The 135988-nt window shown below is 52.0% G+C and overlaps 10 protein-coding genes and 1 long non-coding RNA gene across 25 annotated transcripts in view; 4 read left to right on the top strand and 7 right to left on the bottom strand.

Annotated features, from left to right (window-relative positions):
- LOC133366564 (2-acylglycerol O-acyltransferase 2-like) overlaps positions 1-6218 on the bottom strand; it is a 6582-nt gene extending 364 nt beyond the window's left edge. Inside the window, exons 1-6 of the mRNA XM_061589796.1 lie at positions 6064-6218; positions 5069-5247; positions 2529-2733; positions 2191-2365; positions 1726-1925; positions 1-289 (exon numbers count right to left, since the gene is read on the bottom strand). The exon at positions 1-289 is cut by the window's left edge and continues 364 nt beyond it. Coding sequence (XP_061445780.1) covers positions 135-289; positions 1726-1925; positions 2191-2365; positions 2529-2733; positions 5069-5247; positions 6064-6157 — 1008 coding nt within the window. The 5' untranslated portion in view covers positions 6158-6218 and the 3' untranslated portion in view covers positions 1-134. The remainder of the gene's footprint in view (positions 290-1725; positions 1926-2190; positions 2366-2528; positions 2734-5068; positions 5248-6063) is intronic.
- Positions 6219-7546: 1328 nt separating this feature from the next.
- On the bottom strand, positions 7547-19526 carry LOC133366377 (paired immunoglobulin-like type 2 receptor alpha). Its single transcript, XM_061589408.1, has 7 exons — positions 19363-19526; positions 12228-12323; positions 10975-11346; positions 9966-10079; positions 8999-9026; positions 8196-8257; positions 7547-8078 (listed from the first exon to the last, which is right to left on the bottom strand). Exons 1-7 carry the CDS (start codon positions 19463-19465, stop codon positions 7906-7908), a joined length of 948 nt encoding a protein of 315 aa, XP_061445392.1. The 5' UTR covers positions 19466-19526; the 3' UTR covers positions 7547-7905.
- An 8060-nt stretch (positions 19527-27586) lies between these two features.
- Positions 27587-58137, bottom strand: LOC133366856 (calpain-5-like). 5 transcript variants are annotated; one of them, XM_061590390.1, is made up of 13 exons: positions 57957-58137; positions 53147-53354; positions 51195-51326; positions 50218-50426; positions 46036-46228; positions 45185-45381; positions 44520-44597; positions 43986-44169; positions 33249-33374; positions 30412-30608; positions 29563-29684; positions 28680-28936; positions 27588-28401 (listed from the first exon to the last, which is right to left on the bottom strand). In XM_061590390.1, the coding sequence occupies exons 2-13, from the start codon at positions 53309-53311 to the stop codon at positions 28225-28227; spliced, it is 2037 nt and encodes a 678-aa protein (XP_061446374.1). In that variant the 5' UTR covers positions 53312-53354; positions 57957-58137; the 3' UTR covers positions 27588-28224. The 5 variants fall into 5 exon arrangements, with proteins under 5 accessions (XP_061446376.1, XP_061446374.1, XP_061446375.1 ...); XM_061590391.1 differs by having other exon boundaries at positions 27590-28401; positions 28800-28936; XM_061590394.1 differs by lacking the exon at positions 27588-28401 and adding an exon at positions 32610-32689 and having other exon boundaries at positions 28818-28936.
- Positions 53383-57378, top strand: LOC133366751 (uncharacterized). The gene is made up of 4 exons (XM_061590211.1): positions 53383-53482; positions 53647-53823; positions 53975-54214; positions 55039-57378. The coding sequence occupies exons 1-4, from the start codon at positions 53383-53385 to the stop codon at positions 55494-55496; spliced, it is 975 nt and encodes a 324-aa protein (XP_061446195.1). The 3' UTR covers positions 55497-57378.
- A 373-nt stretch (positions 58138-58510) lies between the features above and the next one.
- On the bottom strand, positions 58511-70564 carry TAF6 (TATA-box binding protein associated factor 6). Of its 6 annotated transcripts, XM_061590387.1 has the most exons (16): positions 70145-70564; positions 69651-69810; positions 67210-67399; positions 66749-66835; positions 66470-66623; positions 65325-65381; positions 63435-63554; positions 62843-62985; positions 62058-62135; positions 61029-61130; positions 60704-60886; positions 60527-60601; positions 60302-60427; positions 59829-60002; positions 59471-59680; positions 58511-59341 (listed from the first exon to the last, which is right to left on the bottom strand). In XM_061590387.1, exons 3-16 carry the CDS (start codon positions 67363-67365, stop codon positions 58964-58966), a joined length of 2043 nt encoding a protein of 680 aa, XP_061446371.1. In that variant the 5' UTR covers positions 67366-67399; positions 69651-69810; positions 70145-70564; the 3' UTR covers positions 58511-58963. The 6 variants fall into 6 exon arrangements, with proteins under 6 accessions (XP_061446371.1, XP_061446372.1, XP_061446369.1 ...); XM_061590388.1 differs by lacking the exon at positions 69651-69810; XM_061590385.1 differs by lacking the exons at positions 69651-69810; positions 70145-70564 and adding an exon at positions 69334-69635.
- On the top strand, positions 69477-76210 carry MBLAC1 (metallo-beta-lactamase domain containing 1). 4 transcript variants are annotated; one of them, XM_061590398.1, is made up of 5 exons: positions 70154-70320; positions 73697-73762; positions 74054-74214; positions 75066-75267; positions 75801-76210. In XM_061590398.1, the coding sequence occupies exons 1-5, from the start codon at positions 70201-70203 to the stop codon at positions 75813-75815; spliced, it is 564 nt and encodes a 187-aa protein (XP_061446382.1). In that variant the 5' UTR covers positions 70154-70200; the 3' UTR covers positions 75816-76210. The 4 variants fall into 4 exon arrangements, with proteins under 4 accessions (XP_061446380.1, XP_061446379.1, XP_061446382.1 ...); XM_061590396.1 differs by lacking the exons at positions 70154-70320; positions 73697-73762; positions 74054-74214; positions 75066-75267; positions 75801-76210 and adding exons at positions 69477-69817; positions 71041-71917; XM_061590395.1 differs by lacking the exons at positions 70154-70320; positions 73697-73762; positions 74054-74214; positions 75066-75267; positions 75801-76210 and adding exons at positions 70058-70147; positions 71041-71917.
- On the bottom strand, positions 71961-76123 carry LOC133366859 (uncharacterized). The gene is made up of 3 exons (XR_009758490.1): positions 75589-76123; positions 75079-75236; positions 71961-72382 (listed from the first exon to the last, which is right to left on the bottom strand). It is a non-coding gene; the product is annotated as an uncharacterized LOC133366859 (long non-coding RNA).
- Positions 76211-76277: 67 nt separating the features above from the next.
- On the top strand, positions 76278-86692 carry LOC133366858 (transmembrane protein 272-like). Of its 2 annotated transcripts, XM_061590399.1 has the most exons (6): positions 76278-76366; positions 78659-78765; positions 78871-78980; positions 79075-79125; positions 79341-79532; positions 85866-86692. In XM_061590399.1, the coding sequence occupies exons 3-6, from the start codon at positions 78905-78907 to the stop codon at positions 86084-86086; spliced, it is 540 nt and encodes a 179-aa protein (XP_061446383.1). In that variant the 5' UTR covers positions 76278-76366; positions 78659-78765; positions 78871-78904; the 3' UTR covers positions 86087-86692. The 2 variants fall into 2 exon arrangements, with proteins under 2 accessions (XP_061446383.1, XP_061446384.1); XM_061590400.1 differs by lacking the exon at positions 76278-76366 and having other exon boundaries at positions 78623-78765.
- A 1446-nt stretch (positions 86693-88138) lies between these two features.
- Positions 88139-89850, top strand: LAMTOR4 (late endosomal/lysosomal adaptor, MAPK and MTOR activator 4). The gene is made up of 4 exons (XM_061589111.1): positions 88139-88279; positions 88400-88492; positions 88748-88865; positions 89453-89850. Exons 1-4 carry the CDS (start codon positions 88277-88279, stop codon positions 89548-89550), a joined length of 312 nt encoding a protein of 103 aa, XP_061445095.1. The 5' UTR covers positions 88139-88276; the 3' UTR covers positions 89551-89850.
- Positions 89851-91270: 1420 nt separating this feature from the next.
- On the bottom strand, positions 91271-99417 carry TRAPPC14 (trafficking protein particle complex subunit 14). Its single transcript, XM_061589110.1, has 11 exons — positions 98578-99417; positions 98402-98497; positions 98188-98317; positions 97875-97961; positions 97427-97547; positions 95814-95961; positions 95529-95611; positions 93673-93836; positions 93139-93293; positions 92453-92646; positions 91271-92305 (listed from the first exon to the last, which is right to left on the bottom strand). Exons 1-11 carry the CDS (start codon positions 98989-98991, stop codon positions 92152-92154), a joined length of 1746 nt encoding a protein of 581 aa, XP_061445094.1. The 5' UTR covers positions 98992-99417; the 3' UTR covers positions 91271-92151.
- Positions 99418-121896: 22479 nt separating this feature from the next.
- Positions 121897-129834, bottom strand: GAL3ST4 (galactose-3-O-sulfotransferase 4). 2 transcript variants are annotated; one of them, XM_061589449.1, is made up of 4 exons: positions 129760-129834; positions 126777-126916; positions 126230-126557; positions 121897-124287 (listed from the first exon to the last, which is right to left on the bottom strand). In XM_061589449.1, exons 2-4 carry the CDS (start codon positions 126887-126889, stop codon positions 123469-123471), a joined length of 1260 nt encoding a protein of 419 aa, XP_061445433.1. In that variant the 5' UTR covers positions 126890-126916; positions 129760-129834; the 3' UTR covers positions 121897-123468. The 2 variants fall into 2 exon arrangements, with proteins under 2 accessions (XP_061445433.1, XP_061445432.1); XM_061589448.1 differs by lacking the exon at positions 129760-129834 and adding an exon at positions 128714-128989.
- Positions 129835-135988: the final 6154 nt, after the last annotated feature.

Genomic DNA, 135988 nt, shown 5'->3' with positions numbered 1-135988 from the left:
AGTGGGGAGAACTGTGCACAAAGTGTGACCCCCTTTAGTCCTGTTACCCAGAAGTCCCTTAATGTAGTCTGAGGAGTAGGCCGTGATGTCCCTCCTCGTGGAGGAGGGTGGGGATGTTGCTGAGTCTGTTCACCCTAGATCAGGTGGAGATGGCTGTCTTCCGGAAGGCCATACTTGGCTTTGTTCTCTTCAAAAAGCTGGTTGAGCTTCTCCAGGTAGTCTCTGTGTAGATCGTCAATGGCTTCCCGGGATGGATGAGGGGTCTTGGGCACAAGGATTGGGGGCCCCACTGAGGGGGGGGAGACAGAGAAGGAGTCAGCATCTCAAGGCAGAAAGAGTTCTACCAACTACTTGGCAAAGACCCCTCTTTTCCCTGGGGCCTCGCCTTCCCACCCCCCGGAGACCACTCACCACAAATTCCTCCACTAGCCAACTGGCAACTCACAAGGACTGCAATAGAGCAGGACTCTGTTGAAAGGGGGGCAAGAGCAACTGCTCTTTGTGTTCTTTTGTTTGCACTCCAGAAAAAAGACAGGGTCCTCCAGCTGGCTAGGCTTGCCTGCCTTTATCTGTGCTCTTCTCTGCTAACTTCCTTCCCTCAGACTGATATGCTCAGGGAAGCTGACCTGCCCCTCCTTCCTTTGTCTTCTTCTTTGACTGTCCAAGGAGAGAGGGAACATCTCCTTTGTCTCTCTCCTGGGCCATGAGGGCAAGACCCACGTCTGGGCACTGCGCCTCCAACTTAGTTAGTTGGAACTAGGTATGCCTTTCCTATCTACTATGTATTCTGATAAATAAATAAATAAAGTAGCTTTTCTTATTTTACTGTCTTAAGTCTCAGTGATCTCAATGCAGGGTAAAAGCCTGCTTCTTCGGTATATACACATACTGGCACACGCAGCTCAGACGGCTGTTACTCTCCATATGCATAACAAACTCAACCAAGAACTCAGCGTGCAAGGCCAGGATTCGGCCCTGAATGGCGTTATGAAGAGCAGCAGCCCAAAGTGCCTGCTCCTCTCCAAATCCACCCACCGCTGGGCTTGGGGGGGGGGGCTTCACAGCAGCAAAAGAGCTCCCCCTCCACAGACTTCAGGTTGCAAATCTAGAGAGCAGAACTCAGGTGGGGGAGAAAGACTAATCTGGAATCCACCACCAAAAGCCTTGGCAGAGGGAGATGAGCCTCAATTTCAGGAAGAGGGGGTCCCTTTTTAGCTGCTCCCGCCCCATGGGCAACAATTCACAGTGGTGCAGAGGGAGTGCCAGGGGTCCAGCTAGTCCCCCTGCAGGGAGTTGTGGCAGGCACAGCCAGCCTAGAAGCCTCCTCCCCCAACCAAAGTCCAAGGCTACAGCTGTGTTGCCAGCCAGGAGGGGCCACAGCAGGGTGGGCTGCACAATGCAGAGGCAGGACTGAAGCCCGGGGCAGCTTGGGGGCTTGCAGCAGCCTAGAGGCAAGCTGGGGAAGGCACTGGAGGTGGCGGTGGTGTTAACCTGGGCAGAAACAAGAGATGCACAAGGTGCAAACAGAGCTCCAGGAGAAATGTGCCAAAACTTTAACCTCTGAGGATTGAGAGGAGAGGCAGAAAGGCTGCCAGCCTCACCCAGCAATGGCTTCTGTCGAGGCCTGTCTTAAAGCCATAAAGAAGCCTTCCTCCCCCCCCTGCCACGCTTCTGTAGCCCCCCCCCCTCCAGGTCAAGATCTGGCTGCAGGCATGTGTGACGCACCCACAGTCTGGATAGGCCTCCGGAAGGGCAGAAGACCAAAGCTGTACTGGAAGACCCCCCGGGCGTGGAAGAGGGGCAGCGCCAGCCCCATGGCCTTCTGGAAGTGTTCCTGCACCGTGCGGATGAAGGAGCCCTGGGGGTTTGAGACCTGGTTGAAGAGCTCATTCTCCCCAAAGGAGAAGACGGGAACCAGGGCAGCGCTGAAAGGGAAGAAAGCGTAGAGAATGAGGGACCTTCCCCAGAGAATCTTTGGCTATAACCAGCCCCACATTAAAAGCAGTAATTTCCTTTCTCAACAGCCTCAAGGAAACATTGCATTTTGCTCCTGAAGGCTGGCACACAAGTCACCTTCTGCCACAGAGAAGCAACACTGAAGGGGTCAGGTTTGCAAAGGCCAGCCCATGGAGAAGGCCCACATGGACCAGAGCAGCCCCCCCCCGTTGCCCCCCCCCCAATTAAGCTCACCCGTGCTGCAGGGCCATCTTGATGAAACCTTTGCGGCTGAGAAGCTGGAGGGTTAGGGCACCAGGACGGGCCTCGAGCGACTCTGGGGAGCCCCCAACAGCGATGACAGCCACCTGGCCACCCTCAGGACGGCTGAGAATGTAGGAGGCACTGGCTTTGTCCGAGGAAACCAGCCCTGAGGGTGAAAGAGCAGAGGTCAACTCCGAGAGCAGCCCAGGCCTCTGTCCCATTCCTCCACCCCACAGAGGTGGCGGTCCCAGAGTCCCGCCTCACCCAGCCTTGCAGAGTCCCGCCTCACCCAGCCTTGCAGAGTCCCCTCCCCACTCCCCAAGGCTCACCCCCGCTCATGATGTAGTCTCGGAAGAAGGGGACCTTGAACCAGAAGGGGAGCATCAGGAGGTGTGGGCAGAGACCCGGGAAGAGCTCCGAGAAGCCGGTTGCCTCCGTGCAGAAGTTCCCAAAAGCCCCGGCCACCAACACCCCATGGGGGTGGAAGCCAAACAGGTAGTTGCGGGCAGGGTCCAGCTCAGCCGTCTTCACCAGCTGCCACGGGAAAGAGGACAGGTGTTGAGGAAAGAGCCAAAATGCAAGCCTTGCAGGGAGGGGCCGAGGAGGAGGGAGGAATTAAGGCAGAGGAGCACCCACCTGGGTCAAGGGAAAGACCAGAAGGAGGGGGCCTGGGCTGCATGGGCCAACTGCTGCCGCCTCGGGGCCCCTGCAGTGAATGACTGACAGCGGGGTGGAGCCTGCAGCCTCCCGCTCTCCCATCACCCCTGATCACTGGGGAAGGGCCGTAGCTCAGTGACAGGGCAAAGGCAGGGGGAGCAATCGCTGGTGGCATCTGGTGGCAGGGCTGGGGAAAACCCTGGAGAGCCACTGCCAGTCATAAGAACATAAGAAGAGCCTGCTGGATCAGGCCAGTGGCCCATCTAGTCCAGCATCCTGTTCTCACAGTGGCCAACCAGGTGCCTGGGGGAAGCCCGCAAGCAGGACCCGAGTGCAAGAACACTCTCCCCTCCTGAGGCTTCCGGCAACTGGTTTTCAGAAGCATGCTGCCTCTGACTAGGCTGGCAGAGCACAGCCTTCATGGCTAGTAGCCATTGATAGCCCTGTCCTCCATGAATTTGTCTAATCTTCTTTTAAAGCCATCCAAGCTGGTGGCCATTACTGCGTCTTGTGGGAGCAAACTCCATAGTTTAACTATGTGCCGAGTAAAGAAATACTGCCTTTTGTCTGTCCTGAATCTTCCAACATTCAGCTTCTTTGAATGTCCACGAGTTCTAGTATTATGAGAGAGGGAGAAGAACTTTTCTCTATCCACTTTCTCAATGCCATGCATAATTTTATACACTTCTATCATGTCTCCTCTGACCCGCCTTTTCTCTAAACTAAAAAGCCCCAAATGCTGCAACCTTTCCTCGTAAGGGAGTCGCTCCATTCCCTTGATCATTCTGGTTGCCCTCTTCTGAACCTTTTCCAACTCTATCATATCCTTTTTGAGATGAGGCGACCAGAACTGTACACAGTATTCCAAATGCGGCCGCACCATAGATTTATACAACGGCATTATGATATCGACTGTTTTATTTTCAATACCTTTCCTAATTATTGCTAGCATGGAATTTGCCTTTTTCACAACTGCCGCACACTGGGTCGACATTTTCATCGTGCTGTCCACTACAACCCCGAGGTCTCTCTCCTGGTCGGTCACCGCCAGTTCAGACCCCATGAGCGTATATGTGAAATTAAGATTCTTTGCTCCAATATGCATAATTTTACACTTGTTTATATTGAATTGCATTTGCCATTTTTCCGCCCATTCACTCAGTTTGGAGAGGTCTTTTTGGAGCTCTTTGCAATCCCTTCTTGTTTTAACAACCCTGAACAATTTGGTATCGTCAGCAAACTTGGCCACTTCACTGCTCACTCCTAATTCTAGGTCATTAATGAACAAGTTGAAAAGTACAGGTCCCAATACTGATCCTTGAGGGACTCCACTTTCTACAGCCCTCCATTTATTCCTACTCTCTGCTTTCTGCTTCTTAACCAATTCCTTATCCACAAGAGGACCTCTCCTCTTATTCCATGACTGTTAAGCTTCCTCAGAAGTCTTTGGTGAGGTATTTTGTCAAAAGCTTTTTGAAAGTCAGTGTAGGCAACACTGAGCTAGGTGGAGCAATGGCGTGATGTGGGATAAGGTAGATTCCCGGCTCCCTGTTGGCCACGCTGCTGCTGGGGCTGATGGAGTTAGAGTCCAACACCCCCTGGAGGGCCATAGCACCCCACCCTTAACTGACACCCAGCCAGACCTTTGGCCCACTGAGCCAGTCTTGGCTGGCTGCGGTCCCCAAGGCTTTCCTCCGTAGGGCCGGCCTATGGGGCACTGAAGCGTGGAACTTCCGTTCTGTTGCTGAGTGCTCAGAAGCTCCTGGAAGAGAAGACCCGGCTCAGCCCTGTCTGGAAGCCCCGTGTTTAAGCCCAAGTTGAAAGCTGTGCTTTCTCCACAGTGGAGGGAAAGATGCTCTGCACACACGCCATAGTCCCTTGCAACTCCTCGCCTCCAGCCTACAATGGAGGACTAATACTGACCATCCCCTTACGTGTTGCCGCAAGGAGTGCAGTGAGTGCTTCACTATGAAGTGTCCAGCTATGAAAGTTCATCATCCATTGCTGGGTTTCTGCTGTTCAAAGCAGGGGCGGAGTTTGGGCTCAAGTTAAGCCCTACAGACTACAACTGTGATGGGGAGGGTCAGGTAAGGATGTAGGGGGGCTGGCTGTGGGGTGGCCCCCTTCCCTGCCAAGAAAGAAAGGGCACCGAGAGGCTTCCACGTCTGCCCAGGGTGCAGCCTAAGAATCAGGCCCCAATTATCTGTCTCACCTTGATGGGGAAGTAGTCACGGAAGTGTCCCCAGATGGTCCAGCTGCGCACCCAGCTAGAGCGACGCCCCCCCTGGGCTGGTGTGTCCCAGTCCAGGTACAGCCAGGCAGCATAGAGGACAGCCAGCACCCAGCCGTCCCCCAGGAGCAGGAGGAGGAACAGCACCAGGCAGCATTGGGCTGGGGAGAGAGACAAGCCTGGATTAGTTAGGTTCACTCAGGGGGCTAGTCCTCAGTGCTTCCCCCGAAAAATCAGCAACCCCCCCATCATGCCAAAAGATCCCACACTGTAAGCAGCTGGAGGCATCTCTGGGAAAGGTAGCAGCCCCCCCCACCCAGGCAGCTTCCTACCAGCTTCATCCAAACCAAGCAGAGAGTTGTTAGGTGCTCAGTGGCAAACTAAAGGCTCCTCTCTTTGCACATGTTCAGAGGCACTTCCTCTTACCTTGGCCCCGGAAAACTGGCTCTGGAACAGGCACGGTTCGCCTGTTGCTTCCCTGAGAAAAGGGCGCCTCCGCAAGCAGACGCCCCCCAGCAGCTTCCGCGCCTCACAGCTGCCCAGAGAAAGCTCACTACCCGCAAGCTCCAACGCGCGCGCGCGCTGCCAGTCGCCAGGCTTCAGCGCCAGAGGGCGGCGTCTGCTCCCCGACACCATCGCCAAGATAGCAGAGTCGCCCCCTTGCCTAGCGAGGGCCCGAGGCAGCGCGCCTGCATCCTAGAAAGCAGCCGCACGGGCGTGGGGTGGCGTGGGGTCCTTGAGAGAGGCCAAACTCTCTCTCTCCCCCCTGACCTTTTTCGGAAAGGAGACCCAGGAACTTTAGGACCGAATTATACACCACAGGCAAGGCGAGGATCCTCCACCCCCTCCCGAGAGCCCTTTTAAGGTCTCCTCCCGGCACGACCGAAGCAGCAGAGGAAAGTCCCCCCCGCGGCCCTCCCCCCCCCGGAAAGACACCCAAGGAGCGGCTCATCTGGCATTCCTCGCTCCCTCCTCACCCAGCGCCAGGAAGGAGAAGACCCACTGCAACACCGCGGCTGTTTGGACGCGCCGCCGCAGGGGCAGCCGCAGAGGGGCGAACTGGACCCACATAGCGAGCACAGCGGGGCAGGGACCAGAGCGCAGAAGCTCCAGGCGCGTCAGAGCCGAGGCTGATTAAGACAAAACCCCGCCTCGCCCCTTCGCCCCGCCTCGCCCCTCAGCTCTGATTAGCCGAGGCAGCGGCCCCGCCCGCTTCTCAATGGTGGGGGCTTTACCTGGCAGCGGCTGCCTGCCTGGCTGCTATTCCACCGGGTCTGCGCCGGTTGTATTTGTGCCTGTTTGCCAGACAGGAGGTCCTCAAGGGAAGGCGCAGAGAGTCCTTTCCACAACTTGGCTGGTTCTAGACTTTCTGCTGTTGTTTTAAACGGGAGTGTTTGCCTCAGCGTCACCCTGGAGAGTGCGCCTGCCATTCGGACAGGGAAGTTTGTATAACGCATTCAGTGCTTCTTGACAATAACAGGAAAGTCGAAAGTGACAAAGACTTCGGGGTTGGGGTGGTGATCGACATGAGATCTGATAACTAGAAGGAAGCCCTTTCTTCACCCCAAGCTCAGTCCAGAGGGAATCACTTTGCACATGCTCAGAGGCACTCCTTTATCATCACAAGACTTTCCTTTTCTCCCATGCATTTTAGCATGTGTTTTTAAATTGCTTTTTAAAAATGTGTTTTAAATTTGTATATTTATTTTTAATGTTTCTAATTGTTGTAAACCGCCCAGAGAGCTTCGGCTATGGGGCGGTATACAAATGCAATAAATAAATAAATAAATAAAATCTCACATGACCCACACAGCTGGTCAATGTCCCCACATGGCCCAGGAAGTGGATTGTTGCTAATGTTACTATTAAATTTCTGTCCTGCCCTTCTTCCCAGAAGGCGCTCTGGGTAGCAAACAAGGGATAAAATACTAAAAACATCTTAAAACTTCTTAAAAACAACTTAAAAAACATATTAAAAGGCAATTCCAAACAGATGCAGACTGGGACAAGGTCTCTACTTAAAAGGCTTGTTGGAAGAGGAAGGTTCCCACAGAGCAGCACAGCACAGGCTGCCGGAGGGGAGGGGAGGGGAGGGGAGGGGAGGGCGGTGTGAGGTGGGGGCAGGCTGGTGGGGGCTGCCTTGCTCTTGAGGGGAGGGGAGGGGAGGGGAGGGGAGGGCGGTGTGAGGTGGGGGCAGGCTGGTGGGGGCTGCCTTGCTCTTGAGCGCATCAGAAGGAGAGCCCTGCAGCAGCGGCTGGATCAGGGCAAAGGGGGCCCATCTAGACCAGCGTCTGGCATCTCCCCCTGGCCAGCCAGAATCCCCTATGGGGCAAAGCTGATAAGCAAGAGGGACCTGGGGGCAGGGTGCCTTCCCACCCATCTGTCTATCCCATAATGCCACTTTGTTGCTTGTGATGTACATTCCATGGCTTCTACACATTGCTGAAATGGAGACACACAAACTGTTCATGCTTTTTATTACAGCATGCACTTCCAGACAAAGGGAGAAATATTAATAACGGAGCTGAATCTCGGTTTTTTAGATAATGTTTCCCCAAATGCTTGAAGTGCTCCACACACTTTCAGTGCTGCCTACGACCCCCTTGTAAAGTAGGCCAACACTGGCAAGCTCCTGCAGTTGCTGCAGCAATTGGTCACTGTGTCCAGCAGGGGCAGCAGCTCGGAGTTCTGCTGCTCATGGGAGGGACTCGGGAGGTCACTGAGCCCAGCGGGTGAGGGAGGGGCAAATGGAGGTGGCCAGCAGGGACGGGTGCTGGAGGCAGCCAAGGAAATGCGCCCCCACCATGCAACGGCCCCTTTCAGTGGTGTAGGACAGCATATGTGGTCTGTTCGTCTCTCCCTTCCTCCGGCATCTTTAAAGGAGGCTTCTTGAGTTCAGCATCAGACAAGGTCAAGGCTGCGTAGAGGATGCCAGGCTCCCCAGGTGGGCCAGAGGGCAGCTGGGGGGCTGCACGCTGGGGGGATTTTCCTCCTGGAATGAGAGGGTAGGGACATACATTGGAAAGAGGAACAGAGCAGCCCTTGCCATCTCCTTCTTCAGGCTTGGGCAGGCCGGGGGTGGAGGGTGACCACCGCTCCCTGGGCTCACCTTCAAAGTCAACCTCTTCGTATTCTCCTTCTTGCTTTCCCTTGCTCTGGGCAGGTGACCCCCTGCAAGAGAAAGCCTGGATGGTCACATGGGTGGTGCCCCCCTTGAAAGCCCCCCTGGGGTTCCTTGGGATTCTGAGGCACACTAGCAGCCTGCTTCAGCAGCTGGAATCCCTGGGCAGATGGCAGGACCCCAGTGGCCCCCTTAAACATCCCCTCCCCCCACACCAGTGCTATCCCACCACTTAAATTCCCCAGACCCCCACTGGAGGCTGCCTGGAGAGGCCACTGATGCAGGAAGGGGCTAGCCAGAGCAGAGGGTACCTGGCCAAGGGCCACCTCAAACCTGGAGCCAGTTCTGCACAAACAGGCAGGGCAGCATCCACCCGGAAGGGCCCCCTCTCCTCGTGGCCAATGCAGGCTTTACGGATGTGGCCCTTGAAAGCCCTGCTGGGCGAAGAAGGCACACTGCAACCTCAAAGGTACCCCCTGCCCTGCTTGCCAGGGCCCCCCCAAAACCTCACTGCCCTATCAGACATCAATTCCTACCCCCCCAGTGCTGCCTGAAGCATGTGGCTGCTGCACCATGGGAGCTGGATGAAAGAGGCCGTTTAAGCATCGCATGCAGAAAAAACTGCACCAGCACCCTACGCAGGGGAAGGAATCCTACACACCACGCGTTTAAAGCATATGATATGATATGGGAACTTTAGTTTGTCAAGAGTGCTGGGAATTGTAGCTCTGCAAAGGGTAAACTGCCGTTCCTTCCCAGGATTCTCCCCAGCGGGAGGGGATGGGACTCACCTGGTTTGGCGACACTTCCAGGAACAGCCTGGAAAAGAGCAGAGAGGAAGAAGAGGACAGTCAGAGAGGGTGGAAGCAGCGCAAGGGGAGGGAGAGAGAGACTCGGCCCCATTGCAGAGCAGCAGCGCAAAGTTCAAAATTATGCTCAGCTTGGAAAAAAGGGAGAGACAGACATTTTTTCCCTCCCTCTCTGTCCTAATTCTAGAGCCCCCAAGGGGTCATCCCATGAAATGGATGGGCAGGATATTCAGGACAGAGAAAAACAAGGACCTTGTCACGCAGGAGATGCATGATTCATCCGTTGGAATTTGCTGCCCCGAGGAGACCTGGAGTGGTGATGATGGAGGAGGAGAGGTCTGTTGAGGGCTATTAGTTATGATGGCCACATGGACCCTCCAAGCCCAGAGCCAGTCTCCCTCTGGACACCAGCTGCAGGAGGGCAAATCACGAAGGCCGGGCCATGGCCTCCCTGCCTGCTGGAAGGATGTTAGGCTAATGGCCCTTTGGGCCAGCCAGCAGCTGGGCTCTCCTTAGGCTCCGGGAGGGACCGGGCTCCGAGTGGGGCAGGAGAACCAGGGGCTGCTAAGAGCTGGACAAAGCCTGGGGCTGCTGCAGGACTGAATGGAGCATTCCTGGGTGGAGGGCTCAGTCCCTGCTGACCCAGAGGACACACCAGGCCAAGGGCCAGTCCCTTTCCTGTCTTCCAGTGCGGAGGCAGCTGCTGCTGCTGGGAGCCTGCCCTGAGGCCCGGCCACCCTGCCCATTTGCATCCAGGGCATCTGCAGCATTGAGAGGGGGGCCAGACTTGTGCATTGGCTCCTCCAACAAGCAGCAGGGGAAATGCAAGAGGAGGGGAGGCGGACAGCTGGGGGGCCTCCTTGTGGCCCCTTTTGGAGGGCGAGGTCGGAAGGAGAGCCTCCCTCCCACAGGATGATTGCCACTCCCTGATCCACAACAACCCTGCTACCTTTTCTCCAGGTGAGGAATATCACCAGCCCCAGAGCTATCACAGCGACAGGAAGGACTGTCCCAGCCACTGGACCCAGAAGGCTGCGGTCGGCCTGCTGCAACACTGGATCACCTGGAAGGGGAGGAAGGAAGGAAGAAGGAAGGAAGAGACTCATGCTAAAGTCAGGCTGAGCATTTGCACACCATCTAAACCAGCAAGTAGCCCAAGAGTATCCCTTTGAACGAGGTGCATGCACAGGAGCCCCCAGGCAGGCAGGCAGGCAGCAAGAACTTTATGCACCCTGAATGACACTGATTTGGGTGTCTGTTTCTGTGAGGAAAGAAATGCGGGGTATAAACAAACAAATAAATAAATAAATAACAAATGGCTGGTTAACAGATTGCACAAGAGCCCCCCGCCCAGCAGTTTGTGCTGGTTTCCCCTCAGCCCTGGGCCCTACGGCTGGGCAGAGGGGGGCAGCTGCCTCAGCTGCCTGAACCTAAGGGCCGTGAAGAGTCTGCACCTTGTCCTTTATTTAATGACGAGGTGCGCCTGGCGCCAACACTGTTATCTTTTTGGCGCCAGGTCAAGACTTCCTCTTCTCCCAGGCATTTTAGCATGTGTTTTTAAACTTGTATATTTGTTTGTAATGTTTTTAATTGTTGTAAACCTCCCAGAGAGCTTCGGCTATGGGGCAGTATACAAATGCAATAAATAAATAAATAATGTATTTTCAGGGAGTGGGGAGCCACTCGTGGGATTTCCTGCCTCAGGTGTCAGAATAACTTGGCTGGCCACTCTGGCTACTAAAATGCACATTGACTTGGGGAGGTGGGGCTGAAGCCCCATTTGGTGCTCCACTTCAGGCAGCAAAAATGCCCTTCCCAGCCCTGCCGCCCCCCTCAGAAGGAGGAAGGGCTGCTGCAGAGAGGGGATCAGCTGGGGGGGGGCTGGGAGTGAAGGGGGGGCTGATGCTGATCAAAACATGGAGGGGGTCTTCCTGAGAAGGGCCGCTGGGCCACATCACCTGTGACTGTGAGGTTTGTCCCGCTGATGGCTTGCCATTGCTGCAGCCCGTCATACAGTGTCCACAGAGAGAGACGGCAGAAATATATGCTGGAGTCAGATGGGGCCAGATTATCGATTCGGATTGAAGCGTGCCCCTTTGAGGGGTCCCCGACCAGAGACACCCGTCCTGTGTAGTTCTGGTGGGTATTATTCTCCGTGTGGTTGAAGAGGAAGCCCCCGTGAAAGTTCCCAAAGCGCCAGTAGACCGAGGCGGTCTGATTGGCCTGCCAGGTGTAGTTGAAGGTGCAGAGCAGGGTGATGGACCCCTTTGGCCTGGCCGAGAGGTGGCAAGGTTGCCAGATTTTGTACGGAGTGCAGAAAGTGCCACAATCTGTGAAGGAAGCAGAAAGGTGGGGAGATGGGGGAAAAGATTACTTGGGGCAGGCCGTGGGAGGACCCACCTTTTCCCTTCGGGGAGTGCCAAGCTCTCTGGGGAGGGGTTGGTGAGCCAAAGCGCCACCGGGGAACCAGGACAGCTAGGATCTGTAAGGTGGAAACAGCCCAGGGTGGGTGGCAGCGAGCACTTTCTAGAGATCAGTGGCTCAGCTGACCACAAGCTCTGCAACCTTTGCAGCGCATCAGAAAGAATGGTTTTTGCTCATGCTTTAAGTCCTTGAAAGCAGGACACCATGGAAGACCTTGAATTGTGAGCTGCCAAACTGCTCAGGTTTAGCAATATTCCTTACAAGCACCTAAACCAGCAAATCAAGCGAGAGGTGCCTAGATCAGAATTTTCATAACACCCCCTTTGACTTAGGCTGTGGCAGCGCACAACAGCTCCAACATGCTAGACTGTAGCAGAGACGAAAGGCCAGGATCAGGATGGACACAGAGTTTGCCATGTCTCCTCTGGTTTCCTTCCCTTCCCTTCCATTGCAGCCAACTGTGGGGTCAAGAGCCATGTTGGGGCTGTTGGTGGTTTGCTCTCTCCACCACCACCCACTCACCCCGGTAGCACCCCAGATTATTTCCCCCTGCAGGCTCATGCATAGCTGCTTCCCAACATTTCCATCCCAAGCCCAGAGGTGGGGCCCGTGAAGAAAGGAAGCCAACTCTGCAAGGCTGTTTTTGGGGTAACAGACAGGGTCCCAGGGGGCAGGAACAGAGGAAGTCCCCTTCTTTGCCAATATTTCTGCCCTGGAGGATGGTCGAACCCTTCCCCCACCCTTGCTCCTTGTCCCACAGCAGGCACTTCTCTGCCCCACTTCCAACCTTGGGGTCCCGGACTGCAAGTTGGAGATGCCTCTTGGCTCTTGGCTGGTGCTGGCTTCGGGTGGCTGTGCTCCAGTTTGGATGGGACCACGCTCTCTGTTGGGGAAAAGTTTTCCAGAGGCAAGTTAGTCTTTCTTGCATCCTGAGTTCCTATGAGAAACAATTCCTTTCCATGAAAGTGCTTCATGGGCAGACTCAACATTTTGGAGCTTGAGACAGAAAAGCCAAATGTTGACACCCCCTCCTCCTTCTTTCGTGGAAGTGGCAGGAGCAGCAGTATGATTATCCTATACTATAAGATGTTATGCTGTCACACTGTCATGACATCATGCAACACGCCTTACAAAACAACAATTTGGGCTCAGTGGTGGCAGCACCAGGAGGCCCTGCGCTTCATGTGGAGCTCAGTGCAGAGGCCCAGAGCTTGGTGCAGAGCTTGGTGGGCCTGTGTGGTAGGTCTGGAGCACACTGGCCTAGGTCTTGGTGACTCCTGGGTAGAGGGGGAGGGAGGGGAGTTCTGCTAACCCCAGTGGTTGAGGGGTAAGGGGCCTCTGGTGACCCAGGAGGAAGGGAGGATTTAACAATGGTAGGTGGAGTTGCCAAGCAAAGCCAGCAGGGGCGGCGCCCCTAATAGATACATAGCAAAATAAGCTTGGGTTGTCACCTGATTAAAGAAATTTTGGCTAAATAATCACAAGTTGGTTAGTCTATCAGTTTATTTATTCATTCATAAATTTATATTGGGGGGAAGCAATAACTCTTTTTTGAAAAAAAAGTTATTTTTTTTTTACTATAAACAACAATTGTATGGGTGGGGTCGCTCAGCAGGTGCCCATCACAGCAGCTGCAGGAGGCAGCGCAGAAGGGCAGGAGGCTGCAGTGGGGAAACCATGGGGTAGCACAGCAGGATTCAGGGGAAGGAGCTACAATGTGCCGCCCTGTTCTGCCTGCTCTGTGCTTGCAGCGAGAGCCTGGTGGCTGCTGCGGCTGCTGACACACGTTGTTGTGGAGCGTGCATTTGGGATGCTGAAGGTGCACTTCCATCACACTGCAGGGCGTACGGTGAGGACTCCCTTGGAGACAGCCAAGGCTGCGGCCATGTGTTCCACTCTGCACAAAGTGGCCTTGAGACAGAGACTGTTCATCACGCTGGAGGAGCCAAGCCATGATGCCCATAGGAGGAGCCAACAGCTGGCACCACACCAGGGCCAGGACCCTAGTAGCATTGCCGTCCAGGAATGTGTTGGGTTTAAGCAAGCTTGTGTGCTGCCCCCTTTGATAGGGAGATGTTCCCTCTAACTAATATTTGGGGGAAATCCCTATGTACCTGTATACCATGATGTAACTTCCTTAAAGGGTGGGGTTATTTACCTTCCTCCTCCTCCTTTGTCTGGGGATATTGTAGATTCCTGCATACCCACCATTATAGAGCTTTAACCTCTAGCAGAGGCAGCATGACAGATGCTCTTCTGGGAGCATCATCACCAAAGACTAAAATGGACTAAGACTCCTACTTGTTCCATCTAAGCTAGAGCCTATGTTTCCTGAACATATGAAAGCTCGTGAGTAAACGTTTAGACTTTTTACCTAAGAAGATTGTCTCTGTGTATTTGTGTCTGAGGAAAGGTGGGCTGGTTGATTCTCAAAATCCGCTGTTGTTACTAAATACTTCTGCTAAGAAATAGGACTACATAAAAATGTAAATGTACTGCCTTCAAGTCGATTCCGACTTATGGCGACCCTATGAACAGGGTTTTCATGAGGCTGAGAGACAGTGACTGGCCCAAGGTCACCCAGTGAGCTTCATGGCTATGTGGGGATTCGAACCCTGGTCTCCCAGGTCGTAGTCCAACACCTTAACCACTACACCACACTGGCTCTCACAAGACTACATACTGTTCCTATTTCATTTTTAAACCAAACAGAATGTGCATCAGGGAATTTTCCAGGGACTGATGAAGCACACAGCAGGGGGAAGGGAGGGAACAGCTGAGGATTTCAGCCAGGGGGAGCGGCTGGGATATGGAGAGGGGCTTGTGCTGGAAGCCTGGCTTGCATGGGGATGTGGTCTCGCCGCTCTGGTGCCAGCGTGCCAGGGCCACTGGAACAGGAGTCGCCCCAGAGACAGGGCCCACATCATCACCAAGCAGGTCTGTCTCCTCAGAGGACTGGCTGTGGCAAAAACAATAGACCAGAGACCGAGACTGCTCAGCAATGGTTGCGGCATTGTGGGCACTTCCCAAAAGGCCCCCAGGGCAGCGATGGCCACCACATGCCTGCAGGATGGCCTGAGTGGGATGTGACCAAGTGCATTTGACATCCCCACCCCACTTGTGAACTTGCCTGGCTATGCTGGGGGTGGCTTAGACCTTAAACAAAAGATCTTCAGCTAGCTGAAATGGAAGGTTTGTTTTTTAATTAAAAGTGTAAACAATCTTGCACAGCAGAGTGTTACCCAGTGAAACTGCTGGGATGAAGTAGGACCTTTGTCAAAGGAAAAGAAAGAAGCATCCAGCCTCTGCCTGATAATTTCCCTCATTTTCTGACTTCCTCTAGGCTAATCTGTCACAAACAAACTTGAAAAATCCTTATCACCTCATCCATTTGCCAAGGCAAGGAAGGTCTGCGAGTTATTCTGGTGCTTTGGCAGATTACATTGTCACTCCTGCTCTTTAAAAAAGTCCTGGGTCTCTGCACCCCTTGCGCTATGCTAGTGGACATGACTAGTATGGGACATGAGAAGGAACTGCAATTATTATTGCTGCAGCCGAAAAATGACAAAAGCCAGCAGCAGGAAATGCACTCAAGGGGCATTTGGGAGGTGCAACAGGTGAAGGGGTTATAAGCAACTGATGTGCGCTCATTGCCCCTCTCTCACTCCCAGCACCTCTGGTCTACCACCAAACAACTGGCTTAGCTCCTGTGGCTCCTCTCTCTCTCTCTCCCTCCTCCCCACCGGGTTATTCAGTCCAATTTAACATTAGAGCAGCTGGCAAAAGGAAGGCCAAGTCAATAAAATATTCCACTGCACTGGCAATCATTCTTCCAATATAAGGTCTTTAACGGTGGGTCTGTAAGTGACTGTGGAGGCCCATCCTAGATCCACAGAACCTCCCACAGTGAGGACATCGGTTTCCAGATGGAAGACAGCCGTGATAAAGATGTGCTTGATGTGCCTTCCGCTTAGCTCATTTGTCCCGTTCGCCCTGTATTAGTGCTTCTTCAAAGTCAATAGCACCTTTGATAATAGCCGACCTCCATTTGGGACGTTCATGGGCCAAGACTTCCCAGTTCTCGATGCTCATTTTACATTTTTTTAGATTTGCTTTAAGAACATCTTTAAACTGCTTTTGCTGTCCACTGGTATTCTGTTTTCCATCCTTAAGTTGGGAGTAAAGTGGCTGCTTTGAAAGATAGTGATCAGGCATTCGAACAACATGGCCAGTCCAGCAAAGTTGATGTTAAAGGATCATTGTTTCAACACTGGTGGTCTTTGCTTTTTCCAATACGCTAACATTAGTCCGTCTGTCTTCCTAAGTAATTTGCAGAATTTTCCGGAGGCAGCGTTGGTAGAATCTTTCAAGAAGTTGGGAGTGGCATTTATAAATGGTCCATGTTTCACAGGCATACAGTAAGGTCAGTAGTACAATGGGTTTGTAAATAAGCATTTTGGTCTCCCTGCAAATATCCCGATCCTCGAACATTCTACGCTTCATTTGGGAGAATGTGGCACTCGCAGAGCTCAGATGACGTTGAATTTCAGCACCGATGTCAGCTTTTACAGAGACATGGCTGCCAAGATAAGAAAAGTGATCAACATTCTCCAGCGTCGCACCATTAAGCTGGATTGATTGTGCTACAGAGGGACTAGTTTGCACCTGCTGATGAAGCACTTTGGGTTTTTTGATATTAAGCGAGAGCCCAAGCTTTCCATATGCTTCTGCAAAGACATTTAGGAAAGTTTGAAGATCCTTCTCTGAATGTGTGGAGACTACATTACCATCGGCATATTGTTCTACAACAGAGGTTGTACTTACCTTACTTTTTGCTTTCAGCCTACTGAGATTAAAAAGTTTTCCATCTGTTTGATATATGATTTCCACACCAGTAGGAAATTTCCCTTCAATCAGGTGTAGAATCATAGCAATGAAAATAGCAAATAAGTTTGGAGCAATGATGCATCCCTGTTTTATGCCTGATCCGACTCTGAAAGGATCGTTCTGAAAGCCATTGTTATCCAAAATTGTCACCATCATGTTGTCATGAAGGAGTCACAAGATATTCACAAATTTATCAGGGCATCCAGTTTTCAGAAGGATGGTCCAGAGAGTAGTTTGATTCACAGTATCCAAGGCATTAGTCAGATCAATAAACGCCATATATAAAGGTCGGTTTTGCTCCCGGCATTTTTCTTGCAGCTGTTGTGCAGTGAAGATCATGTCCACTGTCCCCCTGGCAGGGCGGAAACATTATGGGATTTGACGCAGAGCTTGGAAAAGTTACTTTTTTGAACTACAACACCCATCAGCCCCAGCCAGCATGGCCACTGGGTTGGGCTGATGGGAGTTGTAGTTCAAAAAAGTAACTTTTCCAAGCTCTGGATTTGAGGAGGATATCTTGAGATAGGTAGGAGATGATTTGTGAGGATCCTTGCAAGGATTTTACCTGTGGTAGCAAGAGAGATACCTTGATATTTCCCACAATCTGTTCTATCACCCTCTTAAAAAGAGTGATAATTATGGCGTCCCTAAAGTCTTCCAGGATCTCCTCCCTCATCCAGATCTTTTTGATAAGCTTATGAAGTTGTTATGTAAGTTCAGGCCCACCTTCTTTAAAGACTTCAGCAGGAATCCCATCAGGTCCACTAGCTTTATTAGTCTTCGTTTGATTAATGGCTTTACTGACTTCATCCAAATTAGGGGATACTGCAAGCTCGTCTCTAGTATGTTGTTGCAGAATTTGCAAGAAGACCTCACTAGCCACAATGGAGTTACGATTAAGGAGGTTGTGGTAATGCTCTTTCCAGCGCAGTGCAATAGACTCTTTGTCCTTAAGAAGTTTGGTACCATCCATTGAATGCAAGAGATTCGTACCATAATCCCATAAATTGGATCAATGGACTGAATTTCCAAATCTGTCTTAACTACAACTAGTGACTGCCAGGAGGAAGAGGCATCCTTGAACTGTTTCATAAAATGAGAAGCTTTCCTGTGGGGGCGGATTCCCCTCCAGTCCACACTGGGGGAGAGAGAATTTAAAGGGAAGGGAATCCTCCTCGCACAGTCATGGTCAAGGCAGTCCAGGCTCACCACCGTAGCTCCCCAAGCAACTATGAGTTGACAGGAGAGCTGCATAGATTATATTTTAAAGCATAAGTGCATCTAATCAAACTCAACTAGCCCTTGCACATGATGCCAGACAGGAGCTGAGGAGGATTTGTGGAATATTCACTCTCCAATACGGTTAAACAAATAAACCCAAAATAAACACTATTTTAAAGGAAGTGGCAAAAGCTCTTGGTGATTGCAGAGAGAAGGAAACACGTTCAAATGAGGAAGAGCAGACAGTGGAACTCCCTCCTCCCTCACGAGGAATAAGCTGGGTAATCAGTCACCGCAGCCAGATGGATCAACAAAGGGTTGTATGCAGCATCATTCCTATCATGCTCTCCAGTAACCTGTCATGTCCATTAATTTCAATGGGTCTACTCTATGACTAATGATGAATACAACTGGAGGAGTTTTGTGATGGCACCGTACATGAATATCAACTTTATTATGGAAGAAGCTTTCAAGGATTATAGCCCACTTTCTCAGGTGCATGAAGTATTCACTGGGGTTGGTAGGCATATCTCCATGCACATGTGGGTGGTTGTGGGGAGGGAGAGGGAGAGAGACATGAAGTGAGAGGGAAATGAAATGCAAATATACATGTTTAAGCTAGGTAAATATATGCAAAATAATTGCAATGTATGTAAAATTACAGAAGGTAGCATAATGACAACACAAATATGTTGGCATTGGTAAACTAATTTAACAGCTGTTCTGGGATAAAACCCCACTTCTATCCAGGCCACAGTTGATAAAAGTTTAGAGGTGGAAATGGCTACCAACTTGGATGGCTTTAAAAGAGGATTAGAAAAATTCATGGATGTTAGGGCTCTCAGTGGCTACTAGCCACAATGGCTACATTCTCCCTCCTCCACTATCAGAATGCTAGTTGCTGGGAATCACAAGTGGGAGAGCACTGCTGTTGCACGCAGGTAGGCTTCCCTTTGGGGCAGCTTGGTGGCCACTGTGAGAACAGGATATGCTGGGCTAGAAGTGGCCATTTGGCCTGGTCCAGCTGCTGCCGCAGGGCTGTTCTATCTGTTCCTAATATGATTTGCTCCTCGACAAATTGTTTCTTCAGCAGCCTATACCTCAGGGGTAGCCAATGTGGTGCCCTCCAGATGTTTGAACTAACCCATCTCACCATCTCCATCACCCAGTACAGCTGATGGTCAGCGATTATGGGAGTTGCAGTGTACAGCCTTTGGGGAACACCATGTCTTTACCTCATTGGTAGGAGCGTGTTTGGAGGACCAGGTGCTGGGCTTCACCACCCATTATGGAGGGAAGGCCCGTAGTTCAGTGGCAGAGCAGCTGCTGTGCATGCAGACGGCACAACGTCCAGCCCCCAGCAGCATCTCCAAGCAGGACTGAGAGGGACCCTTCCCTGACACCCCAGGGAGCCGCTCCCATCAAGGCAGACTATGCTGGTCTGGACTGACCTCTGTGGTCGGGCCCCGTACCAGGTGGCTCAGCATAGCCAGCGGTCAGGGATGGTGGTAGGAGCTGGAGCCCTGCAACAGCTGGTGGGCCTCAGGTTGGCCACCCAGCCCTGCCAGGTGCATTCAGCAGATTCTTGCAGCTGGAACAAGGACTCTTTTCCACAAAGCAAAGTTTGGAAGTGCAAAACAAGGGGTTGGCATCCCAGAATAAATGAATCTGTGGAGAGGGGCACCTCTCTCTCTTTCTCTGGCGGCTTCATCCTTGGGGGAACTGGGGGCTGCTCCCCTCAAGCCCCTGTTGAGGCAGGATACCCCCTAGAAGACCCCTCCGCCACCAGGTTCTTGAGGGGTCCTCCAACTTACCTCCAGTTAAGGGCAGAGCCAGAAGTAGCAGGACTGGCACACCCTGGGGCAGCATCTCCTTTGGGCCAGAGGCTGCGTGGGTCTCTGGGTCTTCAGAGAGCATAGGCCATGTCCTTGGGAGACAAGCTGCAGCTGCTGACTGCAGAATCCAGGAAACAGGCTTCACCCTCAGAATTGAAGATGTTTGTGGGAGATTGAGCAATGGCCAGGCATGGGGAAGTCGTCATCCCCATCCCCCCCGGAGAAGAAGGAAGAAGAAGTGGGGCTTGGATGTGTGAGGAGGGTAGGGGAGGCCTGTGAGCACAGATGCTCCTTTCTCCACCCAAGCCACAGCAGGCGCTCCCATTTTCATAAAAGGGTGGACACACGCAGCAAACCTGCCCTGCGAGGTGGGCTTCTGTCTCCTTGAACTTTCCCCAGATTGTCTCAGTGGGATTTGGACTGACAGTCATGAGTTCACCCTGTGGGGTGGGAAACCTATTAAGACCTAGAGAGATGTATGAGATTACACATAGTGTCAAGAAAGTGGCAAGGGAGGCGTCTGTTCCCCTCTTGTGGTACTAGAAGCCTGTGGGGTCTTTCAAGGAAGCTGAATGGTGTGAGATTCAGAAGAGACCCCTCCCCGCCACAAAGGACTTCTTCACACACCAGCACTTAGTTCAGCTGTGGAATTCACCCCCACAGGAGGCAGTGATGGCCACCAACTTGGACGGCTTTAAAAGAGGATTAGACAAATTCATGGAGGAGGAGAAGGCAAGTGATGACTACTACTAGCCACGCTGGCTGTGCTCTGCCTGCACTGTCAGAGGCAGGATGGCTCTGATTGCCAGTTCCTGGGAATCACAAGTGAGGGAGAGCTCTGCTCTTTGCCCTCTGGTCCTGCTGCTTGCAGGCTTCCCATAATGGGCATCTGGTTGGCCACCGTGAAAACAGGATATGCTGGACTAGATGCTGGGCCCCTTTTGGCCTGACCCAGTGGCTGCCACAGGGCTCTTTTAAAGATGGTCCTTCCCCGGGTTTTAAGATCTGCAGAGGAAATTCTTCTCCTGAGATTTGTGGGGTCTCTGGACAGGCTCTCTCTGCAGTGGCCCATTGACTTTGGAACAAAAATATGATAGCATTCTTCAAGTACATGAAAGGTTGTCACTCAGAGGAGGACCGGGATCTCTTCTTGATCATCTCAGAGTGCAGGACACGGAATAATGGGCTCATGTGACAGGAAGCCAGATTTTGATTGGACATCAGGAAAACCTTCCTAACTGTTAGAGCCATATGACAATGGAACCAATTACCTAGAGAGGTGGTGGGCTCTCCAATGCTGGAGTCATTCAAGAGGCAGCTGGACAGCCATCTGTTGGGAATGCTTTGATTTGGATTCCTGCATTGAGCAGGGGGTTGGACTTGATGGCCTTGTAAGCCCCTTCCCACTCTACCATTCTATGATACTATTCTAACCTCCCCTCCGAGGTGGGCTCACCATGATGCTTTTTGTCTGCAGGTGAAGATGCACCCCTTTGTCCAGGCTTTTGGGGGAGGGAGGGAGCTCCTTTGGAGGGAAGGGCAGGATAGGATTTAAATAAATACTAATCAATAAAAATAAATATTGGCTATTGGATTTCTGTGGCTGCTGCTGGTTTTTGTTTTTACACTGAGTTCTGCCTTCTGTTTTTCATTATTAGTCTTCTTGCATCATCTTTCCTTTGGACTGTGTATATTTCTGCCTGCAACTTGGAAAGGGGGCTGCAAATACTTTTCATTAATGAGGAAACAACGGAATCGTCCCGCGCTGCAAGGGGAACAGGCACCTGCTGGGCCGCCCTTGCGGGGAACTGGATTCAATTACCACTGGGGACTGGGGGCCCTTTGCGGCTGCTTCTTGCGCTCTTGAGACCCCCTCCTCGTCTCCTTCTAACCAGGCACCACACGTCCCACAACAGCAAGGGCCGCCCTGGGCTTCCCCACAGGGCAGGATCCCTCCCCGCTCTCCAGCAGTGCCAGTGGGCGCCCCCGGCTCCTGGTCGCCTCGCCTGGTTGGCAGGACCCTTTTGCCTTGGGGGGTGGCGGGGGGCGTCCCCTCGGGGGTCTGCGCCGCCACCCCACGCCGTGGTGTTGCCCCTCCCCGCCTTCCTCATCAGCATGAGCCCCAGACGAGACGTTTCTGCTTCCTCCTTGCAGCGCCTCCGTGAAGCCAAGAAAAGAAGGGGGAGAGGAGAGGGAGGAGAGGAGGAAGCGGTGCCGACCGCCGGCCTCGCGACCACGCAGCTCCTCCCTCCCTCCCTTCCTTCCGTTGGAGCAATGTTGGGGCCGGCGCTGAGTCAAGCGGGAGGCGGAATCCCCCAACCCCCGTCGCCCTTTCCATCCCCGTCCGTTGCCGGCCTGTACTGGAGAGGATGCCCCCCCCTCCAGAACAACAGGGGCAGCCCAACCTCTGTCCGGGCATCTCTGGTCGGCCCCTAGTCCGGAGGCGGGGATCTGGCCCTCCAAAGGGGGCAGCGCCTCCACAGTCCCGGCGGGGCAGGGCCGAGGTTGGCAGGGCCACCCAGGAGATTTGTGTAAGTGTGATGTTGGGGGCCCTGCTGCTGCCCCCTACAAGGAACCCTGCGTGAGCATGCAAAGCTGGGGGCCACTGTCGCAAACCCCACCCTTCACCATGGATGAGCCCTCCCACGCTTGGTTCAGGAAACCCCTACCCAGCGGGACGCTTGCCTCAGCCTGGGTCAGCTGGGCTCTCTGCCCCACAAGCTTCAGCCCTTCCACGTTTTGCCCCACCACTTCCTGCACCCCTTTCCCCCAGACAGGAAGAATCTCGGGAGCCCAGCCCCTGGACCAAGACCTCTTGCATTTCCAGCCAACCTCTCTGTAAGAGAGCTGAAGCCAGCACCCAACTCTCACTCTGCGCTCCCAGCGATGAGGAAGCCTGCTTTCCCTTAGCACCCCAAAATCCTTTCTCCCAGGGACAGGGGCCTTAGGCACATGGGGATGTCTGAATGCCCTGAGAGGTTGGCAGCCGTGCACGCAGATGCGACTGTCCAATGTCCATCCCATTTATTAAGAATAAAGAAGGGAAAGTGGAAGGGAAATAAAATGGGGCTTCTGTAGCTCAGGCTGTCTGATCCCAAGACACTACTTGCAATTACATGTTTGGTCTCCTCACAAGTCAGTTTCCAGTTCTCTGATAATCTGTAAATTTATATATTTATTGATTTATATCTTGCTCTTCCTCCCAGCAGGACCCCAAGGCGGCAAACAAAAGCACTAAAAACACTTTAAAACATCATCAAAACAAAACAAAACAAAACATCTTTTAAAACATTTTGTAAAGCTTTCAAAGCACCTTTTTTTTTTGAAAGAGGAAGGTCTTCAGTAGGAGCCGAAAAGATAACAGAGATGGCACCTGTCTAATATTTAAGGGGAGGGAGTTCCACAGGGTAAGTGCTGCCACACTAATGGTCCGTTTCCTATGTTATGTGGAACGGACCTCCTGATAAGGTGGTATTTTGCACCATCTACAGCTTCCGGACCAACCTCAAGGGCAGCCCCACATAGAGTGCATTACAGTAATCGAGCCTAGAGGTTACCAGTGTGTGGACAACCATGGTCAGGCTATCCCGGTCCAGAAATGACCGCAGCTGTCTTACCAGACGAAACTAGTCAAAGGCACTCCTAGCCACTGAAGCCACCTGGGCCTCTAGCGACAAAGATGGATCCAGGAGCACCCCCAGACTACGGACCTGCTCTTTCAGAGGGAGTATGACAACATCCAAAGCAGGCAACTGACCAATCATCCGAACTCGGGAACCACCAACCCACAGTGTCTCCATCTTACTAGGATTCAGAGTCAGTTTACTGGCCTTCATCCAGCCCACCACAGAATCCAGGCAGCGGTCCAGGGCATGCATGGCCTCTCCCGATTCAGATGTTACAAAGAAAAAGAGCTGGGTATCGTCAGTGTACTGCTGACACCTTGCCTCAAATCTCCTGATGACCACTTCCAAGGGCTTCACATAGATGTTAAACAGCATGGGGGACAAGATGGTACCCTGCAGCACCCCACAGCACAAATGCCAGGGGGCTGAAAGATAATCAGCCAATGCTATTCTCTAAAAACAACCCTGGAGATAGGATCGGAACCACTGTAAAACAATGCTTCCAATACCCATCTCATCAAGTCGGCCCACAATGATACCATGGTCAATGGTTTCAAAAGCCGCTGAGAGATCAAGTAAGAGTAACAGGGTCACACTCCCCCTGTTCTTCTGATAAAGGTCATCCATCTGGGCGACCAAGGCCGATTCAGTCCCATAACCAGACCTGAACCCAGACTGGAACAGGTCAAGATAATCTGTTTCATCCAAGAGTACCTGCAATTTCTGTGCCACAATCCTCTCAATCACCTTCCCTAAAAAGGGTTTTTTTGCGACCCGTCAGTAATTGTCGCTGACCAATGGGGCCAGGGTGGGCTTTTTCCAGGAGCGGTCAGATCACTGCCTCTTTCAGGATGGCTGGAATTATTCCCTCCCGCAATGATACGTTGACCACACCCTGGATCCACTTGATCAAATCCCCCCGGCAAGCTGTAATAAGCCAAGAAGGGCAAGGGTCGAGAGGACACATTGCTGGCCGCATCATCGCAAGCACTTTGTTTATGTCATCAGGCTGCATCAACTGAAACCACTCCCAACAAGTTGCAGCAGTTAGCCTGGACACCTCATTGGGGACTGCAGTAGATGTGGATGGGGCATCAAGACTGCTACGGAGGCAAGCAACTTTACTCGCAAAGTGCCTTGCAAACAATTCACAGTGGGCCTCCAAAGGGTCTAAAACTCAGTTTCCTGGAGTTGATGTCAACAGACCCGACAATACGGAAAAGCTCCACTGGACGGCTACTTGAGGATGCGATGGAGGCAGAGAAGTGGGCCTTCTTCGCCACCCTCACTGCCACACAATAGGCACGGTTATGATGTTTTATTCATGCCTGATCAGCCTCACAGCACGTCTTTTGCCACTTGCACTCTAGCCATCATCCAGCCTGTTTCATTGCCCTTAGCTCACTGGTGTACCAAGGTGTAAGCGGGGCTCCACAATGCTGGAGAGGGCACTCGGGGCAACTGTGTCAAGAGCCTGACGAGCCTCACTGCTCCACAGTGTGACAAGGGCTTCAACAGGGTCACCTGCTCCATCTACTGGGAACTCCCCCAGGGCATTCAGGAATCCAGTGGATTCCATTACACTCCAGGGGCGGACCATCTTAATCTGTCCACCACCCCTGCAGGGAAGGATTGGAGCCATAAGTCTAAACTTTACCAGGAAGTGGGGTGACATCCATCCCGCCTATCTCCAGACCACCCCTTCCTCCATCTGGAGCAAAAATCAAGTTGAGGGTGTGCCCTGCCCTATGGGCTAGTGACAACTTGAGACAGCCTTATGGTCATCATGGATGCCATGAAGTCCCAAGCCAGAACACTAGAGGTAGCCTCAGCAGGGACATTGAAATCACCCAGCACTATCATTCCGGGCTCCTTGAATACCACAGCCGAGATGGCCTCCGCCAGCTCAGTCAGAGAAGCTGCTGGGCGGCAGGATGGATGTTACACTAGCAGCAACCCTAGTTTCCTGTCTCCTTGACCCAACACCAGGTGCAGGTCCTCACAGCCAGCTCCAAGATGGAGTGGTTTTCTGGTGACAGAGATGGAAGTTCTGTAGACCACAGCAACACCTTCTCCCCGTCCCTGCAGCCTGTGCTGGTGTTGCACCGAGTATCCAGGTGGGCAAAGCTGGGTCAGATCCTCCCAGCTCACCCACCCAGGTCTCGGTAATGCACACCAAACCAGCACTTTCATCCATGATCACAGGCCACTGGGCACAGCAGATGAGCAACAAGGAACCCATCCATGAGAGGAGTGGGAGGGAGGAAGAAGGCATAGACAACCTCGTCCTCCTGTCCTGTGGTAGTTCACCACCTCCCCATGGCTATACCTCCCATATATCCATGATCACTGAAATTGGGGTGGCATCACCCATGTCCCTCCTTACTAAGACTCCTCCTAAACACCTGATAAGGACCCAACAAGAGCCCACCAACAAAACCTACCTGAACCAGTTATCCCAGTAGCCCTCTGCAAGAATTAGGAACAGACAGACCCACTCAATATCTTTCAGACAGGGCCCATCTACTCCCCCTCCTGTCTCACACCCAGGGAGTGCCAGCCTTCTGCCAGTTACACTCTCACTCTGAAGGCATCTGGTGACCTTCTCCTATCATTCAGTTCACTGCACAGGCTCTCACCCTGCGCAGGAGCTACACGTGAGCCATACGCCCTCCCCACTGCCAATCTCTAGATTGGATAGAAAAGAAAAAAAGAAATAGAAGAGGGTAGCACTCTCAGGACTACCCAAGGGACAACCCCCTTCAGTGGTGACCCTGCCGGCAGCAGACCCGCTGCCCAAGAGCAGCGGGGCTTTTATGCCTCCTGACCCAGCCAGGAGCTGATGCAAGAGGCTGCAAAATTGACTGCAGCCTCTCTCTCGAGCAAGGGTCAGGCAGGGAGTCGCAGTCCTTGCAGCACTTAGAATCATAGAATCATAGAATAGTAGAGTTGGAAGGGGCCTACAAGGTCATCGAGTCCAACCCCCTGCTCAATGCAGGAATCCAAATCAAAGCATTCCTGACAGATGGCTGTCTGGCTGCCTCTTGAATGCCTCCAGTGTTGGAGAGTCCACTGCCTCTCTAGGTCATTGGTTCCATTGTCATATGGCTCTAACAGTTAGGAAGTTTTTCCTGATGTCCAGTCAAAATCTGGCTTCCTGCAACTGGAGCCCATTATTCCGTGTCCTGCACTCTGGGACGATTGAGAAGAGATCCCGGCCCTCCTCTATGTGGCAACCTTTCATGTATGTGAAGAGTGCTATCATATCTCCCCTCAGTCTTCTCTTCTCCAGGCTAAACATACCCAGTTCTTTCAGTCTCTCCTCATAGAGCTTTGTTTCCAGTCCCCTGATCATCTTTGTTGCCCTCCTCTGAACCTGTTCCAGTTTGTCTGGATCCTTCTTGAAGTGTGGAGACCAGAACTGGATGCAATATTCAAGATGAGGCCTAACCAGTGCTGAATAGAGGGGAACTAGTACTTCACGTGATTTGGAAATTATACTTCTGTTAATGCAGCCTAATATAGCATTTGCCTTTTTTGCAGCTACATCACACTGTTGGCTCATATTCAGCTTGTGATCAATGATAATTCCAAGTTCCTTCTCACATGTCGTACTGCTGAGCCAAGTATCCCCCATCTTATAACTGTGCATTTGGTTTATTTTTCCTAAGTGTAGAACTTTGCATTTATCCCTGTTGAATTTCATTCTGTTGTTTTCAGCCCAATGCTCCAGCCTGTCAAGGTTGAATTTTGTTTGTCTTCCACAGTATTTGCTATGTCCCCCAACTTTGTATCATCTGTAAATCTGATAAGCATGCTTTGTACCTCCTCATCCAAGTTGTTAATAAAAATGTTGAAGAGCACTGGGCCCAGGACTGAGCCCAGTGGTACGGGTGGTCTCTGAGTGGCAGCTGCCACCTTACAACCAATCAGGTCATGCCACTTTTGGCAGGTCAACAGGAAAAAAACAGCCTCTCCGAAACTGGGGAAAGGTGATAGACACTCCCTGGTGAGGAGGAAAACAGCAATAGTTGGTGAGAATTGCGACCTGATGACTCAATCTCCTTGCCACAGTCTCACCTTTAGCGTGTAAATTTGGTGTCTCTGGGCGGGAGTTATGCATTGCCGAGACAGGCAAAATGGAGGGGCAAGAGAGCAGATTTTAGCCACAGTCCCCATCAACAGTCTAGCTGTAGCATTCTACAGCAGCTGGAGCTTCTGGAGCAGGCCCAAGGGTAGCCTCACAGGGGCACTGCAGTAACCCAGTCTTGAGGTTGCATGACTCACCCTGGTCAGGCCATCCCTGTTCAAGGACAGCCGTAGTTGCTGGTAAAAAGCATTCCTGGCTCCTGCAGCTACCTGAGCATCCAGCAACAAAGCCCCCCCCCAAACTATGAACCTCTTTTTTTCAGAGAGAGTGCAAGCCCGTCCAGAACAGGCAGCCGTCTCCCAGACATGGGAGCCATCCACCCACAGCGACTCCATCTTCTGAGGTTCGAACTCAGTTAATTATTCCCAGAGTTAATTCTTTTTTTGTTTAGATTACAGATGCCATTGGATTGAAAATACTTTATTAAAAATGAACAAAATATAAAATACTGAGTTTGGCAAATTTAAAACCAACATTTTAAAGCACCAAACATAAGTTGTAAAATCAAAAGCTAAAAGCTTCATAGCAACATTTCAGATGCCCATTGACAGTTGTGCATTTTCATTCACTGCAGGAATTTCCCTGCCTTAAACAGGAAGGGATCAAGGATGTAAGCAGCAAGGACTCCTCTTGTGGTCGGCAGGAGGGCCGGAGAGGAGGTGATGGGTCCACTCCTCTTTTCCCTGCTCCACAGCTCAGGTCCTCTGAAAGAGCCGCCTTCAGGCTGCCATCTTAAGGAAGGGAAGGATTAGGAGACAGAGGAGTCTTTTGTAGTGGGGATATCAGGGCCCGGGCAGTGAAACACCCTCTTATTTTTATCTATTTATTTATAAAAGTATTTCCATAGCGCCCTCACCTAAAATATCAGGGCGGTGTGCAACAATATGTGGACAATGAAAACATGAAAAACCCTTAAACCTTTTGCGCCTCTGGAGCAGGCCAGCTGCCACAGTGTGTGTGTGTGTACAAACTCCATCTTGGCTGTAGGAGGCCACCCCGCACATTGCCAGAGTGCCACACCCACATGACCCAGCCACTTGCTGGTGCCTGAGGGCAGAGCCAAGCTCACAGGGCCAAGAAGTCGGAGCTGGTCGAGGTCTCCACCAGGACGGAGCCAGGAGGGCAGTCCTGGGGACCCCCCTGCAGCTGAAGCACTTGCCCCTGGCCTTCCTCCGTGGGGGTGTCTGCCGAGACTTTGACGAAGCCTAGCCGTGTGCTGCGCAGGAAACGCCGGGCGCACACCTGTGGAGGCCGAGAGCAGAATGATGCAACAGACATCTCTGTGTGTGTCCCCCACCCCCCACCCCTGCATGAAGCAAAGCAAGAAAGGAGCCGGCTAGGGCTGTGCAGAGGCAGCCCATGCAGCTGGCCCGGGGAGGACGTGGCTGACGTGTGGCACTGATGACCCCTCCCTCCCCAGTAAAACTGGTGCTCATTTTGCAGGGACCCATCTTCCCGCTTGCTCACACATGGGGGGGGGGCTGACAGCTTCCTCCCTGTTCCTCAGTCCCCAGACAAACCTCCAGCCTCCCTTGCTCCTCCCTGAGCGCAGGGAAGGGGGATGGAGGCAGCGGCGTCAGGTGGGATGGGAGATGAGGCAGCGGCGTCAGGTGGGATGGGAGATGTGCCCCCCCCATTACCTCAATGCAGATGGGCTTGTGTGGGCACCGGCGGCAAAAAATGGCCTTGAAGTTGAAGTCTGGGTTGGAGGTGGCCTTGTGGACGCAGGATTGCACCTCCTGCCCCTCAGAGCAGACCTTCACATAGACATCGGGGGCTGGAGGGGGGGAGGTGGCACTTCTCAGTCATTCATCCCCAGCCCTCTTGTGGGACCCCCACCCCAGCGAGTTCAACAGGAGATAGAGGAGCAGTCTGCAAGGGGCTGGAAGAGCCAGGGCCAGGGCAGAGTGATCTCCCTGAAACGGCAGGGGGAGGAAAAAGCACCTCCTCCCAAGGGCATAAGGACATCAGAAGGGCCTCACTACTGCGCTGGGTCAGGCCCACCTAGGCCAGCATCTTGTTCCTTAAAGCAGCTGAAAAGCTGACTTTGGAAAGCCCACAAGCAAGGGCACGAAGGCAGCATCCCTCCCACTCCAGTATCTCATACACAGAGGTAGAGTGTCTCTGTCCACGGAGGTTCCACCATGGCTAACAGCTGCTGACAGGCCTCTCCTCCCACCTCCTTCAAATTAGTCCCACACCCTTTACAAGCCACCTACGCCAGGGGCTACCCCCCGTATTGTGCTGGTGGTGAAGTAATTAGGTGCAGTGAATATGGCCCCTCCCTGCAAGGGGAGATAGGGAAGAGTCATTTCCTCCCCCAACTGGAGAAAAGGAGTTGGGCAGCAGTGGGGGGGGCAGGGGACTGCTGGGGAGTCCATTCGGTGCAGAGTGCAAACTCACGCTTCTTAGAGTTGGGGAGCACCAGCCCCACAGCCCGGTGGACCCACACCGAGGAGACAAGCTGGTAGGAGCCAGAACAGCAACTGCAGTGAGGGGCGGGGGGCTCATTGCAGTCAATTGCTCTGGGGAGGGAGATGAAGCAGATGGAGAGAGAAGAGTCAGGGAGTCCTGGATGGGGCAAGCCTGGCCCAGGCAGCAAATTGGGGAGGGGGTTCTAAATGTGGAAGGGGGGAGATGAAGGGGTTTCCCCCCACACCTCCCTCAGAAGAGCTGGGTGGTTTGTTAAGAGCATCATAAGAGTCCTGCAGTAGCAGCCGCTGGCTCAGGCCAAAGGAGGCCCCGGCTAGCCCAGCACCCTGTTCCTCCCACGGGCCAGGCAGATGTGCCAGTGCAGGAAGAGGCCCACAAGGAGCCGGACCTCAGTCCAACAGTAGTGCCACCGACCCCCGGCTGTGATATCTAGCAACAGCCATGCAGAGACACTTCCTGCCTCCGAGAGGGGAGTGTTGGGAGTGCCAAAGAGGGCAGCCCCCCCCGTCCCCTACTTCCTATTTTTGTTATCCTCCCCCCCCCATATGTAGTGAGGGAAAGATCCTCAAGTAACACTGTTATTATTTCACAGGTTGCAAAGCTGAAAGGAGTATTTGGGGTTGAGCCTGAGCTCCAATAAGGCCCAACAGGCAAGGGAAATGCACTCTGCAGATGCTCAGAGAGCTATGCACACCCTTGCTCAGTACTCTGATTTCTTCTGCCTTAGGCCTGCATCTCAAAGCAGAGCCTTGGTCAACATGGAAGCCCAGCTGAAGCCAGGATGTCTCTCACAGAGTCCGAAGGGGCATGAAGGCTCACCGCAGATGGGTTGGGTGCTCACTGTAGATCCGCAAGAGGAAGGCTCCACTCTGGCCTGGGGCAAAGGTCGTAGGCAGGAGGGCATAGCGCCCACTCGGCACTTTGGCACGGAGCAAGACACTGCGGGAGTCAATGTAGGTGGAACCAGCCACACGTGGAGGTATTCGATGCAGGCGCCAGCTTCGATTCTGCTCCACCTGCAAGGAAGGCAAAAGGTGTGTGTGTGTGGGGAACAACCCCTCACCCAAAGCTAAAACATTGTTCCAAGAAGCTGAGTTGCCCTCAGTCTCATTCAGATGAAGAACTGTGCTGTGCTCAGCGTCTGACTGCAGCGGGACTGGCCAGCCCAATATCCTCCTCCCATGACATGGGTTGCTGCAGGACTCCCTCCTGCCCTGTTGCACAGACCTGGCTCAGCATCTGCCATAAGAACAAAATAAGAGCCTGCTGGATCAGGCCAATGGCCAATCTAGTTCAGCATCCTGTTCTCACAGAGAGTAGCCACTAGATGCCCCCAAGGGAGGCCAGAACTAGCACCTGAGCACAAGAGCAGTGCTCTCCCCGCCTGCAGATTCTGGCCACTGGTATTCAGAGACATGCTTCCTCCAACAGGGGAAACAGCACATAGTCATCGTGGCTAGTAGCCACTCATAGCCTTAACCTCCATGAATTTGTCTAGTCCTTTTAAAGCCCTCCCAGTTGGGGGCCATCGCTGCCTCCTGTGGGAGCAAATTCCATAGTTTAATTCTGCAATGTGAGAAGGACTTCCTTTTGTCTGTCCTGAATCCTCCAGCATTCAGCTTCACTGGATGTCCAGGAGTTCTAGTGTTATGAGAGAGGGAGAAAAATGTTTTCTCTATCCACTTTCTCCATGCCATGCATCATTTTATACACCTCTACCATGTCCTCCGTTACTTGCCTTTGCTCTAAACTAACAAGCCACAAATGTCGCAATCTTTCTTCATAGGGGAGCCACCCCACCTCCTTCATCATTCTGGTTGCCCTTTTCTGAACCTTTTGTAGCTCTACAATATCAGTTTTCAGATGCAGTGACCAGAATTCTACATAGGATTCCAAGTTATTTAAATTTAATAAATAAATAAACAATGTATGGGGCAGTTGCACCATAGATTTGTATAATGGCATTAGGATAGCGGCAGTTTTATTTTCAGGTCTTTGCGTCATGATCCCTAGCATGGAATTTGCCTTTTTCGCAGCTGGCACACACGGGGTCAACTTCTTCTTTGAGCTGCGCACTACAACCCCAAGGTCCTGGTCAGTCACTGCTGGTTCAGACCTCATGAACCTACAGAAATACCTCAGTTCAGGAATCCTCCAGGAAGAAGCTCCTTCTAAGAAAGGCTTTTTTAAAGGTCAAACTGACCAGCTGTGTTTTGCTGTGGAAAACCTTCAAGCCTGTGCCTTTGCTTTTCATTAAAGAGCTCTCTTGCTTTCTCCCAGGGCCGGGATGGGAAGGATCCAATATGATTCGGAGGAGGAGAAGGAGAGGAGGAGGAGGAGGGAGGGGGAGGGGTGGGTGCTGGGCAGGCACCCTTAAAAGCCCCTGTGGAAGCTGCCCCCACCATCTATAAGCAGGTGTAGGACCCTATCGCTGTTCTTTCCATGTTATTCCTACCTCTGGTACCAAAGTTTCTGTTAAAGAAGTAATGTCCAGGAACACATCTGCTTTGAGGTATTTACTGTCTATGTGAAATTAAGATTATTTTGCCCTGACATGTATTGTTTTACACGGAATTGCAAGCACTGGGGAAAGCGGCTTAAGCCAGCAGCACCCACGAAGAGTCCATGAGGGCAGGACAGGGGCAGATTAGCCACAGAAACCTAAACCAGAAGTGCCAGGGCTGGCTGAGTCTTTAGCCTGTTAACAGTCTGGCTCATACTGTGTCCATGGACCACCAGCAGCCTACGAGCTTCATTCAGCATGTCAGTATGAACGATTCATATTAATCTGCATTGTATTTTATTGCTTCTGTTATTTCTGATATTGTATTACAATGTGAATTCTAGACAACTTATTCCTATATAATGAAAGAAGCAGAAAAAGTGCAAGGAAAGATCACGCAGCCTTCCAGTATCTACATGAGGAAGAAAAATCATTAAGTGGTCCCCCCAGACCCTCAGCAGTTTTCAAGTCATTTGTGGGGAGAAAGATTTTGGGAACTGCTGGCCTAGCTCACCTTTTGAGCCATCGAGTCCTTAGTCGGCTGCCTTGAAACACAGCACTGCTTAACCGCCAGGGAAGGTGGCCTTCTGAGGGCTGAGAGAAAGCAACAGAGTCTCTCTAAGTGGTGGGAGACCATTTCAGATCTCTCAAACGAGAGTGGCAACTTTTACTGCTCCTCCTTCTCTAGAGGGCTCTGTTTGAGGGAGGCACCCTATCACCCACAGGACTGGCACAGGGAGTGGCCTGCCTTGGGGTTGTTGTCAGTCCTACGGGGAGCTCCTGGGGGCTGGGGTGGTGGTGAAGAGTATCAGAAGCAGCCAGATCAGGCCACACATATCCTGCTGTCACAGTGGCCAACCAGTTGCCTCTTCTGGGGAGCAGAACAAGCCGGACAGAGCACAATGGCCATGCTCTCCCCCAGTCCCACAGTTTCCAGCAATTGGTATTTGGAAGCATAATGAGCAAGGACTGAAAGCTTTCAGCAGTTATTTATATGCCATTTGTCAGTTACCAAATCTTGGGAGCCAATGAAATCATTAGCAGCCCAAATCACAGCACCTCAGGAAGACTGAGGCTCCTCCCACTGCCATCCCAGCCCTTCCACCTGCACACCTCCCGTCTCCACCCCACAAAGCCATGTATTTTCACTCACACTGAAGAGCTCAAAGCCCATGGGGATGTTGTGTCCCCCAGAGCCAGATCTACGCAGCTGGCGTGTGTCTTGCTGCTGCAGAGAAATCAGGACCGAGTCTTGAGCTCCAGACACCTCGAAGAAGAACTGGGGAGGGAGAGGAACATAAGATGGTAAGAGGAACCTCACTGGCTCAGGCCAAAGAGCGTCCATTTAGTCCAGCACATCTTGTTTTCAGTGGCCAACGGATGCTCCAGTGGGAAGAGGCCTGTGAGGAGGGCTCTCCCCTCTGCTGTCTCCAGCAACTGCCATTTGGAAGTACACTGCCTTGGATTATGGAGGCAAAGCAGAGCCATCATGGCTAGTAGCAACTGATAGCCTTTTCCTCCAAAAATTTGTCTAGTCTTCTTTTAAAGCCCCCCAAGTTGGTGGCCATCAGTGCCTCTTGTGGGGGCAAATTCCACAGTTGAAGAAGGATTTTCTTTTGACTGTCCTGAACCTTCCAACATTCAGCTTCACTAGATGTCAACAATTTCCAGTGTTATGAGAGAGGGAGAAAAACTTTTCTTTATCCACTTCCTCCATGCCATGCATCATTTTGTACACATCTATCAAGTCACCTCTTATTCACCACCTTCTCTTTAAACTAAAAATTCCCAAATGCTGCAACCTTTCCTCATAAGGGAGTTGCTCCATCCCCCTGCTCCATGAGCTAGAGGGAGCCCCAGCTGACAAACCGTCAAGGCCCCAGCTGACAAAGCGTCAAGGCCCCAGCTGACAACGCGTCAAGGCGAGTTAAGCAGCAGAGCGAGTTCAGCAGCAGGGCGAGGAGACCAGGGCCCCCCACTCTGCCCGTCTGTTCCCTGACCTCAACTAAACCGCAGTCCCCAACCCATTGACGTAATAAACCTTAAACAAAACTATGCAGGTAAGAAGCCAGCAGGGGTGTGGGGACTTTCCGGTGTTTTGCACCGCCTGCAGCATGTACGACTATCTGCCTGTTGGACAGAAGTCGTGGGTGTGCTCTCGGTGCAATGAGCTCCTGGCAGTCCGGGAACAACTTCATTTCCTTGAGGCCAAGGTGGCGGACCTGGAAAAGCTGAGAGAGGCAGAGAGGTGTGTGGAGGAGGCCTTCAGGGACGTTATAGCTGTGTCCCACTCCAACGATGATAGCTCTTCTGCTATCATGGAGAACGATGGTCTCAGGGAAGGAGAGCATCCAGCTGAGGAAGAGGGAAACGATCCCTTAGAAGGGACCCATTCCTAGGGGGTGGAGGGATCCTTGTAGTGGGTGATTCAATCATTAGGAACATAGACAGTGGGCTGTATGATGGGCGTGTAGACCGCAAGGTGTTTTGCCTGCCTGGTGCAAAGGTTGCGGATATCGCCCGTCGTTTAGATAGTTTGGTACACAGTGCTGGGAAGGAGTCAGTGGTCATGGTGCACGTTGGCACCAACGACATGGGGAAATGCAGCCGTGAGGTCCTGGAAGCAAAATTTAGGTTGCTAGGTAGGATGCTGAAAGCCAGGACCTCCAAGGTGGCTTTCTCTGAAATGCTACCGGTTCCACGCGCAGGACCAGCCAGACAGGCACAGCTTTGCAGTCTCAATGCGTGGATGAGACGATGGTGTCGGGTGGAAGGGTTTGGATTTGTTAGGCACTGGGGAACATTTTGGGACAAGCCGGGCCTGTACAAAAGGGACAGGCTCCACTTGAACCAGAATGGAACCAGACTGCTGGCACTTAAAATTAAAAAGGTAGCAGAGCAGCTTTTAAACTGACTGAGGGGGGAAACCCGACAGGAGCTGAGGAAGGTCCAGTTCGGAATAAACCTCCCCCCTGGGATAAAGACCAAAGAAATGATGAAATTTTAAAAGGGGTAGGCCTAGAAGTAGGCATTGTGAGAGCAGGGGCACAGGATATAAATTCAGAAGAGCAAAATTACCACAGGCCAAACCACAGGTGCCAAAGACACTTGAAGAGAGACACTGCTTACAAGTGCCTGTATGCTAATGCTAGGAGCCTCCGAACCAAGATGGGAGAACTGGAGTGCTTAGTCTTAGAAGAGAGCATTGATATAGTGAGCATAACGGAGACCTAGTGGAATGGAGAAAACCAGTGGGATACGGTTATCCCTGGAGATAAACTATATCGGAAGGACAGGGAAGGACGTATTGGTGGCGGAGTCGCTCTATACGTGAAAGAAGGCATTGAATCCAGCAAGCTCGAAACCCCAAAAGAGGCGGACTCCTCCACAGAATCATTGTGGGTGGTGATACCATGCCCCAGGAGGGATTTAATTCTGGGGACGATCTATTGTCCCCCTGATCAAAATGCTCAGGGAGACCTTGAGATGAGATATGAAATTGAGGAAGCATCCAAACTAGGAAATGTGGTAGTAATGGGTGACTTCAACTACCCAGACATAGACTGTCCGCATATGTGTTCCAGTCATGACAAAGAAGCAAAATTTCTAGATATTCTAAATGACTATTCCCTAGACCAGTTGGTCATGGAACTGACCAGAGGGACGGCAACCCTGGACTTAATCCTCAGTGGGGACCAGGACCTGGTGCGGGATGTAAGTATTGTTGAACCGATTGGGAACAGTGACCATAGTGCCATTAAATTAAACATACATGTAAATGGCCAATTGCCAAGAAAATCCAACACGGTCACATTTGACTTCAAAAGAGGAAACTTCACAAAAATGAGGGGATTGGTAAAAAGAAAGCTGAAAAACAAAGTCCAGAGGGTCACATCACTCGAAAATGCTTGGAAGTTGTTTAAAAACACTATATTAGAAGCTCAACTGGAGTGCATACCGCAGATCAGAAAAGGTACCGCCAGGGCCAAGAAGATGCCAGCATGGTTAACGAGCAAAGTCAAAGAAGCTCTTAGAGGTAAAAAGTCTTCTTTCAGAAAATGGAAGTCTTGTCCAAATGAAGAAAATAAAAAAGAACACAAACTCTGGCAAAAGAAATGCAAGAAGACAATAAGGGATGCTAAAAAAGAATTTGAGGAGCACATTGCTAAGAACATAAAAACCAACAACAAAAAATTCTATAAATACATTCAAAGCAGGAGACCATCTAGGGAGGCGATTGGACCCTTGGATGATAAGGGAGTCAAAGGCGTACTAAAGAACGATAAGGAGATTGCAGAGAAGCTAAATGAATTCTTTGCATCTGTCTTCACAGTGGAAGATATAGGGCAGATCCCTGAACCTGAACTAACATTTGCAGGAAGGGATTCTGAGGAACTGAGACAAATAGTGGTAACGAGAGAGGAAGTTCTAGGCTTAATGGACAATATAAAAACTGACAAATCACCGGGCCCGGATGGCATCCACCTGAGAGTTCTCAAAGAACTCAAATGTGAAATTGCTGATCTGCTAACTAAAATATGTAACTTGTCCTTCAGGTCCTCCTCCGTGCCTGAGGACTGGAAAGTGGCAAATGTAACGCCAATCTTCAAAAAGGGATCCAGAGGGGATCCTGGAAATTACAGGCCAGTTAGCTTACCTTCTGTCCCTGGAAAACTGGTAGAAAGTATTATTAAAGCTAGATTAACTAAGCACATAGAAGAACAAGCCTTGCTGAAGCAGAGCCAGCATGGCTTCTGCAAGGGAAAGTCCTGTCTCAGTAACCTATTAGAATTCTTTGAGAGTGTCAACAAGCATACAGATAGAGGTGGTCCCGTGGACATAGTGTACTTAGACTTTCAAAAAGCGTTTGACAACGTACCTCACCAAAGACTTCTGAGGAAGCTCAGCAGTCATGGAATAAGAGGAGAGGTCCTCTTGTGGATAAGGAATTGGTTAAGAAGCAGAAAGCAGAGAGTAGGAATAAATGGACAGTTCCCCCAATGGAGGGCTGTAGAAAGTGGAGTCCCTCAAGGATCAGTATTGGGACCTGTACTTTTCAACTTGTTCATTAATGACCTAGAATTAGGAGTGAGCAGTGAAGTGGCCAAGTTTGCTGATGACACTAAATTGTTCAGGGTTGTTAAAACAAAAAGGGATTGCGAAGAGCTCCAAAAAGACCTCTCCAAACTGAGTGAATGGGCGGAAAAATGGCAAATGCAATTCAATATAAACAAGTGTAAAATTATGCATATTGGAGCAAAAAATCTTAATTTCACATATACACTCATGGGGTCTGAACTGGAGACCGACCAGGAGAGAGACTTCGGGGTTGTAGTGGACAGCACGATGAAAATGTCGACCCAGTGTGCGGCAGCTGTGAGAAAGGCAAATTCCATGCTAGGGATAATTAGGAAAAGTATTGAAAATAAAACAGCCAATATCATAATGCCGTTGTATAAATCTATGGTGCGGCCGCATTTGGAATACTGTGTACAGTTCTGGTCGCCTCATCTCAAAAAGGATATTATAGAGTTGGAAAAGGTACAGAAGAGGGCAACCAGAATGATCAAGGGGATGGAGCGACTCACTTACGAGGAAAGGTTGCAGCATTTGGGGCTTTCTTGTTTAGAGAAAAGGCGGGTCAGAGGAGACATGATAGAAGTGTATAAAATTATGCATGGCATTGAGAAAGTGGATAGAGAAAAGTTCTCTCTCATAATACTAGAACTCGTGGACATTCAAAGAAGCTGAATGTTGGAAGATTCAGGACAGACACAAGGAAGTACTTCTTTACTCAGCGCATAGTTAAACTATGGAATTTGCTCCCACAAGATGCAGTAATGGCCACCAGCTTGGATGGCTTTAAAAGAAGATTAGACAAATTCATGGAGGACAGGGCTATCAATGGCTACTAGCCATGATGGCTGTGCTGTGTCACCCTAGTCAGAGGCAGCATGCTTCTGAAAACCAGTTGCCAGAAGCCTCAGGAGGGGAGAGTGTTCTTGCACTCGGGTCCTGCTTGTGGGCTTCCCCCAGGCACCCGGTTGGCCACTGTGAGAACAGGATGCTGGACTAGATGGGCCACTGGCCTGATCCCGCAGGCTCTTCTTATGTTCTTATGTTCTTATTTTGGTTGCCCTTTTCTGAACCTTTTCCATCTCTACAATATCCTTTTTGAGGTGAGGCAACCAGAACTGTACACAGGATTCCAAATGCAACCACACCATAAATATGTATAATGGCATGATGATATTGGCAGTTTTATTTTCACTACCTTTCCTAATGATCCCCAGCTTGGAATTCTAGAAATAGGATGTCACCCAGCAATGGAGAGAGAGAAGGGGGTGCTCCACCTCATCTGCTTTTGCTCCTTGTCACTTTTTGGAGTCTTAGGTGGGGGCTGCTGTGTTGCTCATGCAAGAAAGAGGGACAAGATCCCTCTATGGGTAGTCATGTTCAGAGAAGTGGGCTCAAGCTTTGGAGTGACACAGAATATTCTTTAGGCACGGGATCAATGCAAAAATGGAAGGAAAGGAAATCTGTGGGAATGCCTTTGAGACTGGATTACTTCAATACACTCTATGAGGCTGACCCTGAAGCTGCAGCTAGTAGAAAATGTGGCAGTTTGACTGATCCCTGGGGCAGAATATTACCATCATATTGCACAGCTGCTGAAAGAATTGCACTGGCTCCCAATTAGCTACTGGGCTAAGGTTAAGGTACTGCTTTTGGTGTGCAAAACCCTACACAGCTTGGGACCAGGATGATTAAAGATCACATCATCCCCCACGTACCAACCCATCACTGAAGTCTGCAGGAGACGGCCTCCTGCAGATACCATCTTTTCAGGAGGGCCATTCTGCACAATGTCTGAATTACGTCTTTAACATGGTGGCACCAATTTTTATTTTATTTATTTATTTATTTATTTATTTTTTCCAACCCCTGTAGACTCCCTTCCCAGGACACATCGGGCATCCACCTCCTCTATTGTCTTTTTGGCGCCTGCTAAAGACCTTCCTCTTTCAAAAAGCCTCAGATCTTTATCCCAGTTGGTATTTGTTTTGGATTTGAACTGATTTTGTACTGCTGTTGTTTTAATCTGTTTAGTAGTTCAGTGGTTCAGTGGTGCGTATGAGAAGGACCTTGGAATTGTAGTGGACCGCAAGTTGAACATGACCCAGCAGTGTGATGCTGCGGCAAAAAAGGCAAACACGGTTTTGGGATGCATAAACAGAACTATAGTTTCCAGGTCGAGGGAAGTAATAGTCCCACTATATTCTGCATTAGTCAGGCCTCATCTGGAATACTGCGTTCAGTTCTGGGCGCCTCATTTTAAGAAAGATATAGACAACTTAGAGCGGGTTCAGAAGAGGGTGACGAGGATGATAACCGGTATGGAGAACAAGTCTTATGAGGAAAGGTTGAAGGAACTTGGCATGTTCAGTCTGGTGAAGAGAAGGCTGAGGGGTGACATGATTACACTCTTTAAGTACCTGAAGGGCTGTCACATAGAGGAGGGTACAGATTTGTTCACTGCTGCCCCAGAGGGTAGGACTAGGTCTAATGGTTTTAAGTTGCAGGAGCGTAGATTCAGATTGGACATTAGAAGGAACTTCTTGACAGTAAGGGCAGTTTGGCAATGGAACCGACTACCTAGGGAGGTGGTGGGATCTCCTTAGCTGGATGTCTTCAAGCAGAGGCTGGACAGCTATCTGCAGGAGATGCTGTAGCTGAGGATTTCCTGCTGTGAGCAGGGGGTTGGACTCGATGGCCTACAAGGCCCCTTCCAACTCTATGATTCTATGATTCTATTCTATGCTGCAGCAGGGCTACTGTCTGGTGTGTGAGGCATTTGTTGAAACTGTTGTCTCTTCAAGGGGAATGGTTTGTGTGTAACACATAGCGAGGCCTAAAGGGGGTATATTTTTTTGTAACCCTTATTGAACCCTAAATGCAACAATACAGCGACTAGTACGTAGGGACAAAGAGAACTATTACAATAGTTACTGTATAGAAATAGAAGAGGACAACAAAAAGGGTGGAACAAGAGCCCTATTCCAAAAGATTAGAGAAATGAAAGGGAAATTTAAACCAAGAGTAGGGATGTTGAATAATCAACAGGGGAACACACTGACTGACCGAGATGAAATAAAAGGAAGATGGAAGCAATACACTGAAGACCTCTATAAAAGAGATGCTAGGATGACAGATTCATTCATGGAGGAACCATATGATGAAGAACCAGAAATTTTAGAATGTGAGGTGTAAGCTGCTCTTCAAATACTTGGAAGAAACAAATCACTGGGAATAGATGGCATACCAATACAGTTGCTACAAGCTACTGAGACTGAATCAGTCCGAATTTTGACTAAAATCTGTCAAGAAATATGGAAAACTAAACAATGACCCACAGACTGGAAGCGTTCCATATACATCCCAATTCCAAAGAAAGGAGATCCCAGGGAATGCAGTAATTATCGAACTATTGCCTTAATATCCCATGCAAGTAAAGTAATGCTCAAGATTCTACAACAAAGGCTCTTGCCATATATGGAGTGAGAAATGCCAGACGTCCAAGCTGGATTTAGAAAGGGAAGAGGTACCAGAGATCATATCTCAAACATACGTTGGATAATGGAACGGACCAAGGAATTTCAGAAGAAAATCACCCTGTGCTTTATAGATTACAGCAAAACCTTTGACTGTGTAGATCATGAAGAACTATGGAATGCTTTAAAAAAAATGAGGGTGCCACAGCATCTGATTGTCCTGATGTGCAACCTATACTCTGCACAAGAGGCTACTGTAAGGACAGAATATGGAGAAACCGATTTGTTCCCCATCGGAAAGAGTTTAAGACGGGTGTATTTTATCACCCTATTTATTTAATCTATACGCAGAACATATCATACGGAAAGCAGGATTGGACCAAGAAGAAGGAGGTGTGAAAATTGGAGGGAGAAATATCAATAATTTAAGATATGCAGACGATACCATACTACTAGCAGAAACCAGTAATGATTTGAAACGAATGCTGATGAAAGTTCAAGAGGAAAGCACAAAAGCAGGACTACAGCTGAACATCAAGAAGACTAAAGTAATCACAACAGAAGATTTATGCAACTTTAGAGTTGACAATGAGGACATTGAACTTGTCAAGGATTATCAATATCTTGGCACAATCATTAACCAAAATGGAGACAATAGTCAAGAAATCAGAAGAAGGCTAGGACTGGGGAGGGCAGCTGTGAGAGAACTAGAAAAGGTCCTCAAATGTAAAGATGTATCACTGAACACTAAAGTCAGGATCATTCAGACCATGGTATTCCCGATCTCTATGTATGGATGCGAAAGTTGGACAGTGAAAAAGGCGGATAAGAGAAAAATCAACGCATTTGAAATGTGGTGCTGGAGGAGAACTTTGCGCATACCATGGACTGCAAAACAGACAAATAATTGGGTGCTAGAACAAATTAAACCAGACCTATCACTGGAAGCTAAAACGATGAAACTGAGGTTACCATACTTTGGACACATAATGAGAAGACATGATTCACTAGAAAAGACAATAATGCTGGGAAAAACAGAAGGGAGTGGAAAAAGAGGAAGGCCAAACAAGAGATGGATTGATTCCATAAAGGAAGCCACAGACCTGAACTTACAAGATCTGAACAGGGTGGTTCATGACAGATGCTCTTGGAGGTCACTGATTCATAGGGTCGCCATAAATCGTAGTCGACTTGGAGGCACATAACAACAACAACATTGAATATTGTGAGAAGTGAAAGCAACTAGTTTTTCCCGCTTTTATCTCTACTACTTCCTTCATTTTCCTCATAGATGTAGAAGCAGAGTTTAGTGTTGCAAGCCAAGTGTGTAAATTAATAAATATAATCTGAGTTAAAGAAGTCAAGCTTCCAATAACCATTTTTTCCTGTTAAGAAGATCTTAGCTGTTGCAACAGCATTTGCATCTTATCAACCACGCATCCACCCACGAGCCAGGGTTGTTGCAGCTGCTCTGCTGGATAATTTGCTTCTGGACCCAACAGCGGCGTCACTAGAGGGAGTGCAGGGGGGGGGTGCGGACCTCCGGCGCGTGCCCTCCCAGGTGCATGGACGGGTGTGGCTGGTCTTGCGTGTGCACGCACACACACACACACACACACACACACACTCACCACACGCTCCAGGCTGGCAGTGGGAGGCCTGTCCCGGCTTCACCACCAGCGAGCGGGCGCCTGCTTTTGGTCTCGCCCGCCTGCCTCCGAGGAAGAGTTGGGCAACGGTGCGGGGTGGGGCGGCTCTGGGTGTCACCCCCCTCAGGGTGTCACCCGGGTGTGATCCGCACCCTCCGCACCCCGGTAGTGACGCCCCTGGGACCCAACTCAAAGGGCTGGTCTCAAGCTTTAACACCCCAGCTGGTGTGGGACCAAGATATCTTCAGGATTGCCGCATTGTGTGCTTTTGATTCTGCTTTTGATTGAATGATTGACAGCCATAGTAGAAAATTAACAACCTGCATTCCATAATAAGAAATGGCATCATATTAATTAGAGACCTTATCCCAGTCTGCATCTGTGTTGGAATTGCTTTTCAAGATGTTTTTAAAGCTTTTTAAAAAAAGATGTTTTAAAAGATATTTAGTTTTAATATGCTTTTAAAGATGTTTTGTTTTCATATATATTAAAATCTGTTTTATGTTGTTTTAGAGTGTTTTTAGTGTTTGGTTTGCCACCCTGGGCTCCTACTGAGAGGAAGGGTGGGATATAAATTTAATAAATAAATAAAATAAATAATACATTTTTAAATAATCAAAGAACAGGTTAAAAAGTCAAAAAATGACATCCGCTTAAAAAAAATTAAGAAATTAAAAATACTAGCACAAAACACACAAGAGTAGCAACAGAAGGACCCATCAGCCCAGGAGGCCAAATTCTCCTGTGCCAATAAAAAGGGAGGGGCTGTCTACATCAAGGGGACGAGGTGGCCTTCCCACAGTCTGGGTGTGGGACCCCCATTCCTTGGCTATCTGCAGCATGGCATGCAGAGGTGTGGAGGAAAGCCTTTTCTTCGGATGTGGCTCCTGGCTATGAAATGTGTGTGCACGTACGCACACACACGCACACACGCACCTGCCTGCCCTCCCAAGGGCCATATGCCTTCCTCACAGCTCACTCTGTGAGGGGCAATGTGAAGGAAGCATTTGAGCTGAACCAGTTGTGGGTGGCTGCTGAAAAGTTTGTTTTGTTGCTGTTTCATATTGCTTTATGAGGCAATGGGAGAAGGTGGCTCACAGGATGCAGCCATAACGCTAAAGCTAAGCAGGTCTGGGGCTGGTCAGTGCCTGGATGGGAAACCCACAGGAAGCCCCACATAAGAGGCCCCTGCAGCCCCGTAGGCGTCAGGTGATAATGGTTGGGACTTCAAAGCTTGCTTTCTGCAGGGGCTGGCAATGCCATCTGGTCCCCCTTCCTCATGGAACTCAGCTGCACAGCTAGTCTAGCTGTGCCTCCACTTGCCCCACACCTGATGTCACATATGATGCCAGATGTGTGGGGCAGGGGTGTGGTTTGATTAAAAAGCAGCCTTGGGCCAAATTGGGACCTGCACGGGGCCCAATCTGGCCCACAGGCTGGAGGCTCTCCACTGTTGCCATAGATGGGCGAAAGGCGAGGATATAAATACAAAATACTTGAAGTGGCTCACAAAAATAAGATCATAACACAAAACAAGATGCAAGTCAACCTCACATTGTTATTATGAATGTAAAAATTACCAACAACCAAGTTTTTTAAAGTTGGATTCCCCATGTCAATATTCTTTTATTTTTTACTGGTTTTCACATTTGTGCAAAATCTCATCCTTTCATCTGCAATTTCTCTCACCTGTGGATTGTCAAGAAAGGTGTCCCGGTGATTCAGGCATCCACCTGCACGCCCCTTCTGAGGATCCCACTCCCCAAATTGCAGACCTTCCACCCAGCTCCGTTGGCAGCTCAGACGTGATGTGTTCATGCGGCGGCAAATGACGACATCTGTGAAATGGGTGCAGAAGTCCTCAAAGCTCATCCTGGCAGAGAAAGACAGACAGGACAGAAGGTCAAGCTGGGAGGACCAGGGCGTTTGGCTTCTCCTTCCAAGGTGTGGCTTGGCTCGCTTCCTTAAGCCATCTGAGCTCTTTGGACTGCAAACACACACTTCCAGCTTTTGGCATGAACTAGCCAGCAAGATTTGCCATGGAGTGGGGGTGGGGTTGCTGCCCTTTGGATGGGGGGAGGGTCTAGACAGCCTTTGAGGTGCTCCAGATACTAGGAATCTACTGCTGGACACTCAGGTGGAACCCTGTAGGACCCAACTCTGAGGGGCACCAAAATCTCAGAGAGAGAGACACACACACAAACACACATACACTGGACCTACCAGAATTCACCGTCATCCCGAATGATGACCCCCATCTGCTGCCGGTTTCGTTGGCTCACTTGCTGCCATTCTGGGGACCTGGGGTGGGTGAGAATGGGGTGGGGTGGGAAGGAAGGGTGGAGTGAGACAGGCTGCCACAACCCTGTGCCCCAAAGCTACCCTCCAGCAGAATCCCTTCTTTAACAGCCACCCCTCTATCCATCAGGGTCTCCTCCCTTCCCCCTTCCCCATGGCCTGTGCAAGCCCCGCTGCATGACCACAGGGGCCTGAGCTGCTGCTCCCTCCCAGGCCTCCCTCTTCTGTCCTTGGGCCCATCTGGGGAGGGTCCCCAGGCATTTCCATCTCCCCCTATGATTTCCACCCACCCATCTCCCTGAGATCAACTAGATCAGGGATCCCCAAGCTGTGATGTGTCAGCTTCATTCAGGTGGTTCGTGGTGTGTCTGTAAAAACACAATAAAAAAACATACAGCTTCTAGCACAGGGCATGACAGCTGCTACAACAGGTGGGAAAATCAAGTGGTCCACCAAGACCCTCAGCAATTTTCCAGTGGTCCATGGGGGGAAATGTTTTGGAACCGCTGAAACTGGCTTGCTTTGGGCCGACTGTCCTGAGACAAGCTCCCCCCCCCACTTCTCCCCCCCTGGATCCCTGCCCAGATTACTTATCACTCCAGGCCCCGTTCCACTCCATTGTTCCCCAGGGGTTCCGCAGGCGAATCAGCTGCAACTTCTTGACCTTGAAGAGCTCAAAGAGGTTGTGCCGCCTGAGGTGAACGGTCCGAACAGCCGTGATGCCGTAGGCGTGGCCCCGCACCAGGCCAGAGGACAGCTGGGCCTCGGGCCCCTCACCGGGCAGTGACTATGGCAGGGAGGGGGGAGAAGAAGGACACAGACTCAGAGAACAGCCAGACAGTGGCAAAAAGCACCAGCCATCCTGGGCCAGACCAAAGGGGCCAGCAGGGGAGAGCAGCCAGGGTCCTGCCTTGGGAACCTCCCCAGCCGGCAGGGTAGAGGAAAAAGTCCTGCTGGTCTCCTTGACCCCTCCTGCTGGCTTGTGAGCATCCCATGCGGCTTCTGGCTGGTGCAGCTCTGTCCCAGCTGCGGGGCTCTTCTGGTGCTCAGAGGGGGTCCAGAGATGCGGGGGGGGGGGGATAAAGCAGGCAGCCTGGAGGGGTGTGTGTGTGCGTGCGTGCAGGGAGAGAGTCAGAGAGAAGAGGAAGCAAAAGAGTGAAGGGCTGCAAAAGAACCTGCCGGAAAGATGGGGCAGAAAAGCCCCCCCCCCATGGAGTAGTGCTGCAGCGCCAGAATACAGCAGGGCCCTTGGTGCACTTTGAGCCATGTCCCCTTGCCATATCAGGCCCCCTTCCTTTCTTGTGTTTCAACCCAACAGAAAGCCTCCCCTCCCTCTCTTTCATCCTGCCGCCCCTTCCCTTCCCTCTGTATCCCCTCTGGATAGACCCAGGCCACTGCCCCTCTGCCCCTCTGCCTGCTCTAGCCGGCCTTGTCTCCTCACCCGGATGGAGCAGCTGATGAGGGCTGACCGGGAATGCGCTTCCTTCAGCTGCTTGAAGAGCTGCTTCTGAAGCTCCGGGTCGGTGCCAAAGCCCCCCTCATCCAGGGTCAGCGGCTCAGAGATGCCCCCCGTGAAGTCCAGCAGGGCCTCGGCTGTGTTGCCCCCCTCCAGGGCCTCATAGCAACCGCTCAGTCTAGGTGGAGGGAAGAGGGGCAGTGGTCAGCTGGGAGGGGCCTCTCTCGGGCTGGAAGAAGAGGGGAGCGCCCAGTGGAAGGCTTGCCCTGCATGACTCCCCAGTGCTGAGATGAGCCCCGCTTTCAGAAGGGCTCCTCCGCGAAGAGGCCAGGGTGCAGCGGGGCTTTTCAGCAGTGGCCCCGATCAAAGGCCTGCGATGCTCGTTGGGAAGTGGCACAAGGCCCCTTGGCAGCTGAGGGGCCACTGAAAGCTTTGCTGGCGGGATGTTCTGGGGCAACTCGTCCAGCATCTCCTAAAGAACGCGGGGAGCAGCCTTACGCGGAGTCAGGCTATTGTCCCCCGAAGCTTAATACTGTCTATACTGACTGGCAGAGGCTCTCCAGGGTTTCATTGAGCCCTCCTGGAAAGGCTGCGGACTGAAACTGGGACCTTCTCAGTCAGCGTTGGTGCTCTGCCCACTGAGCCATGCCCACCCCCCCGAAACCCAGGGGCCAACCAGAGGCCCAGCAACAGGACTCGAGTGCAGCAGCAGCAGCAGTTGCCCTGCTTAGGAGTCCCAGGAACTGGTGGCCAGAACCTTCTTGTTATGTGTAGATATTAGCAGAGATCGTCAGGGTCTGAGCTGCATGTGCCAGTGCGTGTGTTTGCCGAAGAAAGCAGGCTTTTACCCTGCATTAGGATCACTAAGACTTAAGAGTAAAATAAGAAAAGCTGCTTTATTTATAGGAATACATAGTAGAAAGACAGGCATACCTAGTTCTAACTAACTAACTAAGTTGGAGGCGCAAGGCCCAGGTTTGGGAGTCGCCCTCATGGCTAGGAGAGAGAGCAGAGACAAAGGTGTCTCCTCTCTCTCGGACAGTCTGAAAAGAAGAGAGGAAAGGGAGGAAGGAGGAGGGGCAGGTAAGCTTCCCTTAAGAGCATCAGTCTAACAACAGAAGGAAGTCAGTCGGAGCATCACAGGTAAAGGTTGTCACACCTATCCATCTGGAGGACCCTGACTCTATCTCCCTTCTGGAACATAAACAGAAGAACAAAACAGGAGTTGCTCTTGCCCTACTTCCAACACTTATTTCAGGAGCCACATGGTTTCTGTCAGGAGCAGAGATAACAACATGTTTATATGCCTCACCTCTGAGCTGGGCAACACCCCCTTCTCTCAGGTGGATAGGGGCTGGTAGCCATTATTCGGGTAAAGGCATTTCCTGAACTTTCCCAGCCTGGTGTCCCCCCCCCCATTGCATGGCGGCAAAGCCTGGGCTGACAGGTGCTGTGGTGCACAACATCCAGAGGACACCAGGCTGGTCTGTTGCAGGGCAGAGCCCCTGGGGGAGAGGCACGGTCAGCCTCTCTGGAAGAGCCCAAGTGTGCTCCTGCCCCTAAAAGACCAGGTCCGCAGCCTCGGGGTCATTCTTGACTCTCAACTGTCTGTGGAAGCTCAGGTCTCGGCTGTGAGCTGGGCAGCACTATATCAATTCCATCTGATACGGAGGCTGCGCCCCTACCTTCCCAATCATCTGCTCCCATCAGTGGTACATGCCCTGGTCTCCTCTCGCCTAGACTACTGTAATGCGCTCTACATGGGGCTACCCTTGAAAACGGTCCAGAAGCTGCAACTGGTACAGAATGCGGCAGCGCACCTGGTTAAAGGCAGCTGCCGGTGAGATCACATAACACCAGTGCTAAAAGAGTTGCACTGGTTACCAGTTGCTTGCCGGGCCCAATTCAAGGTGTTGGTTTTGACCTTTAAATCCCTATATGGTCTCGGCCCAGTCTATCTGAAGGAGGGCCTCCAGCATCATCAGATATGCCGCCCAACAAGATCAGCCTCAAAAGGTCTTCTCTCTATCCCACCAGTCAAAACAGCCAGACTGGTGAGGACTAGGGAGAGGGCTTTTTCAATTGTGGCCCCCACCCTGTGGAACTCCCTCCCAAATGATCTCCACCATGCCCCCTCTATAATGAGTTTCTGCTGGGCCATGAAGACCTGGCTCTTCAGGCAGGCTTTTGGGGTGGGCTAGATTTTATTGTCATTGTTTTCAGATTTTTAATGGCTATTACATTTGTATGCCTATTTTGTACGTCGCCCAGAGTGGCTGGATAGTCAGCCAGATGGGCGACTGAGAAATTCAATAAATAAATAAATAAACGTTTGTTTGCTAGCTCTAATACAAGGACTCCACGAAAATACATGTTTGCAGGTTAGATGCAATAAAAAAGGACATCTGACTAAACCTGTACCAACCTTTAAGGGAGTAAAACAAGGATGTATTTTAGCACCGATGTTGTTTAACATCTATATAAACGAAGTTGCTACATCCTTAACCTTAGTTTCCTCCCATCCACCAAGATTAAAGGAAATCCCTAGATCTATTCTAATGTATGCCGATGACCTGGTATTATTTTCAAGAACTCCAATAGGCCTAAAGCGATTACTGGCCACCTTGGCGACAGTATGCTCAAAGGAACAACTTATAATAAATAATGATAAAACAAAAATTATGATTTTTAGCGCCAAAAGGAAAAGGTCGAACCATTGTTGGCGCCTTAACGGGCAATCTATAGAACAAGTTCATGTGTTCAAATATTTGGGGATAACTTTTCAGTCAAATAAATCATGGCAATTGCACACGAAAATGTTAATCATGAATGCAAAGAGAACATCGAAAGCCATATTATCCTTTTTTTATAATAAAGGAGGCCAGCTCATACCAGCAGCTGTTAAACTGTTTGTAGCGAAAGTTGTACCGCAGTTAATATATGGCACTCAAATTAGCACTTGTACAAATTTTATAGCCTTAGAGGTGGTACAAAACACCTTTTAAAGATCAATTCTAGCTGTCCCGTCTTGTGTTCCAAACTGTATTCTAAGACTAGAAACGGGACTTCCAACTATTAAATCTCGGATTTGGTGCATAAGAATTACTTATTGGTTAAAATTAATATTCAACCCGTTGGATTAGCACCCCACATTCTAAAGGATAATTTTGAGTCAGCGTGGAAAAAATTAATCCTAGACAAAATCTTATTTATAGGATTCTCACCATCTTTAATATTAGATATGGGTTATGAAAAGGCTAAACAGAGTATCCTTCAGAGAATTAGAGACATTGACCATCAGCAACAACTAATGTTAGTGAAGAAGAGGAGATAAAATAGTAATCCATCGGTTCCTATGGCCTATTTATCGAATCTTACCCAACCAAAAAGGCATAGAGCTTTTACCTTAGCAAGATTCAATGTCCTTCCATCGGCTTTGCTTGTAGGCAAATTTAATAAAGTCCCATATCAGAACAGAAAATGTCCATATGATAATGAGGAGGTTGAAACAGTTATACATGTCTTATTATACTGCCCATTTTACTCTGATTTTAGACAGCAGATAATTACCCCCATTATAGCTCCAATACCAGGTAGAATGGATATATTTTATGAAGAGTTTTTATTGGATGATCATTCCCCTGACGTAATTGAAAAGGTTGCGAAATTCTGCGAATTAGCCATTCGACGCAGGAAACAATGTGTAGACAAAAGGGGTACCTAGTCAATAATTTTAAATTAAATGAATCTTTTAAAAGTAATGGAAAAAAGAATGGTGCTAGTTAAAAGTTTTATGAATGTGTTTGATATCAGAATTTGTTATATGTATGTTGTAACATTGTATGTTTTTTTGGTCAACGACCGTAATAATAAATTATCTATCTATCTAATAAATAAAAGATCCCTCGGCTATCTGCATCTCCACCTAGATGTAGGAGCTTTTTTGTATCAAGCATGTATTTCCTTAATCAATAGCATTCTTATTTTCAAGGCTAAAGTCTCAGCGTGACTAAGTCAGGAAAGGTGCACTGCTTCAGTAAGGAGGATTCACACACACACAAAGCTCTCTCAGACATCTGTTAGCAAGCTCAGCTAAGCCTCCCTGCAAAGGCTGCCCTCCCAGGCAGAGGGCCTCCCTCCCTCCCTGCCTACCCCAACCCTGCGTACTTGGCATAGGCCTTTTCCAGGAGGGCGCTCCAGAACTCGCGGGGATCTGCGGAACGGCAGAAGAGGAGCTTCCCTTGATGGCAGGGCAGGCGGTCATCCACGCAGACCTCTGTCCAGTGGCCCCAGCGCCAGAAGCAGAACCGGAAGATGCCGCAGTATCTCTGGGGCTGGCACGGGTCCCAATCCTGTTCACGGGGGTTTGGGATCACCTGAGGAGGAGAAGGAGGAAGAGAGGCAGGAAGGGCAGAGCTGAGGTAGCTTCCAGAATGTGCCTGTGCCACACACACACACCCCCCGCATGGATAACACAGGCCAGGCTGCATCTCTCCCTCTGGTAGCATGACACACTTTGCACATGCCCAGGGGCACCCTGGCTGAACATACAAAGGCCAACCATCCCAACTAACACTGAGGCAAGATTCAGCTGCCCCCGATCTGTGTGGCGTCCAGAGCCAGCTGAGGGATGTTGGAAGTGGGACAAGAGCAACTCCTGTTTTGTTCTTTTGTTTGTGCTTCAAAAGGAAATAGAGTTCGGGTCCTCCAGATAGATAGGCTTGTTTACCTTTACCTGGGATGCTCTGACTGACTTCCTTCCATTGTTAGACTGATATGTCTTTAAGGAAGCTTATCTGTCCCTCCTCCTTCTGCCCTCTTCTTCACTATCTGAGAGAGAGGAGACACCTTTGTCTCTGCTCTCTCTCTCCTGAGCCATGAGGGCAACTCCCATGCCTGGGCCTTGCGCCTCCAACTTAGCTAGTTAGTTAGAACTAGGTATGCCTTTCTATCTACTATGTATTTCTATAAATAAAGTAGTTTTTCTTATTTTACTAACAGTCTTAAGTCTCAGTGATCCTAATGCAGAGTAAAAGCCTGCTTTCTTAGGTAAACGCACACACACACTGGCACACAGACCGCTGTTACTCTCTGCTTAACTAATTTACACCACAACAAGGGAGAGGCGGGGAGGGCCCTCTTACCTTTTTCCAGACGCTGGGCTCACTAGCCAGGCAGGAGGCAGCCGCCACGAACCAGCAGTTCCCGAGGCTGCCCTGGTGCAGGTCCCTGGGGCTGATGCCGTCCACAAAGAGACGGGGGTCAGAGCACAGCTCCTGGGCAATGGGGAGGGAGGGGATGGCTGTGAGTTCAGACCCCTCCCTTGCAGAAAGGCCCACAAAAGGACTGGCTTCTACTGCCCCCAGATCAGCCCTGTAGCCAGCCTTGCTTGGCACATTTCTAGGTGGGGCATTAAGAAGGAGAGAAACGCATAGCGCCTTCCAATTCCCCACCCCACCCCACTGGTGAAGAGGATGTGGGAACCAGGCCAGGGGAAGGGAAATGCACTGACCTTTCCCCTCACTTCTCCATGCCCTGTCTTCACTCACATGAATGAAGGTTTACCTGTCAAATTGTCTCAACCTTTTTTGAGATATCCCCAGGCATACTAGACTCAAAAGCTTGACTCTGCCTAAAACTACACTCCCCTTCCATCTGTGGTCTGTCCCTGTGTTCTGATTCTTCATGAGTTGAACTACTTTGGTAAAGACAGTGAGCTCCTGAGCTTGGCTTTGATGCTACACTACGTATCTCAATTTTAGATTCCACCCAAAAAAACAAACTTGCCCATACAACAAGTTTAAGGAAAGCAGAGAGAAAATAAATACTTTAGGATGTGTTTGTTAACTCCTCCTCAAGAATCCCTCCTTCTAGTCTTGCTCCTGGCCTTTAGTTGGACAATCAAGGGGAAACTTTTTAACTGGTTGCTATATAAAGGACAAACTAAGCAATTGGAAACCAATTGTGGAAAGCAATTGGATTTTTTTTGCCGGTTGCTGGGTTGATTTTTCTGTTTGGAAACCCTGAAAAGGCCTCATGCCGAGCTGCGCATATTGGGAAAATCAGAAATTAGGCCTGAGTTACAACCTAGGTATCCAGCCAGTGTAGTGTATACAGCAAACTTTCTATTCCTCTAGGGCTATTTTCATCCTTTGCCATCAACTAATCAAGAAAAAAAAGAAAAAAAGACCAGTATGATTGTGAGTATAGTGAGTGCTTTAAAACAGTAAAGGGTAGCCATTTTTTCAGATCACTTTAAACTAACTCTTTATCTCCAGCTTTAGCAATAAGCACCCAATCCTGTTCTAGTCATTATAATGACTGCGGAATAAACAAACTCTTACTTCTTACTGTAAGCAAACAAACATGCTTCTTTATTGCTGGCTGGGTAGTCAGCACAGCTGACCCTGACACTGAAAAGCAGAGCAAAGAAAAGCCCAAGAGGTGGAGTCTCACTCTAGCCCATAATACAAAGTTCAAATATTTAACTCTTCAAGGGTCATGTTCCTATAAGGCTGTTTCTTTTCAGGATCACCTTATAGAGCAATTGTGATAATGACAAATCTAGTCATGGAAAGACTTTTAGGGGCTTTTCCAGATGAGACATTTCTTGTGCACTTGCCCTGCCTTATTCACTGAATTTGCCAGAGGGTCCTGTTCTTAAATTCCTCCTGTTCTTAACACAAGCTATCATTCTTTAGATGGAGATTGTCATTGGCTGTCATGTCACAAATTAAAAAGAAGACAATTTCCGGAAAAAAATCGGGAGAGGGGCAAAGCTCAGTTCTAGAGGGGGCTTCCCCCCCTCCCCCGCTACAGGCCTTCCCCAACGGAAGAGACCTGCTCGGTCTGCGTCTGAAGCGGCAGCGGAGACGGCATGGGATGCCTTGCAGGGCTGGCTGGCCTGAGCAAACGTGCCGCGGTGGGAGCCCGCCAGCCCGCCGGCAGGACTGCTCGGCCTGCCCTTCACTCCCAGCCTCTGCGGACCCAACGGCCCGTACTGGAGGGGACCCCATATCCGCGAGAGCTTGGGGGCTGCGGCACTTGGGGTCCTGCGCCCTGCGCAGCAGGGTCCCCCCTAGGCCCTACATGTTACCCCGGGGCGCTTCCAGGAGACTCCATCCGGAGGATCGCGGCGGTAGAAGAGAGACTCATCTGTGGCTGGGAATTCGGGGTCCTCAAAGACGCTTCTCCGCTTCAGGCAGCGCCGCTTCAGGCGCTTGTACCGCTGGCCACGGAAGGGCGCCGGCCGGGACGGCATCACCCGAGGAGGCACCACGGGTCGCAGAGCTAGGGCTTCGGCACTGGGGACACGAGGAGGCGCACGTCAGAATGCGGGAGGGTGAAACAGCCAGCCAAGGCAAGGCTGAGGACACGCGTGACTTGTGTAATTCGTTCCTTCCGAGCCCCCCAGTGTTTGACCGGGGAATACGTTAGCCAGCGAGGGAAGACCCCGGAGACCTCTGGACCCCCATTTCCAGGTTACTCCCAAATCAGGAGTTTGCTCTCCTTCCTCCCCCACTGTGAAGTCATCACAACCACCTCACAATCGCTCCCCCTCCCCACCAGCGGGCTCTCTGCCCCCTCTGGCTCTAGGAGCGGGGAGCTGCCGTCGCGGATGCTCCCTAATCATGGCCTCCCAGCGGGGCTCCTGCCAGGAGGTGGGGCACTTGCTGGCCCTGATCCTGGGCAGCCTCGTCTTCCTCTGCGTAGCCAACAACGCGATCTTGCTGGTGAGGGCGGCGCGTATGGGTGGTGGCGGACAGCACGACAGTAGGAGGGAATTCCGTGCTAGGCTCGACCCCCCCCCCGCCCCATCTGGCCCAGCGTCCTGCTCCCGACAGCGGCTGTCAGGGGGCCGGAATCTTCCGAGGCAGGACACGGAGGCCGCAGCCAGCCGTGCCGTAATGGGGGTGGGGTGGAGTTACACCTGACCTCCCCCCTCCAACTCTGGGGAGGGAAAGCACCACACGTCCCTTCGTCCTCCTAACGCTGGGGCTGTTCCTGGAAGAGGAGGCCCGACGGCCCGCGCGCTGGCACGCGGCTGACGCGCGTCTTCTCCCTCTCGCCCAGCTCCGCCTGACCCCAAGACGCTCGAAGAGGAAAGATGCTCGCCGCGAGCAACGCGGAGGCGGAAGGAGGCGGGAGCCGACAAGTAGCCGCGGTCTGGGAGTCTTTTTCGGGGCTGGTGGAGACGGGGCGGGCGGGAGGAACGCAGGGCGCTTCCTTAGACAGGAGCAGGCGCCTTGTCGGTTCAGGCGCCCCCCGCATTGCCGGGCTCTCCGGACCTCCGAAAGAGGCCGGCCTGCGTTTTCTGGAGGACTCCGGAGACTGAGGGTCTCGTGGCCTCCCCTGAGCTGCCCCCCAACCCCCAAAGGCTGGGATGTCCGGTGGGTGGAGCGCCCGCTTTGCACGCAGAAGGCCCCGGGTTCAGTTCCCAACAGCATCTCCAGGCAGGGGCCGGCGCCACCGTTAGGCAATGCGAGCACTGCGGCCGCTTGGGGCAGCTGATGTTGGGTGCCATGCGAGGGCAGCCAATGGCCGGGAACACGTACATCGTTGCCTTTTTCCCGGCCGGGCGTGGGGCTTGTGGGAGTCACCGCCTCAGAGGCCGAATAACCCGGGTGGCTTTGGATACTACGCAGTCCCGGGTGGGTGGGTGGCTGGGCGGGGGCATTTGCTGATCCGCCTCAGGCAGCAACCTGTCTTGGCCGGCTCTGCTGCTGGGGCTCACTAGAGCCTCCGCGTCTCCCTCCACTCTCAATCCCAGGGGGGCGCAGACTCTGAGCATGTGCAGTAGGCGCGAAGAGCAGCGTGCTCTCAAGCATGTGCAGAATGCTCTCCCCTCCCAGGCTTGACTTCTTGGTCCTGGCAGGTCTGAGCTCCTTCGGCTCAGGGAAGGTCTTCACCGGGTGTGGGTGGGCAGAGAAGGATGGGGCGACTCCTCCGGCCACCTCCGCATCCTCGGTTCTGTCTTTCCTCCTGCAGAAGGCGGACGCCCCCAGCCCCCCCAGCGCCTCTCCAGCGACTGCCGCTGCTTCCCCCGGCAATGGGCCGACGTGAGGCCGGCGGCTCCCGAGGCCCAAGAGTGCAGGACGAGCCGGACGGGTCCCGACGGCAGCCCCCGGGACTCCAAGCGGGCGGCGGTCAGCGCCAGCGGCAGGCGCTCGGAGCCTTCTAGCGCCGCCCGGCTGCAGCAGCAGCAACAACAGCAACAGCGGCTGCGTCACGGTCGCCCGGGGCAGCCTGGGAGTCGCTCGGCGTCCCCGCGGAGAGGCAGCGTGCCCGCCGCCCGCCCAGCCAAGTTCTTGATCCTCCAGACCAAGCCCAAAGGGAGAGGCCGGGAAGGAGGAGAAGGAGGCGAGGCCAAGCGGGGCCGAGTGATCTACGATGCCCGCTGGCTCCACTGCATGGCAGGCGAGGACGGAGAGCCGGCACTGGCGTAGCCCCAGCAGCGACGAAGGAGGCGCTGGAGCCGGAGTCCCCCTAAGAGGCCAGGATGAGGCTCGCCATCTCCCCTCTGCGCGCACTAAAGGAGCCACGAGACGGGCTCACAGCGACTCTCTCTCTCTGTTGATAGTTAGAGGGCAGACCGGGTTGGGGCGCGGGGGACGCGGAGCTCCTTACACCCCCCCACTCCCCCCCCCACGGAGTGAGTTCTGGTCGCTTCTCTTCAGCAACGGGCATTGGAAGGCTGGAAAAGGTTCAGGAAAAGGCAAGGCCAAGGACGGGATGGAACAAACTCCTCTCTGAGGAATGGCTACAACATTTGGGGCTCTTTTGTTCAGCAAGATAAGAAAAAAGGAACATGATAGAAGTATAAAGTTAGGCAGGGGCTGGAGAAAGCCCACAGAGGATTTTCTCCCAAATAATAGTAGAAGGCAATGAGGCCACCCAGTGAAGCTGAACGTTGGGACATTCAGGACAGAGACACGAAGGTAAGAAGAGACTGCTGGATCAGGCCAAAGGGGGTCCACCATCTAGTCCAGCCTCCTGTTCTCCCAGTGGCCAACCAGATGCCCTCAATGGGAAGCCCTCAAACACTCTCCACTCCTGTAGCCTCCATGAATTTGTCTAATCCTCTTTTAAAGTGTTCAGGGTTGTTAAAACAAAAAGGGGTTGCAGAGAGCATAAAAAGGACCTCTCCAAACTGAGTGACTTGACGGTAAAATGGCAAATGCAATTCTGTGTAAACAAGTGTCAGGTTAGGTATACTGGGGCAAAAAATCTTAATTTCACATATACGCTCACGGGGTCTGAACTGGGGGTGACTGACCAGGAACAAGACCCTGGGATCATAGTGGGCAGCTTGAGGAAAACGTCGACCCAGTGTGTGGCAGCTGTGAGAAAGGCCAATTCCATACTAGGGATCATTAGGAAAGGTATTAAATATTAAACTACTGATATCATAATGGCACTGTATAAATCGATGATGCAGCCACATTTGAAATACTGCATACAGTTCCAGTTGCCTCACCTTAAACCTTGGAAAAGGCTGAGAAAAGGACCACCAGAATGATCAAGGGGATGGAGCAACTCCCCTATGAGGAACGTTTGGGGCTTTTAGAGAAAAGACAAGTCAGAGGTGACATGATAGGTGTACACAATTATGCATGACATGGACAAAGTGGCTAGAGGAAAGTTTCTCTCCCTCATAACACTAGAACGCCTAGACATTCAGTGAAGGAGCGGAATGTTGGGAGATTGAGGACAGCAAGAAATTACTTCACACAGCGGGAATTTGCTCCCGCTGGAGTCAGTGATGGCCATGAGCTTGGATGGCTTTAGAAGAGGATTAGACAAATGTGTGGAGGAAAAGGCTATCAGTGGCTACTAGCCCTGATGGCTGTGCTCTGCCACCAGTCAGGCAGTATGCTTCTGAAAAGCAGTTGCGCAGCTACAGGAAGAGTGCTGTTTGGGCTCAGGTCCTGCTTGTGGCTTCCCATAATGGGCATCTGGCTGGCCACTGTGAGAACAGGCTGCTGGCCTAGATGGGCTGCTGGCCTGATCCAGCCAGCTCTTGTGTTCATTTAGGTCATCCAGCACCATCACTGCCGCTTGTGGGAGCGAATTCCATAGTTTAATTATGTGCTGTGTGGACCCAAGTCTTCCAACATGGAGCTTCACTGAAAGTCCGTAAGTTCCAGCGTTATGAGGGAGAAAAGCTTTTCTCTGTCCACTTTCTCCATGTGCTGCATCATCTTACACACGTTATTACGACACCTCTGACTCACCTTTTCTCTACACTAAACAGCCCCAATTGCTAACCACCTTTCCTCATAGTGGAGTGGCTCCATTCCCTTGATCATTTTGGTTGCCCTTTTCTGAACCTCTTCCAAATCTACAAGTAGGAGGATGATCTCCTTCACATAGCTGGGTGAGGTGTTGTGGTTGCCCTTCACTCCTGCTTCTGGTCTGCCCACATTGAGGGCCTGGATGCTGAGCCCATGGTCTGAGCTGCCACTACCAGCAGCAGCCAGGCTCATCTGATGGGAGGTTTAAAAAGAAATGGGGCAAAAGTCACACGGCAAGCCCTAAATCTCCCCCCCCCCAGCACTCTGCCCAGCCCCTTCTGAGGTAATGCCGATCATGACCTTTACATGCATGTCACCCTCCTGGGAGGTGACCCAGGAGCCCCTCCTCCTTCTCCCGGCAGGACTGGCAAACATCTGTGGCCCTACAGATGTTGCTGGATGTAAACTCCTGCCAGCCACATGGTCAATGGTCAGAGATAATGGGAGGTGCAGGCCAGCAACATCTGGAGAACCCCCCCCCCGCTTTCACAGAATCCAGGAGGCGAGACTCGTCTCCCATAAAGAACAAGTCCCTTCCATCGCTACTCCCCCCGCCCATCCACTTTCTTCTTGCTTTCTGCCCCCATCAAGCCAGAGCACCCCCAGACTTACCTCTGGGCCCAGGACACTGGAGGGCTGCCTGACGTGCGCCAACAGGTGGGCAGAGGAGGGGCCCCTGAGCTCCGCTGCTGCTCTCGTGGCTCTCTGTCCGTCCCTCCTTGTGGGAAGCAGGCTGGAGCTTGCAGAGAGGCAAATGCACCTTGGCAGGCAGCTGGCAGAACCGGTTGGGGAAATGGGGCCGCCCGGGGAGCCCCGTGACTCAGAGCAAGCAGCAACACACACACACCATCCAGCAGGCAGAGAGGAAGACAGAAGGCCACCCGCCAGTACTCTGTAACTGGGCACCATCCATGTGGGCTGACCCAGCGTGGTGGGAAGGTAGAGAACAGCTGCCCTTCTCGCCCTTCCCCAGTTCACATGCGAGGATTGTATCAGCCACACCTGCTGCAGCACTGTGCAGCTGGCTACTTCGGATTCTCTCTTCCCTGCTACCAACCTGGGCTACAGCCACAAAGCGTGTGTGTGTGCGTCTATATAGATTTATATGGGAGCGGAGGGACATAAGACCACTAACTGTCTACCATTTATGGACAAGACCACTCGTGTAGCAAGAGGTAGAACAGTTGAGTTTATTGGATACTACAGAGCCTCTATTTACATTTTATGTCATACGGAAAACAGCTGGCAGCTTTTCTGCTACATCAAACAGAGCATCCCCAACATCTCCCCAACCCCATGAACACAAAAACTCTGCCCTCTCCCGTGGTGAACACAGAGGCAATACTGTGGGGAAAAACCTCTCGCTACCTTCCTGCCCCCCAACAATCTAAGTTGGTTGGGGGGGGGGAGATAGGGTATTCCCCCAAAGCAAGGAGGACACAGGCAAGGGGGCAGAGAACCCCATAACCCCCACCCCACCTTCCCAGGGCTGTTGAGGAGCCATAGCTGTCCTCAGAAGGTCCCACCTTCCCTTGGCATGGAGACCACCCCCAGGCCGCCTTCCCACCTGCGTGGAGAAGGGCGCCTCCCCCCATGGCTCAGGCACGTTGCAGATTCCCTCACAGGGAGGGCTGTGGGGACTCTGGGACCCCCCCGTGAGCCCCATTGGCTTTGGTGAGGAAGGCGGTGGCAGCGGAGGTGCTGGCACTCCCGGGGGGCTGGGGGCTCTCGCTCCGTTCTTGCTTGATGCCGCTGCAGAGGGCCAGGCTGGGGGGAGCGGAGGAGGAGGAGGAGGGCGAGAGCTGGGCACCCCCCCCTTTGCCCTCAGCAGCAGGTGGGAGCGACACCACGATGTACTTCTGGACGCTGCCTGAGACTTGGGGGCCAGAGGCGGCCTGCCCCCCGGAGACCAGCTTGACCAGGGGCTGCGTGCTGGGCACTGTGGTGGTGACGGGAGAGGTGGATGTGCCAGCAGGGCCACCGCTGAGCGTGATCACCTGCAAACGTGGAGGAGGAAGGAGGCGGAGTCACAGGCCAAACTTCCCACAGGGGATCCTTCCCCTCCCCTTTCCCTGCAGCAGCAGCAGCAGCAGCTCTCAGTACTGCTCCCGCTGTGCCCCCCATACCTGCTGGGAGGTGGAGGTCCCAGACGCGGAGGACATGACGATGAACTTGGCTGAAGGGGGCGAGGGCTGCGTGGGGGTGGCCGGGTGGGCAGAGACGAGCGTCTGGACCGGGAGGGTGATGGAACTGGGCATCTTGATGATGCTGGGCGCCCGCGAGGCGGCACTGCTGGACCCCTGAGGGGCCTGGGACAGAGTCAGCGTTGGACGCGGCTGGTGAAGAAGAGGGGACAGCATGCAAAAGGGGGACCCCCAAGGGTTAACTTCTGAAGGAAGGGGGGACCCAGACCCATGAGTGGGTAGGAACACAATGCTTAGGGGAGTGAGGGTGTGCGCATGCATGCACGCACTCCATCGTTACCTGGGTGATGGTCAGGGTGGTGCGGTTCACCTGCTGGGCCTGCATGGCCGCCTGGGCCCGGGCCTTGACCACGTGGGTGCATAGAAGGGTGCCCAGAGCCCCATACTCCGCCCGATAGGCCTCCTGGTTGTCAGGTGGGGGGCGCAGCTTAGCCAGGACTGGAGCACAGTGCTTCTGTGTAGGGAGCCAGGAAGAGGGGAGGGCCAAGAGCAGAATCACACACCACAAGTGGGGATAAGACACCCCCAAGTCAGACATTCTATCCCTCCTCCTTCCCCCTCCGAGACTGCCCCCAAAGCCCAGAATAGGGATGTTCTGTATGCTCCCTCATTGTCCCCCGCAGGAAGGAACATTCCAAGACAGCCCCCTTTCAGGAAACGCTGCTCCAGCCCCAAATGTCAGGGCCCCAGCCCCGCTGTGCCTGGGACATCCACCATCACCTCCATTGTGCAGCAGCCCCCCCCCCTGCTTACCAGCAGAAGACTCTGGACATGATTGGCTCCAATCTTGTCAATGTTGCTGACCACTGGCCCTTCGAGGACAGCACGGACACGCTCACCCTCCACCTGCAGCCGTGGCAGGATCAGGGTCTTGATCACCTGGGGAGGGGGAGAGAGGTGTGATGCTGGCATGGGCTGAGGCCCGACATTCACTGCAGCCCATCCTGGCCTCCCCAGAGCCAGCCTCAGACCACTCACATCATGCCCAAGTTCAGCCAACCCAGCAATAGATCCATAGCGCGTTGTCCAGGGGGTCTTCTCGTCCACCCAGGTCTGGTGGAGAAGAGGGGAGGGGGGAAGAGAACAGCCAGTCAAGAGTGTGAGAGGGAGGGAGGCTCCCAAAGTGCACCTCCTGCGTTCCACAGGCATCCTCACCTTGGTGAAGGTTTTGGTGATCCGCGACTGGATATTGTTGGTGGTGGTGCTGAAGTTCTTGCAGATTTGGGCAATGAGGCGGGCAGCAAAATCCCGCAGGGCCCAGTGGTTGTCCACATCTGGCCGCAGGCACAGCTGCCGACTCACGATGCAGGTCATCACGGCAGGGATCAGCTCGTGCAGCTGTGAAGGGGGAGAGGAGGGAAAGCCCCAAGGCGGGTCAGTGCCAGTCCCTCACCCCCTCTGCCCCCTGCAGCTCAGAGGCCACTCCAGCTTCCTCCCGCCTTCCCTTCCCAGGGGCCCAGAAAGGCTGCCAGTTGCTCACATATTTCTCCAGGTAGAGGGTGGGGTTGTCCATCAGAGCCTTCACCATCCGCATAAGGTAGATCAGAAGGGCAAGGTTATTCTGCACAACATTCACTCGCACCTGGAGGTGGGGGGGTGGGAAGAGAGGGAGGGGGACTCTCAGCAGCTTCTGCTAGATGGCTGGCTTCAGTTCTAAACAGCCGCACCAACTGTGCAAGGCAGCTCATGGGGGGAGGGAAAGCGCAGCGACCCCTACCCCCCCAACCCTACTGGAAGCTGGGCACACCATGAGAAAGCAGACAGCCCCAAGCTGAGCCCACTGAACTCCCCAGGGAACTCCTTGCCACTTTGCACTTTGCCCAGGTCTATGGCGCTCCCTCTCCAGGAAGCAGCTCATCTGGCACTCCATCAGGGCAGGTGCCAAGGGAGCCTCCGGCACAAAAGAGAACCACCTCTTCAGGGATCTGTGACACAGCAGCCCAGGCTTTGCCAACCTGCTGCCCTCCAGATGCTGATGGCTGAAAATCCCACTGCAGAGCCAGCCAGGATGGCTGCACACTGCTGCGGCAGATGGAAACTGCAGTCCAACAATATCTGCAGGTTGGCGGAGGCTGCCGTAGTCTAGCCAGTGTGAATGGTGTGGGGCTGAACGACCCCCAGAAGGCCCCCATACGCTGACTCCAGGAACTGGGCAAGAGGTGGAAGAAGGTGGCGTGCCAAGCTCAGCCTCTCTGGAGCCCAGCTCAGTCCTAGAAGCTAAGGGGGCCTGCCTGATGTTGTCGCAGGCTGGGCTGGGCTCTTGGCGGAGCAGCAATGACAGACGTGGCTTCAGAGTCTCTGCTCACTTGTGGAAGTCACGTCAGGCCAGTCTGAGGAGCCAGAAGTGCCAAGGCCTCTGAGGGCAGACTTCTCTCTCACCAGCCCGCCTCACTGCAAACACCACACGGGACAAAACTGACTCTGGACCAGGAAGAGGCAGAGAGGCAGAAGCAGGGTGTGTGACCTGTGGTGAAGGGTGACCCCCCGCCCTCCCTCCGCCCCTCCTTACCCCTTCAGAGATGAAGGTGCTGAACCGAGGCAACATCTGGTAGAGACCAGGGTCTGTGGCGATGCTCTGAAGCGCCTCCTGTGGGGAGACGGGACAGGAGACGTTGGTGGCTTCACTGGGGATGTTCCGAAGGGGGGGGAGATGGGCAAAGTCAAAATAGCTGAGGTGGAGCGTCACACGCCGGGCACTGGAGGCATGAGTGGTGGCCCTCGCCTGGGTGGGAGTGCTCAGAGAGAGGCTGGCTTCACACAGCACCAGCCCTTGGCCAAGAAGCAAGAACCCCACGATTCTCCCGGGGCAGCTAGACGCAGGTGGACAAGGCGCCAGGCCACCTTCTCCTTCGTGCAGGAGCGTTTGCACGGTGGAGATTTTAAGCAGGGAAAACAGTTTCCTAAATCCACACTGAATGCTCAGAAGATGGAAGACAGAGCCTGAAGGAGGAGGTCCAGGAAAGGGCCTTCTCCCGAGTCGACAATGGCTGGCAGCAGCTCCTTCAGGGTTTCAGGCAGAGAAGGGTCACGCGGGTTCAGCTGGGGGTCTTCAGCATGCACGGCAGCTGCCTGGCCACTGGCCTTCCCTAACCTGGTGCCCTCAAGACATCTTGGACCGGGAGACCATCGCCGTCAGTCATGTCGGCTGGGGCTGATGGGAGCTGTAGGCCAAATCTCCATCATGCTGGGGAAGGATGCTGAAGGCATAAGCTGGCCACTTGGACAGCGGGGGGCAAGGCCAACTTAGCTGGGCTTTCTGGCTAATGGAAGGGGGGCAGGATCCTGGGTGCTCACAGCTCGCTTTGCCTCACAGGAGCCCACGCAGGCCTCGGTGATCTCCTTATAGTACAGCTGCTGCTCCACGGACAGCTCGTGTATGCTGCGCGGCTTCAGCTTCAGGGGGGCTCCCTCCAAAAGGGGGGCCTTCTTCTCTTTGCCTGGGGGGGAGGAGAGCCAGGAGGATCAGGATATGGCCGCGTGTCGCCCCTGTAGCTGACCCCTGCCTTGAGCAGAAATACTGCCCCTTCTGCTAGCGATGGGCCCGTTTGGAAGAGCACAACCCCTTTTGCACATGAAGTCTTGCTGCTGATGGAAGCCTCTTGCACAAGGAAATACAAAATGAGGCGTGGTTGCCCTCTTTTACTTCCATAGGAGACAGTTTGCTGCTGAATCCCTCTTTGCACAACCAGCAACATTCACCTCGGCTTTCATAGGAACTGCCAGAATGCCACAGCTGCTCCGAGTGGATGCTGAGATTGCACATCACGTGTGGAACCTGCACAGTGCTTTGGGCTAGGATCTTGAGGTGCCCTGGCTTCCCTTAACCCCAGCCTCTCCACCCACCCGCATGCCCGTCCACCCACCGTAAAACTGTGGCAGGCCTGACCTTTGCCGTCGGGGGGCGTGGCGCCCTGGCCTTTGCCCCTGAGGGTGCCGTCTTCCTCCTGGCCAGGCTTTGAGGCTTTGAGGGGCTCCGTGGCCTCCGCTTTCTGCTGCTCCTTGGGGGCTGTGGAGGAGGGGAAGAGGTGGACTGATGTCAGTGGCTGTTTCTGGGCAGGCCTGGAGTTGCCCTGGGGGCAGGACCCACCACCAAGACAGGCAAGGTGAGGATGGTGGACTTTTCTATAGCAGAAACCCTCACCCCCCAAAATTATGGTCAGGATGGCCTCATCTTTGATGACCTAGGCTGGTTTTGCTTTGCCTGATCTTGATGGGTTGAAAATCCCACTCTCTGGTTTGGCCCCGTTTTAATTGCTGTTTTTAATTCTGCACATTGTTTATTTTTATGTTGTACTGAGGGCTCTGCCCCCATGTGCTTTGTGTACCAACCCCTCCCCTACGTTAGCAGTGCACCTCCCCCCTCCCTTGGCCTTACGTTACCAAGGCCCCCCTACCCCCCAAAGCACCTCTTCTTCCCCCAAGTCTCTATGCCCCACTCTCGTCCCCTCTGCAGGGGTCACCAAGCCTCCTGCTCAAGCCCCCACAGATCGCCAAGCCTCCTTCCCCCCCCCCCCGGGATTGCCAAAATTCCTTTTCTCCTCCCACAGCAAGGGGTCACCAAGCTTCCTCCTCTCCTCCCCCTCTCGGAGGGATCCCAAAGTTTCCTCCTCTCCCCTCCCCAAGATGGGTCATCAAGCTTTCTCGTCTCCTTTGTCCCCCCAACGGGTCGCCAGACTTCTTCATGCCAAGATGCTGCAGAAGAGATGCTGAGGCCTGGCAGAGGAGCACCGGTCTGTCACTCCATGGCTGACGCAGGTTGCCATCAGCCAGCGTTCCCACTCGCTCTGGTACTCAACTACCCCCTGGGATGCCAACCTTTCTGCCTTGCAGGCCTTGTGGTAGTGACGCAGAGGCCTCCCATAGTGGCCCCAGCTGGTCACTCAATGACTCCCCCAGGCCACTGTCCAACTCCCCTGCCCAGGTCATCACGCTGCAGTTTGCAGCTCCACAGACCACAGAAAGGTCTGGGAAGACTGATAATAAAAATTATGATGATTATGTTCACAATAATTAGTTAACACTCATTTGTGTTTCAGTAGCTTAGAACAGAAAGCTGCGGTCACCCATTAAGGAAATGTCCTGAAAGTGGTATTTTTATGGATCAATTTTCTTGCTTGATTTGCTGATTGTCCAGAAGGAACATAAGAACGTATGTTGAGCAGCGAATTGGACTCAATGGCCTGAGAGGCCCCTTCCAACTCTACCGTTCTATGATGAGAAGAGCCGGCTGGATCAGGCCAACGGGGCCCCATCTAGTCCAGCATATCCTGTTCTCACAATGGCCCACCAGATGCCCCCAAGGGAAGAGGCCTGCAAGCAGGACCTGACCGCACGGAAAATACTGATCTTAGTACCAGTTCCTAGGAATCACCACAGGGGAAAGTCCTGCTGCTGCTCCTGTGTCACCTGGTTGTGGGCTTCTGCTTGGCTACTGTGAGGAGCAGGAGACTGGAACAGATGGAGCCCTTGGCCCAGTCCAGCTGCCTTGGGGCCCTCCTCATAAGCTATCTCTAGGCAACTTATACCAAATTTAAAAACTAGGTAGATACACAGCACAGAACAGACTCAGTTAAATCAGTGCCTAAGTAATTTGATTTCAATGGGTCCACTGCGCATATGACTTATTTCAATTTCACCCATACAAGAAACTAACATGTAAACAACCCTTGTTAATTAAATGTCATAAAACAGCACCAACCAACTCTTCAGAAAGTAACACTAAAACTAAACATAAAACCACAAAATAACCAAATGTATGCTGGAGGGCATTACTCACCTGGGGGTGGGTTTTCTGGGATAGCAGGTTGAACCCCCTCAATGCTCAGCCAGTGTGCTAGAAAAAGGTAGTAAGAGCCTCAGACAGACACAAATCTCACCACCCCTTGTAAGCTTGACATACAACCCTGAGCATTCCCGCTTGGGTCTTAAGACTCCCTAGTCCTGAATGTTGCAGAGTGAAGCTTGCCAATATCTCTGCAAGAATAAAGACTTATCAGAACCAGAAACATGCAAGAGTGGCAGATGCAATGCAACATGTTTAAACCCTCGAGATTCCTACACGTAGGCTGGCTCAGTACACAGTGGCTTCCTAACCCTCACCCAACTGGCCAACCTACTCCTCCCACTCTGCTCTGATAGGCAGGCAGCCAGCATCCCAAAGCCAGCAGCAAGAGTTCTGCGGTGCTTGCGCTCCGCTGCAGGCCATTCTTTCAGTGCCACCATTCGATTCAAGGAGCAGAGCCCCAAAGGAACACAGAGCATCTATGAACAAAGAGCACTCACCTTATACTGGCTCAGACTGTGGGTTAATCTAGCCCAGCACTGAGCACTCTGGCCTGAGAGTCTCTGGAAGGAGAGCCTAACCATTTCCTAGAAGGCTCAGCAAGAGATACACACCAGTGGCCTCAATGACAGGTCATCCAATTAAGTTGAACTGCAGGAGACTCAAGACAAACGGAACTCCCTCCTTCACATGGAGCAAAGTGAAAGTGTGGACTTTGCAACGATAAGCCATAGAGATGGCCATCAGCCTGGACAGTCTTAAAAGGGGACTCACAGATTCAAGCAGGAGGATAAGGTTGTCAGTGGCTAAAACCAAGTCCTCCCTTCAGTATCCCTCTTGCGTGGCTGGGGAAAGCGAGTGGGGAGAGCTGCCGCTGTGGCACTCGGGTCCTGCTCGGGGGCTTCCCTTTGGGGTACCTGTCTGGCTGCTGTGAGAATGGGAGGCGGGGCTAGATGGCCCCTTCGGCCTGATCCAGCTGCTGCAGACGTTGCTCTTAAGCGATCTATTCTCGCTGCCTCTTGGCAGGTCTTCTGCTTTGCTTATTTTACAGAGACAATCAGACAGCAATCTTCTGAGCTCCTATGGAGGCCTCCTTCATGCGAGCCCCAAATGGCCACTGGACTCACCCCCCATCTCACCTTTGAGGCAGACATCAAGGGGGACTCGGGGGAGGGGCGTGTTGATGATGTCACTCAAGTCCACCTCTTTCTCCTCATAAAAGTAGAGCTCACGCCCCCCACCGCTCGCATAACGGAACGGGATGAATTCCTGCGTGTGGAACCCATAGAGGGGCTGCAGCAGAGAAGAACAGCCAGTGAGGACCCGGGCTCTGTTCTCCCAGCACCTCCCCCCCCCGCTGAAACCATCTAACTCCCCCCCATCCCATCCCTAACCCTCCCTGCCCCCGCCCGACTCACCTCAACATTCTTCAGCTTCAGAGCAAAGTCCATGTCCCCCGTGGAGAGGCTCCTGCGCTTCCCCATCCGCATGAATTTCACGGCATCCTGGTAGGTGGGGAGACACAGCAGGCAGCTGAGCAATCTGTGGGTGCACGAGCAGTGGCTTCCGCACTCCGTGCCCGCTAGGAAGCTCTTACTCCTTCCACACACACAAACCCCGTGGGGCCAAGTGGGCGGGGCCACTAACCTGATGGCACAATAGTGTCAGGTGACCCTGCGCAGTTTGGTATCAGCCCCCCTTTTGGCCCAGCTCTCTCCTTACATGCTGCACACGTGACGTCACATATGGCTCTGGGCCAGGGGGGCATGGCTTGACAAAGCACCCTTGTGGGCCCAATGGAGAGTCCTGACGGACTTAATCATACCTGCAGGATGGAGGTTCCTGATCGCTGCCCTATGGCCACTCCCCCCCAACATACCTGTGCAATCTCCTTGATGCGGTAGCTGACTTCATCTGCCAGGAGCTGGCAGGTCTCCTCTGGGACTTGCCCTATGCCCACAGACTCAGCCACGACCTTCATGGACTCCGTGGGCAGCTGGGTGTTGCTCAGCCTCAGCTTCTTCTCTTCCGCCATCTTGGCTGGGGGACCTCAGTGGCTGCTGCTGCTGCTGCGGGGGGGGGGGCAAGAACAGAACAGTCCCACCATGTCTGCACTCACTGGCCTCACCACAGATATTAGGGGAGAAGACTGGAGAGGGCCGGGGGAACCGCATATCTGAGCCACAAAGCACAGCCACATCCAGGGGAAAGCAAAGGGCACCCCTTCAGAGGGACTGCAAGGCGCATGCACACACACCCCAAAAAAGAGGAAGGGAGGAGGATGCACCAGCAGATCAAGCAGAACTCCTCCCAGGCAGGGGCAGGCAGACGTCAGTCTTGCGGGATCCACTTTGCTCTTTTAACAGAACTACGAGAACCACCAACAGGGGCAATGCAGTGGCTCAGAGGGTTGGCTGCTAAAAATTCAGAAATGAACTCAGAAATGGAGCTCACCCCTAGAGAATTTGTTTTCAATATCAAAACTGAGTTGACAGTCCTTTCACATTCCACTACTGCCCTCCCAATTCTCTTCATTTCAGCAGCCTAATTTTGCATGTCAGAATTTTCATTAGAAATCCTTGTGGATTCATCGCACCTCACCCAGAGATCTACCTTCTGCCCACCCCTGCGAGTCTAGAGGACACAGCCCCCCCACACCCCCAGCCAAGCTTCTGCGGAGAGCTCTTCAGCACAGCCAGGCCAAGGGGGTTAGTGGTGGTCCAGGACCACTTCTGGCACCCCTTTCTCCCTCCCTCTCCCCCCCTGCCTCCACTGCCCCCAAATCAACCAGCATCACCAGCAGAACAAGCTGCTCCCCCCCCCTGCAATCCCAGAGCCTGGCTGCTTCTGCTGCTACTGTTGAGTTGGGCCAGGTGGGGGTCTATTCAGCCCAGTCTGTTGTTTCTCACAGCAGCTGCTGTCTCCTCCTGGTTTTCAACGGTGGACTGCACCTGAACATGGAGGCTCCACTGAGTCCTCCTCCTCCTCCGCTCAACTGGTGTTTAACGGCAAATCAAGGCCAGGACAAGGCCCTATTACCACCACCTACTATCAATCTCGTGTAACACAACTCATTCACAGCATTTCATAAAGCTTAGTATCTTTAAATGGCCTGCCTTCAAGTCGATTCCGACTTATGGCGACCCTATGAATAGGGTTTTCATGGTAAGCAGTATTCAGAGGGGTTTACCATTGCCTTCCTCTGAGGCTAGTCCTCCCCAGCCAGCCCCTTCCTTGTCCGCAACTGCCAGCTGGTGGGCAACTGGGCTCCTTGGAACTATGCAGCTTGCCCACGGCTGCACAGGTGGCAGGGCACGTAACCCCTGAGCCACTCACTGTGTGGGGGATCTTTAGCTGGCCCTTGACACCCAGGAGACACGAGTGGGGATTTGAACTCAGACTCTGGACTCCCAACCTGGCTCTCCTCCCCACTGTGCTATATACCACCTTCCAGTATCTTTAACAAACTGCCAAATAGGCTCCAGTACCAAGCCCCACAGACTTTTGTCTCGAAGGGCCAAACGCACATTCAGTTTTTAATCCCCCAAACACTAAGCTTTCGGAGGACAGACTCTCTACCTTCCAGGTACCCAAATACAATCCCCAATGACACGGTCCACGGTTCCACCACTCCACAGAACTCAGTCCTCAGAGTCCTTATCTATGACCCTGTACAAACCACTCCTAAGAACAGTGTCCCGTTACGGCTCTAAACATGCCGACTCGTCTCTGCCGCTCTGAAGTCCTTCAGAGCTGGACAAAAGAAAAACACCCACCGACCGGCAGTTTCCATCTCCCACCGCCTCTACTGCTCACTCAGCATCATCTGTTTAACCCTACTTCTATTTTCCGAAGTGGACAGAGGCTGCCCTGTTACCTAGAACTGCTCCGCATAACCCAGGTACGAGGGTCCCGGGGCATGTACAGCGCGCGACCACCAGTGACGCCGGGAGGGGGGCAAGGGGGAGAAGGATAAAGAGAGCCCCCTCGCGGCGCAACTTACTGCCGAGCCAATTATGGGACGGAGGAGGCGCCTGCCGCCGCCAATACGGTAGCAGCTGATCGGTGACGTCATCCACGAGCAGCCCTATATCTACAAATACGGTAACGGAAAAATGGTGGATCCGTCCCCCTCCACCCGGAAGTACTTAAAGGATACTGCCGCGACGGGCCACCGCCGCTCAGTCCCCACCGAGAAGCGGGCAGGAGGAGGCTTCTTCCCCCCGCCCCCGTCCTCCCGCCACGGCTAGTCCTTCCAGCGGCTTTACCCGCCACCAGAAGCAGCGTTTAACTCTATGCGCATGCGCGCTCCTCCCCTACCAGGATTCTAGGAAGACGTTGAGGCAAGACCATAGAGGGGAATGTGTAGAGCGGCACACGAGTATTTCCGGCTTGGGATTGCAGCAGCGGGGATGACGTCACAGAGATCTCTCTCTTCCTCCTAGTTCTACGACGAGGGGGAAAAGGACTGCGGACTACACTGCAGGGTTGTTATAATTTAGTTACAGACTCAGCGATTCCCTCCTCGCCTTATACAATACCGAGCTAACCTCCCCATATACACATTCCCTCCACCCCGCCCCCTTGCTTCTACTTGCGGAGGGGGGGAGAAGTTCCCCCTACCCCGTCTGTTTCACCCCCCCAAACTGCAGTTTAAGGGGCGGGTCTTGATAGCGGCCAGGGCCAGCAGGCGGAAGTCCAACGGGGGAAGCCCCGCCTTTCCATGCTGTCCCAGGCACAAAGGAGCCGACTTCGCCCGTAGGCACGTGGCCCGTCCCGTCCCTCCGGGGGACGTAGCGCCCGCCGCGACCCACCTGGTGAGAGGCGCCTTGCAGGGTCTTCCTTGCTCGACCGCTGAGCAGCAGCATGCATGGGATACGGAAGGGGGGGTGGGGGTCTGGCGCTTGGCTGCCGACCAGGACCAGCGCGGAGCTCCCGGCGCCGGCACTCCCACCGCGCGGCCGAGTGCGGCAGCTGCTTGGAGGACAAGGTGGGGTCCCCTAAGCGAGCGCGCTGCCGGGGAGGGAACCGGCTGTCCTTCGCCCCAGGGAGCAAAATTAGACTTGCTGTTATCTGCTTTCATTGGTGCCGGTAGTGTTGGGGCTCGTGTGACGACGGGAGCCTAAAAGCTTACTTAAGAGTAAGGAAATGAACCGCATGCGCCCTCTTGACGGGGGAAGGAAGGGCCCCCTTCCCGCTGGGATTCGGCCCGAGTTGCCGGGTGCCGTTGCGTACCTTGCTTGCCATTGGGACTCCAGAAAAGCTCAGCAGCAGCAGCCGCCGCCAGATCAGGCCCCAGAGGGCCATCTGGTGTAGGGTCTTGTTTTCCTCAGCGCCCAGCGAGGCAGGAATATCCATGCAATGGTGCGCGGAGTGCCTCGCCAATGGTCCGTAGGAACAATTCATAGACCCCCGCCACCCCTGAAATATTTCTGCGGACGCACTTGCACCCAGATGCCCCAGTGGGAAGCCCACACGCAGGGCTCTCTTCCCCATTTGCAATTTGGAGGCATTTACAGTGGAGGTAGCCATTGTGGCTAGTGGTAGTCTCTGACAGCCCTCTGCTGCTGCATGACTTTGTTTAATCCTCTTCATGGCAACGCTGGATTGGGAAGCAGAGCCACAGTCGCCCCGGCAGAGAAGCAGGGCAAGAGTCAATGGAGAGTCTGGTGCAGGTGCCCCCTTCTCATCCCTTCCTTATTTCTTGAAGGGCTTTGGGATCTGCCGTGCAAGGGCCTGCCAGCGCTTCACCCTCAAGTCATCCGCTCATCCACTTAAGGACCAGGCCGAGGATCCACGCTCCCAACTGCACTGGTCTCCATGGCCTGTTGCTGGCCTGCCTCCAACTCTTCCAAGCCACGGACAGCCCCCCTCCCCGCGCGGCTCATTCCTGGCTCCCCCTACTCAGTGCTGGTCCTGCAGGAGGGCTATGCGGAAGAGTTGCCAGATGGCACCACCCAGGCAGATGGGACTGTCTCACTGGTCCTGGGGCCGTACCTCACCTTGGTGGACACAGGGGGGCCGTGGGGGCGGGACCAGCTGCTGGCAGGGCTGGCAAAACAGGGGGTGTCCCCCTGCGACGTCCAACATGTGGTTTGCACCCACGGCCACTCAGACCATGTGGGTAACCTCAATCTTTTCCCCCGGGCTGAGCTGATTGTGGGCACAGATGTCAGCCAGCCTGATGGGCGCTACCTCCCCACTGGACTGTCCCGTGGGCTCCCCTACACTCTCCATGCAGGGCACCTGGAAGTGCTGCCCACTCCTGGCCACACAGGGAATGATGTCAGCCTGATGGTTCGGGGCACATCCCTGGGGGATGTCCTGGTGGCTGGTGACCTTTTTGAGCGCGAAGAAGATTCTGAGGAGTGGCAGACCCTTAGCGAAGACCCAGCACGGCAGGCAGAGAACAGGGCACGTGCTCTGGGCATGGCTGATGTCATTGTGCCTGGCCACGGGCCACCCTTTCGGGTCTTCACAGGGGGGAGTGGGGCATCACAGGGAGGGTCTGGATGACCTCTGCAGTCTCAGCCAAGAAGTAAGGAGCTCTGTGTCTCTAAACACCTAATAAAATATTTTGAATCAGAGAGCAAATGATTGTTTTGGGGCTGAGAGCCCAGACTCCTGGGGAAGCAACTTGGGAGGGGTACAGAATTGGGGTGCAATTTGGGGCCTTTTTGTTGTGGTGTGGAGAGCTGTAAGACAAATAGTGAACTGGCAATTTGGGGCCATTGGGCTGGGGAATGGAATTGGACCTAGTAATTGCCCTGGCTCAGCTGCTCAGGAAGAGGCTGGCTAATGACTTTGTTTGTGGCCACAAAAGAATCTCCTTCGTTTGGTGGTCGTCTGGTGACCCTGATGGGTTTTCCCCCCATCTCTCACTTCCAGATGCAGCTTGGCTGGCTTGCTTGAGCCCCTTGCAGCTCTTGTTCCTTTGCTCCCTGCTTGTATCTCACGTGGGCTGGAGGTGGTGGACAAGATGTCCTCTTCTACTGCAGCTTGAGAACTTGCTGTGGCAGGATGCTCCATGGGCTTTGGGCAGACGTTGGCATCTGTTTTATAAATTGGTGCATGAGGATGGAGGGCTGGCAGAGGAGCCAAGATCCCCCCCCCAGCTACAGTGCCGTGGGGGTGGTTGGTGGTGAGCGTGACCCTTGCCCGTGGCACTCAACCCTTGGAAGGGGGGAGGATTCTGCTTCTGCCCAACAGCTCCTACCGCCAGTGCTGTGATCTACTCTGCCCAGTTGCTTGGTGGCATCAAAGGGACAAAGGTGGCATTTATGAGGCTGATGAAGCAAGTGGCGTTGCGCTAATGGGTGTTGGGAGAGTCCCTCCTCAGAGGTTCCCGAAGGAAGCCTGAGTTTCCGCTTACGTCCCTCCCTGCCTGATGGTCCATGGGCGCCACCCCTCCAGCACTGGGCATATAAGGGTGCTCCTTGCCCAACAGAGCCCCATTTGATACCACTATGTGCACAGGGGCCTGCTCCAGAGTGGTGGGGGCCGCCCTCTGGCCCTTCACTCTCCTCTGCATTTTGGCCAACATTCTCCTCGCCTTCCCGGACTGGAAGACCGAGTATGTTCATGGCTGGGGCAAGCACCTGACACCCGAAATCCTCTACTTGGGTGGGCTTGTTGGAGGTGGTGTCCTGGTAAGGAAAGCTTGCTGTGGGGGAATGTTGGTGTTGGGCGAATTGCATACTTACAGTATTATTAATTCTATACGGCCATTCCATCAAATGAAGTAACATGGAAGCAGCAAAGGAGACTTCTGGGCCTGTTCAGAAACTGATTTTTGTAGTGTTTATTGAATGTTGGGGGCAAGGCCCACATTACTGCTCTGCAGACCTCAAGAAGAGGTGCATGTTCCCTGCCCCATGACACAAACAGGGCCAACCGCCCTTGTGGGAACGATCTTGAACACTTTCTTCTTTTGTCTTCTGTGATCTCTTGCTGTGTTTTTATTTTGCTTGAAAGGCTTCTATCGTTAAAGGTGAGATATTCATATGAATAAGTGGAATAAATCTGATGAACAGTTAAATTTTATTCACCTGCATGTCAGCCCTGCAAAGTGGGTCATTAATGTAGCCCTTGTAGTACAGGTAAGGAATTGCACCTGCCAGGTGGGGGGTGGGGTGGATGGGAGGGAGTGAGGCAGAGCATGTCCCATCTTCCGGAGAGCTGGGATTCGAATGCCTGGCTGCCTGTCCTACAAGTCACACCCATTGCTAACAGCTCCTGGAGAACAGCTTGGTTGTGGATTCAGACTGGGGTCCATGGATGATGGGGGATGACTTGGGGACGGGGGTGGTTCTGGGGGAGGCTGAATCTCTCTGCTTCTTGGGCTGAGCAGCCCTTTGTCTCCTCAGGTTCTGGTGCCAGCCGTCCACATCCAGGCCACTGGTCGCCACGGGTGCTGTGGAAACCGCTGTGGGGTGAGACTTCTGCTTTGTCTGGAGTCGGGCCTCTGGCTCCCCTGCTTGTTTCCATGTGCCGGGTGGAGGGAGGCGAGGCAGGCAACGTGCCATAACCACTTCTGTGGTATTGCCAGAAAAATCCCAACATCCAATTTCTCTGAACTTACCTTGCATCCTGTCCCAACCCACCGCCCCACCATGCGGCTCTTTCACCTCGTAACTGGGTGTGTTTTGTGCCCCCGAGACCACCTCCTATTTGCTTTGGGACACCCTCAGGCTGGCCACTAACCCTAACCCTTTCCTCCCCAGATGTTCCTTTCAGTGCTGCTTGCAGCAGTCGGGGCTGGGGGGGCCGTCTATGCCATCACCATCTCCTCACTTGGCCTTGCACACGGGCCATTATGTAGGTACCTGAACAATAGGACTCTGGAGTGGGGGCGCCCCTTTGAGAAGAGCCTGGAGAAGTTCAAGTGAGTGAGGCAGCTGGAGGACCTGAGCACAGATGGGGAATCCCTGCCGGGTCGTTGCGGGATGGAGGGAGCTCAATAAAGGGGTCTGGGTCGTAGGAGGAATTTCGCCATTGTTCAGAATCCCTTTGGCTTTGCTTGCAAGAAGGAAGACCCCCTGGGTGGGTAAAAGCCTCCACACTGGGAGGAAACCACCATCCTGCCCTTGCCCACCCCTGACTCCAAGTTTTGCTTTGGATGCCCCTCTGCCTTTCTGCTGGGTTTTTTTTAAACTCAAGGCAGTTTACAAAGGCAATACCAAGAATCTCTTGAAAGCAAAATTTTACATTAAACACTCAAACACAGACAGACCCACTAAACAGAATATACTTCCTGGCTGTAATCATGTGACCCATGCTATGTACTACTGAGGCTGAGGTTTAGAGTCACACTATTAGTCTGGTGGAGGCTGGAAAGAAGGAACAGATGAGCCAAGCAAATGTGTTTGGGGAGGGAATTCCACAATGCAGTGGGGTCACCAGGGAAGCCTTGCAATGTTGCCATGACCACAGGAGGCATGTGAAGAGTCTGTGGCTGGTCAAGAGCTTTACATGGTATTATGGCCACTCTCTTGGGAAAATGGGGTGGTGGGTAATGGACATTACCATCCCCTGCCACTCGTGATGTCCATGTTAGTTTGGTGACTCCCAGAGGGGGTGGGCTTCCTAAAGGATGGAAGGTGTGTGTGTGTGTGTGTTATGATGCTAGTTGTGTTCGAGGGGGAGGAGGGGCCCTCTGCCAGGGTTCATGGTCCTGAGCGCTCTCTCCTAGCCCCCACCTCACCTCACCGCACCTCTCTCCCCTTGTGCTGGCAGTAAGGACAATTACCTCTTTGACTCAAACCTGTGGGACATCTGCCTGGACCCTCCTGGCGTCACCAGGTTCAATGTGATCCTCTTCTCCCTCATCCTGGGCTCCGGGCTATTGGAGCTGGGCCTCTGCCTCATCCAGGTTTTCAATGGGCTCTTTGGATGCATGTGTGGGACCTGCAACAACAAGACGAGGAAAACTGCGGTGGTGAGTCTGCCTCACTCCGGGAACAGGCGCCTCCCAGGCCAAGCAGAGATGCCAGCTTGCTTACTTACTCTGGAGGAAGTTCCACCGAGTTCAATGGGCCTTACTCCAGAGTAAATGTGGAGAGGATTGCATCCATTTGTGAGGATCCTTTGGGAGCAGAGCCCTTGAGGGAAGAACGATATGGGGTGCTCCAGAAGGCTCTCCCGCACTCCCCTCTGGCCGCGGGGGCTTGCCTGGGAAGGGGCAGCTGGGCCTGCACCCTCCTCTTTGCACGAGGCCTCCAGGGGCCCTTCTGGCTTCAGTCCCGCTTCTGTTTCTCACCTCAAACGAAGCCAAAGCGGGCCAAGACTCCTGAAGCGGAAGTCGCTCCAGGGTCCGTAGGGAGGAGGAGGGAGCCTTGGCTGGGCCTTGGCACTTGCTGGCTGGCTGACCGGACAACCGGAGGGGAAGGGGGCTCCTGGACGGCCCCGAAAGAGCTGCCTGCCTGCCTGCGCACAAAACCCACGGTTGTCTTGGCTTTGTTTTTCCTCCAGCAAACCTACAACTGACACCACGAAGGCCGCGGCCTCCTTACGAAATCTCCCTGCCGCCCTCTGTCTCCGCTCATGACGGTGCCTCCCTTGCGCTCGGCTGGCCCAACTCCCTCTCCTCAGGCCTGGGGTGGGGAAGAGAGAACCGGCCAGCGTTCCCTCCCCGGGCTCCGAATCAGAGCAGCAGCTACTGCAATAAATCTTTGCGCTCCTCGAGTCCCCGTCTGGCTGTTCTTTCTAGCTTGGAGTAGCTCCAGAGGGAGCGAGAAGCAAAGGTTGATGATAAGAGGCTGAGGCTGGGCCAGTGCTGGCAGGAGGAAGGTCAGGAGACCTCTTGCTCACCAAGGACTTCCTCCCTAGCCCTTGGGAGGCACCAGCCCAGCCCCTCCTGGGCAGGCCTCGGTTTCCCGGGGGGGGGAGGGGGAGCGGGAGCGGAGTCAGCTGCTCTTCTGTGGGTGGGAGAGGAAGAGTGAGGTGGGTCAAAAGCCTGCTGTGGGTTGCCTCTGGACGGAGGCTCTCATGCGCTGGTTCTGAGGGTGGGCAGCTGGCGGAGGGTCTCCTTGACACAGGTAAAGAGGCAGCCCCCTCCTGAAGCCCCCGTTTCCACTCTCCCTGCAGTGTGGACCTTGTATCACTTTGGCGAGTGAACTGGCCTCTTTGAAGTCAAGAGTAGGGGCTGTGGGAAGATCCCTTCTCTCCCCACCCCCCTGAATACTTCCTGCCACCAGTCTTTTTTAAACAGACACACCTACCTACCTACCTTTCCCCACCTTCTTTCTTTCTCCATTTGGGGCTGTGGCTTTGTGTGCAGGGAAACAGGTTTACTCACTGGACTGCTCTGTGCTTTCCCCAAAATACTAATTTCCTGAGCTAATAACCTTAGTTGCATTCCCTGGGCCAGGCCTCAGGAAAGACTGGTGTGAGTGCTGCCCAGGGAGGGCCAGCTGGGGCTTAATTCAAGGCATGGGCCTGACCTAGGAAGGGGTTGCATGCCAGGGCTTGACCACAACATATGAAGGAATAACTATGATGAGAGTTCCTTTGAGCATGTGAAGAGTACCATCCCATCAAAGCCATCACATGCTGGACTTGGGCTGGAGTGAGGCCTTCCAGGCTACAAGGTGGCCGCTGGCAGATGGATTGGTGGAGGGTGGGTGGAAGGAGCAACAGCTTTCAGCCTGTGGTAGCTGAAAATACTCAGAATGGACAAAGAGGCTTGAGAGGGAGAGCAACAAGCAAACATGGCCAGGGCTCAGCCCCAAGTCATGCCACAATTCAGCCTTGGAACATGGGAAACAATAGTGCTCTTGAGCACATGCAGAGTACCTTCCCCTCACCACTGAACCAGCATGACCAACCCCCCAGTTTCTGGGACTGAGGAAGAGCTCCATCCTGGCAGAGCAGAGCCCCAGCATCTCTCTGCTGAGAAATGAAGTGGTTGGAGCACGCTGCATCATGCGCTCTTGTGAGGCTTTGCCTGGCTGTTTGTTCCCTTCACATACAAACCTCATGAATTGTCATTTCCTTTCACCCATCCAGAAAGCCAGTGTGGCATAGTGGTTAGAGTGCTGGACTACAACCTGGAAGACCAGGGTTCGAATCCCCACACAGCCATGAAGCTCACTGGGTGGCCTTGGGCCAGTCACTGCCTCTCAGCCTCAGAGGAAGGCAATGGGAAACCCCCTCTGAATACTGCTTACCATGAAAACCCTATTTGTAGGGTTGCCAGAAGTTAGGAGTGACTTGAAGGCAGTCCATGTTGTTGTTGTTGTTCACCCATCCCTTGTGGTGAGACAGTATTGGCATATTATACCTTTTTTATCCTTACCACGTCTTTTTTTTTTTTTTACTGCCTTCAAGTCGATCCCGACTTATGGCGACCCTACGAATAGGGTGTTCATGGTAATCGGTGTTCAGAGGGGGTTCACCATTGCCTTCCTCTGAGGCTGAGAGGCAGTGACTGGCCCAAGGTCACCCAGGGAGCTTCATGGCTGGGTGGGGATTCGAACCCAGGTCTCCCAGGTTGTAGTCCCACACCTTAACCACTACGCCACACTGGCTCTCTACCACATCTTAACCCTCTCCAAATGTGCTCCCCCCAAGCATCTCCAGATACACTATGTGCTAGCAGAGTTCCCTTCTGTGGCTTCCACCCTGCTCTTCCAGGAACCTGGGGGCAGGGGCTCCATGGGAGGGGTGGGCGAGAAAGCTCCTTCCAACAACGAGCTCTGTGCCTCCTGGAATGGGCTGTGCCTGGTCCAAACTGCCTTCTCAGCTTATGCAGGTTGAGGAGGAGCCTGAAGGCCTGACTGTGGGGCACTCGCACTCTAGTCTGGACTCATCAGTCCTCTGCATGACACCGGCTGCCCTTGCAGGTGAATCAGTGTGGAAAGATCAGAGAGCACAGTGGATACACCCAGGAATAATCCCAAAGGCAAGGCCATTGCGGCAGCAGTTACACCCAGAAGGCAGGGCTTAGGCCTGGGGTCTGTGGTGTGTACCAAGGCCAGATAGAATTAGGAAGCTTGGGTGTCACCTGTGCATGTGCAGAGTCCATTTTCCTCACCACTGAATAATGACATACTCATCCTCAGCTGTGCATGGATAGCAAATGCTCCAGGTCAAAGGGCATCACCTGAGCACCTCTCTGCTTAGAAATTTACTGCTGTGCTCTGCAATGAAGTACAAATTTAACACAACCACCTGCCCTCAGCTCAGGAAATACCATGTCCAGCTGCCTGTCCTTCCTTCCGTGTTCCCCAAGGGCAGCTGGAGGGGGTGCTTGATCAGAAACATGCTCAGTTTCCTTTGGTAGGGGCCCAGCTGTGCATGACCACCTTCCCTTCTCCCTACCCTCACAGGCAAAACTTCAGGGTGCTGATCCTGCAACACACAACTTGCTGGAAAACAAGGAGGAGGAGCCAGAAGAGAAGGCAGGGTAGTTCAATCACCTCCTCCTCAGGAGCAGGTGAGGGTGGGTTGCACCTGGCCCAGGCAGCCATAAGCGGCAACCACTACTTAAGTTTAGGGAGTGCAGAGGGTGGACAGTTGATGCCTCTTTCCTCTTCTGTAGCTGGTCTTGTGGTCTCCCAGCTGCTGCCACAGGCATGTCTGAGGAGCAGCAGGACAGCACTGCCCTCTTAACAGCCACGGAGGAGTCCTCTGAACACTCTCTCCTGATGGGTGAGTATTTGTGCCTTCCCTTTCCCATTTTTCTTATGCTGGTAGTTGCCACTCCTGTCTCGATGATGACTAGGATCTCTTTCCTTTTTTCAAGTCCTGGGAAAGATCTTCTTTGCTGCACTGCCCATTGCTGGGATCATCATTGGTGAGTTAACCCCCCCCGGCCGATATAACAGGTATCCTTTGCTCCCACAAGGAATAGATATGGGTTGTTTTTAGCAAAGTTTGGGTGGTTCAGGGGGAGGTTGGCAAATGGGGGGGCTATATGTCAAGCATATTGGGGGGAAGTATGAAGCCAGGAGGAGGGAGAGCCCAGGAATCCAAGGTTCTGAGCCCATCCCACTGTTCCTCTATCTGCAGGAGCAGTCTACCTCAGCCAGTGTCCCTGGCAGCCTCTCATTCCAATCTACCTGATTGTCCTGAGTGCTGTTGTGCTTCTGCTGCTGCTCCTCAGTTGTGTGTCCTGCGGGGATGGCAGAGGCCAGCCAAGCACCTTGATCCAGGGTTTCCACGCTGCCTGTTTCCTCTTCCTCTGCATTTGGTTTGTGGCAGGTAAGTAAGCCTCCCTTTCTGCTACCCGCCATGCGGTCCCTGACTGCCTGCCAGGTCCCGTTCCTTTGCCCATCCTCCTTTCCTTCCTCTGCTTGCTTGCCACCCAACCGGGATCTCTCCTGTTGCCCTCCAGAAGTGTGTGGCGGGGCACCCTGGCCTGGCCTGGCCCCTCCCTAGATGTAAAGTGCACTTCCCTGTAGGCTTAAGTAAATCGTTTTAAATGAGGGAATCCAAAACAGGCGCCTTGCGAGGTGGGTGTTTAAGTCAAAGTAACTCCGCCACTCCATGGCACAGAGTGGTAAGCAGCGGTAACGCAGCCGAAGCTCCGAAGCTCTGCTCACGGCCGGAGTTCGATTCCAATGGAAGGAGGAAGTTGAATGTCCGGTAAAAGGGGTCGAGGTCCACTCAGCCTTCCATCCATCCGTGGTTGGTAAAATGAGTACCTGGCATATGCTGGGGGGTAAAGAAAGGCCGGGGAAGGAACTGGCAATCCCACCCCATATATACGGTCTGCCTAGTAAACGTCGCAAGACGTAACCCTAAGAGTCGGAAACAACTTGCACTGTAAGTGCGGGGGCACCTTTACCTTCTACAAATGCATTGTTGTTCCCAAAGGGTGGGTGAGTGGGCTTTTCTGCCTAAAAGATGGTGGGAGGGCCCGAGTTGTGGAACAGCCTCCCCGAAGAGGTACGCCTGGCGCCTACACTTCTATCTTTCCGGCGCCAGGTAAAGATCTTTTTATGCTCCCAGGCATTTTAATCTTTTAATTTTCTTAATCTTTCTACTTTTAACATGTATCCTTCTTAATTTGTGTTGTATTTCGTTTTTGTTGTGCTTTCTGTTGTTTGTTTGTACATGTTTTTGTGATTTTTTACTATGATATATTGTATTTTATCTTGTTTGTTCACCGCCCTGAGAGCTATTCTGCTAAGGGCAGTATATAAATTGAAATAATAAATAAAATAAATAAATAAATTCTCTGCTTCTTGCAGTTTTGCCTGTAGACACTCTGGAACATCTATTCCCCCCCCCGTATTAGGGTTTCATATCTATCTTTCCCTGCCCTTGTCTTTCTTTCATTCTCTCTTCTCCCTGTCCCCCATTTTGGTGTTCGTAATGCCCAAGCGAGGCCCTCAAAGAACTAGCTAGGGGTTAAAGGGTGGCAGACACTGCAGTCTACCCAAATAACTGTTGTTTCTTTCTGTTGAGATTTTTTCCAGTAATTTCTTTTAAAACTAGTTAGTTGCATATACTTTGGGTGTGGAAAGTGACAAGTTAACACGATTAATGTATTTGCCCAAGGGCCTTGAGCAGGCAGATTCCTTTGTATTTCACATCTTAACAAAGACTTTGTAAAAGGTGTTAAATAATTTTGAATGGATGTACTTCCGAGGTCCTAATAATGACTAGAAGAACAGTCCTGCTGGATCAGGCCAAGGGGGCTCATCTAGTCCTTAAACAAAACTATGCAGGTAAGAAGCCAGCAGGCGTGTGGGGGCTTTCCAGTGTTTTGCACAGCCTGCAGCATGTACGACTATCTGCCTGTTGGACAGAAGTCGTGGGTGTGCTCTCGGTGCAATGAGCTCCTGGCTCTGCGGGAACGACTTCATTTCCTTGAGGCCAAGGTGGCAGACCTGGAAAAGCTGAGAGAGGCAGAGAGGTGTGTGGAGGAGGCCTTCAGGGACATTATAGCTGTGTCCCACTCCAGCGATGATAGCTCTCCTGCTATCATGGAGAACGATGGTCTCGGGGAAGGAGAGCATCCAGTTGAGGAAGAGGGAAACGATCCCTTAGAAGGGACCCATTCCTTGGGGGATGAGCAGCTATCCTCTCGTGCCGAGGATATGTCTCCAGGGGGTGGAGGGATCCTTGTAGTGGGTGATTCGATCATTAGGAACATAGACAGTGGGGTGTGTGATGGGCGTGTAGACCGCAAGGTGTTTTGCCTGCCTGGTGCGAAGGTTGCGGATATCGCCCGTCGTTTAGATAGTTTGGTAGACAGTGCTGGGGAGGAGTCAGTGGTCGTAGTGCACGTTGGCACCAACGACATGGGGAAATGCAGCTGTGAGGTCCTGGAAGCAAAATTTAGGTTGCTAGGTAGGATGCTGAAAGCCAGGACCTCCAAGGTGGCTTTCTCTGAAATGCTACCGGTTCCACGTGCAGGACCAGCCAGACAGGCCCAGCTTTGCAGTCTCAATGCGTGGATGAGACGATGGTGTCGGGTGGAAGGATTTAGATTTGTTAGGCACTGGGGAACATTTTGGTACAAGCCGGGCCTGTACAAAAGGGACGGGCTCCACTTGAACCAGAATGGAACCAGACTGCTGGCACTTAAAATTAAAAAGGTAGCAGAGCAGCTTTTAAACTGACTGAGGGGGGAAACCCGACAGGAGCTGAGGAAGGTCCGGTTCGGAATAAACCTCCCCCCTGGGATAAAAACCAAAGAAATGATGAAATTTTAAAAGGGGTAGGCCTAGAAGTAGGAATTGTGAGAGCAGGGGCACAGGATATAAATTCAGAAGAGCAAAATTACCACAGGCCAAACCACAAGTGCCAAAGACCCTTGAAGAGAGACACTGCTTACAAGTGCCTGTACGCTAATGCTAGGAGCCTCCGAACCAAGATGGGAGAACTGGAGTGCTTGGTCTTAGAGAAGAGCATTGATATAGTGAGCATAACGGAGACCTGGTGGAATGGAGAAAACCAGTGGGATACGGTTATCCCTGGATATAAACTATATCGGAAGGACAGGGAAGGACGTATTGGTGGCGGAGTCGCTCTATACGTGAAAGAAGGCATTGAATCCAGCAAGCTCGAAACCCCAAAAGAGGCAGACTCCTCCACAGAATCGTTGTGGGTGGTGATACCATGCCCCAGGAGGGACTTAATACTGGGAACGATCTATCGTCCCCCTGATCAAAATGCTCAGGGAGACCTTGAGATGAGATATGAAATTGAGGAAGCATCCAAACTAGGAAATGTGGTAGTAATGGGTGACTTCAACTACCCGGACATAGACTGGCCGCATATGTGTTCCAGTCATGACAAAGAAGCAAAGTTTCTAGATATTCTAAATGACTATTCCCTAGACCAGTTGGTCATGGAACCGACCAGAGGGACGGCAACCCTGGACTTAATCCTCAGTGGGGACCGGGACCTGGTGCGAGATGTAAGTGTTGTTGAACCGATTGGGAGCAGTGACCATAGTGCTATTAAATTAAACATACATGTAAATGGCCAATTGCCAAGAAAATCCAACACGGTCACATTTGACTTCAAAAGAGGAAACTTCACAAAAATGAGGGGATTGGTAAAAAGAAAGCTGAAAAACAAAGTCCAGAGGGTCACATCACTCGAAAATGCTTGGAAGTTGTTTAAAAACACTATATTAGAAGCTCAACTGGAGTGCATACCGCAGATCAGAAAAGGTACCGCCAGGGCCAAGAGGATGCCAGCATGGTTAACGAGCAAAGTCAAGGAAGCTCTTAGAGGCAAAAAGTCTTCCTTCAGAAAATGGAAGTCTTGTCCGAATGAAGAAAATAAAAAAGAACACAAACTCTGGCAAAAGAAATGCAAGAAGACAATAAGGGATGCTAAAAAAGAATTTGAGGAGCACATTGCTAAGAACATAAAAACCAACAACAAAAAATTCTATAAATACATTCAAAGCAGGAGACCATCTAGGGAGGCGATTGGACCCTTGGATGATAAGGGAGTCAAAGGTGTACTAAAGAACGATAAGGAGATTGCAGAGAAGCTAAATGAATTCTTTGCATCTGTCTTCATAGTGGAAGATATAGGGCAGATCCCTGAACCTGAACTAACATTTGCAGGAAGGGATTCTGAGGAACTGAGACAAATAGTGGTAACGAGAGAGGAAGTTCTAGGCTTAATGGACAATATAAAAACTGACAAATCACCGGGCCCGGATGGCATCCACCCGAGAGTTCTCAAAGAACTCAAATGTGAAATTGCTGATCTGCTAACTAAAATATGTAACTTGTCCCTCGGGTCCTGCTCCGTGCCTGAGGACTGGAAAGTGGCAAATGTAACGCCAATCTTCAAAAAGGGATCCAGAGGGGATCCCGGAAATTACAGGCCAGTTAGCTTAACTTCTGTCCCTGGAAAACTGGTAGAAAGTATTATTAAAGCTAGATTAACTAAGCACATAGAAGAACAAGCCTTGCTGAAGCAGAGCCAGCATGGCTTCTGCAAGGGAAAGTCCTGTCTCAGTAACCTATTAGAATTCTTTGAGAGTGTCAACAAGCATATAGATAGAGGTGATCCAGTGGACATAGTGTACTTAGACTTTCAAAAAGCGTTTGACAAGGTACCTCACCAAAGACTTCTGAGGAAGCTTAGCAGTCATGGAATAAGAGGAGAGGTCCTCTTGTGGATAAGGAATTGGTTAAGAAGCAGAAAGCAGAGAGTAGGAATCAACAGACAGTTCTCCCAATGGAGGGCTGTAGAAAGTGGAGTCCCTCAAGGATCGGTATTGGGACCTGTACTTTTCAACTTGTTCATTAATGACCTAGAATTAGGAGTGAGCAGTGAAGTGGCCAAGTTTGCTGATGACACTAAATTGTTCAGGGTTGTTAAAACAAAAAGGGATTGTGAAGAGCTCCAAAAAGATCTCTCCAAACTGAGTGAACGGGCGGAAAAATGGCAAATGCAATTCAATATAAACAAGTGTAAAATTATCCATATTGGAGCAAAAAATCTGAATTTCACATATAAGCTCATGGGGTCTGAACTGGCGGTGACCGACCAGGAGAGAGACCTCGGGGTTGGAGTGGACAGCACGATGAAAATGTCGACCCAGTGTGCGGCAGCTGTGAAAAAGGCATATTCCATGCTAGCAATAATTAGGAAAGGTATTGAAAATAAAACAGCCAATATCATAATGCCGTTGTATACATCTATGGTGCGGCCGCATTTGGAATACTGTGTACAGTTCTGGTCGCCTCATCTCAAAAAGGATATTATAGAGTTGGAAAAGGTTCAGAAGAGGGCAACCAGAATGATCAAGGGGATGGAGCGACTCCCTTACGAGGAAAGGTTGCAGCATTTGGGGCTTTTTAGTTTAGAGAAAAGGCGGGTCAGAGGAGACATGATAGAAGTGTATAAAATTATGCATGGCATTGAGAAAGTGGATAGAGAAAAGTTCTTCTCCCTCTCTCATAATACTAGAACTCGTGGACATTCAAAGAAGCTGAATGTTGGAAGATTCAGGACAGACAAAAGGAAGTACTTCTTTACTCAGCGCATAGTTAAACTATGGAACTTGCTCCCACAAGATGCAGTAATGGCCACCAGCTTGGACAGCTTTAAAAGAAGATTAGACAAATTCATGGAGGACAGGGCTATCAATGGCTACTAGCCATGATGGCTGTGCTGTGCCACCCTAGTCAGAGGCAGCATGCTTCTGAAAACCAGTTGCCGGAAGCCTCAGGAGGGGAGAGTGTTCTTGCACTCGGGTCCTGCTTGCAGGCTTCCCCCAGGCACCTGGTTGGCCACTGTGAGAACAGGATGCTGGACTAGATGGGCCACTGGCCTGATCCAGCAGGCTCTTCTTATGTTCTTATGCACTCTCTTCTCATAGCAGCCAACCAGATGCCTTGTCTGTGAAGCCCACAAACACAAGAGGCACCAAAAATAAAAATCCAAGAGAAAACCAATTCCTCAGGAATGCCAAGCGAAGTCCACAAGCAAGATCCGAGCGCAACAGCAACTCTCCCCACCTGCAATTCCCAGCAAACTGGTATTCATAGGTGTAGTACCTCCACCAGTGGAGGTAGAGCCTTGCTACTGTGGTTAGTAGCCATCAATAGCCTTCTCCTCCTCCATGACTTTGTGCAATCCTAGCTGGTAGCCAAATTCCATTGTTTAAAAATGCATTTGTTGTGGGGAGAAAGATTTTTTTTGTGTGTCCTGAAACTTTCAACATTCAGTTTCATTGGATGTCCCTGAGAGATATGAAGAGTCTCTGCTAACATCTATGCATTACAGTAAGGTTTATTTTTGTAGGTAAAACACAAGACAATTTGCAATTTAAAAACATAGCTTTAAAAAATCCCTGTGGGTTTGGTGTTGTACTGCAGAAATGCAGAGAGATGAGCCAGAGCCTGCCTCGATCTCAGGGTCATTCCCTGAGGGCATCTGGGGGGGGGGTTGCTGGGAAAAGGTGCTTTTCTGCCACTGGAGTCAGTGTAGACAATGCCAAGCTAGGCAGAGGAAGGGTCTACCTTGGCATAAAGCAGCCATGTTCTGAGAGCTTGTGCGTGCATGTCAGTGCGCAACCATAGTGATCTTATCCCCCATTTCTCCCCACAGGCAATGTGTGGGTTTACTCCATCTATCCCCCAGACTATGAGGCAACTGGCCATCCCACCTTCTGCCAGCGCACCGTCTTCCTCTTTGCCTTCGGTGTCACTACCGCCATCTACGTGGTCCTGGCTGTGGCGCTGCTGCTGGCCCTCTGCATCCTTGCAGGCATCTTCCTCTTTGATGCTGTCCTGCCCTACGGTGGGCATGGCTGTCGTGGGGGCCCATAACAGCTGTTGGGGGGCTGTATATGCCCTAATGTGTTGTTGGACCTTTGCTATTAAAGCTGATATTGCTGAACATAATCCCCCCTTTTTTTGCCTCAGTGAGGAAGGGTGCCAAAGCAGCTGCAACAGTGTCCCTCACTGGAGCTATGAATGCTTCCGGGTGGGGGGGGGGAATACAGCTTTGTTAGCTTAGCGTCCGTTCTGGAAAAACTGTTGGAAAGTATTGGGATTACCAAGCCTACAGAAGAACCAGCATATGGAAGAGAAGTCCTTTTGTGGATCAGGAACTGGCTGGGAAACAGGAAGCAGAGAGTAGGAATAAATTCACAGTTCTCCCAATGGAGGGATGTAGAAAGTGGAGTCCTTCAAGGATTGGTATTGGGACCTCCTGTGCTTTTAACTTGTTCATAAATGACCTAGAATTAGGGGTGAGCAGTGAGGTGGCCAAGTTTGCTGATGATATCAAATTGTTCAAGGTAGTTAAATAGAAGTTTGCAAGGAGTGCCAAGATCTCTCAAATTGCAAAAACAATTCAATGTAAAGTGATGTACATTAGGGCAACCCCCCCCTTAAATTCACATATACTTTCATGGGGTCTGAACTGAGGGAGATTAACCAGGAACCAGCCTTTGGCATTGTAGTGGATAGCTCAGTGAAGATGTTGACCCAGTGCGCAGCAGCTGTGAAAAAGACAAGATCAGTGCTGGGGATCATTAGGAAAGGTACTGAAAATAAAACTGCCATGTATAATTCTGTGGTGTGGCTGCATGTGGAATACTATGTACTGTTCTGGTCGCCGCACCTCAAGAAGGATATTGTAGAGTTGGAAAAGGTTGAGAAAAGGGCAACCAGAATAATCAGAGGCATGACAGACTCTCTTATGAGGAACAGTTGCAGCAGCTGGAGCTTTTTAGTTTAAAGTAAGAGGTGACATGATAGAAATGTTTAAAATCATGCATGGCAGGGAGAAAGTGGAGAGAGGAAAGTTTTTCTCCCTCTCATAACTCTGGAACTTGTGGACATTCAATGAAGCTGAATGTTGGAAAATTCAGGACAGACAAAAGAATGGACTTCTTTGCACAGAGTTAGTGGAATTTGCTCCCACTGGAGTTAGCGATGGCCACCTGCTTGGATGGATGTAAAAGAGGATTGTACACATTCTTGGAGGATAAGGCTATCAGCGGCTAATAGCCATGCTGGCTATGCTGTGCCTCCGCTGTCGGCGGCAATATACTTCGGAATACCCGTTGCCGGAAACCTCAGGAGAGGAGAGCGCCGCTCTTTGCGCTCCGGTCCTGCTTGTGGGCTTCCCGTAAGAGGCAACTGATTGGCCACTGACAGAACAGGATATGCTGGACTAGATGCTGGGGCCCCCTTTGCCCCGGCCCTCCTCCTCGTGCCTCTTTTGATGTCCTTCAGCGGCATATAAATGGCCTGTTAAAGAAAAGATCGGATTGGCGAGCTTGCAGTGGGAGAGGGACGGAGGCCTTGCGAAGCGCAGTAAGCAAGCGAGGGGGGCGGTTCCCCCGGGGCAGAGACTGAAAACGGAGCCGGCCTCCTCCTTGCGGGGCTCTAACGGCGAAGCGAGGCCTAAGAAGCCCGTTACCGCCACCCACCGACGAGCAGAAATCCCACCCTCTGAACCACAGCCCGCCAGCCGCGGCTCCGAGGGAGGGCTCCCAAGGCACCCGCGGGGCTCCGTTCCCTCCGCGGAGTGCCCGTTCGTTTTCCGCTTTGCTCTTCCGTCCGGCTGACTGGCCCACGCGCTCCACTCCCGACTCAAGCCTTCCTCTTCGCTTTGGCCTCGTGGGGCTAAACGCCCTTCTTCATTCGGCCGCTACGGAGGGGGGAAAAACGCCTCCCCCTTTGCTTTCTGCGGCCTAAGCCGTCCCGAAGAACGTGGCCTACAGTTCACGCGCCTCACGGAGACCCCCGACGGCTCCCCGCCCAGCGCTGCAAAGGCTGCTCCGCGCGGGCACGAGGCGCGCCCACCTCCCCTCAGCGGCCTTTCACTACAGAAAGGTGGGGGGCTAGAGCGGCGCTCTTAGAGATCCAGCGGCAAACCTCGCTTTCCGTTTCCGCCGGAAGTCAGGGCGGGGGGCGGTGGCACCGAGCGAGAGACTCAACCGGTCTTGGTCTCGTGACGCCCCCGTGCCGCTTCCAGCAGCTGGAGGAGCGGCGGCGGGTCGCAGCATGGTGGGTGGTCCCCCCCTTGGGCAGGGGCGGCGGGTCCTTCTTTCTCCCTCCCCCTCGGCCTCCGAGGGACGAGCCCCCCCGTCCAATTCATGCCCCCCATCGCCTCCTCTTCCTCCCCAGGCGGCGGCGGCGACGGTGGCGCTAACTCAGGGCCTGGAGCGCGTCCCGGACCAGACCGGATACCTGGTCATCTGCGACGGAGCGGTGCTGGCAGTAAGAGCGAGTCTCTCCCGCTCCCCCTTTTTGGCGGGCGAGGGAGGGGGCGTTGAGTCGGGTGGGGGGACGAAGGAGAGGCAGGCAGGCGCACGCGCGCCCCCCCGCTCCTTGTATCTCCCCACGGGGGAGGCGGTTCTTTCTCCTCCCCCTCCCCGCTCTAGCAGTAGTAGTAGGAGCTTTTGGGAGCTGGGTGGGGGCTCCTCTTCATCTCTCTTCCTCCTCTCATCTGTCTCTTCCTGTCTACCTGCGCAGTCTTCGGGTGACCTGGAGAACGACGAGCGGACGGCCGGGGTGATCTCGGAGCTGGTGAACACGGCCTGCGCCTTCCGCCTGCCCCGCGGCCCTGAGGTGCCCTTCCGACGCATCTCCGGTGAGGAGGAGGAGGCCGAGGGGGTGGGGTGAAGGAGAGGAGGTCCAGGTTTCTTCATCCGCGCCCTCGGCCTCATCGGAGGCTGCTTAGTGCTCAGATACTGACGGTGGAGATTGATCAGAGCCCCCAACCCGCAAGGGACGAAGCGCCCGTTCAGGGGGGTCAGCTTCTCCAACATTCTGGGGAAGGGGCGCAGTACAGGAGCCTCAAGGGAGGGGTTGAGCCCCCGGCAGGTCTTGGGCGGGGGGAGGAGGGCCAGTTCCCGTGGCAGCCCCTGGGCAGCTATCAACAAGCAGCAGTCTTGTTGGGGGGCGTAGCTCAGTGGGAGAACACCTGCATTGCATGTAGAAGTATCAGGTCCAGTCCCCAGTAGGTTTAAGTAAGCTGGGAAAGCCCTGCCCCCGCCCTGCTTGAGACCGTCTTGCCAGTTCGTATAGCAGATGGCCTTGGCTGAGGTGGGCCAAATGGTCTGGCTTGGTGTGAGGCGGCTTCCTCTCTCTTGGGGGAAGCAAAGGGGGGCACCCCAAATGCCTGCCTGGGAGTACTCTTTTCTAACAGCCTGCTCTCTTTCTCTCTGGCCCCCCCAGTGGTGTTTGGGGAACATTCCTACCTTGTGACCATCTCTGGCCAGAAGCTGTTTGTGGTGAAGAGGCAGAACGGCATCCGGGAGCCAGTGATTGTCTGAGCTTGACTTGCCTGCTGGGACTTGGGCCAGCTGGTTGAGGCAGAGGAGAGAGCTGGAATGCAGGACAAAAGCCCCTTCGGGTGTGGGTATTGGGGGGGGCTTCATCCCATGGGGTTACACATGCCTGTGTGTGGCGGCTGGATGGCTCACTGGGGTGTGTTGCACATACTGTTAAAGGGCTTTGCCCCAACAGGAGTTTAATACATACAGCTGTGGCATGACAGCTGTATCACTTGGAATAAAGTTTTTTTTTAAAAAAGCAACTATGACCCTCTTGGTCTGGCTGCTTGGCAAACGTCATTCTAGAACTCATCACTTACCTTCAAAATATTGTCTGGATTTTCCTGGGCTCTGGCTACAGGGAACAGTCCCTCCACCCCCCTCCAACGGGTGCCATAAAGACGTATTTTTGTCAGCAGCCACTTTTGGATAATTTGACCAGAAAGGTTGGCCTGTAAATGTTGATCCTCTATGGGGGGAGGGGGCCGCCACTTCCTACCCGAAGCTATAGAAAGCCCAGGTCTCTTCTGCAGCCCAGCAGGAGGAATTGGGTGGATGTTACACCCTTTTAAGAATTAGACAACTACCTTGCTGCATCGGGGCGGGGCAGGAGCACCCGTATTGCTAAGGGTGCTGTGGGTGGGCAGTGGGGGTGTGCTTGTTCTTTATATGACATCCCTCTCCATGTCCACTACAGTTCTCCTTTTGAGGTGCCTGCATTGGCCAGGATAATGAGCGCAGCCGGTCTGACTTGGCCCGAATGGCCCCTTCCCACCCCCCAAGCAGAATGTGGCTGGCTCCCTGGTCTCCACAGCTCAGCCTGCTCTTCTGCTGTCCTCTGCAGCTGTCTGACTACTCAAGGATTTTATTTGGATTCCTGCATTGAGCAAGGGGTTGGACTTGATGGCCTTGTAGGCCCCTTCCAACTCTACTATTCTATGGGGGATGCACCTCCAGCCAAAAGGTGGAGAGAACCCACAGTGCAGAGCAACCCCCAAGCAGGGTGTAGGAAGGGAGGGGGTGTTGATGCAAGGGTGGCATACATCAGGTGTGGGGAACATCTGGCCTTCCAGATGTTGCTGACTACAACTCCCACCATCCCTGGCCATGCTTGCTGAGGCTGGTGGGAGTTGCAGTTCAGCAACACTGGAGGGCTCAGGCTTCTCGATAACCCAACATACATGGTTTTTATCCTCACCACAGCCATATGAGGTAGGTTAGGTTGAGAGATGGTGGCTAGTCTAAAATCACCCAGTGAACTTCACAGTTGAGTGGACTAGGGCTGGCTGGCTTTCCAGAGGGTGAACATCCCTGCCTGCCTTGTATGCCTGGTTCTCTTCCAGCGTTGTGCTGGGAAGGGCATTTAATGCCAAAGGAAAGAGTTTTTTTCTATGGAGCAAAAATGGCTGCAGCATTGCTCTTGGCTGGGTGGTGGTGGTCTACACTCTTTCTTACCTGCCTTGTCCATCACTATTGCTTGGTCTTTCAGTGCCCCACCCACACTGCCACTCCTTTCCCTGTCACCACAGGGGGCTGGGGCGTCCCACATTCTGCACAGCAGCAAGCAGCTTGTTGATCTGATTCCTGAGTGTGTGTGTGTGTGGGGGGCAAAGGGCTAAGCAGCTACCTCTTTAGGTGAGTCTTGCTCCATGCCCCGTAGCCCCCATGTCATGATCCCTCCTCCCTCAGCACCAGAGACACCTGCAGAGACGTATTAGCCTGTTTTCTAGCCAGCACAGTTTATTCACAAACACACACACAGTTGGAGCTGCTTCGGAGGCAAATAAAAAAAATATAAATAATAAAATTAAATTAATAAAGTGCAATGGGATGTGCACTTTTGCCTGAGATGAGAGAAGGGGTGGAATGGAGGCCTGCCCTGCCTCTGTGCCCCCCTTGGCAGATGTGGCAGCCTCCAGTGTGAAGAAGGGGGTGGGGGTGGTAGAAGGACGTCAGTTGCTTTTCATCTCTGGGGGAGGAAATCTGTCCTCTTCCCAGGCCTAAGAAAGTGGCACAATTTGGCATGACAGAAGGGCAGCAGTGGCAAAGGTGCCCCTCTACCAGCAGGGGGCAGCACAGTCCATTGAGTAACACCATACCTTCAGGTGGGGGCCAGAGCTGCTGACTCGCACCATCAGGCAGTTGGGGAGGGGGGAGAAGAGGAAAACCCCACCCCCGCTGTTTGGCTTTGGGGCTTGCCCTCATTTGCACAGTAAACAGTGGTGTGTGCCCCCCCCCAAGACAGGGGGCGCCTCCATTTTGAACCCTGTTCTTGCCCTCAGAATGAAGGAAACCATGCTGGGCAGTAAATGGGGGGGAGCTCTCCATTTGCCCTAGAGGGAAGGCGGAAGAGGCACAGCCCCCTAAACTGAGGTAAAAGGAATGCTGGGGAGAAGGAATTGCCCTGAAGCGAGTGGAGGGACTGTTTCCTGTCAGGAGGGGGCCAGGAGCCTGTGGAGAGGGGGGCGCGCATGCTGGGGGATTCTGGGGAGCAACATGGCTGCGGCAGCAGCACAGAGGCATTTCCACGGGGGGTGCGGTGTTGTTCTTATGCAAGGCAGATGCAGCATCTCAACTTTGCGGGGTGGGGTTGCTCCCAGTTCATGTGACGGGCGTGATCGCCAGCACTTTGCACTCGCGTTTGGCAATCTTGTCGAGGGCCAGCGCCGCCTTGTCTGGAGGAAGGTAAAGGGGGCGGCCAACAGGGGAGCCGACGGGCGGAGTGATGGCTCGGCGCTCCATGACGCTGCCTGACCTGGGGAGGGGGGACAGACACCTAAGGGGGGGCAGGAGCTGGCCAAACCCCTCCCATATTTGCACGCGGCGGAGAAGCCGGGGCCAGCGCCTGCCATGAGCCCTACCCCAGAGGCAGGCGCGGGAAAGGCCTTGCCTCGCTACCCACCTCATGAGGTGCCCTCGGGCCGGCTGCTGGTGGGAGAAGCTCTGGGAGCGGCCCAGGCTGGCCTGGTGACGCTCCACCAGCTCCCTGACGGCCGGGCTGCTGGGACTGCTCTTGCGGGAGACTGGCCGGGCTTCTGGGGGCGGGTTGGAGACGCTCGCGGTGAACTGCAGCTTCAGCTTCATGTGCTGGGACAGCTTCGGGGTGGGGGGAGAGGGAGAGAGGGGGCGGCCTGCGGCTCTCAATGCAGCACAGCCACGGAGATGCTGGGAGGTGATTGGCGTCCTTTGGAGGGCAGAGCCTGGGAGGGCAGCTCTTTCTAAACCTCCAAATTCAGAAGGAATTCCTGGGATGTTGATCAGCACCCAGAAGCAGCCAAGCTTCACTGCTGACACAAGGCCGGCTGGCAAGCCCCACTCCCAGAAACAGGCTCCGCCAGAGCCTGAAGCACCTTTTCCAGCACCCCCATCCGTCTCCACCCTATACCATGTGCTGAGGGCGAAGGGCCCTGTGTGGTTGCAAAGGGCCCTTCAGCCACTGAAATGGGGCTGTCCACCTGCAGGGTGGGGACCCCCGAAAGAGGGGATCAGCATCAGATGCATCCTTGGCTGTGCAGCACAAGAGGAATCCACAGAGCGCAAGTGCCTAGTGCAGGCATGCGCTGCTGCAGGCGTGCGCATGTGTTTTACCTCGTACAAGCCAGCACGCAGGGCCTGGAAAGTGACACGGAAAGTGCGGGCGCTGCCCTTTCGGGAAAACCCCAAGTTGTTGAGGGGTGTGTGACAGACAATGGAGTCTTGAGCATCTTGGACAGCACGTCGTTCTTCATGGGAGAGCTTCTTGCCTGAAGGGGCCAGAGGCAGGATGCAGGCAGCAGGAAAGGTGGCACTGTCCTACTGGGGTGTGGTCATGCCCAGGAGCAAACCAAATGCCCCAGAGAAGCCCCCAGGCGGCAGGGGGATAAGAGGCAGCCCCTTCTGCTGGGCCTCCACAACCCACCACCACCTGGCAGTCACGCGCGCACACAGAGGCTCTCTTCCTCGTTAGCGTGGCCAATTGCCACAGATCAACTGCTGATTTCTTGCACACTTCTTAATGCTCAACCCATCACCATCTCCCAGGGCACAGAGTGGTGGATCCCTCCTCCTCCTTGTCCCTTGCACACCCTATGGTTTCCTCCCTCACACCCCACAGGCATGCTGCCTCTTTTCCTGGCCACTCACCAGCGGCAGCACTCTCTGGTGTCCACACCAAGCGCACAGCCAGGAAGTCCTGCAGGTTGTTGATGAGGGTGTAGGTGACTGTGAAGCGGCGGTGCAAGGCAACCGGCGACTCACATTCTGCCGTCATCACAAAGCGGGGGCGGGCCAGGCGGATACTGGGTAGTCTAAAGGACAAGAAGGAGGGTCAGGCTGGGCACTGGAACACAGAGAGGGTCAGGGGCAGAATGTGTGTGTGCGCATGTGTGTCCTCCTCCACCCCACACCCCACCAGGGCATGAAGGACTCCTTCACCTCTGGGGACAAAAGCAGAGAGGCCACGTGTGACACCACGCGCTGGGGAAGAGGAGACAATGTTCACCATCCTGTGGCCTGTGTGGCAGCAGAAATATCTGAGACCCCCAGAAAGGTGAGGGTGGAGGAGTGACACCCTCCTCCCCCTCCCAACAAAAAATGCTGTAGGTGTATCTGGATACCCTGGCTCAGTCGGAGTCTAGCACAGCATCCCGAAAATAACATTGCTGCCTTTTTCCTGACTGTCCTCTTGTAGCAACAGCTGCACAGAAATACATTTATATGGAAATAAGCAGCAAGAAAAACCTTCTGTGCTAAATTTCTTTTCTGGACAATTAAAAAAAAGAGGGAACTTTTTTCCTCCTTAAGAATCCCCCCCCCCAAAAAAAAGAAAGGAAAAGCACCATTCAGCCTCTCTCATAAGAGACATTAAGATCCTGGGAACTTTAATACACCACAGCCAGAGATCCAATATTTCCTTAAAGTTTTGCGAAACTCATTTTCCACGACTGCAAGAAACCGAGGGGCCAAGGAGTAAATCTTTAACAGAAATACAAGCTGTATGTATTAATTAGACATGCCTATTCTGCAAAGTGGGTGGACATCAAGCCAACTGCACCAGGCCCCAGTCACTAACTGCTGCAGTCAGCCTGCAATGTGACCAAACGCTTGGCTCCTGTTCAGTTGGCTCCTTTTCAGTTGGCTCCTTCTGACTCCCCTTTGGCTACTCATGATATTCTTCTGAGCTGGATTGTTCAAAGGTTTCACCAGCATCAACCCCTTATCCAATGTGAACAGCACAAATCAACCCCCTCACCCTCATTTAAGGCTTCAGCTGAGGACTGAATCGATCCAACGTTTCTTTTAACTGCTTGACCCTTTCAGTCTCCTCAGTCTGCTCCAAACTGGGGGCCGGGCCAGGGCCGCTTGCATTAGCAGAGCTGAGCATAGGAAGGTCCAAAGCTGATGTCACAACTTGGGAGTGTGGCCTCCCACTCTTGAATGCCTCCCTCCCCCCTGCCCAACTGCTGAAGCAGCAGAAATGTCATGTCTGGAAAACACTCTTGTTCCATGAAGCCAAAAGAACTGTGTATGTTTGAGTGAGTGAAAAAGAAAGATAATTATTGGGAAGGCAAAGCCTTGCCAAGTCTCCCCAGCATGGCTGGAAAACCACTTGCATTTCATGGGGCTCGGGAGGAGGCACAAGCAGCACCCAGGCATTTGCAGCCATGGCAGGAGAGGTAGTGGGGCTACCTTTTCATCCCTCCAAAGCAGAAGTCACAAAGCTGAGGCGGACTGTCACCCAATATGCTCTCAGGGGAATCTCGCCCGCCTGCCCGCCCACCCCATGTTGAGGGTCTATTCGCACAGTGTGCATCATTTCCAGGCACAACTCTGCCTCCCGGAGCCTTCTGTCCCACAGGGCATGAAGAGGAGCCTGCCCTGGTCACCCTCCATCTAATTATGGCTTGAGAAGCAGCACCGGGGGGGGGGGGGAGGAGCAGGAGTCTTTGGGGAAGGGGCTGCGGGGGGCAGGAGACAGCTAGGAACAGAAGGCTTCTTACCTGTAATGGGTATAGATGCTGGTGGTGAAGGGCAGCTTTGGAGTCGACCACTGCACCACAGCGACGAGAGGCACCTCTAGGCCCTGTGATTGACGGGAGAATGTCTGACGGACATACTGAACAGCCCTGCATATCCTGCCTCTTCCCCACATATTGCTTCTCCCAGGGTACCCCATCCGTGGCTCCCCCTCCCCCAGCATGCCCTGAGGGGCCAGCAACCCATGTATGGAGCTCAAGCCCTCCCCTCCCTCCTCAGTGCCCCAGCAAGGCCCTGCTGACCCCCACCTCCTTGGTGCTGTCAGGGGGCTGCTCCGGGGCCTGCAACTGGAAGAGGAAGTTCTGCTCCTCGAGGGCACGGAGGGAGCAAGGGCAGGTCGAGGTAGCAGAGGGGAGCCGGCAGAAGGAGGCCATAGAAACTTCTCCTGATTGATGGCTGGGGAGGGAGGGAAGGGGAAAGAGGGGTGAAGAGAGGAGGAAAGCCCCCTTCCCACAGCCCAAGACACTGCCTCTGTCATCCCACACCCCAGCACAGCCAAATCGGTGCACTGTCTGGGCTGCTCCTCCTTCGCACCCGTCAGCGGCATAAGCCATGGCCTTGGCCCAGACTTGTCCCCTCTGTTGGAATATATGAGGTTCAACTCCAACTTTGTGGGTTGAGGCTGCGTGGGGTTAATAAGGGTAGCTAGGGAGCTAGACCTCTTGCTGGTTGAGGCTATCCCTATCCCTTTGATCCTCTGCCGTCTCTTCTCTTCCTGCTAGGCTGATAAGCAAAGGCATGTTGATCCCAATTCCTTCCCACCATTCTCTGTGTTCTCTTTTGAGAGGGAAGCAGACATCTTCTCTTTGTCTCTCCTCTCAACCAGGATGAGGGCCAGCACTGGGACCAGTGCAGGCTGCTCCAGCATAGCCAGTTAGCTAGATATAGAACTCTTTCCTATCAAGCATGTACTTCCAGAATAAAGTAGTTGTTTCTTATTTTAAAGCTTAAAGTCTCTGTCTGACTAATTTGCAGGGAAGGTAGAATCTTAGCAAAGATTCATACACACACACTAAGCTCGCTCAATACTCTCCATTCCGCAGTGCTACACAACTTTGCTACGCATCTCAATAGAGAGCAATTCCGACACCCTCCTCCTCTTTGTGCCCCCATGGCCCTACATGAGTCCTCTTAGCACCACATGCAAGGCCTGCCAGGGAGTGGTCCGGGCCTGTGCCCCCTCCCACTTAGGAAATGCTTTCTCTGCCTCTTTACAGCAAGGCAGAGGTGTCCCACCTGCCTGCTGCCATGAACACATCTCTTCAGCTCAAGTCCTCTCCTGCAATACTGTCAAGACAAGGTGTGCACTCTCATTTAACACTTCCCTTCCCTGGAGATCCCTTGTAGCCCTGTTTTGAGCATATTTTAGAAGCAGTGCAAGGACAAAGACATCTCCCTGCCCGGAGACCTAGGCAGCTTCCATCCCATCCCAGGAATTTATTCCTCTGAAGGTGTCCAACACACAAACACAGCCAACATTTACTGGAGAAGCAGCACAGGGCTGATTGATCCATAGCTGTGCAGTGGAGTCCTTCAAGGGAATAAGTTTAGTGATCTCCCAACACATGGAGCCACCGAAACCAACCAAGACCTGCTGGGGAAAGGTGCTATCTGTCAGAATCCACCCTACAAGCTTCCGTGTTTGGAGAGAAATTTGAGAAGGAAAACTGGGAGTGGCTGCATTTCATTTGCGCCATTTTCAAAAGCAGGCCATTTGTGGCATCCAGAATAAGGCCAGGCCCTCGTCAGAAGCCGCTTGCCCTGAAAGGAAGGCCTTTCCAGGCCAGACCGGCAGGCGGGGGAGCAACTAGTGCCACCCTACCCCCGCTCCAGCTCACCTGCCACCAGCAGTTTTCCTTACCAGACATCATCAACAAGCAAGACGGACCCATCTGGCATCATGGGGAGGTAACTGGTGTTAAAATTGGGGAGGATCCGCACGTCCCACACGCACAGCTCCTCCTGGGAGGCTGCATTCAAAACTGGGGTTGGGGGAGGGCAAGGGGTGTGTGCAGAGAAAAAGGGGGTGAGATCATGTGATCCACAGAGACAATGTGTGTGCGTGTGTATATTTGGTTCACCCATTTCTGTTTGCACCCAATGCAGTCTGCACACAGGAGCATGGGGAGGGTGCACCTTCCTCCATTTGGGGAGGGGGTTTGAGAAAAACCTATGGGGCAGGTTGGAGGAGATCCTCAGAAGATGGAGAGGCAGCACCCCTAAATCTTGCCACTGTCCCAAGCTCTCCCTGCACTCAGGCAATGCAGACTTTTCCAAACAGCCCCCGCCCCCTGCTGCTGACCACGCACCTTTCAGTACCATCACGTGTTTCCCTGAAACGTTGAGCGGCTGGCACTTCAGCTCTGGCGGGGGGAGGACGGTCAGCATGGTGCTCACTGTGGGTTTTTTTTTTTCAAAGGTCAGACAATTGCACACCCTCACTCTTGATGAAGGTTTAGTTTAGCACCCAGCTGGGCAACCCAGGAGGCAAAACTGAAGGTGGCCAAAAAAACCGCCCTGGCAGTGCAGGACTGGCAGAGCCTGGCTGGCAGGCCCCTCTGACTTGGGGGACAGCCCTCTGCCCCACCAGTGCTGAAGGGTATCTGGGTGCTTGCACCTGACCTTGTGCCTTGAAGGCGCCCTGTTCCTCTCTAAAGGTTTGTGATGGGGCTCGATCCTGCAGGACGCTGAGGTAGCCGCGTTCCTGCACCTCTGGCTTTTCCTGGTCTCGTTTCCAAACCGTCACCACAATCTGGGGAGAGAAGCGGGTGGGTCTGTGTGGGGCTCCTGTCCCAAGGGGGGGGTGTCTGATTGTGTGGCCCAGTCTGGGGCTTACCTTGGCTTTGATGGTGGTGGTGGGCAACTTGTCCAAGGAAATCATGAGTGGGAAAATCACCTCGTCGGTGGAGACAATGGGCTCCTCCATGGGCACCTGCAGAGGGAGGGAGGCTGAGGCGTCAGGATGCCCCTCTCTGTTCTGAATCGCCCGCCGCCATCCGGTCCTGGCCTTACCCCTGCCGCGGGTCTCCCGAGGGGGCCGTGGCCGTGGGTCAGGAGGGCCCTGCAGTCCCGGAAGAGGCTCCCGTTGCTTCCCGAGCTGCCCGCCATCGCCACCTCCTCCGCTTCCCCGCCGTCCTCCTGCTCCGCCTCCGCCAGGGGCGCCTCGTCCCCCCCGTGGTCCCCGGGCAGGCTCCCCCCCGGGCTGACGCTGGCCAGGGCCGAGAGCGAGCCGGCCAGCTCCCCCCACGGCGGACGGGCGCCCCCCGCCCGGCACCGCAGCACCAGCAGGAAGCGGACCGTCTCGCCCAGGTAAAGGTGGTTCCGACGGGGAAGGGCCCGATACCGGCCCGGCTCCCCCAGCAGCACCTCCCGCGGCGGAAAAGGGACGGCCGGGAAATACATGAAGTAATCGCACTGGGACTCCATGGCGGGAGGGGGCGGGGCGCGCGGAAGGGTTGATGGATGGAGGGGGCGCCTCTAGCACGGGGGCCGGGTGGGTGCGACGGGGGGGTCGGAGGCTGGAGAAAGGAGGAGGGGACGTGGGGCTTCAGTTTTGGCGGCGCGGGGGGGCTGCGGAGGGGCAAGCATTGGAGGGAGGCCGTGGGGGCTACAGCCCGATACTGGCGCCGAGGGTCGGGAAGGGGGGAATCCCAGAGATTTGGGGAGAGGGCGAATTACTGGCGTGCGAGGGGGGGTCAGGAGGGCAGGCGACCAGAGGGCGAGGTGGGCGCGGGCGCGGGGGCAGGGCGGGAAGCGGCGGCGGAAGGAGGAGACAGGCCAGGCCGGGCTTGGCTGTGCGGCGCGGCGGGGCGGGGCGAGCCGCGAAGGAAGGACGGAAGGAAGAGACGGAGGAGGAAGAGAGAGAGAAAGGGCGGGGTGGGGGTGAGGTACCTCGTGCCTGCCCTCCCCCTGCCGGGCTTTTCCTGCCGCCCGCCCCCTCCTCTGCTCCGAGGACAGGAGGGGCTTCGGCTTCCAGACGGGGGCTCCGGTGCCCGTCCTCCCTCCTCCTTTGGGCGACCCTTGTGCTGGCGCCCGGTGTAATCCGCCGGAGAGAAAGGGAGGGGAGCCGGTCCGCGGTCAACAGGCAGCCCGGGGCGCCCGGACAGCCCCCTTTGCTGCAGCTTGGCTGAGGGCTGGATTTCGGGGCGTCTTTGGTGCCTGCCAAGGGACGGTGGAGTGCCTCTGGGCACGTGCAAAGGGCCTTCCGGGGTCAGGGCCAGGTCGGCTCAGCTCCCCTGTGCCCAGTCTCGAAGCCCTCCTTCCAGTGGACGGGAGAAGCCGGCGACGAGCTGCCTGCCACCCTTTAAAGGCCGGGCCCCGTTCCCTGGCTTCCCGACCGTAGCGACCCCCAAATTAGACAGCCACAGTATGCAAGATGAGGGGCTCTGGTGAGCTGCCTGGGCGCGGGTGCGATTGCAGAAGATTTGTGGTTGATTTATATGAGACCGTCCAAACATCATTCCGCTTTATTAGTGGTTTGCGATGCTTCCCCGATGTCACCCATTATTGGAGGGCGCTCTTGCGCTGTGGGCACGAATAGCGGGACCCCCACCCCCCAACTTTTGCTGTGTAAAAGGTTACAGGGTTGTGTTCTCCTTTCATGGAGGAGAAGGCCATGAAGATGACTCTGCCTCCACAGTGCGAGGCTGTGCGCGCCTGAAAACCGTTGCTGGAAACCGGAAGAGGGGAGAGCGCAGCTCCTGCACTCGGGTCCTGCGTGCAGGCTTCCAGTTGGGGCATCTGGTTGGCCGCTGGGAGAACAGGATATGCTGAACTAGATGGGCCCCCTTAGGCCTGATCCAACAGGCTGTTTTATTATCCTAGATTCATAGAATTGTAGAGTTGGAAAGGGGCTATAAGGCTGTAGAGTCCAACTCCTTACCTGATGCAGGAATCCAACTTTATTTATCTATCTATCTATTATTTGACTTATATCCTGCCCTTCCTCCCAGCAGGAGCCCTGGGCGGCAAACAAAAGCACTAAAAACTTTAAAATATCACAAAAACAAACTTTAAAATACATTAAAACAAAACGTCTTTAAAAACATTTCTTAAAAAAAAATCTTCTACGATTAAAAACATTTTAAAAAAGAAGGTTTAAAAACATATTAAAAAGCAGTTCCAACACAGACACAGACTGGGATAGGTCTCAACTTAAAAGACTTGTTGAAAGAGGAAGGTCTTTAATAGGCACTGAAAAGATAACAGAGATGGTGCCTGTCTAATATTTAAGGGGAGGGAATTCCACAGGGTAGGTGCCACCACACTAAAGGTCTGTTTCCTATCTTGTGCAGAATGGGCCTCCTGATAAGATGGTATCTGCAGGAGGCCCTTGTGATGTTCCTGTATTAATGTATATATGGTAAGTGCTGTTTGTATAGAAGATATGTGGTAAGTGGAATGAAAGAGGAGGGGGCAGTAAATGAGCAGTAGAATGCTGGATGATTGGCTGAGTGGATGGCTGAGAGTATAAATGGAAGGATGACAGTTGAATCTGGGTGGACGTTGGTGGGTTGTTTGAGAGGTGTTGTGTGGACGTTAGTGGGTTGTTTTGGTGGAGTTGGGAGGTGGGTGTGAGTTGGTGTATGTCAGGAGAGTGTGGAGAAAGAGGGAGGTGGAGTTCGGATTAGTAATAAGTCAAATATCACAGTAATAGATGAAACCATAAGCTTGTAGATCATTATCAAAGTTATCTTGTTATTAATGTTATTTAATAAAAACTATATTTGGTTTACCGAAGGCCTGATCCTTGGCTGGGGTTTCACAGACCAGAAGGGAGGGTAAGGTAATAACCAAGGCTGAAGGGAAACAGTAACAAATGGTGGCAGCGGTGAAGAGGAGAAGATAACATTATAAGTATCCAGAGCAACCCCGAGTTATGAGTTATCTGCATTGATACAAGGGGGTTGGAACAGCATAAGCATGCAGTCACGAATATAACCGGAGAGAGAGACTCAGGCAAGGTCTCTGGGAACATTGGTTGTAGAACGTGACTGGTGGTGCTGCCTAGCAGGGGAATCTATTGAGATCTGTGCTAGAGCGGAGAGAGAAACCATAAAAAAGGACAGTCCAGGCTGGTGGAGTCCCTGGTGGTGCCTAGTGAAAGGCAGTAGCCACGAGCAGGTAGGAACCTGACAGGGAGAGCCAGGGAAGGGTGTCACAGGTGTTGGCTGTAGCGGTGGGATACGAACAAAAGAGAGTCCAGATACGAAATAGAGAGTCCCTAAACAGTGGTGTGGCAAACAGAAATAACAAATAAAGATTACTTGTGAGAGTGACTGGCAAAGAGTGACTGGCAAAGAGTGAGTGAACTCAAACACCATGGCTGAATATATAAAGATGAAAAGAGAGGAGCTGGTGGAGAAGTGCATAACATTCAATTTACCTCACGAGGGTAAAGGAGTAGACGAATTGAGGGTAGCACTTATAGGATTTGCAACTGCCCAGCAAAAACAACCTGTCAGGGAAGAGACCCCAGAAGGGTATTCAAGCAATCCCACTTATATAGAGTATTTGAGAGAGAAGTTAAAGTTGGAAACTGAGAGAGTGAGGAGGGAGGCTGATGAGAAAGAAAAACAGCGGGAGTTGGAAACTGAGAGATTGAGGATGGAAGGTGCAGAGAAAGACAAGCAGAGGGAGTTGGAAACTGAGAGATTGAGGAGGGAGGCTGAGGAAAAAGACAAGCAGAGGGTCTTTGAAACGGAAGAAAAAGAAAAGCAGAGGGAGTTGAAATTTGAGAGAATTTTTTTTATCTTTTTTATTTCATTTCATTTTTAAACCGCCCATAGCAAATAGCTCTCTGGGCGGTGTACAAAACAGAGTTAAAATACAATGTTACAATAAAATCCATTTCAAATAACAAGAAAATTTAAAACATTAAGACGGACAATTAAACATTAAACATTAACATTAAACATTAAAATGCCTGGGAGTATAGCCAGGTCTTAACCTGGCGCCTAAAAGAAAATACCGTAGGCGCCAGGCGTATGGTAAGCTGTTCCACAATTCGGGGGCCACCACAGAAAAGGCCCTAGATCTAGCAGTAATCCTTCGGGCATCTTGATGAGTTGGTACCCGGAGGAGGGCCTTAGATACTGAATGAAGTGGACAGGTAGGTTCATAGCAGGAGAGGCGTTCCACAAGGTACTGCGGTCCCACACCGTGTAAGGCTTTATAGGTCAAAACCCACACCTTGAATCTGGCTCGGAAACAAATAGGTAGCCAGTGCAAACGGGCCAGGACAGGTGTTATATGCGCGGACCGATTGGTCCTCGTCAGCAGCCTGGCTGCTGCGTTTTGCACTAGCTGTAGTTTCCGAACTGTCTTCAAGGGCAGCCCTATGTAGAGCGCATTACAGTAATCCAGTCTAGAGGTTACCAGAGTGTGAACAACTGAGGCGAAATCTTCACTGTCCAGATAGGGGCGTAGTTGGGCGACTAAGCGAAGATGGTAAAACGCATTCCGTGCCACCGAGGCCACTTGAGCCTCAAGTGACAAGGAAGGGTCAAAAAGGACACCCAAGCTACAAACCTGTTCCTTCAAGGGGAGTGTAACCCCATCTAGAACAGGTCGGGCATCCACCATCTGGGCAGAAAAAGAGTTCACCAACAGCGTCTCGGTCTTGTCTGGATTGAGTTTCAGTTTATTAGCTCTCATCCAGTCCATTATCGCGGTCAGGCAACGGCTTAGCACATCGACAGCCTCACCTGAAGAAGGTGAAAAGGAGAAGTAGAGCTGCGTGTCATCAGCGTACTGATGGCAACGCACTCCAAAACTGATGACCGCACCCAGAGGCTGCATGTAGATGTTAAAAAGCATGGGGGACAAAACTGATCCCTGAGGGACTCCACAATGGAGAGTCCAGGGTATCGAGCAATGTTCCCCAAGCACTACCTTCTGGCGACGATCCGCTAAGTAAGAGCAGAGCCACTGCCAAGCAGTGCCCCCAACTCCCAACTCCGCGAGCCTCCCCAGAAGGATACCATGGTCGATGGTATCAAACGCCGCTGAGAGATCAAGGAGAATCAACAGGGTTACACTCCCCCTGTCCCTCTCCTGACAAAGGTCATCATACAGGGCGACCAAGGCTGTTTCAGTGCCAAAACCGGACCTAAAACCAGATTGAAACGGATCCAGATAATCGGTTTCATCCAAAAGCGCCTGGAGCTGGGTGGCGACGACCCGCTCCAAAACCTTGCCCAAAAAAGGGACATTAGCCACCGGTCTATAGTTGTTCAAAACATCTGGGTCCAAAGAAGGTTTCTTTAAAAGAGGTCTCACTACTGCCTCCTTGAGACTACCAGGGACTACTCCCTCTCTCAAGGAGGCATTTATCACCTCTTTGGCCCAGCCGGTGGTTACAGCCCTGCCAGCCTTCACCAGCCAAGATGGGCAAGGGTCCAGAGCAGACGTGGTCGCCCGCATCATTCCAAGTACCTTGTCCACTTCCTCGAGCTGCACCAACTGAAACTCATCCAATAATAAAGGACAAGGCCGTGCTCTGGACACCTCAATGGATTCAACTGTCATAATATCAGAGTCCAAGTCCCGACGGATGCATTCAATCTTTTCTTGGAAGTGCTCCACAAATTTGTTGCAGCGGGCTTCCGATGTTTCCTTAGTATCAGGAGGGCCAGAATGTAAAAGCCCTCGTACCACCTTAAATAGCTCCGCTGGGCGGCAAAGAGATGATCTAATAGTGGCAGCAAAATAAGAGTTTTTTGCCGCCCTAACCGCTTTTACGTACAACTTAGTGGAAGCACTTACCAAAGAACGACTACATCCGTCAGGAGTTCGCCTCCACCTGCACTCAAGCCCCCTTCTCTCTTGCTTCATCACTCTCAGCTCCGGGGTATACCACGGTGCTGTATGAGTTTTGCACCGAAGGGGGCGCATGGGAGCGATCACGTCAATGGCCCGAGTCATCTCCGTATTCCACAGATCGACCAGGGTCTCGACAAGCACGCCAGTACTATCAGCCGGAAAAAACCCCAGAGCCCTCTGGAAAACTACAGGATCCATAAGCCTCCGGGAGCGGACCAACTTAATAGGTCCCCCACCTCTGCAGAGGGAAAGGGCTGTTGTGAGTCTAAAACTCAACAAGCAGTGATCTGTCCATGACAATGGAGTAGATGAAAAATACCCCACCCTCAGATCACCATCTCCATGACCAGTGGCGAAGATCAAATCAAGAGTATGTCCTGATACATGCGTCGGGCCAGTAACAATTTGAGACAGCCCCATGGTTGTCATGGAGGCCATGAAGTCCTGAGCCGCCCCAAACAAGACAGTCTCGGCATGAATGTTGAAATCCCCCAGTACCACAAGTCTGGGGGACCTCAACAATACCTCCGAGACTATCTCTGTCAGCTCAGCTAGGGAAGCCGTTGGGCAGCAAGGTGGGCAGTACACCAGCAGTATTCCCAGTCTGTCTCCTTGGCCCAGCACAATATGAAGACATTCCAGACCAGTCGCCATCTGGACAGGGTGCTTGGTGAGAGAGAAAGAACTCCTATAGACCACAGCAACCCCACCTCCCCGGCCCTCAGATCTACCACAGTGCTGCACCGAATACCCAGGTGGGCACAGCTGGGAAAGAGCAACTCCTCCCCGCTCACCCACCAAGGTCTCGGTAATACATGCAAGATCGGCGCCCCTCTCCACAATCAAATCATGGAGAAGGGGGTTTTTTATTAGCAACCGACCTGGCATTTAAAAGCAGCACCTGGAGATCCGAGAGCTGGCTGACAGTACAACCAACAGTCCTGTGGATATGAGGAGAACCGGAACAAGGCACAGACACAACTTGTCTGGGACGAGTTCCCCTTACCTGGCACGTTCTCCTCCCAACACCATACCTCCCATTACCCGTCACTACGTTAATTGGGGCCCCCAAAAATCCCTGTACCAGGTCCAAAGTATGTTTTCCCAGGCACATCTTAAAATAAATCAACACAACAAACTTAAACAACACAAAACACAAAAATACACACACACATCCACTCAATCTCATTCAAACAACAACAGGCAAACAACAAGCAAACAACAGGCAACAAACAACATCAATTTAAAATGCAATCAAACAACAACAATAACAACCAAAATTAAAAACCCTCCTCCATAGCAAGCCTCATCTGCAAGAGGTGCCGCCGTTCACAACGTTGTCCTGCCGCCGCCGTCGCCGCCAGCCGGGCCGCAATGACAGCCTAGTCTCCTCCAGCGATGCTCTCACCAGAATGAGAGTAGATGCTGAATTACAGGTGGAAAAGTTAAAGTTTGAAAGAGAGAAGTTTCATTCTGATGAAACAAGAAAGGACAGAAATGAAACTAAAATAAAGGTGACACCGAAAGATTTTACAATGTTTGAGCCTGGACAAGATCCACAGATTTACCTCAGCACCTTTGAAAAGGCAGCTCAAATGTGGGGGCTACTGGAGGATAAATATATGCAATATTTATCAAACCTGATCAAAGGGGAATTGGCAGAGGTATACCAATATTTCCCCTCAGACAGGCCCGTCACCTATGCTGAGTATAAAGAGGCAGTATACAAAAGATTCAGACTGGGACCTGACTATTTTAGAAAGTTATTCCTAAACTGTCAGATCCAAGCAGGGAGGTCTTTTGTTGAACTGGGAGCAAAGTTGATGGATATATTTGGAAAGTGGATGAGTAGTGCCAAAGCTCAGTCAGTGGAAGAGGTGAAAAGCCTCATGATACTGGATCAACTATTCCATCAGTTACCACCAGAAATAAGGCTCCTTGTCAAAGACCGTTCCCCTACATCGGTGCAGGAGGCCGCAGAGATGGCGGATCACTTTGCCTCCAATAGAATTGGCTGGGTGGGGAAAACATCAAGAGAGTTTAAACCCAGACCATATAATGGCGGAAAAAAAGATGTGGTACCACAGCGAGGGAGTCCTCCAATAAAATCTGAATGGCACAGGACACAACAGAGTGGATCTGTGTACCCTAAAATGGAGGAGAAGTTATGCTATAAATGTGGTAGACCGGGGCACCTACGTTTTCAATGTGAGGTTGCCAACCCTATTAGTAATCCTGCTCAGGGAAGGGCAGTGAAAACAGAACCAAAAGAGCTGGAAACAAAAAAGGTTCAGTTTTGCCAGATAAACTGGACCGAAGTAAAAGACTTTGATATGAGTCTAAGAGAGGAAGTGTGTGTTCAGGGGGCAAATTATTGGGCATTGCTTGATACTGGTGCCGCTCAGACGTTACTGAGGCCAGATTTAATAAAATCTGAGGAAATATTACCTCAGGAAACGGTGACTATCCAAGGAGTGAGGGGTAAACCAGAAAGCTTACCCTGTTGGTCAGTGACGCAGGTTGTGAGACTCACAGACAAGGTTTTTAGCAGAGAGAGAGAAACCTGAAGCAGAAGGGTTAAACTGTGAGAACAGAGTTCCAGACAATCAAGGTCAGTCTGGCTAGCTGAGGGTGTGATAAGCTGGGAACTGGCAGGAACTCGAGTGTGGGGGAAGAATTGTCAATGGAGGAAGATGTCTCTAATGTCTTTGCCTAGTAAAGACTCTTACATGAAACTTGCCTGGCCTGTCTTATTCCTGTTCTAAACGGCTCTTGGATCCATACCACGTCTCACCTACACACGCAGTGCGCTACATACCCATGGCCCTAGTGAAAATGCAGTGGAGAGGCAGAGAGGGAAAATATAAAGTATGTATTAATGCCCAGCAACAAGAACCAGTGATACTGGGAAGAGATGTAATGGGGGCACAAGGAAAAATATATGTGGTGACCAGAAGACAGCTTGGCAGAGAGACAGAAGCCATGTTAACAGAGGCTGAAGAAAACAGGGTGCAACCTGTTATCGAGCCTAAGGTCACCATAGCAACCCTTGGCAGGCCTGCTGAAGGAGACAAACTGTATCAAATGGTCTCTGGGGAAGAGGCAGAGCAGTTCAGGGGAGAACTGAATAGGGATACAAGTTTGAGGCAAATAAAGGAGCAAGCCCTGACCCAACAGATTCCTTTCACTGACAAACTGAGGAATCAAATTGTGTGTGAGAATGGGATTTTATATAGACTGTGGATGCCTGCTGAGAGAAAGGATGAATGTGAACCAGTGAAGCAATTGATAGTACCTAGCAAATACAGAACCAGATTGCTAGAGGTAGTCCACGATGTCCCATGTGCAGGACATCTGGGAATAAAAAAGACCAAGAGGAGATTGGCTGCACACTATTATTGGCCAAATATCTCCAAAGATGTAAAACAACATTGTCTATCTTGTGGTATATGCCAAAAGGTGGGAAAAAGTGGAGTAAAGACTAAGGCACCCTTAAAGCCCCTTCCTATAATTGGACAACCCTTTTATAGAGTGGGAGTAGATTTGGTGGGCCCTTTTTCCAAACCCACAAGGCATGGCAAGAAATATCTATTGGTGGTGGTGGATTTTGCCACCAGGTACCCAGACGCAGAAGCATTAGGATCCATAGAAGCCCCTGTAGTGGCAGAGGCTTTGTTAAAAATCTTTATGAGGCTGGGTTTCCCTCATGAAGTGCTGACGGATCAAGGCAGTGTATTCATGGGAGAAGTGATGCAATGTATGTGGAAGTGTTGTGGTCTAAAACATCTAAAGACCACCACTTACCATCCAGCCACTAACGGATTGACTGAGAGATTTAATGGGGTTCTGAAGGGCATGATAAGAAGTTATGTTCAAGATCACCCACAAGACTGGGATGAACGTTTGGGGTGCTTCTTATTTGCGTACAGAGAAGTCCCTCAGGAATCAACAGGCTTCTCACCCTTTGAACTGATGTTCACTAGAAAAGTGAGGGGACCTTTGGAACTGTTAAAAAATTCATGGGAAGGAACCCTGGGAGAGTACAAAACATCTGTAGTTGATTTTGTATTAGACTTCCGCACCAAATTAACATCGATGATGGAAGCTGTACAAAAGAATTTGAGTCAAGCTCAGGAGAAGCAAAGTTACTGGTATGACAGAACAGTCAGGGAACGTGTGTATGATGTGGGAGATATGGTTATGGCATTCATACCCAGGAAACATGATAAATTACAGGCTAACTGGGAGGGACTATATACCATAAGAGAAAAGCTTGACACAGTGACATATGTAATTACCACAGACCAATTAAACAAAAACAAAGTGGTTCATGTAAATATGTTAAAGCCTTACCATACCAGGGATGCACAGGTGTTGCAAGTTACCTTATTCCCTGAGGGAAGTGGGCCTGAACTTCCAGATTTGGTACAGGAAAGCAAAGACAAAGGAGGGGTAGATCAAGTGGAATGGTCGGAGGAGGTGAAAGAAGAAGTAAAGGAAGAGATTCTGAGAGTTTTGAAAAACTATGGAGATCTCTTTAGTAATAAACCTGGCTGAACCAGTATAGCCAGACATTCCATTGATACTGGAAATCATGCCCCAATCAGATCTGTTCCGTACCGTGTGAATGTGAAAAATTATGGGGAAATAGCGACCCCCTTGCATGAGCTGACAAAGAAAAAGTGTGCTGAACGTGTGGTATGAACGGATGAATGTCAAAAGGCTTTTGATCTTCTGAAGCAAGCCTTATGCCAAGGACCTATATTAATAGCACCAGACTATGAGCAACCATTCATCGTGGCTACAGATGCGTCGGACCTCGCGCTGGGAGTTGTCTTGCTGCAGGAGAGAGGAGGCACCAAACATCCGGTGGCGTATCTTAGTCACAAGCTAACATCGAGGGAGAAAAATTATTCGTCGGTCCAAAAACAGTGCCTAGCGGTCGTGTGGGGACTGAGCAAGTTGCGCCCATACGTGTGGGGACGAAGATTTACGGTGACGACGGATCATCGGGCCTTGTTATGGTTGCAGACTATGAAAAACCATAACACTATGCTGCAGAGGTGGTCCTGGGCTCTACAAGACTATCAAGTGGACTTCAAGTTCATCAAAGGCAAGGACAATGTATTGGCCGATGGACTTTCAAGGCAAGTGGCCGGGACTGCAGTGACGTGATGCAGACGTAGGAACAAAAAAGACATTTTCCCCATAAAGACTTGATTTTATTATTAACGTGGCGTATGAATCCTAGAGCAGGAATAATACTCTGCCGTTATTTTTAAGGGGGGGGGGGAATGTGATGTTCCTGTATTAATGTATATATGGTAAGTGCTGTTTGTATAGAAGATATGTGGTAAGTGGAATGAAAGAGGAGAGGGGAGTAAATGAGCAGTAGAATGCTGGATGATTGGCTGAGTGTTTGGATGGCTGAGAGTATAAATGGAAGGATGACAGTTGAATCTGGGTGGACGTTGGTGGGTTGTTTGAGAGGTGTTGTGTGGACATTAGTGGGTTGTTTTGGTGGAGTTGGGAGGTGGGTGTGAGTTGGTGTATGTCAGGAGAGTGTGGAGAAAGAGGGAGATGGAGTTCGGATTAGTAATAAGTCAAATATCACAGTAATAGATGAAACCATAAGCTTGTAGATCATTATCAAAGTTATCTTGTTATTAATGTTATTTAATAAAAACTATATTTGGTTTACCAAAGGCCTGATCCTTGGCTGGGGTTTCACAGACCAGAAGGGAGGGTAAGGTAATAACCAAGGCTGAAGGGAAACAGTAACAAATGGTGGCTGCGGTGAAGAGGAGAAGATAACATTATAAGTATCCAGAGCAACCCCGAGTTATGAGTTATCTGCATTGATACAAGGGGGTTGGAACAGGATAAGCACGCAGTCACAAATATAACCGGATAGAGAGACTCAGGCAAGGTCTCTGGGAACATTGGTTGTAGAACGTGACTGGTGGTGCTGCCTAGCAGGGGGATCTATTGAGATCTGTGCTAGAGCGGAGAGAGAAACCATAAAAAAGGACAGTCTGGACTGGTGGAGTCCCTGATGGTGCCTAGTGAAAGGCAGTAGCCATGAGCAGGTAGGAACCTGACAGGGAGAGCCAGGGAAGGGCGTCACAGCCCTCACCTGCAGATCTCAGTGATCGACTGGGTACATAAGGGGTAAGACGTCTTTCAGGTATCCTGGTCCCATGCTGTATAGGGCTTTGTATACCAAAACTAGAACCTTGAATTAGGCCTGGTAGCAAATGGGCAGCCAGTGCAATTCTTTCAGCAGTGGGGTGACATGTTGGCAATACATGTTGGAAAGCCCACTACCTCTCTAGGTAATTGGTTCCATTGTCGTATGGCTCTAACAGTTAGGAAGTTTTTCCTGATGTTCGATTGAAATCTGGCTTCCTGTAACTTGAGCCCATTATTCCGTGTCCTGCACTCTGGGATGATCCAGAAGAGATCCTGGTCCTTCTCTATGTGATAACCTTTCAAGTACTTGAAGAATGCTATCATATCTCCCATCAGTCTTCTCATCTCCAGGCTAAACATGCCCAGTTCTTTCAGTCTCTCCTTGTAAGGCTTTGTTTCCAGTCCCCTGATCATCCTTGTTGCCCTTCTCTGAACCTGTTCCACTTTGTCTGCATCCTGCTTAAAGTGTGTTGTCCAGAACTGGATGTGGTACTCAAGATGAGCCCTAAATAATGCTGAATAGAGGGGAATGGGTACGTCACATGAATTGAAAGTATACTTCTGTTAATGCAGCCTAAAATGTGATTTGCCTTTTTTGCAGCCACTTCGCACTGTTGGGTCATATTCAGCTTGTGATAAACAACAATCCCAAGATTGCATGTAGTATTGCTGAGCCAGGTATCCCCCGTCTTATAACTCTACATTTGGCTTCTTTTTCCTAGGTGTAGAACTTTGCACTCATCCCTGTTAAATTTCATTTTGTTGTCTTCATCCCAATGCTCCAGCCTATCAAGATAACTTTGAAGTTTGTTTCTGTCTTCCAAGGTATTAGCTATCCCTCCCAATTTTGTATCATCTGGAGGTTTGATAAGCATTCCCTGCACCTCCTCATCCAAGTCGTTAATCAAAATGTTGGAGAGCACTGGGCCCAGGATTGAGCCCTGTGGTACCCCACTCTTTACTTCCCCCCCGTTTGAGAAGGAAACACTGATAATGTCGTGTCCAGGACTTGACTCAGTAACCAGACCAGTTGGTGAAAGCAATTCAGTCTTTATTAAAGTAATATCCAAACAGAAGCAACGTCTTCTCATGAAGCAACACAATAACACGTGTCCAGTGACATGCAAGAGAGTTGACAGAACAAGGAATTCCTGCTCCCCCTGACTCTTATAAAGGGGGCTTTCTGGCGCGAATTCTGTCACCCCTCCTCTCTCTCCCCCTGGTTCTTTTTTGTTTTCTCCGGGTGCGTGGTGAAGGGGGAAGAGCTGCCCCCTCCCCTTCTGACGATTCTGCCTCTGGTATTGGGGAGAGAGGGGGGTGGATGCCAGACCCATCCAGTCCATTATCGCGGCCAGGCAGCGGTTTAGCACGTTAACAGCCTCACCTGAAGAGGATGAAAAGGAGAAATAGAGCTGCGTGTTATCAGCGTACTGATGGCAACGCACCCCAAAACTCCTGATGACCGCACCCAGCGGCTTCATGTAGATGTTGAAAAGCATGGGGGACAGTACCGATCCCTGCGGGACTCCACAATGGAGAGTCCAGGGCATCGAGCAATGTTCCCCAAGCACTACCTTCTGGTGGTGACCCACCAAGTAGGAGCGGAGCCACTGCCAAGCAGTACCCCCAACTCCCAACTCCGTGAGTCTTCCCAGAAGGATACCATGGTCGATGGTATCAAAAGCAGCTGAGAGATCAAGGAGAATCAACAGAGTCACACTCCCCCTGTCCCTCTCCCGACAAAGGTCATCATACAGGGCGACCAAGGCTGTTTCGGTGCCAAAACCGGGCCTGAAACTGGATTGAAATGGATCAAGATAATCAGTGTCATCCAAGAGCCCCTGGAGCTGGCCGGCAACCACCCGTTCTAGCACCTTGCCCAGGAACGGAACATTCGCCACAGGTCTATAGTTGTTCAGGTTATCTGGGTCCAAAGAGGGTTTCTTCAGGAGCGGTCTCACAACCGCCTCTTTTAGGCAGTCAGGAACCACTCCCTCTCTCAGAGAGGCGTTTATTATCTCCTTGGCCCAGCCAGCGGTTCCGGTCCTGCCAGCTTTCACCAGCCAAGGGTCCAGCACAGATGTGGTCGCCCGCACCAGTCCAAGGATCTTGTCAACATCCTCAAGCTGTACAGACTGAAACTCATCCAATAAACAAGGACAAGACCGTGTTCTGGATGCTTCATTAGATCCCACTGCCATAATATTGGAGTCTAAGTCCCGGCGAATGCATGCAATCTTATCCTGGAAGTGCCTCGCAAACTCATCACAGCAGGCTACAGATGAATCTATGATGTCTCTCATTTAAATCTTCACCAGAGTTGGCTGTGGATACCTTCTCCAAGTGCCTGGAGTCCGTAAGTGGATGGATGGGAGAGAACAGGCTGAGGCTGAACCCCGATAAGACTGAGGTATTACTAGTGGGGGACAAGGGAAGTTTGGGTGATTTTGACCTGATACTTAATGGGGTGAATTTGCCCCTGAAGGACCAGGTCCGCAGTCTCAGGGTCATCTTGGACTCCCAGCTGTCTATGGAGGCTCAGGTTTCTGCAGTGAGCCGGGCAGCTTGGTACCAACTTCATCTAGTACAGAGGCTGCGACCCTATCTTCCCATACATCTGCTCCCACGAGTGATACATGCCCTGATCTCCTCTCGATTAGACTACTGTAATGCGCTCTACGTGGGGTTACCCTTGAAGACGGTCCGGAAACTCCAGCTGGTACAAAACGCGGCGGCACGCTTAATAAAGCAGACCCGCCGCCACGATCATATCACCCCAGTGTTGATTGAATTACACTGGTTGCCAGTTGTATACCGGGCCCAATTCAAGGTGTTGGTTTTAACCTTTAAAACTCTATATGGTTCCGGCCCAGTTTATCTGAAGGAGCGCCTCCAGTATCACCAAATATGCCGCCAAACAAGATCAGCCTCACAGGACCTTCTCTCGGTCCCACCAACTAAGACAGCTAGGTTGGTGCGGACCAGGGAGAGGGCTTTTTCGATCGTGGCCCCCACCCTCTGAAACTTACTTCCCTTTGACCTTTGGCATGCCCCCTCCCTGTTGACTTTTCGCCGAGCCTTGAAGACCTGGCTCTTCAGGCAGGCCTATGGGATCTCTGGGGTGGGTTAGGTTTTACACTGTATTAATGTAAGATGGTCTTCAGATGAGATGTTATGATATTAATAATGTGATGATTATGTATATGAGCAGATTGTATTTTATATTGTATTTTATATTGTACGTCGCCCAGAGTGTTCGTATTTTATTATTATTATTATTATGTCCTGAGGGCCAGAATGTAAAAGCCCTCGTACGATTTTAAAGAGCTCTGCCGGGCGGGAGAGAGATGCCTTAATTGTGGCAGCAAAATATCTCTTTTTTGCTGCCCTCACCGCTACTATATACCGCTTAGAAGAGGCACTCACCAAGGCATAATTGCATTTGTCAGGAGTTCGCCTCCATCTGCACTCAAGCCTCCTCCTCTCTTGCTTCATCACTCTCAGCTCCACGGTATACCATGGAGCTGTATGAGCTCTACATAGGAGGGGGCGCATGGGAGCGATCGTGTCAACCGCCCGGGTCATTCTTCCCGATGGAATGCTCGCTCCTGGCACTAGATCAATTGAACAGTCATAAGGACGGGGGGGGGTAAGATCTCTGCCTCTTTTTCATCAAATACATCTTTAAATTCCACATACTTCGAGGGAAGGGTCACTTGCTCGGCTTCCTGCACTGCCCCTGCCAGCGCATTGGTGGTTCCTTCTGGCTGACAGTTTTCCTGGCAGTATTGAGAGGTGAACCACACCACCGCATCCTTCCAAGCTATCTTTGGGTCATGCTTGACTAACCAGGGCATTCCCAGGATCACATCAAAGTTCGAGAGGTCTGACACATACAGCGAAATGAACTCTTCATGCCCCGGGATTTGTAGTTTCAATTCCTCCGTGGCTCGCGTTACCCCTCCTGATTTCAAGGGTCTCCCATCTATGGTCTCCACCGACAAGGGGATGTCCAATTTCCATTGGGAAATTCCATAACGCTTTGCTAGCTCTGCATCAATAAAATTTGTGGTTGCTCCACTGTCAATTAACGCTGTGGAGTTAAACATTTATTTTATTTATTCTTATTTCGTTTCATTTTTAGACCACCCATAGCTAATAGCTCTCTGGGCGGTGTACAAACAGGATTAAAATACAATAGTATAATAAAATCAATAACACATAACAGCAAGTTAACTAACAACGTTAAACATGAAAACATTAAACATTAAACATTAAAATGCCTGGGAGTATAGCCAGGTCTTAACCTGGCGCCTAAAAGAAAGTACCGTAGGCGCCAGCCGTATCTCCTCAGGTAAGCTGTTCCAGAGTTCGGGGGCCACCACAGAAAAGGCCCTAGATCTAACAACAATCCTCCGGGCTTCCTGATGAGTTGGTACCTGGAGGAGGGCCTTAGATACTGAACGAAGTGGACGGGTAGGTTCATAGCGGGAGAGGCATTCCACAAGGTATTGCGGTCCCACACCGTATAAGGCTTTATAGGTCAAAACCAGCACCTTGAATCTAGCTCGGAAACAGGTGGGTAGCCAGTGCAGGCGGGCCAGGACAGGTGTTATATGCGCAGACCGATGGGTCCTCGTCAACAGCCTGGCTGCCGCATTTTGCACTAGCTGGAGTTTCCGAACAGTCTTCAAGGGCAGCCCTACGTAGAGCGCATTACAGTAGTCCAATCTAGAAGTTACCAGAGCATGAACAACTGAGGCGAGATCGTCACTGTCCAGATAGGGGAGTAGTTGGGCTACTAGACGAAGATGGTAAAACGCATTCCGTGCCACCGAGGCCACCTGAGCCTCAAGCGACAAGGAAGGGTCAAAAAGGACCCCCAAACTACGAACCTGTTCCTTCAAGGGGAGTGTAACCCCATTTAGAACAGGATGAACATCCACCATCTGGGCAGGTAAAGGGCTCACCAACAGTGCCTCGGTCTTGTCTGGATTGAGTTTCAGTTTATTAGCTCTCATCCAGTCCATTATCGCGGTCAAGCAATGGTTCAGCACATCAACAGCCTCACCTGAAGAAGGTGAAAAGGAGAAGTAGAGCTGCGTGTCATCAGCGTACTGATGACAACGCACTCCAAAACTCCTGATGACCGCACCCAGAGGCTGCATGTAGATGTTAAAAAGCATGGGGGACAGAACCGACCCCTGAGGGACTCCACAATGGAGAGTCCAGGGTGTCGAGCAGTAGGAGCAGAGCCACTGCCAAGCAGTGCCCCCAACTTCCAGCTCCGCGAGCCTCCCCAGAAGGATACCATGGTCGATGGTATCAAACGCCGCTGAGAGATCAAGGAGAATCAACAGGGTCACACTCCCCCTGTTCCTCTCCTGACAAAGGTCATCATACAGGGTGACCAAGGCTGTTTCAGTGCCAAAACCGGACCTAAAACCGGATTGAAACGGATCCAGATAATCGGTTTCATCCAAAAGCGCCTGGAGCTGGCCGGCGACCACCCGCTCCAAGACCTTGCCCAAAAAAGGGACATTAGCCACCGGTCTATAGTTGTTCAAAACATCTGGGTCCAAAGAGGGTTTCTTTAAAAGAGGTCTCACTACTGCCTCCTTGAGACTACCAAGGACTACTCCCTCTCTCAAGGAGGCGTTTATCACCTCTTTGGCCCAGCCGGTGGTCACAGCCCTGCTGGCCTTCACCAGCCAAGATGGGCAAGGGTCCAGAGCAGACGTGGTCACCCGCACCATTCCAAGCACCTTGTCCACTTCCACTCCTTTGGGAGTTGTAATCTGAAATGGTAGCACCAAGACTTCTTTTGAAGGAGGTTTTGCCACCAGAGGCCCTTTGTACAACACGGCCCCCAGTCCACCGGCTTGGACGTGGACTGGGTTCGTTAGTTTCCCGCTGGCTCTGTTTTTTCCCCTTTTAGTCCACAATCCCTAGCCACGTGGCCCGGCTTTGAACAATAGAAGCATAAACGTTCTCGACGGTGCCTCTTCTTTTCTTCTTCCAATAGCTTCGGCCTAGCCCCCCCCCGTCCTTTGGTCGCGTTGCCTGATGTTCCTGGGGTTGATAGGGTCTTGCTGCGAGATGCTGACACTGAGTATCTCTGGATCTCCTGTTTCTTTTCCAGGCGCCTTCCTTCCAACCGGTGATCGATCTGTAGGCATAGCCTAATCAGTCCAGGCAGATTGTTTGGGGGGGTAGTTCTAGCCAAGTCATCCAAGATTTCTGGACTCAGTCCACTCCTATACATGAACATCAAGGCTGCATCATTATAACCAGTTTCCTGGGACAGAATTTTAAAGGCGTTAGTGTACTCCGCCACGGTTCCTTTCCCTTGCTTCAGGGCACCCAACTGCCTAGCCACCGTCTCAGCCCTTTGAGGGTCCTGGAACATCTCAGTCATGGCTCGCATAAATTCTCTATATCTTCCCAGAAGGCCATCCTTTCTAACCAGGTATGGAGTTACCCATTTGGCAGCTTCTCCTTCCAAGAGACTGATCACGAAGGCCACTTTGGCCTCATCACTAGGAAACTCTGCATTCCTGATGTCCAAATACAATTCACATGGAGCCACGAAAGTAGAGAGCTGCTCACTCTGTCCCGCATACTTTGGTGGTAACCCTATAGGAATCTTCACCACAGCGGCCGGAGGGGGTGTCCGCATCTGATCTATCGTGGTTTTCAAGGTTTGATTGTCCGTCTTCAACGTCCTGACCGCCGCTAACAAGGTTTGAACATCTGCCTGTAGATCCGCCACATTGGATCTCAGTTGTCTCACTTCCTCCGTCTCAGAAGTGGGATTCGTTCCCCCTGCTCCCTTCTCCATCTTGTCACGTTCAAGCGGTGGGAGCATTGAGGGTGAAGTAGGTGGTTCTGTCAATCTGTCGTGTCCAGGGCTTGACTCAGTAACCAGACCAGTTGGTGAAAGCAATTCAGTCTTTATTAAAGTAATATCCAAACAGAAGCTACGTCTTCTCATGAAGCAACACAATAACACGTGTCCAGCAACAAGCAAGAGAGTTGACAGAACAAGGAATTCCTGCTCCCCCTGACTCTTATAAAGGGGGCTTTCTGGTGCGAATTCTCTCACTCCGCCTCAAGGTGCTCTCTTCTACACCTCTCCTCTCTCTCCCCCTGGTTCTTTTTTGTTTTCTCCGGGTGCGTGGTGAAGGGGGAAGAGCTGCCCCCTCCCCTTCTGAGGATTCTGCCTCTGGTATTGGGGAGAGAGGGGGGTGGATGCCAGACCCATCAGGCGGGCTTTTCTCTGGCTGAGGAGGGAGTTGAATTCCTCCTCCTTCCGTTTCTAACTGCTCTAATCTGGGAAGGGGGGAGAGTGTGGGAAGTTCCTGGGAAGAGTCTGTCTCTTCTAAAGATTCAAGGTCTTTACTGCTGGGCAAGTCTAGTTCAGGAATTCCTCCCCCTTCCTCTGGTTCTTCTTCACACAACCCGGGGAAAATGATCTCCTCCCCCTCCTCATCCTCTGAAGTGCCAGGGCCCCAATCCTGCATCCTGACAGATAAGCACTCTTTAAGTATGATTCTGTAGCCAACTGTGGATCCACCTGATAGTTGTTCCATCCAACCCTCATTTAGCTAGCTTGCTAATCAGATTATGGGGCACTTTGTCGAAAGCTTTGCTGAAGTCGAGATATATTATGTCCACAGCATTCCCACAGTCTACAAGGGAGGTTACCTGATCAAAAAATGAGATGAGATTAGTTTGGCTGGATTTGTTCTTCATAAATCCATGTTGGCTCTTAGTAATCATTGCATTGCTTTCAAGGTGTTTACAGATTGACTGCTTTATCATCTGCTCCAGACTTTTTCCAAGGATTGATGTTAGGCTGACTGGTCTGTAGTTCCCCGGTTCCTCCTTCTTGCCCATTTTGAAGATAGGGACATCATTAGCTCTCCTGAAAGTCTGACAGGATTTGTTCTTGACAAATCCATGTTGGCTTCTAGTAATCACTGCATTGTTTTCAAGGTGCTTACTGATCAACCACTTTATAATCTACTTGAGGATTTTCCCAGGGATTGATGTCAGGCTGACCGGTCTGTAGTTCCCGGGTTTTTCCTTTCTGTCCATTCTGTAGAACATTAGCCCTTCTCCAGTCATCCAGCACTTCACCCATCCTCCACGATTTTGCTAAGATAATAGACAGCGGTTCCTAGTAATCGCTGCTTTTTTCAAGGTGCTTACAGATTGACTGCTTTATAATCTGCTCCAGAGTTTTTCCAGGGATTGATGTTAGGCTGACTGGTCTATATTTCCCTGGTTCCTCCTTTCCTCCCTTTTTGAAGATAGGGAGCACATTAGCTCTCCTCCAGTCATCCTGCACTTCATCAGTCCTCCTTGATTTTGCAAAGATAATACACAGCGGTTCTGAGAGTTCTTCAGCGAGTTCCATCAATACTCTAGGATGCAGTTCTTTGGGCCCTGGAGATTTGAACTCGTTCCAAGTGATTAGGTATTCCTTGAACATTTGTTTATCAATCTGCAATCCTGCCCCTTCAACTTGTAGTTCACATTTCCCAGGAGGGTCATAGATGCTCTTTTGGGAGAAGACTTGAGCCAGAGTAGGAATTGAGCACTTCTGCCTTTTCTTTGTCATCTGTTATCATTTTGCCATCCTCATTGAGTAGCTGTGCCACCATTTCTTTTATCTGTCTTTTACTGTGGATGTACCTGAAGAAAGCTTTTTTTGGTTGCTTTTAGCACTCTTCGCTAACCTCAGCTCATTCGCAGCTTTAGCTTTGTAGCTACAGGACATGCACCAATTGTATATAAACCCCCCCCCCACCATCATGAGCATAAATAATCATGAACGCACAACAATAATGTGGAGGAAGAGCTGTAGCTCAAGGGCAGAGCATTTGTTTTGCATGCAGAAGGTCCCGTTCAATCCCCAATGGCAAGGATAGGAACAGTCCATGTTCAAAACCCTGGATGGCCCCTGCCAGTCAGTGTAGGCAATACTAAGGTAGATGGACCAGTGATCCGAGTCGGTATAAGGCCGCTTCCTATGTTCTTATAAGGATGATGCCTGGAAGGGTCCCTGGAAGGCTCTTCCTGGCTTGGAGCCAGCTGTGCAGCTGAAGGGAGGGGGCTCTTGTACTCATGTTCCATGTGGGGCATCTGGTTGGGCTCAGGAGGCCTGACTCAGTTGGGCCCTTCTGGTCTATCCAGCTGCATAGCTCTTCTGACATTGCCTTTCTCCTCAGGCCTGAGATACCCATTAAGTGCCCTTCGTCCCCTCATCACCCCATCCAATGTAGGGCAGTGGCCTAGAAGAGAAAGCGCCTTCTTGTGGTGGCCCCACCTGTGGAATAATCTCCCCAGGGAGGTTCACTGGGCACCCACTCAGACATCTTTCCAGCATCAGGCACAGACCTTTTCTATATTTTCAGGCCCCTTGGTGGAATCTGATCTTCTCTTACATTTCCTGGCATGTTTTACCTTAATATACTGCTCTGTCAGGGTAGTTCTCATCCTTTTTGATATGGCGACCCACCAGTCCAAATTTACTTGTTATGGTGGCCCTTTGATTTATTGTCATGTGGATTTTGGACCTTAGGTCTTCTCTGAGACCAGCTGCAAGAGAGCAGTTCCCAAGTGTTAAAATGTAAGACGGGAGCCTCTCTGATGTACAGTCACAAAGTGTCAACACAGCATTATAGCATGCCAACAAAACAAAAAGCCGTAAGAGGTATTAATCATTCCAGTTAAGGATTACAAGCAATAATTATTTTGGGTTTTCTTATAAAGCCCATGACCCACTTGCACAAGGCTTCTCAGCCCACTTGCAGGTCATGACCAGAGATAGGGAAACACTGCTCTAATGGATCCTGCTGCCTTTAGTCTATTTTTGTAAGTTTTAATTTTGTTTTTATTGTGTTTTGAAATTTTGTGAGCCACTGTGGGAATTTGATTGAAGGGCTGCTACAAATCCCTATAATTAATTAATGCATATTCAGTTATGATGAAGCACTAATATTGGAATGTATGAAGTGACTGTGAAAAGTCAAAGCAATTTACACAGTTTTGTTCTGTTCAGTCAATGGCCAAAGGTCCTTCCTTCCTGGGTCTCTGTGGATGGTTCCTACATTCAGAACAAAGTTATCCCTCTTTCTGCAACATATACAGTGCAATTTATGAATGGCTACTCAGAAATAAGCCCCACTGAGTTGTGGGACTTATTCCCAGGCAAGGATGTACAAGACTGTAGCTTTAATAATTTTCATAAGAAGAACACTTGGTGTGATAAGAACTTAAGGAGAGCCTGCCTATCTAGTCCAGCCTCCTGTCCTCACAGTGGCCAACCAGATGCCCCCAAGGGAAGCCCACAAGGAGGACCTGAGCACAAGAGCAGCGCTCTCCCCTCCTGCGGCATCCAGCAACTGATATTTGGAAGCATGCAGCCTCTGACTGTGGAGGCACAGCAGAGCCATCGTGGCTAGTAGCCACTGATAGCCTTGTTCTCCATGAATTTGTCTAATCCTCTTTTAAAGCCATCCAAGTTGGTGGCCATCACTGCCTCTGGCGGGAGTGAATTCCAGTTTAACTATGCACTGCTGTGTTTCTTTTTTATGTCTTAAATCTTCCAGCACTCAGCTTCATTGGATGTCAATGAGTTCTAATGTTATGAGAGAGGGTGAGAAACGTCTCTCTATCCACTGTCTCCATGCCCTGCAGCAGCCGGATCAGGGCAAGGGAGGGGGCTTCTAGTCCAGTATCCTGTTCTTGCAAACCAGATGCCCCAATGGGAAGCTCTCAAGCAGCAGGACCTGAGCCCAGCACCAGTGCTCTCCCCTTCCTGTGCTCCCCAGTCCTGTCAGGTAGGTTAGGCTGAGAGAGAGTGCCTGGCTCAAGCTGAGCCTCTGGTCTCCCACGTTCTAGTGCAACCATTACACCACACCGGCTCCCTTCACTATAAGTCACCTTGTGGTGTAAGATGGTCAATAAATAAAGGAATAACAACAATAGTGGCCTTTGTGGACAGCCACCACCAGTTCAGCCTCCATGAGCACACATCTAAAATTAGGACCTTTTTTTGCTCCAGGTGCATCACTTTACACTTGCTTACATTGAATCACATTTCCTGTTTTACTGCTCATCCACTCAACTTGGAGAGATTCTTTTCCTCCCTTCTGTGTTTTTACCACCATGAACAATTGGTGCCCTCAGCAAACTTGCCCATCTCACTGCTCATCCCCAATTTCAGGTCATTTGGAAACAAGTCAGATGAGGCAGGAAGAACATGAATGAAATAAAGCCTTGGACATACCAAACTGCTGATATGTTTTATTTATTAAAAACTATCTCCTCTAATAAATTGTTCACAGTAAAATTCTTTTTAAAAACACAAAACTAAGCTGCATCATTGTGGAATTTTGGGGTCCAGCCATGTAAAAAGTGCTGGAAGGAATTCAGCATCAATTGCTCCACAGGGTGTTCTTAACAAAAACTCTGATTGTAACAGGAAGAGGGAGGGAGGGAGGGAGGGAGGGACAGTGGCCACTTCCCCCCTCAGGCTCCACTAGCAGCTCTGGAGATGAGTGTCTGCTTGGTGATGTGGAGGGGGCTTGGGGGCAACAGGGGAGAGAATGCTGCCATATACTGATCTGATCCTTCTTTGTTTCACATTTAAAAACATTCTTGTACAGACTGTCCCCTAGAAAGGGTGTGTCAAAATATGCAGTGATCAGCCACTGTTGCCAGCACTTTCATTCTAGAACGTTCTGCCTTGCCAGGTCCTGTGAAATCTTGAATCCAGGAGACACACTCCCTCCCCCCCAAAAAAAGAACCAGCCCCAGGCCCCCAGCCAGAGAGGCCCCGATGGCAAAGGCTCCAGATCCAGCAGGAAGGGCAGCAGGGGGTGGGGAGCAGAGGAATTAAACCAGTACAAAGATTGCATTTATGCAGCATTTCCCAAGTGTTTGCAGCACTTCAGATGTGTTGCCTTAGTGCTCCACACAACAGCTCTCCACGGTGGGAAAGTACCATTACCGATTGGAGGTGACCGTGAATGACGCTGACAGAGAACAAGAGTGCATGGCACCTGGCTTTAGGGCCCCTTGTGAGTTTGCACTGCAGACTTTGAGGCTCACAATCATGCAGGCCGACTCAATGCATGAGTACGCAGAAGAAGGCCCACTGAATTCTTGGGACTTAGTCCCAAATGACAGGCATGGGGTTGTAGCAACTGTGTAGCTGCCCCATCCCTGTGTGGTGTTAGGCCTGGCTGTGCCTGCTGAGGTCAGCCTCATCACAGGGCATAGTGCCTGCTGTGAGTGTGTCAGTGAACACTCTATGCTTCACCTCTGATTCTGTCGTCACTGAGAGGGAGGCATATTGCAGCTTGGGGCACAATGGCATGCATGCACAACCTTCAATAGCACAGCAGCAGGTGGGACATATTGCATCTCTCTCTCCCCCACACACACACATCCTGAGGCAGGCACTTTCTTTCTCCATTCCTGAGCTTCTGTATGGTCTGTGTAATGCTACCAGAGTGTAGCCCTCCTCCAGTGCCCTTCCAGGCAGCTCAGAGGAGGTAGAAAAACCCAATGGAGGGCACTGACCTGGAATCCACTGCATAGGACTCTCCTCATTTGGGATGGGAGGCATGGGAGGAGCACTGAAGAAGTGGAGTCATAAGGAAAGGCCCCAGAGGAAGCCCAAACTCTCTCTATCTCCTTCATGTGAATAGCTACTGCTGCCACTGCCTGTGTGCATGTTTGGTGTGCCGTGAGCCCCCAGGCGGCGGCGGGGGAGAACATGGAGTACCAAGTTCAAGGAGTGAGTTGTGACACCAGTTTCTGCCAGCCTTGTCCTGCTCTGCCCACCTGCCCATGCCAAGGGCCCTTCTTGGGCTACCCCACTCCCCCAGCCTGAGAGCCATGGGCCTGCAGGGGTGGGGGGAAGTGCTTGGCATCAAGGAGGTCCTTGTACTGTAGTTCAGGGGTGACCATGCGCTGGCACAGCTCCTGAGCTGCAGGGCCCAGGCTGGGCTGCAGGGCATAGCCCAAGATCGGCACTTGCCCAAACTGGAAGGGGCGAATGCGTTCATCGGTGATCTGGCCTGGCTCCAGCGGACCGCCGCCCAGCAGGCAGTGATGCATGAGCTCTGCCCGCTGCTTGCGGAGCAGGGCTACTTCCTCAGCCAAGCGGGCACGGCCAAAGTGTTCCACCTGCACCCAGAAGGTGCGATTGAAGTGAACATAGAGATGCCAGTCCAGGTTGTTCCAGGCTCGGAGCCGGGTGACATCAGCAGGTGCCAAGGTGCGAACTGCCTTTGGGCTGCGCAAGTTGTGCTGGAAGGCTGCCACATCCTCCAGGCTCCAGCAGAGGGCATGACGCAGGAGGATCAGCGACTCATCCATATGTTCCGTTAACAGCACAAGATGGAAAATGCGCTCCAGCCCTGCCAAGGCAGCCTTGATTGGTGCCAGGCCTGGGGCCACTGGTGGATCAAGGCCAAAATCAAACCAGAGCAGGTTGCGGGCATAGTGGTTGCCTCGCTCACCAGGCCGGTAGAAGCGCTGCGGGGAAGCCAAGAACTCTGGCAGAGAGCCAGCACGGCGGAAGGCAGGGACCACACCTCGGAAGTAGGAGAAGGCCGACTCCGCCAGGAAAACGGGGTCCCGCACGATGGAGAAGTAGAAACTGTCAGGATGCATCACTTTTTGGACCTGCAGAGGGAGGCACGAGGATGAGCTAAGATGTCTTTGGAGATAGAATTTGTGGAAGAGATAGGACCCTGACAGTGCATAATTTGAGAGGAGGTGGGGAAGGATGTGACGCAGAGGCCTCCCGGGAAGCAATGCCCCTCTTTCCCCAACTCCAGTTATGTGCAACCTGGTTTTTATGTGACAACAAAAATGCTCTCTGCATGAGCTCAGATAAACACTCTTCATTATGGTAATGATCACTGCCCACCTTTTTATCTCAAATTCCTTGCCCTTAATTCCAGGTGGTGATGGTGGCAAAGTGCTCTCCACATGCTCAAAAAGCCGCTCTTCCCCCTGTCTCTGGATAAAACCCTCACATTCCAAGTAAGTCCCAGCAAAGCCCTGCCCTCAAATCATCCAGCCCCTGACCCCAGGCACTGCTGGAAAAACAAGGCAACCAAAGTTTGGAGCCAAACTTAACAGCACTGCTCATTCTGTATATCTTTTGCTGACAAACTGGAACAGGTTCAGAGGAGGGCAACGAGGATGATCAGGGGACTGGAAAGAAAGCCCTGTGAGGAGAGACTGAAAGAACTGGGCATGTTTAGCCTGGAGAAGAGAAGACTGAGGGGAGATACGATAGCACTCTTCAAGCACATGAAAGGTTGTCACACAGAGGAGGGCCCGGATCTCTTCTCAATCGTCCCAGAGTGCAGGACATGGAATAACGGGCTCAAGTTGCAGGAAGCCAGGTTTTGACTGGACATCAGGAAAAAGTCCTAACTGTTAGAGTGGTACAACTATGAAACCAGTGACCTAGAGAGGTGGTGGTCTCTCCAACCCTGGAGGCATTCAAGAAGGAACTGGACAACCATCTGTCGGGTACAGAGCTTGGAAAAGTTACTTTTTTGAACTACAACTCCCATCAGCCCAATCCAGTGGCCATGTTGGCTGGGGCTGATGGGAGTTGTAGTTCAAAAAAGTAACTTTTCCAAGCTCTGACTTGGGTATGCTTTAATTTGGATTCCTCTGTTGAGCAGGAGGTTGGACTCGATGGCCTCATTGGCTCCTTCCGACTCTACTATTCTGTGATTCTCTAAGTCTCTCTGAGATTTGGTACCCGATGCAGAGATCAGCATTTTGGCTGCCACACCCATCCTTGTTTATTTATAAAAGACTGAGATTGAAGCTCTTGTGGCTGGAGAGATAAGCTGTGCTATGGTGTATGGGCAGCAGTGGAAGCATCTCTGGGCACCTCAGAACCAGAGGGAGGAGAGCAGGGGCTGGGTTAGGCTGGGTGGGGGAGAGGGAGGAGGAGAGGAACAGAGTGAGCGGGACATGCAGTGATCAAGGGCACTGGGGAGGAGCAGGGGTGGGGAAGGGTTCAGACCTCTGCCTTGAGCTGTAGTGTATGGGCAAATTTGGAAGTGCAGAGTCCCTTCACATTAATCACAGCCATGCCCCCCTTTTTCCTGTGGGATTGAGAAGGAGATCCTTGCTAATGCCTTCTCCCACAACAACAGACAGCCCTAGGAGCCAGTTAGCATTAAAGATGAGTGTTAGCTATTGAGAAGAGTCTTCTCAGTGGCTGACTCACCTTCTTTCACTCTAATTGGCTCCAATCAGCAAAAAGGAACAAGGAAGCAGGTTAGAAGATTCTTCTCAGTGGCTAACACACTCCCCTCTTATGCAGATTGGCTCATAGGATGCTGGGGACACAGGGACCCTGCTGGGACCCTGCTCCCCAAACCTAAGAGGTCTAAGACACCCCCCCCGAGACTCTGGATGACTGACTACAACCTTGATATCTCTGCTGTGGCCAGCAGAAGCTAAAACAGGGTGGTCCAGGCTACAGTGGCCAGACTCTAAAGGCACAGCTTCAGACACAGACCTCTCCCCCTCCCCTCCCCTCCCCTTCCCCATCCCTCCTGACCCGGCCCTGCTCTTTGTTCTCCCACCACACCTCAGGCAAATTGAAGCGCATGTGATGGCAAAGGATGTCGAATGGGTGCCCCCTGGGGTGCCACCCCTTGACCCGCCGTGCCTGGAACAAGTTAGGGTAGCTGAACTGGTATCGGGCTGGGAGAGCGAAGCGCAGGCTCTGAGCATCCCCAAAGCGGTGCAGGATGTTGGTGATGGTGCTGCTGCCGGTCTTGTGGCTCTTCAGGAAGACCAAGTGCTGCCGGGGCTGGCATGGGAGGGGCTGGCTGGGGGGTCCTTGCTCCCCCTCATTCTTCTCAGCTTTGGCTGGAGGGGCCCTGGTGGTTCGGGGCAGTGGGGACAAGGTAACCCTGGAGGAGGAGGAGAGAAAAACCTTCACTATCTCTGGCCCCTTCTTTGCAATGAACAGGTCAAGGAAGGAGGGCTGTGGAGTTGGGCGGTGGGAGGGGGAGTTCCCACTCAGCCCCCTCTCCCCTCACATATCTTGACTGACCACTGGATGGCACTACAGAGCATTTGGCCCCAAGCAGGTTGTTCTGTGGAAAGGCAAATGGGGGTAGTGGAGTTACCTCTTCTGAACGGAGACTCCCAAGAACTGGATGGTGAAGCCAATAGTAATGGAGATGGCCAGAGCAGCCCAGAGCACTTGGAAGCGGCAGCAACCCCCATAGAGGACCCTCATCCTCTGGCCTGGGGAGCAGGAACAGAGCTGAGGGAGAAAGACAGACCTAGCAGTTAGCAGAACCAAACAGAAACCCATGACCCCCACCCCCACCCTGGATGGATGGCTGCCTGGAAACTGTGTACCTCCCCACAGCTTCCGTGACGGAGGAATGGAAGGCAGCTCATAAATGGAAGTCAAGAAACTAACCCCCAAGTGTCTCAAGCTGTGGCCTCTGGACCCAACCCCAAGCCCCCTTCCCTCTTTGCCTAGAGGGGAACCTGGGTCATTCCCATTCCTTCAGCCTTGCCCAGTGGGATAGCTCAGCTCATTCAGCTTAATGAGCCAAGTTCCTATCCCTGCTCAAGCCTGGAGGTATGTGGACAAACTGGGAAGTGGACTGCCTTCAAGTCAATCCCGACTTATGGCAACCCTATGAATAAGTTTTTCATGGTAAGTGGTATTCAGAGGTGGTTTAACCATTGCCTCCCTCTGAGGCTGAGAGGCAGTGACTGGCCCAAGGTCACCCAGGGAGCTTCATGGCTGTGTGGGGATTCGAACCCTGGTCTCCCAGGTCATAGTCCAGCTCCTTAACCACTACACCACACTCTCTGTATGTGGACATCACCCTGCAATTACTTGCTAGCAAGGAGACTGATCGAGGCTCAGCTCGACAGCACCGTCTAGCCCTCCTTACCCCATTGATGCAGCTGCTCCACCGTTTCTCGCCACGCTACTCTTTCACAGTCCCGCCCCCCAAGTGGAGGTCTGGGATGGGGGGTATCAAGGGCAAGCAACCGGCCAGCACAAATGCTGGCCAGCCCAATGGAGCTTAAAAATGGCTTTTTAAAATGTGTTTTTAAATTTGCATATTTGTTTTTAATGTTTTTAATTGTTGTAAACTGCCCAGAGAGCTTCAGCTATGGGGCGGTATACAAATGCAATAAATGAATAAATAAATAAAGCTGCCTGTTCCTCCAGGCCCTCCCCACACCCATCCATACACAGCTCAGCCCAACCCAGCTGTATGTCTGGAATTATGACCCAGAGGAAGCTGACGTAGAGAGTCCTGGAGAAGGAAGAAGGAAGTAGCAGGTAGACAGATGGATGCAATAAATGCATTGCCCCCCCCAACTCAGGATGGGGGAGAGCAGGTGCAGGTCTGAGGCTATAGGGAAGGATCCCTCTCCATGGATGCTGCACCACACAGCACCATTCACCCTCCACCACCCCCTGCCCTGTCACAAAAATTATGATCCAGGGGCCTGTTCTTGTGGGAGGAAGGAAGCCCCTCCCCAAATCCCTCCCTCCCATCCCATCCCCAGACAAACCCAGATGGTTCAACAGACTGGAATTTCATTGGATGGCACCACGGGGGGCTCTGTACTGTCAGCCCCCCCACAACCACTTGGGGGGGACGAGCATGGGAGACCCTTCTGGTCCCTCTGATGCCCCGTCGCCTCCTCCTGGTCTGGCTGTGGCCCTTCGCCTTCCGCTCCTCATTGAGGACTAGGGGCATCGGGAGGCTGGCCGAGCAGACGGCCGCGTGGGGAGCCGGCTCAGTTAGGCAGCGTTGGAGGGAGACGCCTCCTGGGTGGGTCCCGGCAGGGGCCAGGCGAAGGCATTGTGCTTCTTCCAGTAAAGGTGTAAATGATCGCCCCTCCCCTCCCCTCTCGTTAAGGTGCGGAACACCACCCAAAGTTCCTCTGTAGTTCCCAGAGACACGCCACCCCACAAGTATATCTCTGGCTTCCTGTCAGGAAAAGGGAAATAATCAAAAATTAAAAAACTTAACCGTTTGGGGCCCCTTCAGGGCATTCCAAACCAGCAGCCCCAGGCGCCTACCTGAGTCTGAGGTGCCCCTCGCCCTCGCCTAGCTGGCTTCAGAGGCCTCCCTGGAGGTCTCTGGCGCGCGCGGGGTGGGTGGGAGGTGCTCCACTTGGGGGTATGTTTGTCAGACGATCCCAGGACGGAAAGTTCGGGCCTGGATTCACCTGTGCCTACAAAAGGCTTCAACCTGTTCCCCCTCTAGGTGTGGTCAATGGAAACGCTTTGCTGCAGGCGACAAGTGTGCGCACAGGCTCGGTCATGTTTTGCATCGCCACCTGGTTCAGGGCAGACACAGATCAGGCCCAGACAAGGACTTTCTCCCAAACGGCCACCGGACAAAGCCCCCTGCCCAGAAGAGCAGCGCTGGTGGGGCAGTGCGGAGGGCAGCCGCCCAGTCCCGCGCGGAGCAACCCGGCTGGTCGGCAGCCGGGCCTGCTTCTCGCACGTGGCTCTCTCGGCGGCTATGCCAGCAGCCCGGCTCTTTGGCACTCAGCGCGGAACAGCTGCCGGTCAGCTGTTCCGCAAGCACACGTCCAGCCGAGGGCCTGGATCCCGCCCAGCAGGGGCTCCGACCCAGGCTTCATTTGAGGAACGTCCAAAGTCAGGAACCCAAGACGGAGCTCCCTCGGGGCACGTGCAGAGCGCCTTCCCTCTCCGAGTGTTAACGCCCACCCCACCCACATCTGGGCCTAGCTGCTCACTGCAGAAAGTGGAGTCGGCTTACAAGACATCTCCCTCTGCGGCTCGCTCCAAGCCAGCCCCCCACTCGGGAGTTTCTGCCTAACTCCCGTCCCGAGCTGAACCTTCGCCTCCCCGCCCCCGCAGTCCCTTGCCCCTAGCTGCAGCCCACTCCATCCCGGGCTTTCTTGGGATGGGGGTGGGTCGCTCGCGGTGCAGATCAGGCGCCGCAGATCCAGGGAGGTGCCAGAGGCTGCGGGGGGGGGGAGCGAGAGGACAAGGCTTTGGAAGCGCCATCCTTTGGAGATGGGGAGGGACTCCCTCCCCGACATGTCTTTCCTGAAAGGAATCAGACTCCCCGAAGCGTAGCTCCCCCGCCTCACCTGGTAAAGGTTGGGGGCGTCGGTCAGACCGACCCCCGCGGCTGCCCGGGGCGTCGAGGGAGACCGAAGGAGCGCTGGACCAGAGCCTCTGCGGGAGACCCCCAGTTCGGGGTGGGGGCAGACTAAAAGCGAATGAGGGAGGGAGGGAGCGGGCAGCCTCCGTCTGCCCCCCTTCCCTCCGCTCGCCTTTCTTCTCTCGAACTTTTCCCCTCCTCCCTTCCCCCGCCCCTTCTCCTCCCTTCCCAACTTTCTCTCTCCCTCTCCGCTCCCCTCCTTCTTTTGTCTGCGTCCCGTCCGGTCTCCGGCCCCCAAGCACTGCTCGGCTGACTCGCCCGCCCGCCGCCCGCGCCCGCCGCCCGCTTTTCACGGCCGGCAGCGGAAGGACAGGAGCGGAGCGGCCCCCGGGAACAAGAGAAACTCACAGCCCCCCATGCCTCGCCCGGGCCTACAAGAAGCAGTCCCGCCCCTCGCGCGGCCCCCTCGCTCTCCCCTGCCCCCCTCCCCATGCTGTCCTCTGCCGGCCGGGCACGCCATGCTGCCCCATGACGCGCGCCGCCTCCTGCCCTTCCACACGTGCTGTGCTTCAGGCAGTGAGCGCCAGGAGGCTCTGGGGCTGTGCAGGGCAGCGGCGGCGGCTTGTCTCCATGTGCGCGTGGCGCCCCCGCGCGCGTGGGTGTGTGCAGAGGCGCCTGCTAGGGTCAAAATGCCTCTACCCTACCTCTCAGGCAGCTGGAATAAAGGCAGACGAATTCAAGTGCCAGTCCAGTCAGATTCTGTCTGTGAAAAGGGAACCGTCAGTGGCTTAGTGACAGCGCACGCAGACGGTCCCGGTTCAGTCCCCAATGGCAGCTCCAGATAGGGCTGGGAATGTTCCCCTATCTGGGACTCAGGGACCCGCTGCCTGACCATGTAGGCGGTACTAAGCTATATGGACCAAGGAGGCAGCTTCCAAATTTGGAAGGGGGCACCACCTTGGCCTTCACATCAGGTGGCAAAATGTCTTGGGCAGCCCTGAGTCTGGGGCACCAGAGGCCAACCTTCAGGCCTGTCCTCCAGCTCCACCCCATATTTCTCTCATACATAAACAAACATCATCCACAAAAGAGCCACCTTTGGGACAAATTATACCTGGCAAGCAGAGGCAGGTTGTGGGCTGCAGAGACTGCCTGCGTCGTCCACCACAAAACACAAATGTGTGTGCAGGGTCAGGGCCAGCCACATCCCCCCCAGCACCTCCAGAGGGTTTGCGTCCTGCCCTTGCAAGTGCCCTGGCTCTTCCGCAATCTTGCTCAGCTCCCTGCTGGGTACTGGCTGCTTCCCTTGCTCTGAGACTCTCGCACACAAACACACCAAACATATGGACATAGTTTGGCCTGGGAATCATAGAATCATAGAATAGTAGAGTTGGAAGGGGCCTATAAGGCCATCAAGTCCAACCCCCTGCTCAATGCAGGAATCCAAATTAAAGCGTTCCCAACAGATGGCTGTCCAGATGCCTCTTGAAGGCCTCCAGTGCTGGAGAGCCCACTACCTCTCTAGGTCATTGGTTCCATTGTCGTATGGCTCTAACAGCGAGGAAGTTTTTCCTGATGTTGTCGAAATCTGGCTTCCTGCAACATGAGCCTGTTATTCTGTGTCCTGCACGCGGGGACGATCGAGAAGAGATCCTGGCCCTCCTCTGTGTGACAACATTTCATGTACTTGAAGAGTGCTGTCATATCTCCCCTCAGTCTTCTCTTCTCCAGGCTAAACATGCCCAGTTCTTTCAGTCTCTCCTCATAGGGTTTTGTTTCCAGTCCCCTGATCATCCTTGTTCCCCTCCTCTGAACCTGTTCCAATTTGTCTGCATTCTTCTTGAATTGCAGAGACCAGAACAGGAAACTATACTTCTGTTAATGCAGCCTAATATAGCATTTGCCTTTTTTGCAGCCACATCACACTGTTGGCTCATATTCAGCTTGTGATCCACGACAATTCCAAGATCCTTCTCACATGTCGTATTGCTGAGCCAAGTATCCCCCATCTTATAACTGTGCATTTGGTTTCTTTTTCCTAAATGTAGAACTGTGCATTTATCCCCGTTGAATTTCATTCTGTTGTTTACAGCCCAATGCTCCAGCCTATCAAGGTCTCTTTGAATTTTGTTTCTGTTTTCTATGGTATTAGCTGTGCCCCCAATTTTGTATCATTTGCAAATCTGATAAGCATGCTCTCTACATCCTCATCCAAATTGTTAATAAAAATGTTGAAGAGCACTGGGCCCAGGACCGAGCCCTGTGGTACCCCACTCGTTACTTCTGCCCAGTTTGAGAAGGAACCATTGATAAGCACTCTCTGAATACGATTCTGTAGCCTACTGATAGCTGTTCCATCCAGCCCACATTTAGATAGCTTGCTAATCAGAATATCATGGGGCACTTTGTCAAAAGCTTTGCTGAAGTTGAAATATATTATGTCCACAGCATTCCCACAGTCTACCAGGGAGGTTACCAGATCAAAAAATGAGATGAGATTAGTTTGGCAGGATTGCCACTTCATCCACCAAATCATCTCTATTTGTTAGAATGAGAGGAGTCCAAACATGGCCCCTCCAAGAAATTTCTAACTTGTGTTGCAGATAACGTCCTCCTACAGAAAGTGGAGGAAGCAACCAGAGGATCAGCTATCCTGGACTTGATTCTAACCAATAGAGAAGATTTGGTGGATGAAGTGGCAGTTACGGGAACTCTGGGGAGAAGTGATCACACCATACTTGAATTCTTGATTTTAACAGAAGCAAAAGCTGAGAATAGCCATACGTGCCCCCTGGACTTCAGGAAAGCTGATTTTAATAAACCCAGAACAATTGTAAGTACGGTTTCATGGCAAGCCACCCTAAGGAGAAAAGAAGTCCAAGATGGGTGGGAGTTTCTAAAAAAGGAAATTCTAAAAGCACAATGGCAAGCAATTCCAACAAGGAAAAAAGGGGGGAAACAGCAGAAGAAGCCGATGTGGCTTCACCAAATGCTTAGAGATGACCTGAAAACAAAAAAAGAACACATACAGGAAGTGGAAAGAAGGCCAGGCCACAAAGGAAGAGTACAGGCAGGTATCACAGAATTGCCGGGATGGTGTCAGGAAGACTATACGGTCTCGGCCCAGTTTATCTTAAGGAGCGCCTACAACGCCACCAATTATGCCGCCTGACAAGATCGGCCACACAAGGCCTTCTCTCAGTCCCGCCAACCAAATCAGCTAGATTGGCGGGAACTAGAGAGAGGGCCTTTTCAGTGGCGGCCCCCACCCTCTGGAACTCCCTCCCACAAGATCTTCGGCACGTCTCTTCCCTGAATATGTTCCGCAAGGCATTAAAGACCTGGCTTTTTCAACAGGCTTTTGGGACTTCTGGGGAGGCTTAATGTTCTTATGATCGAAATGCCTCCTACCCTGTATTGTTGTTATCATAATTTATATTGTTATATTGTATTTTATTGTATTGTATTTTGCTGTATTTTACAATATGTACGTCGCCTAGAGTGGCCACCGGCCAGATAGGCGACACATAAATTAAATTTTATTATTATTATTATTATAAGACTAAAGCTGAGAATGAGCTGAGGCTAGCGAGGGATGCTAAAAGCAACAAAAAAGCTTTCTTCAGGTACATCCACAGTAAAAGACAGAGAAAAGAAACGGTGGCACAGCTACTCAATGAGGATGGCAAAATGATAACAGATGACAAAGAAAAGGCAGAAGTGCTCAATTCCTACTTTGGCTCAGTCTTCTCCCAAAAAAGGGCCTATGACCCTCCCGGGAAACATGAAGTAGAAGGGTCAGGATTGGACCTTGAGATTGATAGATGAATGGTCAAGAAATACCTAATCACTCTGAATGAGTTCAAATCAGCAGGGCCCGATAAACTGCATGTGAAGTGCCGGATGACTGGAGGAGAGCTAATGATGTCCCAATCTTCAAAATGGGCAAGAAGGAGGAACCGGGGAACTACAGACCAGTCAGCCTAACATCAATCCTTGGAAAAATCCTCAAGTAGATTATAAAGTGGTTGATCAGTAAGCACCTTGAAAACAATGCAGTGATTACTAGAAGCCAACATGGATTTGTCAAGAACAAATCCTGTCAGACTTTCAGGAGAGCTAATGATGTCCCTATCTTCAAAATGGGCAAGAAGGAGGAACCGGGGAACTACAGACCAGTCAGCCTAACATCAATCCTTGGAAAAAGTCTGGAGCAGATGATAAAGCAGTCAATCTGTAAACACCTTGAAAGCAATGCAATGATTACTAAGAGACAACATGGATTTATGAAGAACAAATCCAGCCAAACTAATCTCATCTCATTTTTTGATCAGGTAACCTCCCTTGTAGACTGTGGGAATGCTGTGGACATAATATATCTCGACTTCAGCAAAGCTTTTGACAAAGTGCCCCATAATGTTCTGATTAGCAAGCTAGCTAAATGTGGGCTGGATGGAACAACTATTAGTCAGATCCACAGTTGGCTCCAGAATCGTACTCAAAGAGTGCTCATCAATGGTTCCTTCTCAAACTGGGCGGAAGTAATGAGTGGGGTACCACAGGGCTCAGTCCTGGGCCCAGTGCTCTTTAACATTTTTATTAACGACTTGGATGAGGACGTACAAAGCATGCTTATCAAATTTGCAGATGATACAAAATTGGGGGGCACAGCTAATACCATGGAAGACAGAAGGAAAATTCAAAGGGACCTTGATAGGCTGGAGCATTGGGCTGAAAACAACAGAATGAAATTCAACTTAGGGATAAATGCAACGTTGTATACTTAGGAAAAAGAAACCAAATGCACAGTTATAAGATGGGGGATACTTGGCTCAGCAGTATGACATGTGAGAAGGATCTTGGAATTGTTGTTGATCACAAGCTGAATATGAGCCAAAAGTGTGATGTGGCTGCAAAAAAGGCAAATGCTATATTAGGCTGCATTAACAGAAGTATAGTTTCCAAATCACGTGAAGTACTAGTTCCCCTCTATTCAGCACTTGTTAGGCCTCATCTTCAATACTGCGTCCAGTTCTGGTCTCCACACTTCAAGAAGGATGCAGACAAACTGGAATGGGTTCAGAGGAGGGCAACAAATGTGATCAGGGGACTGGAAACAAAGTCCTATGAGGAGAGACTGAAAGAACTGGGCATGTTTAGCCTGGAGAAGAGAAGACTGAGGGGAGATATGATAGCACTCTTCAAGTACATGAAAGGTTGCCACATAGAGGAGGGCAGGGAGCTGTTCTCGATCGTCCCAGAGTGCAGGACACGGAATAACGGGCTCAAGTTGCAGGAAGCCAGATTTCGACTGGACATCAGGAAAAACTTCCTCACTGTTAGAGCCATACGACAATGGAACCAATTACCTAGAGAGGTAGTGGGCTTTCTAACACTGGAGGCCTTCAAGAGGCAGCTGGACAGCCATCTGTCCGGAATGCTTTGATTTGGATTCCTGCATTGAGCAGGGGGTTGGACTCGATGACTTTGTAGGCCCCTTCCCACTCTACTATTCTATGATTCTATGAGTCAGCCTGTGCCGTCATTACCTCACCCCAGAGCCGCAGGGATCAGGACCCACCCGCTGCTGATAGTCCAAAGTGTGGATGGCTCCCTTGGATGCTCACAAGCACCATGTGAGAAGAACAGTGGCATAGAGAGCCTGGGAAGGCTGTGGGGTCTCCTTCACTAGAGGCTTTTGAAGCAGAGGCTGGATGCACACCAAACAGGGAGGGTGTTCTACTGGGTTTCATGTATTAGCAGGGTTTGAACTGGATGATCTTTGAGGTCCTTCCATCTCTGTGATTCTATGGTCACTGGCTATGCTTTCCCTCAGCAATGCTCAGAATGCCTGTGCTTGGCCTCAAAGCCACTTCAAGGAGGTTTGAGCAACCTCCTGTTGATTCTTATGTGCCTCCGGCTGAAAGAGGAGGCAATCTCCTGCTTCCCCTCCCCCCCCACTCAAGAAAGAGGGGGATGCCTTTGAAAGAGAGTTACTCTCTAGCCCAACATTATTTACTGTGCTTCTTCCTCTTCTTCTTCTTGAGGATACTTGTGGCAGATGAGTAACGACTGGTCAGAAAAGAGACCTTGGGGTCATAGTGGAGAAGTTAATGAAGATGTCAACCCCATGTGGGGCAGCTGTGAGAAAGGCAAATTCCATGCTAGGGATCATTAGGAAAGGGACTGAAAACTGCCAGTATCATAATACTGTC

This window comes from Rhineura floridana, chromosome 11 (genome assembly GCF_030035675.1).
Source record: "Rhineura floridana isolate rRhiFlo1 chromosome 11, rRhiFlo1.hap2, whole genome shotgun sequence".
Lineage (NCBI taxonomy): Eukaryota > Metazoa > Chordata > Lepidosauria > Squamata > Rhineuridae > Rhineura > Rhineura floridana.
Note: the sequence above shows the minus strand (reverse complement) of the source record. Positions and strands in the feature narration are given on the sequence as shown.

What these genes read in the sequence shown, in the direction of transcription:
- LOC133366751 (XM_061590211.1), top strand. Translation starts at nt 53,383, where the DNA reads ATGCGGGAGGGTGAAACAGCCAGCCAAGGCAAGGCTGAGGACACGCGT. An exon ending in AGTGTTTGACCGGGGAATAC is followed by an intron (nt 53,483 to 53,646) that starts GTTAGCCAGCGA and finishes CTCTGGCTCTAG; the next exon opens with GAGCGGGGAGCTGCCGTCGC. An exon ending in GGAGCCGACAAGTAGCCGCG is followed by an intron (nt 54,215 to 55,038) that starts GTCTGGGAGTCT and finishes TTCCTCCTGCAG; the next exon opens with AAGGCGGACGCCCCCAGCCC.
- GAL3ST4 (XM_061589449.1), bottom strand. Translation starts at nt 126,889, where the DNA reads ATGAGGGTCCTCTATGGGGGTTGCTGCCGCTTCCAAGTGCTCTGGGCT. An exon ending in GGAGTCTCCGTTCAGAAGAG is followed by an intron (nt 126,558 to 126,776) that starts GTAACTCCACTA and finishes CTCCTCCTCCAG; the next exon opens with GGTTACCTTGTCCCCACTGC. An exon ending in TGCGCTTCAATTTGCCTGAG is followed by an intron (nt 124,288 to 126,229) that starts GTGTGGTGGGAG and finishes CTCCCTCTGCAG; the next exon opens with GTCCAAAAAGTGATGCATCC.
- LOC133366856 (XM_061590390.1), bottom strand. Translation starts at nt 53,311, where the DNA reads ATGCCGTCCCGGCCGGCGCCCTTCCGTGGCCAGCGGTACAAGCGCCTG. An exon ending in AGCCCAGCGTCTGGAAAAAG is followed by an intron (nt 50,427 to 51,194) that starts GTAAGAGGGCCC and finishes TCTCCTCCTCAG; the next exon opens with GTGATCCCAAACCCCCGTGA. An exon ending in CTGGAAAAGGCCTATGCCAA is followed by an intron (nt 46,229 to 50,217) that starts GTACGCAGGGTT and finishes CCCTCCACCTAG; the next exon opens with ACTGAGCGGTTGCTATGAGG.
- LAMTOR4 (XM_061589111.1), top strand. An exon ending in GCGACGGAGCGGTGCTGGCA is followed by an intron (nt 88,493 to 88,747) that starts GTAAGAGCGAGT and finishes CTACCTGCGCAG; the next exon opens with TCTTCGGGTGACCTGGAGAA. An exon ending in GCCCTTCCGACGCATCTCCG is followed by an intron (nt 88,866 to 89,452) that starts GTGAGGAGGAGG and finishes TGGCCCCCCCAG; the next exon opens with TGGTGTTTGGGGAACATTCC.
- TAF6 (XM_061590387.1), bottom strand. Translation starts at nt 67,365, where the DNA reads ATGGCGGAAGAGAAGAAGCTGAGGCTGAGCAACACCCAGCTGCCCACG. An exon ending in CCCAGAAAACCCACCCCCAG is followed by an intron (nt 63,555 to 65,324) that starts GTGAGTAATGCC and finishes CCTCCTCCACAG; the next exon opens with CCCCCAAGGAGCAGCAGAAA. An exon ending in GCACCTTCATCTCTGAAGGG is followed by an intron (nt 61,131 to 62,057) that starts GTAAGGAGGGGC and finishes CCCCACCTCCAG; the next exon opens with GTGCGAGTGAATGTTGTGCA.
- MBLAC1 (XM_061590396.1), top strand. Translation starts at nt 71,151, where the DNA reads ATGGCCTGTTGCTGGCCTGCCTCCAACTCTTCCAAGCCACGGACAGCC.
- LOC133366377 (XM_061589408.1), bottom strand. Translation starts at nt 19,465, where the DNA reads ATGCTCTCTGAAGACCCAGAGACCCACGCAGCCTCTGGCCCAAAGGAG. An exon ending in GACAAACCTCACAGTCACAG is followed by an intron (nt 10,080 to 10,974) that starts GTGATGTGGCCC and finishes CTCCCCTTCCAG; the next exon opens with GTGATCCAGTGTTGCAGCAG. An exon ending in ATTCCTCACCTGGAGAAAAG is followed by an intron (nt 9,027 to 9,965) that starts GTAGCAGGGTTG and finishes GCTCTTTTCCAG; the next exon opens with GCTGTTCCTGGAAGTGTCGC.
- LOC133366858 (XM_061590399.1), top strand. Translation starts at nt 78,905, where the DNA reads ATGTCTGAGGAGCAGCAGGACAGCACTGCCCTCTTAACAGCCACGGAG. An exon ending in TGAACACTCTCTCCTGATGG is followed by an intron (nt 78,981 to 79,074) that starts GTGAGTATTTGT and finishes CCTTTTTTCAAG; the next exon opens with TCCTGGGAAAGATCTTCTTT. An exon ending in CATTGCTGGGATCATCATTG is followed by an intron (nt 79,126 to 79,340) that starts GTGAGTTAACCC and finishes CTCTATCTGCAG; the next exon opens with GAGCAGTCTACCTCAGCCAG.
- TRAPPC14 (XM_061589110.1), bottom strand. Translation starts at nt 98,991, where the DNA reads ATGGAGTCCCAGTGCGATTACTTCATGTATTTCCCGGCCGTCCCTTTT. An exon ending in TTGCTTGTTGATGATGTCTG is followed by an intron (nt 95,962 to 97,426) that starts GTAAGGAAAACT and finishes CTCCCTCCCCAG; the next exon opens with CCATCAATCAGGAGAAGTTT. An exon ending in GCCCGAGGGCACCTCATGAG is followed by an intron (nt 92,306 to 92,452) that starts GTGGGTAGCGAG and finishes CCCCCTCCCCAG; the next exon opens with GTCAGGCAGCGTCATGGAGC.